The sequence below is a fragment of the Mus musculus genome, chromosome 17 (assembly GCF_000001635.26).
Source record: "Mus musculus strain C57BL/6J chromosome 17, GRCm38.p6 C57BL/6J".
In the NCBI taxonomy this organism is placed as follows: domain Eukaryota; kingdom Metazoa; phylum Chordata; class Mammalia; order Rodentia; family Muridae; genus Mus; species Mus musculus.
In genome coordinates this window covers 32585550-32729728 of record NC_000083.6, presented here as the reverse complement: position 1 = coordinate 32729728, position 144179 = coordinate 32585550, and the positions used below count along the sequence as shown (strand labels likewise).

At 44.7% G+C, this 144179-nt stretch overlaps 3 protein-coding genes and 2 pseudogenes across 8 annotated transcripts; all 5 read right to left on the bottom strand.

Moving 5' to 3' along the window:
* Positions 1-26376: 26376 nt before the first annotated feature.
* On the bottom strand, positions 26377-44098 carry Cyp4f15 (cytochrome P450, family 4, subfamily f, polypeptide 15). 3 transcript variants are annotated; one of them, NM_001346538.1, is made up of 13 exons: positions 43918-44098; positions 43472-43670; positions 38941-39085; positions 37260-37313; positions 37044-37171; positions 34334-34455; positions 31686-31956; positions 29732-29798; positions 29395-29524; positions 27692-27825; positions 27539-27603; positions 27315-27397; positions 26377-26940 (listed from the first exon to the last, which is right to left on the bottom strand). In NM_001346538.1, the coding sequence occupies exons 1-13, from the start codon at positions 43929-43931 to the stop codon at positions 26769-26771; spliced, it is 1584 nt and encodes a 527-aa protein (NP_001333467.1). In that variant the 5' UTR covers positions 43932-44098; the 3' UTR covers positions 26377-26768. The 3 variants fall into 3 exon arrangements, with proteins under 3 accessions (NP_001333467.1, XP_006523475.1, NP_598888.1); NM_134127.1 differs by having other exon boundaries at positions 26380-26940; positions 27692-27846; positions 43918-44070; XM_006523412.2 differs by lacking the exons at positions 34334-34455; positions 37260-37313; positions 38941-39085; positions 43472-43670; positions 43918-44098 and having other exon boundaries at positions 37044-37132.
* An 8711-nt stretch (positions 44099-52809) lies between these two features.
* Positions 52810-70843, bottom strand: Cyp4f40 (cytochrome P450, family 4, subfamily f, polypeptide 40). 4 transcript variants are annotated; one of them, XM_006524759.1, is made up of 13 exons: positions 70600-70825; positions 70046-70244; positions 67467-67611; positions 61860-61913; positions 61648-61775; positions 59834-59955; positions 58454-58724; positions 55732-55798; positions 55418-55547; positions 54101-54234; positions 53953-54017; positions 53743-53825; positions 52810-53426 (listed from the first exon to the last, which is right to left on the bottom strand). In XM_006524759.1, the coding sequence occupies exons 2-13, from the start codon at positions 70241-70243 to the stop codon at positions 53249-53251; spliced, it is 1575 nt and encodes a 524-aa protein (XP_006524822.1). In that variant the 5' UTR covers position 70244; positions 70600-70825; the 3' UTR covers positions 52810-53248. The 4 variants fall into 4 exon arrangements, with proteins under 4 accessions (XP_006524822.1, XP_006524820.1, NP_001355664.1 ...); XM_006524757.2 differs by lacking the exon at positions 70600-70825 and adding an exon at positions 70490-70584; NM_001368735.1 differs by having other exon boundaries at positions 52815-53426; positions 70630-70843.
* Positions 76536-87068, bottom strand: Cyp4f38-ps (cytochrome P450, family 4, subfamily f, member 38, pseudogene; annotated as a pseudogene).
* Positions 93545-108410, bottom strand: Cyp4f37 (cytochrome P450, family 4, subfamily f, polypeptide 37). The gene is made up of 13 exons (NM_001100187.1): positions 108379-108410; positions 107837-108038; positions 104463-104607; positions 102079-102132; positions 101864-101991; positions 100573-100694; positions 99652-99922; positions 98364-98430; positions 98040-98169; positions 95417-95550; positions 95236-95300; positions 94989-95071; positions 93545-94753 (listed from the first exon to the last, which is right to left on the bottom strand). Exons 2-13 carry the CDS (start codon positions 108032-108034, stop codon positions 94510-94512), a joined length of 1641 nt encoding a protein of 546 aa, NP_001093657.1. The 5' UTR covers positions 108035-108038; positions 108379-108410; the 3' UTR covers positions 93545-94509.
* A 16579-nt stretch (positions 108411-124989) lies between these two features.
* On the bottom strand, positions 124990-143225 carry Gm8497 (annotated as a pseudogene).
* Between the last annotated feature and the right edge of the window lie 954 nt (positions 143226-144179).

The window sequence follows — 144179 nt, the reverse complement described above, 5'->3', positions numbered from 1 at the left end:
GCTTCAGAAGACAATACCAAAGGACAAATATGTATGACAAGATGACTCAGCCCCCACCTCCATGTGAGTGTCTCTTGGTGGGTTCAGAACTCTTCTGTCCCAGTTTGTTCCCCTGCAGAACTTGGAAAGGTCTCATAATTAATAGTTTCTCAACTTTCACAAGAATCTAATTTTGGCATAAAAAAAAACATTTGTAAAGTCTCATGCTGTTCTGGTTAGTTTTTTTGTGCTCCTTGCAAGTAAGTGTGTGTGTGTGTGTGTGTGTGTGTGTGTGTGTGTGTGTGTGTGTGTGTGTGGTTCTAGGATAAAACCAAAGGCCATATAGCTCATCCACTGAGCTGTATATCCAAAAAAATTAATTCCTTATTAAAAGAAGGCATGCCGGAGTGATGGCTCAGCTGTTAAGAGCACTTGTTACACTGGCAGAGGACCTGGGTTCAGTTTCTAACATTTCTGCTAATAGCCATCTGTAATCCCAGTTCTAAATGATTTGATGCCCTCTTCTGGCCACTGTGAGCATTTACACACATCGTACAGAGGCATGCATGCAGGCAAAACACATAAAATAAAATAAAATTTAATTAATTAATTTTTAAAAATCTGTGCAGTGGTGGCATACACCTTTAATCCCAGCATGCGGGAGGCAAAGGCAGGCAGATCTCTGTGACTTTGAGGCCAGCCTGGTCTACAGATTGAGTTCCAGGACATCTAAGGCTACACAGAGAATCCCTGTCTTGAAAAGCCAAAATAAATAAATAAACAAACAGACAATCCTGAAAAGAGAGAGAGAGTATGTAGTGGTTTGACTAGATTTTAAATGCTTGGCCCACACGGAGTGATATTCTTAGGAAGTATATCCTTGTTAGAATAGGTGTAGCCTTGTTGGAGGAAATGTGTCGCTGTGGGGGTGGCCTTTGAGGACTCCTAGTGCTCAAGCTCTGCCCAGGATGGAAGAGCACCTCCTCCTGAGGAGGAGGCTATTTAGGATGGTCTCTCCTGGATGCCTTCAGATCAAGATGTAGAACTCTCAGCTCTCCCAGCACCATGTCTGCCTGCACACTGCCATGCTTCCCATCATGATGATGAGGGACTGAACCTCTGAAACTGTAAGCCAGCCCCAATTAAATGTTGCTCCTAGTAAGAGTTGCCAAGGTCTCGATGTCTGTTCACAGCAATGAAAGCCTAATTAAAACACTGTACAATACTTAATGTATTAGTGAGTGATGTAAAAGTTCAGAGACAAAACTAACAATGTTTCTGGGCTAAACTTAGTGAGGACATCTGTACGTATCAGCCAGAGTCTAGTATCTCTGGCAGAAATACTGCTGCAGGATGCTAGCCTAGCACCTCAGAGTGGAACACAGTGACACTCACACTTTGTGGCTTCTGTTATCTTGTCTTTCCACTGTTTGCACTGTTTGCCTTCATTGGAACATCACCCACCCTCTTGGACCACTTTGGTTATATACAGGGAAGACAGAAATCTTTTGGGGGGCTCTTAGATTAATTAATAGAAGAATTTAAGAATAAACTTAAGTGGAAGTTTAAGGGAAATCTTTTGAAATTTAAAAAAGAGCACTCTTCAGGAGAGAGAATCTGTAAATCTCAGCAGATGCACAGAATAAAATGGAGGAGAAATTCATATTATTTAAACTGGCATTGAGGTTAGACATGGGGAGCAAGCAGCACAGGTAGAAAGTGAGACTTCAGAGAAATTATAAAGCAGTCCGAAACGTAGGGGAAGCCAAAGTTAGCAAAACATGTTCATAAAACAGATAGAAAGAATAAATAAAGTGTTCTTTTGCCCACACCTTTTCACTATTCACCCCAGCCAAGGACACAGAGACCACACGCTTCTTTGATGTGAACATTTCAGTATAGTATATAGCATAGATGTTTTTCCCTAGAACATCATCCTTTTGCCAAAGAGTAGAGGACAGATCCTGACCTGGGGCCCTCACTGTCAAAAGTACACTTTTGAAGGTCTTTCCTTCTTATCCTACAAGCTCATTACTGAATTGACTGGCATTTATATATGTTTTCATAGTAACTAGTAGCATGAATACACATATACTCATGAATGTGTACCAGATGAAATCTGCCCAGTGGTTCACTGACCATTGGACTAACCGGGATATGTCAGAGGGTGTCTATGTATGAAGCTACAGATATCATGGCCTTCCTGTCCTCTCTGTCCCAAGCCAGGCAAGGACTGTTGATGTGTGGTCTCATTCTCAAGTCTCCACTGGACTCATTTTCAGGAAACTCTTTTTTTTTTTTTTTTTAAAGATTTATTTATTATTATATGTAAGTACACTGTAGCTGTCTTCAGACAGACCAGAAGAGGGCATCAGATCTTGTTACAGATGGTTGTGAGCCACCATGTGGTTGCTGGGATTTGAACTCTGGACCTTCGGAAGAGCAGTCGGGTGCTCTTACCCACTGAGCCATCTCACCAGCCCCTTCAGGAAACTCTTAGAAGTCAGAACTCTTGTTGCATCATTATCCTTTCTGGACACAGCCCTTCAGAAAACAAGGTGAAATAGGACTAGGGATGGGGGTGGAAAATGAGCTTCTATTATATAAAAACTTTAATGTAGAAAAAGAAATAACCAGGTTTAAAGAAATGGCAAGGGTAGAGAGTGTGTGCGTGTGTGTGTGTGTGTGTGTGGGGGGGGGGGTGTCAGTAGGAATGTGCTTGCAAACCACACTCAGGATCCAAGGTCTGTCTTATCTCACACAGTGGGGAGGGGCATGAAGAGAAAAAGTTTTCAACCAAGTCTCTGCTTAAAGGAGAAAGTCCCATGAGAATCCAACTGAAGTCACACCACAGCAATCATATGTGAGGTGGTTACAATGTTTTGTAAGAACCTGACATCTCCAGACCTGCTCAGAAGTTCTCTGTGCTTATCAGTCAAAAAGCCCCTGGGGTTCTGTCCTGGAAGACACAAGAGAGAGGAACAAAGTTTAATTGTTTTCACTGGCTTTAAAAAGCCAAATGGGATCTCTTTCTGCAAATTGCCCAACTTCCCCACCATAGCAGTCCCCAGGAAACCAATTCTAAGTTTTGCCAAGACTCTCAGCAGGAGACTTCTTAGTGATGCTTGGGGCCTCATTAAAAGTTGACAGGCAATTCCAGTCTCCACTTCATTTGCACAAATTACAGAGCCTCTGAGGACCAGCCACAGAGATGTGAGCATCTGAGGCTGATGCATACACAGCTGCAGGCTAAGATGGAGAAATCACAGCTACTCACTTGGAAGCAATGCTCCCTAAGTGGGTTTTTTTTTCTGCTTAGTTTCAAGTCTAAACTTTAGTGTCTGCCTAGAAAACAAGACCTACAGTGAAGTATTGGAGGTGGCCCTCTGTTTCCCCCAGACACAGAAGTCCCAGAGACCCAAGCAGCTAAGTGTTACAGAAAGCACTGTGACATTCTGCTATGCAGAGCAAAGACTCTCATGCTTCTGGTACACAGGGATGTCCTGCAGGGCTCTGACACCTCTTCCTGCACTGTGGTGCTCAACACCTTGTCATGCAAATGACTCACTCAGTACTCTTCTTTTTACCTGACTAAAGCCACAGCCCTGAGAGGACAGGAATGCAGGGTCTTCTTCAAAGATGTGTTCTTCCTGCCTCAATAGACAGTAACTATGTGAGGGGTGGGGGGTGGGGTGAAGACAAGCAAGAGGCTGAGACACAACCCACTAGGAGAGTGCTTGTCCCCAGCATGGGAAACAGCACAGAACAAAACATAACAAAGCAAAACAAAAACTCCACAAGGGGTTGTCCAGAAGGCTCAGGAGGTAAAGGGATTTGCTGCCTAGTGGCATGGGTTCTGGGACCTGAGTTCAGTCCCAGGTAACCAGATGGAGGTAGGGGGCGCCCAAACTTTGTAAGTTGTCTTCTAGCTTCCAAACACATGCTAGATCAGACATACCCACACAGCATACACATGGCGTGCACATACTTAAAATAAACAAGGCTCAGATCCAACTGTCTCACCCTCCCAAGTGCTAGGATAACAGGTGTAAACTACCAGGCCCAGTTATCCTTTATTCATGGAATACCTACTATGTGTTAGTGATAAAAGACATTTGAGACTCAATGCTACCTTTGAAAATTCCCAGACAAGGGAGAGAAATGTCATTCAGATACTTCAAGATCATGCAAGAAAGACTTGATGTTCTGTGTTGATTATCATTATTTTTTCTTCTCTAAAATTTCTCCAGGTTAAAAAAAAGACCCATGTGTTTGGAATCAGATTGAAGAGACCAGGGAAATTACCATATGGTTCCTAAGCCACACCCAGGAAAGTGGACTGTGACGTGCCTCCTATTTACAGCACTGAGCACAGGCCCTGTGCACAGCAGGGACTGATGGATGCTTGAGATATAAGATGGCTACAGATTCTATTCATTGGACATCCTCTGGGTCAGGCAAAGAGCAGAATGAAGCCTCAAGACTGTAGTGCAAAGAGAGTTGATTGTTTTCTGTTTTTCCCCCCCAGTGGTCACGCATTGATTGGCATACTATAAGTGCACGGTGAATATCTGTGGCCTGAAAGAGAGAACAGAGGCTCTGGCTCAAAGAAAGTTTGATATGGGGTTAGAGACAGGGACTTGTTCTAAGAAATCACAGAGACTGTGCCTGGCTCCTCATAGCAATGTATTTCATGAAAAATTTCTGGGCTCCATTGGGAAAGGTACTTGCCACCAAGCCTGACAACTTGGGTTGGATCTCAGGCATCCACATGGAAAAGAAAGTGACTCCTAAAAGTTGTCATCCAATACACATGCACACGTGCGCACACGCACGTACACACGCACACACACACACACACACACATGCACAGGCACACAGTGGGAAGAAGGAAGGTGGGAAGGAAGAAAAAGAAGAAAGAAAATATGTTAATACATATAATCTTAAAAATTAAAAAAGAGAGAGAATAATTTAGGCCCATTTATCAAAGAGAAAATAAGTCCAGAGACACCAACTCAAAGCACACCCACCAGGTAGGACGTCAAAATGCACCTGTACTACGATCTTGGTTCCTCTTTGTTCAGTGACTTAGCCCTTCATTGGGCTATCTCTGGGTACCCAGTGTTAGTATTCTGTCTAAACTCCACCCCACAGTTACCTGGTAACATCAAGGTAGGTCTAACCCACTATAAAAGGGGCTGCTTGCCCCCTCCTCTCTCTCTTACTCTTGCATCTCGCTTCTCCTTTGCCCTCTTGGGCTCTTCTCTTCCTCCATTCCCTTCCCCCTCTCTCTTCACATGGTCATAGCTGGCCCTTCCCTTTCCCTTTCCCTTTCCCTTTCCCTTTCCCTTTCCCTTTCCCTTTCCCTTTCCCTTTCCCTTTCCCTTTCCCTTTCCCTTTTCCTTTCCCTTGCCCTTTCCCTTTCCCTTTCCCTTTCCCTCCCCTTTCCCTTCCCTTTCCCTCCCCTTTCCCTCCCCTTTTCCTCCCTTCCTCCCTTTCCCTCCCCTTTCCTCCCCCTTCCCCCTTCCCTCTCCTCCTCCTCCTCCTCCTCCTCCTCTTCTTCTTCTTCTTCTTCTTCCTCTCTCTCTCTCTCTCTCTCTCTCTCTCTCTCTCTCTCTCTCTCTCTCTCTGCCTTTCTCTGCTTCTACTACCCTCTTAACTCCCTTCCCTATGCCCTGAATAAACTCTATTCTATACTATACCATCGTGTGGCTGGTCCCTTAGGGGAAGGGATGCCTTGACATGGGCCCACTGAGGCACCCCCTTTCCCCCATACCTCATCACACCCCCATAGAACATATCTTATATCTCTTTATCTTTTTATAAACACATCACCCAGAGCCCTTTTCTGTACGTTATGGCTTCATTTCTCGGCCAATTTTTTCTCCCCTCCTGGTTTGGGCTAGGGTTGTGTTACACAAGTATTTCATGAGAGAGTATATGGGGCCCATGTGGGTTAAAGGTGGGGTCCTGCGTCCTCTAGGGGCTTGGGCCACTGGGTGAGGTGGGACGTGGGAGTTATGACTGCGCGGGCAAACATCAGGCTATGAGAATGAGAAGCCAAGGGACCCCTTTCCGGGGATGGGAGAGCCCAGTCTGAGGTCCCTGGGCACTGCAGGAGGAGCCATCAGGTTCTCAGACTCATGGGCACCACAGACACCACTGGATGCTGCGGAAGAGCTGAGAATGTAGTGGGGGCCAGGCGAAGGGGAAAGTGGGGAGTGAGCTCTGCCTGGGAGTGCTGAGAGGCCTCCTGTGGGAGATTAGACGATGCTCTTTTGATGAAGACCAGATCCATTGCTCCCCACAGTGGATTCTGATGGAAAGAGACAGTCCACGGTTTTAAGGCATTTATTGTCATGGCAGAGAGTGGCAATAAGAAAACCATACCCCACTTTCTCAAGGTGGGCCCGAGGTTAAAGACCTTTTACAGGGAGGAGTGTCCGGGAAGGGGAGCTCAATTGACTAAGCCCTTCTTCAGACCTCTAGGTGTTGCCCTTACACGACTGATGGCCACAGACCTATGGAGTGGAGAGCTATGGCCTCATGTCAGGAGCCTGGTCTCTAGGAGTGTGGCAAAATGCCTGACGTTCCTTGCAGAGTTTTCTGTGGAGTCTCTGGGATTTTAAGCCTAACTCAACCAGAAACTAAGCTGCTTTTAACGGTCCCACAGACCCAGCCCAATACCTTCAAATTCCGGGTCTCCAGTTCAGCCAGGAGGCTGGACCTTAGGTCATAACCTTTCACTAATCTCCTTCAGGAAGTCAAGGAGCCCGGTGTGGCTTCAGGATTGGCCCAGAGCACAGGTGTTCTCTCGCTCTCCCCGAGTCTTCCCACCCCTACAGCAGTTAATCACTGATCAACATTTATTTGGGACTTAGTACTCTGAACTAGGTTTCAGTGTAGGAAGAGTATTTTCTTTCTTTAAAAACAATTTTGATGTATGTTCTTTAACAAGCTCTCTCTCTCACGCACAATGTGTTCTATTGATCCTATTCACCCACATTCTTTTCTTCTGTCTCCAACTCACTCAGAACTCTTTCTTCCAAACCCGTTCCCCTCCTACTTTCAAGTCTTTTATTTATTTAAATAAATAAATAAATAAGCCATTGAATGTAATCAGACTTCTTGTATGTGAATTGCATAGTGTTGCTCACTGCATCCTGAGCAGGCTGCCTTTCTCCGACCTCCATTTAAGTGTCATAGTGTGGGCATACATGTGCTAAAGACATGCAATTTACTGTGCAGGTTTTTTTTTCCCAAATGAGAAAGAATAGGGGATCTGAATCCTCCTTCCCTCCTACAACCTGGGCTTCTTGAGAGGAGCTAGTGTGTGCACACACCAAAAGGCTGCTAGTCTGCTCTAGGTCAATCAGTTACAAGTCCAAGAGGTGTGGGTCCGCTTGGGTTCTAAAGTTCAGGGTTTAGGAGACCTAGGAAATGGGGCAGACCTGACTGATGATGTCTGGCCCTATGAGGGTGTGTGTGTGTGTGTGTGTGTGTGTGTGTGTGTGTGTGAGAGAGAGAGAGAGAGAGAGAGAGAGAGAGAGAGAGAGAGAGAGAGAGGGAGAGGGAGAGGGAGAGGGGGAGGGGGAGGGGGAGGGAGAGATGGAAGAGAGAGAGAGATTCAAGTGTGGTACATAGGTTGCTCAGGAACCAAGTTGCCAGGGAGGAAGGATTGAGAGCAAAGGAAGAGGCAGGCCAGCCTCAGCCCTCTGGTCCTGAGGCTTGGGGATGGCAAAATTCAAGTGAAAGAGGATGTGAGTTGAAAAGCCCTTCTGAGATCAGAAAATTTGGAACCCATGATAAGATTCTGATAATAAAGATAAAAGACGAGGGAAAAGTAATAATAAAATTAAAACTAAATATGTATCCGTGAATACAGTATCATACAGAATAGTTTTCCTACCTAAAATTAGTACATTACTCTGTAGCTTTGTACATGTGCTTTTCAGAACAGCATCAGGAAACATATATAGCTTTCTTCGCTCACATACCCCACAGTGATCAGGTTGAACTTCCTCCATGCCCCAAAGAAAAAAACCTGATGGCTTCAAGTGGACTGGTTGCTTTTCAAATAATTCTATCTTCTAGCAAAAACCTCTACTGATACAAACATGAGATATTCATCTGATATGGACTGACTTGAATATTTTTGCATTGAATCAAGAGATGCCAGACGATGTGATATCCTTCTGATCCCAATACACAGGAAGCAGATGCAGGAAGATCAGGAGTTCAAAGTCATCTACAGCTATGTAGGCATTTCTCAAGGCCAATCTGAATCACATGGGACCCTACCTCATAGGAAATAGCAACTTATTACATAGAAATAGAAAAGAAAATATGCTTCTACATTTCTGGTGAGACACTAAAGAAAAGGACCAAAACTCCCCATCCATGCACTGTTTTGGTCATCTTGGTTTGAATACTCAATCTTTCATCTAAGATCTCTCTAGAAGATTCCCTCATTTAGGGTATAGCTCAGCACTGTTGCCTTGTGTTTGCTACCACCTTAAGACAACTGCTTTTCTCTACTGAATTCCACAACATTGAGATCTAAGTGATTTGCTTTCATGTGGGATGTCCGACAGTGCACCTTTAGATTACTTCCCCAGGATTATCAACCGTCAAAGTCCCACCATTTGACAAGAGGAGGTGGTCCATGCTTATTTATTGTCCTGGCTGCTATTTGTATAAAAGTTTCATTGCGTAGATGATATAATGCTAACCTGATTAGTTAGTCTTTGCTGCCTTGTGGGTTCTTCTTCTCACCCTTTATCCCCATCCCAGCCTCCAGTTTCACTCCCTAACACTGGATAGGAGAAGAAGAAGGATAGGGAGGAGAGAGAGAGTTAGAGATCCCTGAATCTAATATTTTCCTTTTGTTTCTTCTTTGAACATGCCTACTAAAAAACTACAACCAACCTTCCTAAATGACTAACAACATCAGCCTCACCTCTCAGAGCTCTAGCATTTGTAGACCTTCTAAAAACTTCCAAACTTTTATTCCAAATGTCACACCATTACAGAAACATGCCACTGCTAGAGCATGAGGCAAATCATAGTCAGCTGCTGCAGACAGTTCAAAACAGCCTCATAGTCCCACACCTGGGAGTAAAAGGCTGTTCACTGGGTTCATGGAAAGCCTGGTCACAAGGGAGTCAACATGGATTAGAAAGCATCAAGAGCCACTGGCATTCCTGTAAAACATCTGGACAGTCTATAGTCTATCCAGTTATCAGGTCAAATTGTGGCCTCAGCAGATGGATGTTATGACAAGGTATTATTTAAATTGACTTGCCATGTAAGTGACTCACAAATAGACTTTAGAAGGCCTATGGCTGTCCTTGAGAGGTGCAAATATTCCCTCTCAAGGATATAAATACTCCCTCACCCATGTGGACATTTCCATAAACCTCTTACACAAGCATTTTAGAGCAAGTGGACAACAGGTGAAGCTACAACCAAGGGTCTCATTCAAATCAGTATTATGTGTGGGTGCCTATGGAGAATTGATAGGGACAGGGCAGTCATTTCACTAACAAGGATGTGCAGAACTGGGCTGCAGACAACCATGTCTAGTGGTACTTACACACACCCACTGTGCAACCCTAGTGGACACGGATATTGCCCGAGCTTTTGTTCCCACCGGAAAGAACACGCTCAGGACAACCAGAATCTTCTGCAGCAAAAGCTTTATTGCTTACTTCTTCAGGAGCAAGCGAGAAAATGGCAAAACCCTGTCCCTTTTAAGGAGAATTATCCTCCGCCTAGGACGTGTCGCTCCCTGATTGGCTGCAGTCCATCGGCCGAGTTGTCGTCACGGGGAAGGCAGAGCACATGGAGTGGAGAACTACCCCGGCACATGCTCAGATTATTTGTTTACTACTCAGAACACAGGATGTCAGCGCCATCTTGTAATGGCGAATGTGAGGGCGGCTCCCCACATCTCCCCCTTTTCTTTTATTTAGGAGCAATAGGCCACCCATTATAATGAGAGTGGAGATAGAGGTCAAATCCCCAGTGTGCAGGTAAAGGAGCCGTACACAAAACCTCCTCCCAGGCTCATCACCCAGAGGGGTCCTGGTCTGGTCCCGTGTCGTTTTTCCTGGGGGAAGGACACTTGGACACTCGACCTTCTTGAAAGATGACATGTCTCCCTAGAATAGGCTCATACATGCCGCAGAGCCCTTCTACTGCAGTGCTTAGCCGTGCAACTCTCTCGGGCTGCTGAAGCACACTGACTCTATCCCGTGCAATGAGACTAGCCTCGTGGGGTGCAAGAGCTGAATGGCCAGAGACCTATTGCTTAAGCATAGATAACCATATATCAGGGGATGCACCATGTTCTAGTGCTGCAAGCGCCTGGGCAATAACCACCTTGTCTCTCCTAGTTTGGGCCTTAAGCTTACAGACCAACCAGAGAAGCAACACTAATCCACAGCAAAGTGTATTTCCAAATAATCTCACCCCCACCCATTCTTTAAAGAAGGAAAATGCTGAGGAGATCCAATTGGGCAATCCTTTGGTCAGGGACAGGTCCAAGCGCGTGGAGTTGACCTGAATGATGGCAAGTCTCAATTCCCGAAGGGTCTGTTCAAATTCAGCCGTCCAATTCTGTAACATATACTGAGGAAGACTTTTTAACAAATTAGCTGCCCTAGTAAATTTCTCATACTGAATGGAAGTAACGCACAATCCCGGAAACTTTTGTTCACATCCCAGCTGAGCTATTTGCCATAATACATCTAGTTGTTCCTGGACAAGATCTATGCGTTGACTAACCAGCATGAGACCTCCCTGTATCTTGACATTAGCTGAGGCCTGTTTATCCATGGCTGTGGTTACCGAGGCTGACAATGTGTTAATGGTGTCAGTCGTCTGGACCTGTCCAGACAGAGCCGAGGCCGTAAGGGAGGCGGAAACGGCCACTGTAGCGACAATGCTAACAATAATGGCCGATATCCCAAAATCCTTTTTTTTTTTTTTTTTCTGAACAAGGCCAAACCCAGTTCCTTGTTAGTGGTAAAAAAGCAGGGGAATACTTGAGCATTATACATCACCGGCATTGGGAGTGGAAATGTCGACATTATCCCCCAATGCTGCTCTCTCTTTGTTATTGTCGCCCTGGACATCACCAAGATGAGGGACATCAGTATTCCCTTGGTCAGTCTGGATTTTTCGGGTGAGTCTTTCTGGTATCCAAAATGGGTTGTCTTCATTCTGTGGAAAAACACAAACAGCTCCCCTGGATCTTATCAAAATAGGATCCGGTCCTTTCCATTTGTTACATAAAACATCTTTCCATTTAACCATCTCATTGGGCCTATCTGGCTCTGAACAATGACGTTCAGCCGCAGTATGGCCATGAGCATCAAGATTTAAAAAATTGAGTGTAAAGAGTGCCATAGACACAGACACTCTTGGTACTCGGGGTAGAGCCTCCTCGACTCCCCTTTTCTGTTTTATTAGATAGGATTTGAGGGTGTGATGCGCACGCTCAACAATACCCTGTCCTTGAGGGTTGTATGGAAGTCCAGTCAGGTGGGTCACGCCCATCTGATGGCAGAACTGCTGGAATTTTTGAGATGTATAAGCTGGTCCATTATCAGTCTTAAGGAGTTTGGTTTTCCCCCAAGCACTCCATGCCTCAAGGCAATGTTGAATCACATGTGAGGCTTTTTCTCCGGTTAAACGAGAGGCAAACATGATGCCAGAGCAGTTGTCAATAGAGACATGTAAATATTGATTTCTCCCAAAGGAGGAAATATGTGTGACATCCATTTGCCAGACCTGTAATGGCCTAACGCCACGGGACTTTACCCCTACATGAGGAGTAGATAAAATTTGACAACAATCTAAAAGCATTATTAAGTAATCAGAATCATTTCCAGTAGAACCAATCCCTCTGGCAGCTCTAGGAATACCAGAGGAAGGAAAACAGCCATGTAGGCTTGGCAAAATTATTAGTTGAGCTATTCTGTCCCCTTGTGATATAGAAAAGACAATGTGAGGACAAGAACAGAGAACCTGAAGTTCCCCTTTATAATCCTGATCTACAACTCCAGGGTGGACAATAAGACCTTGTAGGCTGCAAGAGCCTGCCTCTGTCTCCCAAGTGCTGGGATTTACGGCGTGTGCCACCACTGCTTGGCTCCTTCAAAGACCAGAAATGCCTGTTGCATTTTCCTTTGTTCCTCTCTGGGAATGAACGAGTCTGCACATTGTCTCTCTGTCCATTGCCTCTCTGCGCAGGGCTGACGCATTATGCAGGGCGGGGGCTCCACATAGGGCGGAGGTGCACTATGACCTTGAAGCCGACTGCCCGGAGGCCGAGCAGCACACTGGCCTTCGCCAGCCGCTTTTGGCTTTTTCCTTGACTGATTAGCTAGCATTTTATCTGGCTGGTACTTTTCTCTCTCATAACAAGCTGCTTCCTCCTCCAAGTCTGTTTCTTCAGAGGAGCTAAATTTTTCATCTGATTCAGAGCTACTAAGAGCTGGCTCCTTAAACTTATCTAGTGGCGGGTATAGGCTCCTTCTCCTAGAAACCTCCGTTGATTGATCTTTTTTCTTTTGTTTTTTCTCCTCTTTCCTTCCAATCTCTCCCCAGGTATTCTTCCCTGACCTTAACTTTTCCTCGGGTTCAAGACCCGTGGAAAGGCCTGTATACTTAATTGGTGCACCATGTTTCCTTTTTGCTCCTACTCTCTCTCCCCGCTTTACTTCTGATAGACTGTCTTGAATTTCGTTCAGAATTCTCCACCCTGCCTTAACCACTTGATAACATGTGAAAAGGAACAAAAAGGCTCCTAACACTGGAGAAAGTTCAAGGCCAGACATACCTTGTAAAGCTGTAACATGACCCGCAGTTCTGGTTCCTTGCGCTGGTGTGATGGTATAAAGTTCCCAGGTTTCTCGGCTCCACTTATCCCGAGCTTTTGTGTCCGCCAGCAAGAACACGCTCAGGACAACCGGAATCTTCTGCAGCAAAAGCTTTATTGCTTACTTCTTCAGGAGCAAGCGAGAAAATGGCAAAACCCTGTCCCTTTTAAGGAGAATTATCCTCCGCCTAGGACGTGTCGCTCCCTGATTGGCTGCAGCCCATCGGCCGAGTTGTCGTCATGGGGAAGGCAGAGCACATGGAGTGGAGAACTACCCCGGCACATGCGCAGATTATTTGTTTACTACTTAGAACACAGGATGTCAGCGCCATCTTGTAATGGCGAATGTGAGGGTGGTTCCCCACACACCGACTAATTGAAAGAAAGAATTTTTTTTAGTGGTTCCTCCAAGACAATATAGGCTATTGACATTCCTCTTGTGTTTGCACCAGAACTTGATAGTAACACTCCATTGCTGAAGACACAGCTCACATTGGTCACAAAACATGTAGAAATCAACTTAGTATGGACCAGGCAGCTTTCTCCCTTGTAGATTAGATCTCATATACTGGAAGGTGGCCCCATGGGTGCAATAGTGACACAAATGTTATGGAATATCCAACCACTTTATGGTTGGATTTAAGTTCTGTTCTACAGAAGGAAACACATGTCTGGCACTGAAAATCTGGACAAGAATCCATAGTTGGGAACTCACAGGTTTTAGATCCTGTCTTATTTTCTATTCTAATTCTGTGACGAGATATCACGACCAAGGCAACTCTTATAAAAGAAAGCCTTTAATTGGGGGCTTTCTTTTATAAGAGTTTCAGATGATTAGCCCATGGTTGTCATGTTGGGAAGCCAAGAGGCATAGCACTGAAGCAGTAGCTCAGATTTTTACATCCTGAGTCACAGAGAGCAAGCAGAGAAAAAGACGCTGGATTTGGCATGAGCTTTTGAAACCTCAGTGCCCATCCTCAGAGACACACCTCCTCCAACACAGCCACACCTCCTAATCCTTCCCAAACAGTCTATCAGCTGATGACTAAACATTCAAATATATGAGTGTCTTAGTTATAGTTACTATTGCTGTGGTGAAACACCATGACCAAAGCAACTAAAGGATAGGAATGGTTTATTCAGCTTATGCTTCTACATAATATAGTTCATTATCAAAAGAATTCAGGACAGGAACTCAAGCAGGGCAGGAACCTGAAGTCAGGAGCTGGTTCAGAGACCATGTTGGAGTGCTGATTATTGGTTTGCTCAGCCTGCTTTTTTATAAAAACTAGAACCACTAGCCTGGGCATGGCACCACGTATAATGAGCTGGGCCCTCCCCTATTAGTCACTAATTAAGAAAATGCCCTATAGGCTTGCCTAGAGCCTGATCTTATGGAAGCATTTTCATAACTGAGGTTCCCTTTTCTCTGATTACATTAACTTGTGTCAAATTCACATATAACTAGCTAGGGCTTATGGAAGGCATTCTCATTGAAACCACCACAGATGCCATCAGAGAATTTTCTTTGTGTATTGAATGGTGTCAGTTCAAAAACTCACCACTGGTCAAAGTGCAGAGAATAAATATGTGTAGTGCAGCCAGCCACAAATGGAACACCTGTGCCATACCCCCTAGGCTCAGAGACATCGTGGAAGACGGGGTGGAAAGAACATAGGAACCAGAGGTTGTCTGTCTGCATTTCTACAGAAGCTGGGGTGTGGGAACACCCTGACAACGTGCCATTATGCCAAGAGGCAAAATGCAGAGCCTTGCTGTTCAGAACTGGAATGCAGCCGAGGCCAGAGTGTCAGTCTATGATAGGGATCCCAGTCCGTGTTCTTTTGGGCAAGAAACAGTGAGACCTGGGACAGGTGATGTGGTTCTCAAACTCCTGTGTACCCAGAGTCTGCTGGGAATCGAGAGGAGTTGGGAAAAGGGGTCTGAGGGTGCTTCTTGAGCCTGGGATGAAGTGGAATTCTGTTTAGCTCCTAGTGAGTGCTAACATAAATAGGGGCTGGAAGTCAGGTCTTCTCTGGGAGATCTAGGTGTTCCTCTCTATGGCAAAGGCCTCCCCGACCCCCCGTGGTGGTCCTTGATGCAGGAGACAGTTCTTGCTCTTCTGAACTGTTTTATTCATGGCGGATGAGAATGCATATGTCTTACTAAGGATGTTTATATACTTCTGTGTGTTGGGCCACCTACAAATGGAGTCAGGCGGCTATTAAATTAAATTTAAAAAGAGGATATGAAGCTTGGGGTGTAGGGAGGTGGAGTGGATCTGAGAAGAACTAAGAGAAATAGTTGGGAGTTAATAGGGTCAAAATATGTTGTATAAATTTTTCAAAGAATTAATAAAAATCTTACTAAAAGTAAAGTTACATCCTGAGTCACAGAGAGCAGGCAGAGAGGACAATATATGCACCTCATTAATAGAAATGATTGTATGGGTTTATGTGTTAAAAATAAATTTACTTAAAATGTGAATGGAAGAGAACAATTAACAAGCTTAAGTGCAGAGGTCCCCTGCATTTGTGGAAGCAGCTGTTAGGTTGCTAAATGCAACCCTCATCACCAGAGGCTTTTGAAAACAAAGAAAAACAAAGAAGAAAAACAAAGTTCCCTCCCTCCTGGCTGGCTTTCATGGTGCCCAAGGGTGCTCTGTAAGCTGGAAAGGGAACATTCTTACCAATAGTCCTGTTTGGTCATGGTTTTTGTGTGTGCAGATGCTGAAATGCCAGGCAGAGTGTGCCTGTTGATGCAAAAATGGCACAACTCTCCTGGGTATACTCAGCAGCTTTCCAATTTAAGAACTGCCCAGAGTATAGAATTCACATCTGGTCCTATAGGCCAGGAATACTCTGTAGTGAGGAGTCACATGTCGCAGTGGGAAACCCACTGCTTGCTACTGTTTTATTTGATGAATATGATGTGCCCTTCAGATAGCCGATGCTGTCAGCCTCATTCAACCATCAAAAGAAACTTGCTTTACAGTGAACTGTGTGCGACAGACTCATAGCTACTGATAAAGCTCCTGAGAACACTTGATTTCTGCTGTGTGGTCCAATGATTAGACACAGACGGCCATTGATATCACCCACTCCCAGGTTCAGGGAAACTCCCTCTGTGAAGAGAGTTACACAAATGATGGCAGAAGGAAGAACAGGTACAGAGAGACACATAGCAATTTCCTTCAAATTCAAACATTCCCTCCAGAAGGGAGGAGAAGGCCCAGGAGACTCCAGAGGAAACCAAAACATCACATATCTTGGAAAGTGGGAACTTGAAAGAGTCTTTAAGACCCCTCCCCAGTTATATAGAAAGGAAACAACTGTGGGAGGAGTTTGTTGGGCCCTGGAAGCTGTGCAGATGGTGCTAAGGTTGTGGCTTTTCTAAGCTGTCACTCATGTCAGGAAGGGCTTTTCAATGATACAGCCACTTTTGAGTCATTCCAGCTGCTGTAAGTTTCCCTCTACCATCACTCTTGTAAACCCAATCAAGCCTCCCTGGCTCGCTGAGCTGGACTTTGGTGCAGTCATTACTTTGAACTTTCGAGGGTTCCCTTTCTGTGACAAGTAGACATGTGTGTACTGTCTCTCTCTAGGAAAGTCTGTCACATAATAGCTGTTTTTTCTTTCCTTCCGTAGATATTTGTTAAACACCTACTGCGTGTCAAATAGTATGCAGCCACTGGAGAAACAATTAGAAATTTATTCAGCTTTACTCCCAGTCTGGGTCCCTGCCTTTCTGAGTCTCTCCATCAGAATGACCTAGAGGATGCTCAATAACAGAAGCACAAGCCACCTCTTCTACCAAGTTTGAGTCATCCCCTTCTGTGCACAAAATCTGTGCTTGGGGCTGCAGACAGGAAGCAGGTCAGAGAAACTCTCCTCCTCCCTCCAGAGAAACTATCCCCCACTCTTTCCCGCTTTGATTAGGGACTATGCAGACATTTTCCCCCACACTTGATCTTTAAATAAATGTGAAGAAGTTTCCAAGAACCAAATTATCATTACCAAAAATCATCATGTATTTATGCATTTATTTCACAATATCTGAATGATATTACCTTCTGTGATAGCTTGAATAATTACTCCCATATATTTGAATGCTTAGTCACCAGAGAGTGGCATTACCTGAGAGGGATTAGGAGCTATGGCCTTGTTGGAGTAGGTTTGGCTTTGTTGGAAAAGTATGTCCCTGAGAGTGAGCTTTGGGGTTTCAAAAGCTCAAGACAGTTCCAGTGACTCTCTCCTCCTGCTGCCTATGGATCCAAGCTTTGAACTCTAAACTACTTCTCTAGTACCATGTCTACCTATGGCACCATGTTTCCCACCATGACAATAATGAATTAGACCTCTGAAACTGTAAGCAAACCCCAATACAATGTTTTCTTTATAATAGTTGCTGTGGTCATGGTGTGTCCATGACACTGACTAAGACACCTTCCTTTGCCTGGGATTGTTAAAAGCAGAATTAAGTTCCAAATATCTTTCATCTCTAGCACATAGTAGGTATTCCATAAATGTTTTAAAACAAGCCAGACTTGGTTGCTCATGCCTACAATCCCAGCACTTGGGATGCCAAGGCAAAAAGATCTTCAGTTCCAAATCTGTCTTGGCTATGTACTTAAACTCAATCTCTCTCTCTCTCTCTCTCTCTCTCTCTCTCTCTCTCTCTCTCTCTCTCTCTCTCTCTCTTCCCCTTCCTCTTTTTCTCCCTCCCTCCCTCTCTCTGCCTCTGAATAGATAGATAGATAGATAGATAGATAGATAGATAGATAGATAGATAGATATGGGCTGGAGGTGTCAGCTAGCATGCAAAAACCCTAAGACCAATCCCCAGAACCCACATAAACTTAATGTGGAAGTAAAGACTATGCTCTAGGTAATACTAATCTCCCACTCAGAAGGCCCAACATCAGCAACCACACATGACTCATTCACTCTATCACTGTCATCATCATCATCATCATCATCTATTTATTTACTTATTTAGGGTGGGGGTGGAGGCACACATGTGAAAGTCTTGTGACAAATTTATAGGAGCTGCAGTCCCAGCTCTTTGGAGGTAGAGACAGGAAAGTTCAAGGTCATTAGTGACTACAAGAGTTCTAGGCTAGCCTGGGCTACATGAAGCCCTGTACCCACCCCCCCAAAAAAAACCCAAAAAAACAATAAAAATCCTGGGGATTGCAATATACCTTAGAAGGTAAAGAATCTTGCCACTAAACTGATAACCTAGAAATTCAGATTCCTACACCTCATATGGTAGTTTATGCCTGTTATCCTAGCACTTGGGAGGCTGAGACAGTTGGATTGGAGCCTTGTTTATTTTAAGTATGAGCACACCATGTGTATGCTGTGTGGGTATATCTGATCTAGCATGTGTGTGGAAGCTAGAAGACAACTTACAAAGTTTGGGCGCCCCCTTCCACCATCTGGTTACCTGGAACTGAAGTCAGGTCCCAGAACCCATGCCACTAGGCAGCAAATCCCTTTACCTCCTGAGCCTTCTGGACAACCCCTTGTGGAGTTTTTGTTTTGCTTTGTTATGTTTTGTTCTGTGCTGTTTCCCATGCTGGGGACAAGCACTCTCCTAGTGGGTTGTGTCTCAGCCTCTTGCTTGTCTTCACCCCACCCCCCACCCCTCACATAGTTACTGTCTATTGAGGCAGGAAGAACACATCTTTGAAGAAGACCCTGCATTCCTGTCCTCTCAGGGCTGTGGCTTTAGTCAGGTAAAAAGAAGAGTACTGAGTGAGTCATTTGCATGACAAGGTGTTGAGCACCACAGTGCAGGAAGAGGTGTCAGAGCCCTGCAGGACATCCCTGTGTACCAGAAGCATGAGAGTCTTTGCTCTGCATAGCAGAATGTCACAGTGCTTTCTGTAACACTTAGCTGCTTGGGTCTCTGGGACTTCTGTGTCTGGGGGAAACAGAGGGCCACCTCCAATACTTCACTGTAGGTCTTGTTTTCTAGGCAGACACTAAAGTTTAGACTTGAAACTAAGCAGAAAAAAAAACCCACTTAGGGAGCATTGCTTCCAAGTGAGTAGCTGTGATTTCTCCATCTTAGCCTGCAGCTGTGTATGCATCAGCCTCAGATGCTCACATCTCTGTGGCTGGTCCTCAGAGGCTCTGTAATTTGTGCAAATGAAGTGGAGACTGGAATTGCCTGTCAACTTTTAATGAGGCCCCAAGCATCACTAAGAAGTCTCCTGCTGAGAGTCTTGGCAAAACTTAGAATTGGTTTCCTGGGGACTGCTATGGTGGGGAAGTTGGGCAATTTGCAGAAAGAGGTCCCATTTGGCTTTTTAAAGCCAGTGAAAACAATTGAACTTTGTTCCTCTCTCTTGTGTCTTCCAGGACAGAAGCCCAGGGGCTTTGAACTTCTGAGCAGGTCTGGAGATGTCAGGTTCTTACAAAACATTGTAACCGCCTCACATATGATTGCCTTGGTTTGACTTCAGCTGGATTCTCTTGGGACTTTTGTGTTTGAATGGAAACCTGGCTCAGAAGTGTTTCTCTTTATGTTTTTCTTTTACTTTGAGGCATTAGGTTTGGAATTCACTCAGGACACAGAATTTTGGCCACACTGATACTAGTGAGCCACACCCTGAATTATCTTCAGGTTCTTAAACACAGATAAGTACCCAGACATTCCTACAATAAACACATTATGGCTTTAGAACAACTATGACTCCTATACTAAAGACTGAAATACACAGCATACAAAACCAGAGAAGAAGGGACGGGGGAGTAATTTTTTCCTGTAGTGTAGCCAATGATAAGTTACCCATGATCCAATAAATGACTCCATACCCACGCTCACCAGAGCAATCCTGATAAAACTCGAGGAGTCATTAATCAAAACAAACAAACAAACACATAAAACAAACATGACATTCTCAGTGAGACGATCCCAAGTGAGGATGTGCCTTACCCTTCGAGATATGGTCTTCTAGAAATAAAAATATGTCATATACTCTACTGAAATATGTATCTCTTAGAAATGTCTTGTGTGCTCTGTCATCTCCAGCTGATGGGAACAGTAAGGAAAGCGTGAGCATAAGAAAGCCAAAAGAAACACAACCACAAGCACCCAGTAAAGATCCAGTACTGAAGAGAGGTGAGGAGACAAGACAGTCTAGTTTGAAGATAAACCTCCCAAAAATGTAACAGCTACACCGCAATCCTTTAATTAAGGATACACGTTTTATTCCTAAATAAGACTGATGAACCAGCCTGCTTTCATATTGGGTTTGAAAGCTATCTTATCGTAGAAACAAATGAGTTTCATTCCTGCTTATGATTGCCCCATCTGCAACCTTAACTACAAATGGTTCTGAACTTCCTGCTCCAGGAATGGCAGTCTTGTCTTTGTTCCACACCGTTATTGTGACCACCTGTGCTTATGACCAACTGTTTTAGGACTACCTTATGACCATCTTGCAATCATGCTTTTATTTCAGAAGTCCATTATGACTAACTTGTTATGCTTTAAATTCTGTTTCTGTAATTCCATCTATTTGTCTGCCAAATCTCCCATTTGGAAACTGCCTACCCCGGAGATTTAAAACTCTTATCATGTCCACATCAAATTCTGACATCTTGAACCACACCACAGGGGAAGATAGCTTGTATACGTGAATTAAAGAAACTTGCTCTAACTAACTGCATGCTTTAATTAATTTAGCCATGATGATTTGAGTCAATGGCCTTTCTCCTTGCAACTTTGGGATTAACAAGACAACATAACAATAGCTAACAGAGAAGCCTATGAGGAAATACAATGACCCCCAAAATGAGTTATCTTGAAGCAGATGAGATGAAGAAGTGAGGACTTAGAAAGTAGGAGGTAAGGAAGTAAGTGGTACCAAAAATAGTAGCATTGCTTGGAGTCATTATGAAGAGTCTATGATTTCACTGGATGGGAAGATCATAGATTCAGGTAGGAAATACGAGGAGCCATCGGCAAGACTGTGAAGTAAGGTACTGTAAGGAACACGACAAAGACATGAAAACCAAGCTTAGAGTGTGCATGAGTGTGATAATGTAACCATGGAACAAAGCCTAGGGTGTGTGAGTGAGTGTGATAAAGTTGAAGTAAAGTGTGAACGCTTTAATTATGATTAGTTCAAAATAGTTTAAAAACCACCCATCTGGCACTGCGACTCGATTGCTCCTGGAGCCCTACGGAGATGCTGAGAGTCCACCAACCCGGACGCCTGCCGACAAACGAGATGAGCCCTCACTGTGGGCCGTGCTCCAGCTAGACCCGAAAACAGAAGGAAACGTCGCAATGCGCAGGCCATCAAGCCAGGATATGACATTGGGCCAAACTGGAGGTTAGTGAAGCGAGCGTGTGTGTGTGTGTGTGTGTGTGTGTGTGTGTGTGTGGGTGGGTGTGTGTGAATAAACTAGTTGTGATAACCTAACCTCTGAGTCCAAGGCTCCCTTCTTGCCTTGTCATTAACCCGGATTCACAATAGTTTCTCAACAGGTGGTCCCTTTAGGAAACTATGACAACTGAATTTCAGGGGCAACAATAGCAATTGCTCACTAGATTCAGTGGAGGGACAAAAGCATGATGTAGTGCTTAGCTATGAGTCTGTGTGTGTCGGGGGAGGTAAATGGAAATTAGCATTATTATTACAGGTACAGAATTTGGTCAGTGCCTAGGACATACTTCTCCATGAGTCACTTGGATTCAGCTAAAATACATGAAATCCTGTTTGGGTTATAGTATACATGTGTGTCCCGTGCATGCAGTGTCTTCAGAATCCAAAAGAGATAATCACCCCCCCCCCAACTGAAATTATAGAGAGTTATGAGCTGCCAAGAGAGTGCTGAAAGCCAAAGCTGGGTGCTCGGCAATAGCAGTTTGTTGAAGGCACAAAGGTCTTTGTACCACAGACCACTAGAGAGCCATGAATGTTAAACATACAGGGGAGGAGATAAAGTTCCTGTTTTCCTGCCCAGAAAACAGGGAGTAAATATTATTAACAGCCTGGTGACATTTTTGCTGTGTAGGCAGAGCTCACCCACCTTTTGCTATAGATGCAGACCTCACCTAAGTTACCCAGAATGTTTATCTCAGACTATCCTCTAGCAGTTAAACCCATCCTTAGGAGAAATATCACAAGCACTTTATAGCCTGATGTCCTCTACGATATCTGTCAGAGACCACACTATATTCTAGACCTTTTAACTATAGAGCTCACCCTCATGGTCACATATACTTTGTAAAGGAGTTTTTTAAAGTAGTCACATGTTAAGGGTTTATTGTACAGCTGGAAGAGGAATGAGTGTTGCCTGGAAACTTTTTTTCCCAAATTGTACTGTGTTTTACTACACTTGATCTTAGCTAAAAGGCCAAGAAGTGATGTACTGTGTTTTAAATATGCTGACCATATTTGATTATAAATGAACCACCTGGCATCACACTCCCCAAGTATGATACAGGTTGATGAAGCCAGTATGAACCAAGTTTCATTCTTATCTCTTCATACGTTCACTTCCCTGCCTAGACGCCTGTGAGGACCCCCTCAACAGTCAGCTTGCTTAACCACTTTATTATTATAGATGCCAATAATCTCAGTTATCCACCATTATGTAATCAACTGGAAAACTTGAACTCTGTGATCTGAAGGTCTTGAGATTCCTATAGCACAAAGGGGGAGTCCAGGTCTAATCATAGTTCTGAAGAGTGTTTCCCATGACATGTACTACTGTTGTACAATACTGAGTCTGATTTAGCCATGGCAGGAATGGTGTGGCATGGTCCCTGCCCCTTAAACAGAACCATCAGGGTACAGGCCTCCTCGAGTGTCAATACTGGCTATGGGTATAAGGCTTGATATATATATATATATATATATATATATATATATATATATATATATATATATATATTACTTCACAGTCCTCCTTTGGGAAATATTCTCCCTGCCAAGGTTAATGACACCATGATAATTAGAAGCAGCACAAGTCCAGGAGGCAAGGGTGTGTCTACAACTCAGAAAAATAGTAAATGCTGAGACCTTCAGTACAGACCTTAAGGCTGTGGGAAAGAACTCTGAAAACATGAATTCAATATAGATATATTTCAACTGTGCAAGATATAAGGATAAAATATGAATTGTATAAGGAGCTTCATAGATCTGAAAGAACAAAGGCAGCTGCACTATGAGCCAGCTTGTGAGGCAGATTTCAGAGTTCAAAGACAGCCTGGGACAGAAAGAGTTTAGGTCCAAGTCCAGGCTTGGTAGGAATAGTAATTTCAGGACAGGATCCCACCAAGCTAGCTTATTGTCTGGGTTTAACAAAGGCAGGCAGATCTCTGAATTCTTTTTCAATAAAAAAAATGTGCTTGTTGTCTCCTTGTAAGAATCAAGAGGCTGGGGTCCTGGGATGCTGATTCATAGGTTAATCAAAAGGAAACCTGGATTAATGACTGAATTGATATGTAAATAAAAGGCTGGGCTTTTGATCTGTAAGACAAGCTATCCAGAAAGGTTCACAACAGTAAGAGAAAGCTTTCTTGAGCAGAACACACAGAGAGAGGTATCTGAGAAGCTGTCTTGAATAGAAGACAAGCTATCAGTTTGTAACCCTTGATTTGACTTCAAGTTGTTTTTTTTTTTACTGCTTCCAGACACCCCATTCTCAGAGCACATTGACCGAGCCAAGGCTGGACCTTGGTAGTATAGCAATTTCCTCCAAACCAAAACATTTGAATCTAGAGAGAAGCTTTAAGACTTAAGTAAACAAAACTCAAAAAGGCTCATAAAGTAAACACTGCTAAAGTCTGACCCCCACCTATCCAGAGTAGCTGCAGCCACTTTATCCCAGGCCTGCCAGCTTTTTCACACTGTTGCTGTAACATGCCTGCCGGTCACTGACACAGAGAAATGACTTGGCTCAAGGACATGCTGACTACATACCCTGTTTTGTTCTGTATGAGGTTTGCTAATCTTAAGAATTCCATAAAATTTCATGTAGGATCCATCAAATCAAAGGTCAATATGAGCTGTTATGTCTAAAGATCTTGAGTCAGAGCTGACCACTGGGCAGCCCTTCCTGAACATATGAACTCACCGTGATTTTTGTGGCTGACACTGAAGAATGTTACTAATCAGCCAAAGAGTTGTGATTATAATACTCATGCTCTGTTATCTAAATGTTCTGAAGTTCCCCTGTTGAGCACACATCTACCACCCAACTTACTTTACTCAGGACCAATCAGCTTAAAGGACCAAGCAGCTGACAATACTTTGCCTAGTAAGCCAACAGCTGCCCTCCTTGCACTTTAAACTTTTGAAACTGTTTTTTTTTGTTTGTTTTTTTGTTTTTTGTTTTTTTATAAAAAGCCTACCTGAGAGCAGATGTAGTGGGTATTCTGGTTGTCAACTTGACTCTATCTGGAATGAACTACAATCCAGAATTGGAGGCTCACCTGTGATCCGAATCTGGAGTCTAGGAGATACAAGTTTCTGACCTGGATCTTGGCGTGGAGAGCTTGAGTCATAGTGGCTATGAATTCCAGAAGATTAAGACAGGGAGATCTCCGAGTTCAAGATCATCTGGGATTAAAGGCGTGGTGGTACACACCTTTAATCTGGGCCACACCTTCTGCTGGAGACCTACATAAGGACATTGGAAGAAGGAAGATTCACTCTCTTCTTCACCTGCTTGCCTTGTGGGACTGAGCAACTGCTAGATCCTTAAACTTCCATTCACAGCTGCTACTGACCATTGTTGGGAGTTGGACTACAAACTGTAAGTCATCAACAAATTCCCTTACTATATAGAGACTACCTGTAAGCTCTGTGACTCTAGAGAACCCTGATTAATACAGAAGTCTAGAACTGCATTTGGGGTCCTCAGTCTTTTTTTGTGGTCCTGGACACCCAGTATTAAGGTAGTATTAAGGTATGTGTTCAATAATCTATTTTTCCTTAATTGAAATCAGTATTAGTTTGGTTTGAGTGGCAATTCCAGACCCCAACAAACACTTAACAAATGTCAGGAAACCCCTGAAAGTTGCAAGATTTGCAATGTTATATAAGTAGTAAGGAATGCTAGATAGAGAAAAAAAAGACTTTATACGGGACATCAAAGATGCAGCTCTCACGAGCAGTCAGAAGCAGGGCAGGTATTTCTGTGAAATAGCTGCCTTTGTCTACGCTTCTGTAAGTAGCCCTGTCTCTATCTCTTGTAAGTAGGGTCAACAATCTCACAGTTTTCTGTGCCAGGCTTGGGCAGATCCTTTGCTCTGTCCTTGCTTCTCTACCAGGGAGAGTAGATGATTGTTCAATTCGCAAACAATCACCCATCACTCCCGACTCCCACATCCTCAGTGACGCATAGCAGTGAAGGCTAGCCCAGTACAGTGCACCACAGGCTTTTGTTCCAGCTTTGTAGAATGCTGGGACAGAGGTCCCTTTAAGAGTAAAAGTTTAGACTCGCTGGGGGAACAAGCCACTCTTATGAGCAGGCCTCAAGCCCAGCAGTAGATAGCCAACACCAAAAGAACGCAGTAGAATCTTTGGATATTCTTTGTCTCATAATTTTTCCAACATAAAAGGACCTCTACAGCATCTTTGAAGGTTCTTTGTCTCATAATGTTAAGTCAGAGCATTGTTTTTCTTTCCTTACAAGTAATTTGTACATACATTATGGCTTCCAGTTTCATGTTTTTCATGGCATTGCAGCAGGTGTGTGTGTGTGTTTGTGTGTGTCTGTGTTTCTTGTGCTATTTCTTTCGCTCTTTATCTTTCTTTTTTAAATTTTATTTTAATTAGGTATTTTCTTCATTTACATTTCCAATGCTATCTCAAAAGTCCCCCATACCCCCCCCCCCCACTCCCCTACCCACCCACTCCCACTTCTTGGCCCTGGCATTCCCCTGTACTGAGGCATATAAAGTTTGCAAGACCAATGGGCCTCTCTTTTCACTGATGGCCGACTATGCCATCTTCTGATACATATGCAGCTAGAGACACCAGCTCCAGGGGAGGGGGGAAGGGTTAGTTCATATTGTTGTTCCACCTATAGGGTTGCAGACCCCTTTAGCTCCTTGGGTACTTTCTCTAGCGCCTCCTTAGGGGCCCTGTGATCCATCCAATAGCTGACTGGGCTCTTTTTCTTATTTGGTTGTTTTGTCCTATTCTGATTTGTTTGTTTTTGTTTAATTGTATTGTGTTTAATTGTATTGTATTATATACCTCTTTGTTTTATAATGAGTGATAGAGGGCTTGAGTCTGGATGGGGGGAGGAAAGGTGGGAAGGAAAAGGGTAAGGAAAACCGCAATCAGAATACATTGTATAAAAAAAATCTATAAAAGATAAAAGAAAAAAAAACCATAGGAATGAAAGAAAAAAAAATAATAAAATGAAGCATTAACAATTGGGGGAATTTGAGACCACCCAGGGCAGTGTAGTGAGACCTCCTATTCAAAACCAAACCAAACCAACCAAACAAACAAAATAAAACCCAGCAACAAATGGCAGGCTTGTTAGGTTTAATAAACCTAAAATTTAGTTTTCACAGAAACACTAAAGAATCCTAGAATTGGAGTTTTGAGATTAGAATGGAGGTCAAGGCGATGGAAGTTTACCTCAACTTATAAGGTTCTCTGAGCTCGAGCCTGGCCTCCATCCTGCCTAGACACTTCCCTTTATCTCTCTATTGGGCAATAGAGTAAGACCAACTAGGACAATGTAGAGGCCAATGAAGTCAGGGATCTGGGCCAAAGGATGCTAACCCCAGCTCCCGCCCCACAACTGCTGGTTCCCTGTCGTCCTCCAGCGCCCCCTACTGGTATTCTGCGAGCCTCTGGCACAGGTGACAACCGTAGAGGTAAGCGGGTGGGTGGGACCCGTCCAGGTGCAGGGAGTCACTGTGTGCTCAGCGGCTCCACCCGCAGCCACAGCCCGCCCTCTGCGCGCAGGATCAACTCGGGCTTCCGGCGCGGCTCCTTGTCATCTGGCAGCACACGGAAGCGCAGCAGCGTCAGCGCCAGCGCCACCTTCATCTCGTTCATAGCAAACGTCTGTCCTATGCAGTTCCTGCGGGTTGACAGGGTGGTGACTCTGACTGTGATCTGAATCCCATTCAGAACCCACCTAACACTTCTGTGACTTCAGTCTGGCCTAGGTTCCTTCCCCATTGGCCCGCCAGCTGGAGGGCACCCAGGGGGAACTAACTTATTTGGGAACCCTCGCCTGCGTCACATTCTGGATCCAGTGAACCTCAGTCAGACCTCAGAGCTCAACTCACATGAGCATATGTGGTTCTTGGACTTCCCCAAGCCTTGCTCTGTACCTCTTTACTTAACATGTCAAGATGCAGGAACGAGATCTTGATCCGTATTGTCCCAAGTTTCCACCCTTTCCATCTTGCCTAAACGTTTGCCCCACCACCTCAAGCCTCCTGGCATTACCTGGGCCCAGCGGAGAAGGGAATAAAAGCCAGAGGTGACCTGTCCTTGATATTCTCTGGGTCAAAGCGGAAGGGGTCATAAACCTGAAAGAGAAAGTGGCATCAGCCAGAGACAAAATCCCGTTATGTGCGAAGGATAGTAAGTTCTGATTTCCCCAGCCCAAAACTGCTCCTTCCTCTAGGATCATTGTGATGAAAAAGGATGGGAGAAGGGAGCTAGAGTACCTCAGGGTCAGGCCACACAGTTGGGTTGTGATGGGTCGCGAAAATATTGATGATGCAGATAACACCTGTATGAAGTAGGGCCAGGAGGGTGAGCCTGCTGCTGAATAAACCTTGCTGTGTGCCCAGGACTTTCCTTCCCTGTCCCCTGGGCACCTTTAGGTATGACCCGGCCATCTGGGAGCACAATGTCTTGGGTACAACGACGGGAAATGACCGTGACTGGGGGATGCAGCCGCAGACTCTCCTTGATGCACATGGTCAGGAAGGGTAGCTGGGCCAAGTCGTCCCTAAGGAACACAGCACAGGAGCTGTTTGTCCAGGAGCAAAAACAGATCACCAGTCGCTGTGTTGGCCACATAACCTTTCTTCACAGTGCTAAAACATTCTCAAGGAAAGAAGTAGGAAAGTGCTGGAGAGAATTTAGCCAAGTATCTTTAGAAGCTTTTTCTGAAGCAAACACATCCAAATGTCCATCATAAAAAGCAACTCAAAAACTCCTTCCCTCCCTCCCATCCTTCTATATTCTGTCTCTTCCCTCCACACTGTCTTATTCTTCTCTTTTTCCCACTCTACTCCTTCACATACAAACTCTCTTTCCTCTCTCATGATCCTCCTCGTTCCCTTCATTCTCCTACTTCTTTTTCTCCCACTCTTCTTCCTCCTTATCATCTATCACTCCTCCTTCTTTCTCCTACATTCTCCTTTTCTCCAATGCCTTTTCTTCACTTTTTTCTCCTCTTTCTTATCCCCCTCTTCCTCTTAACATCCTTCTGCCTCACTATGTAACACATTTGTCCAAACTAAAACATTCCTTCCAGAGGGAGCTCCAAAAGACTCAGGGTGTGCATAAAACTTATAAGGATCAAGGTGTGAACAACTCACAAGTCTTAGGAAATTCCTGAAACCTATGAGATCCATAAGACCCATCCTCAAGGTTAAATAAAAGGTAATCTCTACTGGACAGAGAGAAATTCTGTAGGAGTTCTAAGAACATGGCTTTTTTCTTTTGAATCCTTATCAATATTAGGGTGAGATTTTCAGTGATATGGCTATAAATAGCCCCTCATCATTACTCCCTTATCTATATTAGGGTGAGATTTTCAGTGATACAGCTATAATCAGCTCTTTACCATTACTCATGTGAATAACCCTAATAAGCTCATTGTTTTGCCAATGAGTTTGATGGAATCATTCCTTCAGTCTGTAATCCATGAGGGCAAATAGGTATTGGCTCACATTTCTCCAAGAAAAGTCACAAAACACCTCTCTCCTTATCTCTATTATTTTCTGCCACCTCCTCTTCCCTGTACCTTAGTCCCAACCACATGTCTCCTGATACTCATTCAGGGTCCTAAATTGAAACATATCCTGTGCTCCAGCCTTGCTTTTCTTACTTTAAACCTCACACCTGCCAGTGTGTTCTGGTATGTGTTCTGATGCAGGACTGTTCTCCCATCAAGCTTGGAGCTCCTGACAACACTTCTTTCAGCTGCATCCTTAGCACAGGATAGACTGCTCATAAAATTGTTATGAGAATCCATTATGTTATGAGAATCCATCATATATATATATATATATATATATATATATATATATATGTATATATATATATATATATATATGTATATATATATATATATATATATATATATATAAAATCTGCAAAGTGACATCATTTGCCCTCCACATTATTTTATTTTCAGTCTGTCCCAATGCATAAAATTTCCTTTTGTTAATGAGGCAGATACTATTCCCATAAAGTAGTAATGGAAGAGTCATAAAAAAGAGACCCCCTTCTCTACCTGAGGAGCAGAGCCAAGAGAGGGTCCTGGTGAGACACCAAGACCTATGCTCACCACTCAATTTCTGTAGACTCTCGATCCCTCAGCAGCTCCTGCACCTCCTGCCGGCAGCGCTCCTGGTATTCTGGGTGCCTTGCCAGATTGTACAGGATCCAGGAGAGCCCGCTGGCTGTGGTGTCATGGCCTGTGGGGCAGATAGGTGGACTTAGGTCTCAAAGCTACTTCAGCACCACAAAGTGGGTAGCAGCCAGGCAGGGAGAAGCCCAGGAAAGATGGGGAAAGGGGACAATGGATGATAGGGGGATGATAGTTGAATGAATAGGGTCCATTCAATATGTGCCCAGAATGAAGGTTTTCTGTTCACTCTGTAGTCCCATACTGGGAGCCTCACCCTCAAACATGAAGGTGTCAGCCTCTGCTCTAATGTCCTCATCTGACAGCTCCTTTCCATCTTCATCCTGGAGACAAGACAAGACACTAGATCACACCAGTTCTGGGGCTATGTCTAACTTGAGGCAGCTCTTAGATCTCAAGTCCACTGCACCTCTGCATCTCTCTTGATCATCATTAGAGGTCTCTGCCTCCAGATATCGTTCTTGACTGTCCTGCCTCCTGTTTGTTTGCTCATTTGTTTTTACTTGTTGAAGGAATTAGTGACCTCTGAATATTTTCCAGTTTCTGTATGATGAGAGATTTCTAGGAAAAAAAGGAGCAAGTAACATTGCATATAGGATGATTTTATGGCCGTATTTCTTTGCAATTGGAGCTTAAACATTACTCATTAAAAGGATGTCCTCTTTAAGAAGGAGTGGGACACTTTCTGACAGTTGTTCCATAACTGTGTGGTGAGAATGGTGTTTACCTGCTCTCTTGTCAGCAAGGGAAATGTTGCTCACTTGGGGACAGAAAGGGTTAGACTGGCAGGAGAAATACTGACAATATGACAATGTGCGATGTCACCTTACACATGACCAGCAACTAAAGTTCTCCTTCTCTTTCTTTTTCACTTTTAACTATTTTCATTTATTTCCTCCCATGACTGTTTTATCCTGCACCCCAATTCCTATTGTGTTCTCTTGTTCGATTCATGGGTGCTACATTCAGAGAATATATCTTACGTCCTTTGGAGTCTATTAGGCTTTCATACCTGTGGAATTCACCTGTGATTGGAGAAAACTTGCTTACATTCCAGAATAAAGCTCTCTCAACACACAATGGTATATGTGCATGAATATGCCATAATGAAATGCATTAGTTCGCACACTCAAAAATTAATTTTAAAATTTCCTCTTCAGCTCTCTTGTCTCTTATTCTCTTCCTCTCCCAACATTACTTTCTCCCTACACTCCCATCTTGTCTCCTTATTTCCACATCCCTCTCTTCTGTCTCCTGCTTTCTAGCTCTTCCTCCTTTTTGATCTATCCGGACTCCCTGAAACAAAGAAGACTCAGATGTGTCAGCTCTGATGTGAAACCTGTGAAATTCACAATGTATTGATCTTTTTCCTGTGGTGTAAGACCTGCTGACACACAGATGAAGTTCTCACATCACCTGAGGAAGGAGGAGCTGGGAACGGGATGCCATCTTACAACCCTAGTCCGGCTGCTATTATTGTTGGGGATAATGGATGGGCTGCCCTCATTTGCAGCTACACAGTTCTAGGCACACATACAGATACAGATATGATTTCTCAACAGCACATTAAGTTAGAAATAGAGTAAAATCTGAGATCCTTCAGTTTCAGAACTAGCAGAGATGTGCTGAGTGGATTCTAGTGTTATCTCTATAATTTTTCTTTTTGGCCTGTCCTTCCTTTCCTCAAATGACTTCCATGGCCCTGAGGTATCCTTTACATCAAGTCATAAATCTGAACTATCTTTTGATCCTATATTTTTTGTTATTAAAGTTGAGCTTGTGGCACAACCATGTGGTCCTCAACTTGGGAAGTTGGGACAGCAGGATCCATTAACCGACAACACAGCGAGACTAGTCTCAAAATGCTAACTTTATCTGGCATACATCTGTAATTCCAGCGTGTTCAAGGTGAGAGCAGGAAGAGCATGAGATTGAAGTCAGCCAGGGTTCTTTAGTGAGATTCTATCTTTTTTAAAAAAATTCCCTTGCAAACACAAAAAGAGCTATTTAATGAATTGATTAAATTTTTTTGAGATGGAATTTCACTGTGTAGCCTTGACTAGCCTGGAGCTTAATATGTAGACCAGGCTGGCCTCAAACTCACAATGATCTTCCTACTGCTCCCTGTAGAATACTGGGGTTAAAGGTGTCCATTATCACACTCAACAAATTAAGTGTAAGCAGCACCATTTCACCTCCTGAGAACCCACCTTGCTCAGCAGCAGCACATCAATGAAATCCAGAGTTTTGGACTTAGCCTTGGCCTTGAGGACATCATCCTCATGCTTACTGGGGAGAGTACGTCGTCGATCCTGGATGACAGCATCTGTGAAGCTGTGCACCAGGTGGCAGGCCTTGTGGAAGCGCCGCCCACTACAGGTGAGCTGATAGAGTGAGTCTATGTGTAGAAGCAGCTGGTGGTACCGTTTGGTCACTAAGGCACTGAGCTCCAAGATGGCAGAAATATACTCACTGGGATTCCTGCATGAGTACAGCATGAAGGGAGGCAAGAATTCAACACAACTGAAGCTCAGTATTTCCCAACAGAATACTCAGTAGTCAGAAACAGATGGCCACACAAATATATAAGAGGCATTAGTGGTGACATTTGACCGTGAAGTCTCGCTCACCTCCCCATCCTCACGAACACCCATGAACAATACTACTGTCACTCCTTCCTTTCCTCCCTTTGTCCCCAGATCTAGCTCTCACCCGCCTGCTTTCCAGCACCCCGCTCAGCTAGGAACTCTTTTTCTTCCAGTAATTCAGTATTTCTATATGGTCCCTGCATTTAGTGACAGTCCCACCTTTTATCTACAAGACAATCAGTATCTACAGAGCTGATATGATCATGTCTGTTTCCTGTGGTTTGGAGCTGGCTCCCAAAGTCCATCTCTGGGGCTGTTAGAAAGTGTCAAAACCATTAATAGGTAGGGCTTAATTGAGGGTGGCTAGGCAACTATAAGTGTGACTTGGAGAGAATATTAGAACCCTGACCCTCTCCTGACTCTCTTTACTTCCTAACTGACATGAGGAAAACATTTTTCTTAACATGTATCCCCACCAAAATAATAGAGTCAAAGAACCATCAACAAAAGACTCCAAAACGGTGACAACCCCCCCCCTTTTTTAAAACTCAATACACTCAGAAACTTTGTGACAGCAACAGAATTGACTATAAACATAAACACCCTTGGTAGAAATTACAGCAGAACATTCCCACCTTTGGCTGGCTTTCAATGTCCTGATACTATGTGTCCTGACACTATGTTGCTGTATATTGATTGTCAACTGAACAAGATCTAGAATCATCTTGTAGACAAATTTCTGAGCACACCTGGATTCTCAAGACTGGGTTAATTAAGGTGAGAATACTCACCTTAATAAGAGCAACACTATTCCATGGCTGGGTGTTTCAGACACACAAAAAGGAGAAAGCTAGCTGAGCATAACCATTCATTGCTCTCTGCTTCCTTGTTTTGTATGCAATGTGACCAGCAGTCTCACATTCCTACCATAGTGACTCCCTTAACTCGATGGACTTCCCCTCAACTGTAACCCAAAGCAGATCCTTCCCTCTTTTAAGTTGATTCTCGTTGTATCAACAAGAAACACAGGTAGTACATGAAATTGGTACCAGAAGTGGGGTTGTTGCTGTAATAATTCTGACCATGTGGTTCTTAGTCCTTTGAAACCTGTTTGCAGTAGAAACATAGAATTTAAAATGCTAATCCAGCCAGGTGTGATGGCACACGCCTTTAATCCCAGAACTCAGGAGGCAGAGGCAGGCAGATTTCTGAGTTCAAGGCGAGCCTGGCCTACAGAGTGAGTTCCAGGACAGCCAGGGCTATACAGAGAAACCCTGTCTTGAAAAACCAAACAAACAACAAACAAAAAAACCAAATAAAATGCTAATCCAGAAACATCGTTAAATTTTGTAAGGGAAGCTTGAAAGGAAATTATGATTGGAAGTTGGGAGACCAGAATATCAAAGAGAAATGCAGACAGTGGAGAGCTGGATCATATGGATTTTGGTTTTGTTTTTTGGGGGAGGGCACCAATCAGGAGCTAGACTAGAATCCATTCTTGCTATTTTTATGCAAATTAATTTGACAGCATTCTACCTAGGTCCTGAGAACATGTGTGAAGCTGAATTAAAAGGTGATAGATCACCAAGTGATGGTGGTGCATGCCCTTAATATCAGCACTCAGGAGGCAGAGACAGGTGGATCTCTGAGTTCTAGGCCAGCCTGATCCACAGAGTAAGTTCCAGGATAACCAGCGCTATACAGAAAAATCTTGTTTCAAAACAAACCAACAAAAGAAAAAGCAAAAGGAAAGAAAAGGTGATAGACCTTTTGAGTGAAGGAAATTTCAAGATAGCATAAATATTCAGGCTGTGGGGTAATTCCTACTCTCTGCACACTTGTTTGTATTTAAAATGAGAAGTGCGTTTCAGAGTATGCAAAAAGGAGAAAGCTAGTTGAGCCTACGCACACTCATTACTCTTTGCTTCCTGACTGCAGACACAATGTAGCCACCTTGCTGCCTTTCCTTCCAGGCCATGATGGGGTTTTCTTCAAACTGTGAGTTAAAATAAACCCTCCCTTAAATTGCTTTTATCAAGTATTTTGTTGCAGCTGTGAGAAAAGTATCTAATTCAGTGTCAGCCTGCCAACCCCATTTCTAAAGTGTCTCCTCTATCCCAGATGAATATGATCTACTCACCTGCATCCCTGGTCCTTGTTCTAAATCACCTCCTCCGAGAGCTCCCCCTTTTTCCTACTAGCTACCCATCCCTACTATACTACCTCCCAAATCCATAATCCAGGTTCTCAGACCTAAGGGAGGGACTCACTCCTGGCAGTTGCTATCAAAACTGAAGACACATTTCTGCAGGCTGTCCAAGGTCATGAGGCTGATGTTCTCAAACACATCCAGACGGGCGCTGCCACCTGAGGCCAGGTGCTGCCACTTGGCCTTTGCAGAAAAAGAAGGGGTATCATAACTTCTTGAGATATTTCCCAGTCAACAGTCACAACTACAAGAACTGATACCCAACATCAGCCTCCCATATTTCCAGGGTTGACCAGGGTTGACACTTGACCCCAGAGTTTACCAGTCATGAGTGGGAGTGAAACTGTTATGTCGGACACAAGACCCAAAAATGGAGACCAGAAGCCCTGTGTGGTTAAGCCTCAGCTCTGACTGCCATGCTCTGTGCACCATCAGTCAGCTCATTTATTGTCCTCTGTCTCACTTGATATGTCTTCAGCAACAAGGTGATCTGACCGCATCGGATAAACCATGATGGAGCCCGTGTGCCACTATTTCTGGATCACTTACTCTCTGGCAAGTTCCTTTATGCCTCCAAACCTCAGGTTCATTCTTTTTTGGGGGGGGTGGGGGAGGGAGGTTTCGAGACAGGGTTTCTCTGTATAGCCCTGGCTGTCCTGGAACTCACTCTGTAGATCAGGCTGGCCTCTAACTCAGAAATCCTCCTGCCTCTGCCTCCCAAGTGCTGGGATTAAAGGCTTGCGCCACTACCGCCTGACTCCTCAGGTTCATTCTTTTTTTTTCCATGTTTTATTAGGTATTTAGCTCATTTACATTTCCAATGCTATACCAAAAGTCCCCCATACCCACCCACCCCCACTCCCCTACCCACCCACTCCCCCTTTTTGGCCCTGGCGTTCCCCTGTACTGGGGCATATAAAGTTTGCATGTCCAATGGGCCTCTCAGGTTCATTCTTAATGAGGAAAAAATAATTTGTATCTCACAGGTTGGTTAAAATTAAATTTGCAGCATAATTTATGGAATTGGGTCATGACCATCAGTTCCCCAACATGTTAAGAATTCAGTAAATGGCATTATTTCTTATCTTGGGTGTCATAAGTTGGACTTAAAGCTATCTCTATGACAGGTATGGCAGTTATCCATTGTTTTCTAAGCACCCTTTCTAAGTGTTTCAAGAAAAAAATCATCCCAGTGTTCTTCACCTGGACACAGATATTTCAGAAAGCCTTGAGAGGTGCAGTGATGGTCTTCTATGGTCAAATATCAGGCTTATTTCAGCTTGTTACAAAAGCAGAGTCCCTAAAACTAAGTTACATAATAGAGGGCATATGTTGCCATCCTCTGAAGGCCATTTTTAATACCCCATGAAATTTATATGCTTTCAAGAAAGGACGGAAGCCAAGAGTGCACCAGGAGTACCTGACTACCTTCCATATCTGAATAAGAAATCTTGTATGGTCTGGCAGAATCCACAAGCGTTGGGGTTGGTTTGGTGCTGCTATGGATTCAAATGTTAAATTCTGTATCCTAACATCTGGTTGCCCCAAGACAGTCAAATTCTCAGGTATGTCAGCTTTTGTTGTACAAACCTTGCTCCCTGAGTAAATTGATCAATAAAAGGCAGGACTTGAGAATGAGTGAGGGGTCTCGGGAGAGACCAGGGGAGGAAAAAGGAAGAGCCAAAGGGCAGAAGGAGCATCCATGATAGGAGAAGGACTGTGAGCATTTGGTCAGGAGAAATAGCAAATAACAAGGGACACGTGGCTGAGATGTAAGTTAAAATAGCTCAACACCTGCCCGGTCTAGCTTGCAATGCTGAGCCTACTCTACTGCCCTTTGCTTTCGTGTTAGATCGATGGCTTTGACTAATATACACTGGAAAAAGGAAGAGGGTATAACTTCAATGAAACCTAAGCTTCAGGTGACTTCCAGCTTCTTTCCTATGGAACTCTGTGCCATAGGAACAAGCCCAGGATGCTGAAACTATGATAAATTAGCTTGAAGTTGGTAAAATCCCAAGCATAAAGGAATTATGCTGATATCGAGAAAGCTGACTGACAGCTGATCATATGTTGCCCACGAGTGACCCAAACTCTGTCTAGAAGAGCCAACCCCCTGACCTATACCCCTGTTAGTAACATCAGACCTCATTGTTTCAAAATCAGTGTGTGTGGAAGTGCCTTGCGCATTATTGAAAGATTCTAAATAGTCATCAAGTTTGCATGTAGTTTTCAGGGCAACATCCTGAGAAATTAGAACCTAACTCTTTGTAAGCACTCACCGTGCGTGAGCACTCAATGGCTCTTTGCTATTATCTTGGATACAAAGTGGAGAGAAAAAAATGAAATAAAACAATCGCCCCAGTGGTGGTTTGAATATTCTTGGCCCATGGAGTGGCACTATTAGGAGGCGTGGCCTTGTTAGAGGAAGTGTGTCACTGTGGGGATGGGCTTTGAGATCCTCATCCTAGCTGCCTATAAGACAGTCGCTCCTAACTGCAGTCGGATCACAATGCATGCAGAATTTTCAGCTCCTTCTTCAGCACTTGCCTGCCTGGACAGTGACATGCTTGCTGCCATGATGTTAACAAACTGACCCTCTGAAACTGTAAGCCAGCCCCAATTAAATATTGTCCCTTATAAAAGTTGCCTTGGCCATGGTGTCTCTTCATAGCAATGGAACTAACACACTCATTTAGAGAACAGATCAGACCTATCTAAAGTTTCTTTGCCTCAGATGCCAGCTGAGAACCTGGGTTTCAGAGACTCACATGCATTATGTTGGTGCTGTCATTGAAAATCTTCACATAGGGTTTTAGGATGTTGAAATGGAAAGCAGGTGTCAACATGCGACGGTGGCTGCTCCACTTGTCACCATCACTCAGCAAGAGCCCATCCCCTGGTAGGGCATTATGACAGTGAGCATGGTATCATGTTCCCATCCACCCCTGGGGGATTTTCCTGAGCCCTTCGTTTGTAGTACTCACCCAGCCAAGGTTTCAGGAAACTGTAGAAGACTACTTCCTTTAGGGCTACCGAAGCTGACATGAACAAGGATGGTCAGGGGCCATGAAGAGGCTAGGAAATTAACTTACAGAGAGTGTGGGGGCAGGGCTCAGCGAGGTGCATGCATGTCTGCCCCAAATTCAGCATGACAGTGTTAGAGAAAGGAACATAGGATGCATAGGAAGAGGAGGAAGAGGAAACAGGATTCAGATCGAAGCAACTCACCTCACTACCCTTTCACTTGGCTACAACATAGTCTACCATGTCTGCCCTTCAAGTGTAGCGTGACATTCTACAGGATAGCATACCTGACCATCCCAGCATGCTCTGACATCTCCTGATATAGATATGTGTTATGGATATATAGGGGTAACATGGGCTAACATGGCTGAAACACATATAGCCTACACTAAATGACCCCATCTGCTTTAAAATGGAAATAGATGATCTGATCTATCTCAATGTGCCCCATAGGTAGGCCCCAGATACCATTTAAAAATAGTTACAATAAGCTCACAGATACAACATTGATGTGGTCCAATTAGATATCAGACCTCCCTCAAATAAGAAATCTCAGCCATGTTTCTATTTCAGTGGGACTCTAAGTGACAAATGTCAGAATACTCTCAAATGTCCAGTGTTTTCGTCAGGAGAAAAATATAATTTCAAACAACTGCTCAGGCAAGAAACAGATGTGCTCCTATCTGGGGCTCACACTTTATGTGAGCCCCAGATAGGGCCATATTCATTTGATTAAACTTGGTTCACACCTAGGACAACACGTACCAGCTGTTATATTGTGAATATAAAATGCTCTCAACCAACTTGTGTTTTGAAAGATTTAGTAGTCAGACGCTGCCATTATTTTGGAAGATTCTAGAAATCTTAGGAAGTGGAGCTTGGCTAGAGAAAAGTAGGACAGTAGAGTAATCCCTTTGAAATATCTTGAACTGAGTTTCCCTCCTCTTCCTTTCCTCCCCTCTTCTAGCCAGTTACCTGTCTGTCTCTCTTTTATCACTATGAATCCTGAATCACAAGTAAAAATCAATCTTTGCTCAATGAAGTTGTATTAGTAATAGCAACAAAAAGAGCTAATACAACAGGTGTGACTTGGAGATGGTCACATCAATCTAGTTGCATACTGAAGGTAAGGCAGAGGCCAGGGAATCACTACAACAGTCCCATCTGCCTGCACTCTGGTCACCTGCTGGAGACAGCACAGAGACCTTGGCAGTAGGCAAGTAGGCAAACAGGCTAGTCCAATGTCCACCTGGATCGGAAAACAGAAGCCTCTTTGATGTGGGTGGAAGGTGTAGATAACCACTTGCCAGGTCTCCATCTACTGGTAGCATACACCCCCAGTGGTGTACACCATACCATGAGTGCACAGGACATCTTCCTCTCAGCTCTGAATGGAGGTGAGTAGAAAGAAATCCCAGGATCCCTAGACTTTACAAGCAAAGGACTATTAAGGCAGGGGGCCAGAGTAAGCCCTGAAGATTCTACCATGCTCTGGGCTGAGCTCCACCTGGGCTTCCTTCTGACATCTTCAGCAAAAAGTAGAGAAAATCAAGAGAAAGAAGGACTGGGCTACTTCAGAAATCGCACAGAAGCATGAGCAGGAAACCCACAACCACACCACCAGCAGCTTCCCCTAAGTACCTGAGGCATTGAGAACAGATCGAATGATGTCAGGGTGGCACAGAGTGATGATAGGAATGATAGGACCCAGCCATGTCATGAAGCCCTGGGGGTAGGTGGCCACCAGGTTAGTCACCTCCTTCAGACCATGCTCAGTGGGTGTGATCTGCAAGCAAGAGAGGAACCTCCTGAGTTGGTTTGTCAGGAGTCAAGCACATGATGCTATGAGATGGTCAGAAAGTATCTGATACATCATGACTTCTGGGTTATCTCTAGGATGGTGTTTCCACAAGACATTAGTGTTTGCATCAGTAGTCTCGGTCAGAATGACCCACCCTATACACTGTGGAGCAGCACCATCCAACCCACTGAAGACGTCAATCTTCTTAATATTGCGACCCTTTCAGGGCAACAGCTGCCTTCCCCCAAGAGCTGCAGGGCTTCCAATGGTGCAGCTGGTCCAGCTCCCTGTCTGGGCCAGAATTTGGGGCCTGTCTGGGGCTGGTCTACAGTTCTGCATGAGAACATTCTCACCACTAAGATGCACCCCCTTTCCCCACCAGATACTTTCCCTGGGGCCCCACCACCTCTGGATGGCCTCAAATGTGGATAGCCATGAGGCTGAGCCAGTAGTGGAGTCACAACAGTAGAAAGGCGATGCTGCTCACCCAAGGGGGCTCCCATCCGGCTCCTCTTCTCTCAACCTAGACCCTGATCCTGGGGCCCCTCTGCCCACCCCACACCTACACAGTTTCTGGACCTTTTTTATAGCCACTCAGCAGGGCAGATAGCATGGCAGGCTCATGCACAGAGTATATACAACAAGGGTCCCTTCTGGCCTCTTGTATACACATCCTGACCCCAAGTACCAGGAAAGCCAGGCGGTCCTCACTTCTCCCATGATGGAAAGAGCAGGCTAGACCCATGGACCAAAAGCCTTTGTTCTCAGAAATGCCTTGTGGCACCCGTGCTCCCCAGTGTCCACTCGGCCAAGGCTTCCTAGGAAGTGGGGAGTACTGGAGGTCACCCAGCCCTAACTGGGAACCCCCAGCCTCTCTTCCTTTGCTCAGGCCCGCCAAGCATCTATCCTGATCCCAGGGACTCTGTTTTTCTTACTAGTTGCTCCAAGGGTCCCTCTTGGTGGTCCACGGGAACACCAAGAGTGCCCGTTCCTGGCTGTCCCACCACTCTGAGGGTTTCTGTTCTCCACATGAGTGCAATATTCCATCCTTGGTGGTCATCAGAAGAGATGACCACCAGGGTCCTGCTCACAGCCAGGGAATCAGGAAGATGGTGACTTAAGAATCAAGACCAGGGCTGTCACTAGAAAGGCTGCCCAGAACCCCAGTACCCAGGAGCCCCAGAGCAAGTAGAAAGGCTGTTGTCCTGTGTGCTACCTTCTCCGCGTTTCTTCTGCCCTCTGCTGAACTGTCCTCTTGCTCTGTCTTTATCTTTAGGTCCCCCCCATCCTTTTCCTTTCTTTCTGTGTGTACACACAAACGGTGTGACTCCTCCTCCCCAACTGTGGCTAACGTGGTAAAAAGCACGAATCTTGTAAATGTGTAAACTAAGAAGCTGGTTGGTTGGTTTGTTGTTTTTTTTTCAATGTAAACACTAAATACAAAAACAAAAAAACAAAGGTTTTATGAACAGCAGACTCTATGTAAAGGCATTTTACTATTAAATTTTTTATTGATAACTTGCTTAAGAATAAATATATGACTATTGTACAGGAAAAAAAATATTGCGACCCTTTAATACAGTCCCTCACGCTGTGGTGACCCCCCCACCATAAAATTATTTTGTTGCTACTTCATAACTGTAATTTTGCTACCATTATGAATCATAATATAAATATGTAATATTTAATATGCAACCCACATATCAACCTGTGTGTGGAGACCCCTATGTTGAGAACTGGTAATATAGAGCAATTAGATGAAGAAATCTCAATCTCGTTTTCTGACTGCAATAGCCATCTTCTGCCCACAGACATCACAATGCAGGTTGTTGACTTTTGGACTCTTGTTGCAGGCTATTCGATCACACTGTGAACCCCAAGTTAATGTCGTCTACTAGAAAAAAAATGTTTCTAGTTGTGTTGTGGCTCAGCCCTTCCCACTCACCTTTGATACCTCTGATTGGAATAGAGACGTACCCTTAGCACACACCTTTAATTCCAAACAATAAAGGTAAAGTTAGTTTGTAGAAAGAAGCACCCATGTTTGACTGGGTGCCATCATTAGACTGGTGTCTAATTGAGTGGCAGACAATGTGGTGAATCATAGAAAGAGGACAGGATATGCCCAACTCTCAGGAGAAGAAAGAGGAAGGGGAAGCTTCATAAGAGAACAGTGAAAAAGAAGAAAAGGGAGAGAGAGAGAGAGAGAGAGCGAGAGAGCGCAGATTAAATCAGTCAGAGGAGAGGAGTTTGAGACAGAAGAGCTGGGTTAAAGCAGCCAGTCAGAGTTCAGAGAAAACCAACAAGGGTGAGCTTATTCGGCAGGAAATCTCAGAGGCTGCAAACTTCTAGGCCTAGGTAAGATTGTACAGAGACCGGAAGTAGGCCTAGGTTAGCAGGTGGAGGCAGTAAGCATCAGAGACAACAATTCCTCATGTGAATAAAAGTTACATTTACAGATTCAACCCTATCCCACCGACTCCTCCCTCCCCTAAGGATCTCCCCATGCACAGGATGCCAACCCTTTGCCTCAGAATTATTTGCAGGCTGGCTTCCACTTTGCAGATGGCATGTTGTAGCATGCTTAGAACCCACAATATATAAGTCAATGACCATAACACAATGTACCCCCTCTCTCTGCCCTCACTCTTTTATATATATATGTGTGTGCAATGTATAGAATTTATAAATGTATCATGCATCTCTCTCTCTCTAAATATATATATATATATATATATATGTATATATGTGTGTATATATATGCACACACATGTGTATATATAATTATTTGAATATAATCATGTGTTGCATAATGATGTTCTTGTCACTGACACACTACATATGTGTGGTCCTGGCCCTATAAGCTCATAATGGACCCAAAGAATTCCTATGCACAATATCTTTATTATTGTTATCCTATATATAGATGTATTTAGATACATAAACACCATTGTCTTACAAATACCTACAATATTTAGGACAGCAACATGATGTGAAGATTTGCACAAGTAGCCTACACTATATGGGTTTGTGCTGAGTCCTGCTCCATCTTTCTCAGGGTTATGGCTGAGTCTCAAGGGTCTATCCCAGGGCCAATGGAGAAGGTATACAGCCTACGTCAGAGATAGCCACCTTGGCTTGCGAAGATGAATGTTCTCTGGTGGTATTAATTTCAGCCCCAGGGACCATCATCAGGGAAGGTCTCAACCGGGACTTAGGGGTGTCTAGGCAACATTGAAGCCTGTTAGTTGTAATTGACAACTTGACAGGGCCTCTACTCACCTGAGAAGGGAGTCTCAGTTGCATGGTACTGCCAGATCAGAGTGGTCTGTGGGCACATCTTTGGGGGACTGTCTTAATTGTTAGTTGATTTAGAAGCACCCAGCCATTCTACCTGTCACCATTTTCTGCACAGATAGTTCTGGACTGTATTTTTCAAAAGCTAGCTAAACATGTGCTTGAGAGTGAGCAAATGGGCAGTGTTTCTCCACGCTTTCTGTCTCAAGTTCCTGCTGGAGTTCCTACCTTGACTACCCTCAAACAAACTTTTTCCTCCTGAGGTCACTTTTGGTCAGTGTTTTATCACAGCAACAGAATGAAAACAAAACTTGGATAGGTCTGCAGTTCCAACTGTGCAAAAGGTCTGCAGAGCAGGGACTAGTCAACTCCAGGACAAGAGGGGACCACTAATTCTCTAGGAGGGCAGAAACTCCTACCTGTGAGGCCCCATGCTCTCACCAAACATCACCCTGCGTATGATGTCACTGATGTGTACAGATGTTGTGAGCTTCGGTGTTTGCAAGTGAAGCAACTGAGACCGAGTCACCCAAAGGCAAGAACAGACTTGGTCAAAATCTAAGGCACGGGGTCAAGGAATGCTTACGGGAGGGTGAAGAGACAACTCTTATCTCAGTTGGGCAACAGGACTCAATGGTCCATCTTAGGGAAGAACTGACAGCTTTTAAGTAAAAAGTGCTTCAGGAACAAGAGGCAGGAAGACAACCCATAACTCTCCTGCTTCATGGGTGGTAGGAGAGGAATACCAGAGATTACCCCCAGGCAAACATGGAAACCCTGATATGGATTGACAGAAAAATGGCATTGACGTTGGACAGAGCTTCCCAAGAGGCCTCAAGTCCAGCAGACAATGAGGGAACCCCAGGGGTCCTCACTCTGTATTGTCTACCTTGGAAGTGTCCACCAGTGTAAGAAAGATGGACTAGAAATTAATCCAGAGCAAAGTAGGGGTGGAGGCAGGGACATGAGAAAAGCTAGTGAAGGATGCTGGAGGACTTCAGACCCATCCCCTGAGGTCCATTCCTGGTCCATTCTCTCCAAAATACAAGACCCACAATATATTGCTGCACTCACCATGCCTAGGTGACCCAAGAACCAATTCCATTTGGGGGGTTGAGGGAAATCACAAAGATGATGATATGTTCTGTAGAAGATATAGGTCTGAGTCAGGACACGGGCCAAGAGCCAGGAAGCTCCGATCAGCAGCAAAAGCAGCCATGGTGAGGATGCCTCCAGCCTCAGTCCCAGCCAAGACAGGTCCAACTGTGGCATCCTGTGGGGCAAATGGACAGACAGTGAGACTGGGAGGTTGGAAGAAGGTTGGGGCCATCAGGCATAATGGACCAGGGATATGAATAATGAAGGCTGTTTGTAGGAGGAGAGATCCATGGGGTGGAAATAGGCAGTAATATGGAGGAAGAGGAGGTGGAGGTAGAGGAGGAGGAGGAGGAGGGAGAGAGGGAGAGAGGGAGAGAGGGAGAGACCCAAAATTCCTGAATGAAACTGCCAGGAGATGTTACCTGAAAAACCCCATGTCTGAAGCCAACAGGATCACTCTGACTTTTTGGCTTCAGATAGCTGGTTATCTAGAAATAAGCAGCCAGGTTCAGGCTTAGAGTTCTCTTTAACCTACTCTTAGCCAGGCACCTTCTCTCAGGAACAGTGAGTTTCCCACGGTTCTCCTTCCTTTAGAGTTTCTTTGTTCCTGGCTTCTGCTCTGAAGGAGGCTGAGCTCAGTTGTGTCAGCCAATCCTTCACAGGCCCAACTGCCTCCTCCCCTCTGGGGCAGAAGGCCAAAAGGAGGGGGTTGGGTCAGCAGGGTACAGAGTGAAATCAATTCAGGGTCACAGCATGAACACCAGAGCCTTAGAACTTGTTCCCTCTCACATCATGGGGGAGGGCGGGGGGTGGGGGGGTGGGATGGAGGATGGGCATGGGGATGGAGGTTGAGGGCAGGAGAGATTTGGGAGCAAAACTCTGAGGTTAGCAGAGGTAAGTCTGAGTCTAACATCCACAGCCAAGTAGGGGTATCCCTACGCGTCAGAGACTCGTCAGAGACGACAGTGTATCTAGCAAAATCATTAACAGGAATTCTCCTGCTAGGAGAATGCAACCAGGCCAGGCTTGGTCACAGACCATCTCCCAAAGTCCTCTGCACTGGACTGCACTCACAGCATGTACCTTTTTTTTTTTTTAAATACACAATATTTTATTAATTTGTTGTTGAGAATTTTATGCATAAAATGTGTTTTGATCAGACTTGCCTCCTACTCTCCCGCTTAATTCCTTCCAGATTGGCTCCTTACCCACACCCCTCCCTTTTTTTTTTTTTTAAATAACTTACTGATTCAAATAGGTGTAGTGCCTATCAGGGACAAAAGGCTTACCAGTGATCAGACCCTCAGAGAAAGCTGACTCTCCCACCACCATCAGCTGCCAATAACTCCTCAACTAGGGGCTAGGGCTCACCATCCCTTCCCCAGTGCTGGAATGTTGGTTATCTTGAGCTTGGTGTTATCTTGGGTTCACTGCAGCGTCTGTGAGCTCACTAGAGCAGAGGTCCTACCATACCCAGAAGGCATTGTTTGGTCCTATTCTTCTAGACTTCTGGCTCTTACAGTCATTTCGCTCCAACTTCCACAAAAATCCTTGAATCTTGTGGGGCCCATGTGGGCGTGGTATAGTTTCACTTAGAGACAAGTTCTGCTCACTGCACAAAGAAACTTCTCTCATGGGGTCTGAGACCTGCATGTAGCCTTTCATGGCACAAAACTGGGAGGTCCAGGATGCCTCTGCCTACCAGCTACACAGTCAGGCAAAATTCAAATGCTGCTCTGAAGCAGCTCAGGGTCTGGAGAGAGCCACTACTCTCTGGAGCAGCAAAAAGGAGTACAGCCCAATGACCAAGTCCCCAGGTCAGATGCCAGGAGTCAGCAGCTCAGCTGGGAGAACATAACTTAGGTTGACCTATATGTGAACTGAGACATGGTGAGAGGGAGGAGACATGTGATGTTGAGGTGGAGAGCAGCCCTGAGCAGACAGGTACAAGCAGAACACAGCACTGGTCACACAACAGCCTTGAGGGTCAGTCTGTACAGGCCACCTTTTTTGAGGGCCACTTATTGATTTTGCAGCTGCGTAATCCAAGCTCAATGAATCACTGGCTTTCAGGGGTTCCCCCACTTCCACCTCCTTTTCTACAAAAGTACTAAGATTATGCATGTGTGCAATTATGCCCGACTTTCTATGGGCTCTGGGGATTTGAACCTAGGCTGTTATGTTTGCACAAGTGTAATACCCTCTAGGGTTGCAGGAACAGTTTTTTGCATTTGTTTGTTTGTTTGTTTGTTTGTTTTAATTAAAGGTTTAAAACACAGGGAAGAAATGTTACTGGAGATCTTGGGGAGTTCCTGAAGACTAATCATATGTTAATAAAAGAATTGCTTCCCCATTTTTTTTTGTCTCAATAATTAAAGTGTCGTCGTTTGAGTGAGCTACATCTCCCATAGTCTAAGGCATCTGACGACTTTGTTGTTGCAGGATATTTGATAACACTGTGAACCTTGAGATAGTGTAATTTACTGGAAAAACCTGTTTATAGTTGTGACTTGGCTCCACCTTAGCACTCACCTTTAATCCAAGAGCTTTGTGCTTGAATACTGTAAACAGGATTAAATAAAGTCAATCTTAGGTCAAGAGGCAGAGCAAGCAACCAGTTGACCGGAAGTGAACATAGGATTATTAAGAAAAAGCCATAGAGAGTAACAGGAAGTCAGGAAGATGGATAGAAAGATGCATAGGAAGTAGAAGGGAGGGAGATTCAGTTTGGAGGAGGTTTTCGGAGATGGTGAGGGAGATTTGCTTCTGGGAGGCTGTCTGAGAAAGGTCATCTGGGTACTTTCTCTGCTTCTCTGAGCTAGCAGATGTTCACCCCAGCCTCTGGCTCCTGAGTGTTTGGTAGCAAAATCAAATAATTGAGATTCTGTTAACAATAATTTGTCCTCACTTGGTGGCTTTTTTGGGGAGGGTTAGGAGGTGTGGCCTGGCTGGAAGAAGAGCGTGAGCCCTGAGTTGAGGAAAAGTGTCCCATGGGGATGGGCTTTGAGAATTTAAGGCCTCACCCTACTTGCAGTTTGCTTTTTCTGGTGCTTGTGGTTCATGATGTGAGCTCTCAGTTTCCTGCTCCCGCACCCATGGCCACCTGCCATTATGGATTCTGTCCCTCTGGAGCCATAACCCAAAGTAAACTCTTTCATGAGTTGCCTTGGCCAAGCTGCTTTATCGCAGCAACAGAAAAGTGACTAATAAAAAGAAACTCAAGGACAATAACAGACTCAAGCAGATTAAGGATAATTTATTAGAGTTTCAAAGGAAATTCCCAGGGCCCACTAGCTGTCATTCTCAAAGCTGTGTTGAGGAGGAGATTGGAAAAGCCAAGCCAGCATGAAGGTCAACCACATGGTAACAGGTAGTCACTCGATGAAGAAAAGAACTTTAGAAAAGATGTAAGGAAGTTGAGAGTGTTAGGGAGTTTATAAGGCATAGTTAGACTCTTGCAGGTGTCCAAAAGAAAAAGAAAGAAAAAGGGAAAACTACTGACTCAGAAAGGTGAGCAGACCAGATCTACCCCATGTTGGCTCCTGGGCATTGCACCAGGGTCTGGGAAGAAAGAGTACATTATCTTCAGGTAAGCCTCCCTTCCTACAGCTGAGTGTCTAGCTAGAGCCCTGGTCCATCCTGTTGGATTAACAAGAAGACAAGGGCATGCCTCTGCCTACGACTAGATCACAGTCACCCACCTAGCTGTCTCCACAGCCCTCTTTTCTTATATGAAGTGGAGGTAGCAGTTTGCACAACATTTACTACTCTATGCGACTATCATTTATATTTTAAAATACCATTAATATTTAAAAAAGGAAACTTGTGACAATTTTGGAATTTTGTTTTTAAAAAAAAACACAGACATATAAGAATATGTTTTCATTTTAATCCCAGGTGTGGGATATAAGGCTGCTTTAGATTGTCCACAGTAGCTGACCATCTGCTCTTGCAGGGATGTGATTTTGCCAGCTGCATATCATTTCTGTGATGGTGTGATACTTGGAATTCTGGGGGCTTTTTAGAGGAATTATCAATGCTAGAACCCTGAGAGGTATGCTGGTTGGTGGGTTGTTGTTGGTCATTGTTAAGTATGCATGGGCAAAGAATAAACAACAAAAAGAAATTAGATATCCTGACTCAGAAGATCAAACTTGCCCCTAAGAACTCCACACCCCTATTCAGCAGGAAGTAGTCTAAGGATGGCACCATCTGTCTCCCAACCCCTGACCTATCCTTTCCTCTCTGTCCTCTCTTCTCCCTTATCTAGTGTTAGGGGCTTGATAGGGTGTGTGAAAGGGGGTGGAGAGTGGTGGAAGAAAGAAGAACTCACAAAGTAGCCAAAGAATAGCTACAGGGAACTGTTGCATGTCATGCTTAACACGCAGCAGAACTCCGTATGTGTGACTTTCAAGAATCAGTATCATGTGTGGGAACAGATGGCACCTGTCAGCTCCAGCTGTGTCATGGGACACTTTTCCTCAACTCAGGGCACTAAAGTTTTCTCATATTCTCCAGAGGAAGTAGTAGAGCTGATGTGGAGATTAGATACCTAATATTGATCAAGGAATTAAATCAATACTCCCTAGTGTGCAGCCAGCACCAAGCCTGGACTTTCCATTCTTACCTTTGGGATAGAACGAGGACATGGCTTCTAGCTAGGATTCTTGGGTCCCTTTCACACACCCATCAGGGAACTTGGTAGCTATAACCATTCATTGAGCATCCTCCAACCTTAGCAGGCTTTTGGAAAAAAAAAAAACTGTGAAGTTCTGGCTTGGGATCCAGTAACCTTGTTTTGTTTTTTTTGTTTTTTGTTTTTTGTTTTTTGTTTTTGTTTTTGTTTTTTTTTTTTTTTAAAGCTGGCTTCGATCTTTCACCAGCTGTGTGGCCTTGAGCAAGTAAGTTACTTTCTCTGAGCCTCAAATTGCTAAGGGCATGATATAATGTATGCCTGTGGGTATTCATGAGCCAGTCACCATGTTTGTCCTATTTTAGGTTCTTTAGAAGCAGGCTGTAAAAAAAAAGTGAAGCTCAAATTCTATTCCTTGGAGGTGACCCTTAGGCAATATTTTAACTACCAGGTGCTAAAAGAGGACCCCTGGGAACCAGCAACACAGTGGGAGTGATGGGAAGGGAACGTTAAAGGCATGTGTTGAAGTTTGTACAGTGTCCACCTGGGCTAAGACATGCTGTGGGTCTCTGGGAGACAAACAGTACGATGTACATGCCTAGAATTATCTCTGGAGATGGGATAGTTGCCCACCCGTGACCATCCTTCAGGACTGAAGATTGCTCCCAAGGGCTATGTTTGTCTGGGGTTTGTGGCCTGTACTGAAAAGGTTAGGTCTAAGAACAGGGCCAGGGAGCTAGCTGTAAGAGAAGCCCCAGTGATTGCAACACACACACACACACACACACACACACACACACTTAAAAACCAGCACAGTATGCAAGCACACATAAAAACCTCCTCCACACTCTACACATTTTCCTCCACATGTACATACACAGCACACATTATAAATACATTTGCACAAGTGCACACAGACTTAACCATCAAACATTCAGTTTCTCACACTTTGAATTAATGACCTAAGAGCCTGATGTTCTCAAACTGGCCAGCAGAGGGAGCTTCTTCCATTCTCAGACCCACAGGCTCGTTCATTTTACGTCCTTTTTGATCTTAAAGCTTGTTTGTCCTGAGCAAGAAGTAAGACATTCAGGATCCCAAATACCAATTATGGCATGAAGCAGGTTTGCAAAGAATAGATTAGCTGGTGAGAGAGAAAAAGGGAAGGTCTTTTCTTTTTTAATTGTGGTACTCTATTTGTTGCCCGAGGATGTGTAAACTTGAGCAATTATGAACTTACAAAGCAACAACAACACAAAATATAGTTCCGCTAAAGCTCACCCGAAGGAACAGTGAGTTTATTGGGTTTACTTACAGAGCATGAATGAGAGGCTGTGCACAAAAGTGTGGACGACTTCAAAGCAGTTTCTCCATATGTGATGGCTAAATGTTGGTTGCCAACTTGACTGTATATGGAATCAACTAAACCCAAGCAGCTGGGCAGTCTATGAGGGATTTCCTCGACTGAGTCACCTGAGGTCAGAACCCATCCTAAGTCTGAGCCCCATCTCCTGCTGTCATCCCACGTGAAAGGTCACGGAAGACGGAAGCTTTTGCGTTTTGCCTGCTTGCTCTCACTCGTGCTGGCAAGCTCATCTGTCTTGTGGCTAAGTACTCCTTCTTTGGTCTGAAAACCTTTTTCTCCAGGATTCCAGCGCAGACTGAAGAGAGCCTGAAGCAGTTCTCTAGGGACCAACCCTTCAGGACCTCTGACTAGAGTAACACAGCTGAGACGTGCAGCCTCGTGAACTGAGCAGCAACTATAGATGGCCATTGTTGGACTACCCAGACCACCATCAGACCACCTGAATAAACTCCCCTTTAAGTATACATACAAATATATATTAATATGTATTTTATCAGTTCTGTTCCTTTAGAAAACTCTGACCAACACACCATAGCTGAGTAGGCGAACTTCGGTTAACCTTCCTGAGTCTGTATACTCTAGCACTTTCTCTAATTAGAACAGAATAGTTGACAAATGCTAGGAGGAGTGGCTTGAATATCAGTGGATCAAATGTAAGCTCTCAGCTATTGCTCTGGTGCCATGCCTGCCTGCTTCCATGCTCCCCTCCAAGATGAACATGGACTAACTCTTTGAAACTATAAATCCCAATAAACTCTTCTATGTTGTCTTGGTAATGGTGTCCCTTCACAACTGATAAGTAGCTAAGACAGAAGTTGGTATCAGGAAATGGTGTATTTCTGTGATACGCCTGAACATGCTTGTTTTTTGAGAAATGTGGAAGCCTTTTGGACTTTGAATTAGAAAAGTGGTTGAATGCTTTTAACATAGCTTAAAGCTTAATGGGCCATCATAGAAGGAACAAAGAAGAAAGTAGCGGTGAGGGCAGTGTGGACTAAGAGGTTTCAGAGGGGAGCAGTATTAGGAACTGGCCTAAAGACCATTCTTAGGCTATTTGGGCAAAGAATGTGGCTGCCTCTGTCCTTGTCTAAGGATCTGACTGAAGCTAAATTAAAAAGGGTTGGGCTAATTTTATTGGCAGAGAAACATTCAAGATAGCCTAATATTGGCTAAGTCATTTTGTTATTAGTAATCACTCTTATATAGGTCTATAATGAAAAACACACAAGCTGGGCAAGAAAATTCGAATTTGAGGAGGAAAGGAGCTCCAGAAAATATACTGGAACCAAGTCTTGTGCTCAAAGAGATAGGACGTTTAAAGAAAGGTCTGATGCTAAAAGGAATAAAGGAAGTTACACCCTGGAGGCAAAACTCTACACAGCTAATCCTGCAACTTGTAGAAGAAAAAGACCCAAGGGTTCATCTCCACTAAAAAGTAACAAGAATTCAAAGGTTATACAAATGTGATTCAAGAAAGGGGCAAAGTTTCACCTCAAGCAAGCAGAAGAACTTTGTTTTGGATTTAGAGTCAAGAAGGATGCAGGATTAAAGGGGTGGTGGAATCCTCCTCCATGGTTAAGGTCAGGCACTGAGGCCAGGCATGAGGCTCTGACAGTGAAACCTGGATTATGATGGAGACTCCAAGATACTGGAGATGCCAGTGCCATGGGTTACCGGCCAAGAAAAGTTACAGACTGAAAGTGTAACCAGCTCAACATAGAAAAGTGTTTGCAGTCACTGGTCATACAGCTACAGGATTTGGGGTTTACTCTACTGGATTTTCATCTTCCTCTGGTCCAGTATTTTCTCATTATGCCACCATTCTTTCTTTTTGGAATGGTCATGTGTATTCTGCACCCTTGTGTCCTGGAAGTATATAGTTTGTCTTTGAATTTTCCAATAGGTTGCTATTAAGAGATTGCCCTGAGTCTTGGAAGAGACTGAAACTGGATTTGAGACTGTGAAAGACTATGGACACTTTCAAAGATGAACTAAATGTATTTTGAATTACTATATGGCTGTGAACCTATGGAGGCTAGGGAGTGGAATATGGTGGTTTAAATAAAACGGCCCCCAATAGGCTCATATATTTGAATCTTTGGTCCCTCAGTAGGTATACGCGAAGAAGGGGATCAGAAAACACAGCCTTGTTGGAAGAGGTATGCCACTTGGAGCTACTTTGAGATTTCAAAAGGTACCATTCTCTCTCTCTCTCTCCCTCTCCCTCTCTCTCTCTCTCTCTCTCTCTCTCTCTCTCTCTCTGTGTGTGTGTGTGTGTGTGTGTGTGTGTGTGTGTGTGTGTGTGTGTGTGTGTGTGTGCAACTTGTGGATCAAGGAATAAGCTCTCAGCTGTTCCTACTTTCATACCTTTGCTCTGCCAACATGGACTCTATCCTCAGAAACCATAAGCCCTAATTAAGTGCTTTCTTTTATAAGTTACTTGATTACAATGTTTTATGACACACTAGAAAAGTAGCTAACACACACAGAAGTTTAAAAAGAAATCTTTACATAAATGCACTAATACCAAGGATAGCCCCAAACAAAAATCGATTAAGTTAAAAATAACTAATGACTAATGAAGATTCATAAAACAATTTACTCTCATGACAAGATAGTCACAGCATTTTGCATAAATAACTCAAATCAACAAAAGACATGTATAATAAAAATATTTTTGAGGTAGAAGTCACATAACATGAACATAAAGTGTTCAATGATATGGAACTTTCTCCACAGTCGATTTCCAAGACATTTCATTAGCCCATGAGGGAATCATATTCTCATTAAGCAGCCCCTCCCCTCCCAGCCTTATCAATCACCTACAGGCTCTTGGTTGCTATGGGTTTATCTACTCTAAACGTCCCAGGAAAGAAATCATAATGTGTGATTTTGATGTGTGGCTTTTGTGACTTGTGCAGTGTGAAGACTCAGCCATGTCATAACTTGTCAGGATTGTCCCTGTTACGGCTGAGAAATGTCTCATTGTTTGACTACAATGCTATGTCCATTCATTCATTTGAAAGTGGGCGCTTGTATTGTTTCCACAATTTTGCAACTCCGAGTAGGGCATAATATAACTTGTATGTGAGCTGCCCACACAGGCTTATTTGTACTTGGTACTTGCTTAGAAAAGGGAGTGGTTGGTTCAGGAAAGGAGCTGAAGCAAACAAAATTACCCTTCAAAAAATAACTTTATTAGGGAAAGGGGCATCAAAACTTTGGGAGCAATGATCAGGTCTTGAGGTAAGAAAGCATGAAAACCAGTAAGTACATCAGAGGCAACATGTTGGTGCCCTTAAAGGAAAGCCAGGCTTCACTTTAAAACAAGAACTATTTTATTCTGAGGTATAGGCTATAGTAAAAGTAAGAGAGAGGGCCACCATAAACATGAGGGAAGGGGAGCCCCAGGAATGAGCATTCAGAAAAATCTGAACAAAGGAAAATATCTCACGTCTGCATATTTCCAGGGGGTGACGGGAAATGCCACTTGATTTAGTGTTGGGTAGCTTTGGTGGCAAAGAGCATGAAAGAACCATGTGTCATAAATTAGGAGCTGTTGGGCCTGTGACCATCCAGAGAAGTCAGGGATCTTTGGTTCAAATCAACTAGCTGGACTCCATAACTCTGACCACTGGGAGGATCCTTAGCAGCCCCTGCTTGCCGGGTGACAGCACTGTTTGTGCTTTGCAATCTTCAAGAGCAGAGTCACGCCTATTTACTTACTACGGAAAGCCAGGGCAAAGTAGATGGGTTATTGTGCTTGGGTGCTCAGCGGCTCCACCCGCAGCCACAGCCCGCCCTCTGCGCGCAGGATCAGCTCTGGCTTCCGGCGTGGCTCCTTGTCATCTGGCAGGATGCGGAAGCGCAGCAGAGTCAGCGCCAGCGCCACCTTCATCTCGCTCATAGCGAAAGTCTGTCCAATGCAGTTCCTGTGGGAGGATGGGGTAGGGACTGTGGCTGTGCCCTTTGCAGGGACCCAGACAGGCATTCTCAGACCCAACCTGACCCAGTATCGGTCACGTTGAGAGATGCTAATACACCTAGCACACCACTAATACTTCATTCGAGTTTAGGCCACAATACAACCCACGGGAGGGAGCCCCACAGCTATTGCCATCCCTGGCCGCTCTTGGAACTTCCCAAATAGATTCTCCAAACCTTGATGAAACCTCTACCATCTCAATTCAGCTTTCCTCACTACCAGGCCCAGACCCTACTTCACGACCTTGAGCTTGCTGGCCTCACCTTGGCCCCGCTGAGAAGGGAATAAATGACAGAGGTGATCTAGCCTGGATGTTCTCTGGATCAAAACGGAAGGGGTCATAGACCTGCAAGAGACTAGCCATGGTGAATGGGTGGCATCTAGCAGCACAGCCAGAGACAGAGTCTTAAATGTGCTAGGAATCTGATATCCTGGGGCCACTGGGGGAGACCAAGAACGCAGACACAGCGCACCTCAGGGTCCCGCCACACAGTTGGGTTGTGATGGGTTCCAAAAATATTGATGATGCAGATGACACCTGTGGGGAAGAGGAGAGGGGCAAGCAGGGTAAGCTGCCTGATGAACTTTGCTGTGTACCCTTTCCCTAAATTTTGTGGCCACCTTTAGGGATGATCCTTCCATCTGGGAGGGAAATGTCCTGGGTGCAGCATCGGGAGACCATTGTGACTGGGGGATGCAGCCGCAGACTCTCCTTGATGCACATGGTCAGGAAGGGCAGCTGGGCCAGGTCGTCCCTAAGGAACACAGCACACAATTGTCCAGGAGCAAAACCAGAGGCTGCCAGCCTCTGTGTTGCCCACTTAATCTTTCCTCACAGCGTAAAATAATCTCGAGAAGAGCAGAAAGTTAGGAAAGTGCTAGAGGTAATCTAGCCAGGAATCTTTAGAGAAGTTTGTTTGTTTTCCTGAGACAATGAATTGTTCAAAAGCCGACCATTTTAAAAATTCAACAAATTTACATTCAAATGAGTATTTCTTATGGCAAAAAGAAAAAAAAAGCAAAATGCAAAGAAAAAGAGTAAATTGGTCTAATTCGTCTGCTCTTCTGTGTCTCTCCCTCACATACCCCATCTACCCTTTCCCTCCTCGTCTTCTCTCAGAGTTCTTTCTCCTGTCTCAGGTCCTTCCATCACCTTACCCCCTCCTTTATCCTCCAGCTCCCCATCTACATTCCTCTTTACACTTCTCCTCTTTTTTATACCCCCCTGCTACCTGTCATCTTACTGACTTCCTCCTCCATCAGCCAACATCATCCTTGGACCACTCTACTCCCCAGTCCCACACAGATACTCAGTGACTTTCCCAATCACACACACCCTTTCCCCCTACACTTGTTTCTCTTCCACTCTCAATCCAATGTCTTCTCATGGGTCCTAGGGCTGTCTTAACCTTAGACTGTTCTCACGCCAAGCTGAGAGCCGAGGAAGGTCGTTCTCTGAGCTAAGTCTTTAGCACAGACTAAGTTGGGCACCAAGTTGGAATGGAAAGGCAGCGTGGGAGGGTTTGATGAGTGAAGACTAGGTGATGGATGATTCGAAGGTTCAAGAAAACATACATATGACTTTTATTCCCAGATGTTTCCTATGGATCCCCAGACAGAACAGTAAGGAAGTAATTAGAAAACAGGAGAACAATCTATCAGGAAGGAAAACATGGGAAATATTAAGTAGGACAGAAGTCCAGGAGAGGACAGGAAGTTCACTTATACATTGCAGGCAAAGTAGCACCATCTGCCTTCACATAGTGTTATCCTGTCAATAATTTTCTTTGAAGTCCACATCTCTCTTTCCTTGCTGATGAAGCAGATGCCTCACCCACCAGCCAATAACAGAAGAGTCATTTAAAGAGTTCCCTTCCCCACCTGGGGGACAAAAGCGGGAGAGGGACTCAGGGACAGTCTACCATGACTTAGGCTCACCATTCGATCTCCTTGGGATCACGATCCCTCAGCAGCTCCTGCACCTCCTGCCGGCAGCGCTCCTGGTGCTCAGGGTGCCTCGCCAAGTTGTACAGGATCCAGGAGAGCCCACTGGCTGTGGTGTCATGGCCTGAGGGACAGACAGATAGACTCGGGAATCTGGGCTGTTTCAGCACCACTGTGTGGACAGCACTCAAGCAGTGACATTTTAAGAAGGAATTGGGAAAAGATAGAACACAAGGAATGGAGAGGCCCAGATTCCCCAGGTGGAGAGAGTCCTATCCCCTTCTCTGGCCTCACACTGATGCCCTCACCCCTAAACATGAAGGTGTCAGCTTCAGCTCGGATGTCCTCATCTGACAGCTCCTTTCCATCTTCATCCTGGACACGAGACAAGGTTCTTATATTGCACAACTTCTGATGGCTCCCATGTCTAACATAAAATAACATCTAGAGATCCTTTTCTGACTATGCACACAAGACCTTCATATTCCTGCATTTCTCTTGGTCACCAACACACAGGCATTTTCTTGGCTTCCTGTGTTTTCCTAGTTGAGGGAATCAAAGACTCGTGGATATTTTCTACTCCTGTGTGATGAGTGACTAGCCACCTTCAAGTAGAATCATTGTAGGACAACTTGTCTTGAAAGTTAGAGACTAAACATTGCTCTAAGTCAGTGTTCCTCAACACATAGCAAGCCACTATGTCCAAAAAATATTTACATTACAATTCATACCAGTAGCAAAATTATAGGTATGAAGCAGCAACAAAAATCATTTTATAGTTCAGGGTCAGCACAACATAGGGAACTGTATTACAGGCTCACAGCATTAGGAAGGTTGGGAACCACTGCCCTAAATCTTTAACTTTGCTCACTGGGTGGGAAGAGTGGGTTTCCTTTGTACCATTCTTCCCTTTTTGCTACTTGATTTGTCACAAAGGTTGTGTCTGCAGGGTGGGAAGATTTAGACTGATGGGAGAAATAGGAGCAGTATGTAACTTTGTGAGTTCAGATGATGTCATAGTGTGTGTGGTTGGTAAGTGGGCTGGCTTCCCCTTCTCCTCTCTTTCTCACTTGCTAGTTTTCAAACGTGTCCCCTCTCTGGCTTCTCTCATCTTACTCTCTAATTCCTTCCCTGCTCTTCTGTCCCACTACTGGGTCTAAATATTAGGAATTTATCTTATTTCCTTTAGAAGCTATCAGGTTTACAAACCTATAAAACTTACCTTGGCACTTGGTTAAAGTTGTTTATATTCAACAATAAAGTCTTCTCTTTACTTGAGAAAATTTGAGAGAAATGCAGGGTGATTTATGTGCACGAAAATGTCACTGTGAGATGCATTATTTTATAGTTAAAAATGATCTTCTATCCCTTGCCTCTTCTCCTGTCTCCTCTATTATCTGTTTACCCTTCATCTATGTTACCTCTCCTGTTCTCTTCCCTCTTCCTCTGTTTATCCCATTGCTTTCTCTGAAACCAAGAAGACATAGATGTGCTGTCCTATAAGCCTCCACGACTCCTAATATATAGGTCTTTCTCCTGTTGTGTGAATCCTGTTTGAATGAGAATTGTCCCCTGGACCCACACATTTGCATGCTTAGTCCTCAGTTGATGAACTGCTTGGGTTAGGAGGTGTGACCTTGTTGGAGGAAGTGTACCACCATTGGGCTTTGAAGTTTCAAAAGCCCATTCCAGGCCAGGTCTCTCTCTCTCTCTCTCTCTCTCTCTCTCTCTCTCTCTCTCTCTCTCTCTCTCTCTCTCTCTCCCTCCCCTCCCCCTCTCCCCCTCTCTCCCTCTCCCTCTCCCTCTCTCTCTCTCCTTCTCTCTCCTTCTCTGCTTGCTGCCTATGAATCAGGATGTAAAGTTCTCAGCTATCGCTCCAGCTCCAGCCTGTCTGCTTCCCACTATGATGATCATGGATTAATCCTCTGAAACTGTAAACAAGCCCCCAGTTAAATGCTTTCTTTTATAAGAGTTGCTTTAGTCATTTGTCTCTTCAGAGCAGTAGAACAGTAACTAAGACAGCTGTCATCAGTCACCTTCTCCAACAATCCTTCCCCCATCTCCTTCCCTTTCTCCTCTGAGCAAGTGGGAGTCCCCTTGAGTATCTCCCAACCCTGGCACATCAAGTCTAAGATTGGTTTTTAACTATAAAATAATGCATTTCACGGTGACATTTTTGTACACATATTTGTCAGGTAAAATAGTCAAATCACCTGGGAAGGAAAGATCTAGTAATAGGGAGTGACTGCTACCTTCATAGCATGACTGCTATAATGTGTGATCCACACTGATTATGAAGTTATGTGCAGCGTCTCCCAAATACGGATACTATGATCTACTAACTTACCAAGTAAGGCCCTTCAGGTCCACCTAGAAAGACTGTATTGGCCCCAGTCTGCTCTCTACAATGTGTTTTTCTCTGACTCGTCTCTCTTTACCTCAAATGCATTCTATGGATTCTAGGTGTTCTCTACATCAAGCCCAAGTCATTACTGAAATATAAAAAAGTCATATCATCTCACATTCAGTACAAGCATTCACTCTATTTTTTATAAAATCATAAAGGGTTGGAGCTGGAGAGATGGCTCAATAATCATATGGTGCCTCACCTATAACTTTAGTTCTAGGAAATTCAGTTCTTTCTTTTGGCCTCTGCAGTCACCAAGCATGCGTGTGATGCACATACAAACATGCATGCAAACACTCATACACACAAAACAAAAATAAATGAATTAGCTTTTAAAGTCATGAGGAGTGGTATAAACATGTAGTGCCAGTGGGGCAGTGAGATATGTACCCAGCCCTGAAGATGAGCCTGGCAACATAGTAAGACACATCACAAGAAAGCTACCAAAACCCAAAGGGTTGACATGGATATGTAATCCTAGCACTGAGGAAGCTGAGGTAGGAGGATCATGAGGTTGAGGCCAGCCTGGTCTACAGTGAGACTCTGTCTAAAAGAAGGAAACAAAACAAAAACTTCATCTAATTCATTTTAAAAAGCTCCATTGCACCTCTTAAGAAGCCGACCTTGGTTAGCAGCAGTACATCAATGAAGTCCAAAGTCTTGGACTTGGCTTTGGCCTTGATGATATCATCACCACCATGCTTCAGCAGAGTGCGACGTCGCTCCTGGATGACGGCATCGGTGAAGTCGTGTACCAGACGGCAGGCCTTATAGAAGCGCATTCCATCGGGCGTGAGGCGGTAGAGCAGGTCCACATGCATAAGCAGTTGCTCGTTTCTCTTCACAGCCAGGGTACTGAGCTCCAAGATGGCAGCAATATACTGGCTAGGCTTCCTGCACAATGAGAACACGAAGAGAAGCAGGAATGCTGCAGACCTAAAACCTGAGGGGCATCTCTCAGCAGAAGGAGGGAACTATTTTCTAACAGGATACCAAGTAGCCTAACTCATCTAGAAACAATGGTCACATGTGATAGACATGGGCCTTGATGGTGACATGGTAAGACACGTCTCAAAAAAGCTATCTCAAGCCAAAAGGCTTATCATATGTAATTTTATTATATATGTAATCCTAGCACTGTATACTCAGTTTCCTCTCTCCCTTCATTCCAATCACATGAGCCTAGGCATTTCCCTAAGCATCTGCCACATAGTGTAGACACCAGACTCCTCTCTTTCCTTTCTGACACAGGGTCCAGTTCTGCTTCTCCTGCTCCCAATATTGTCCACCCAGATTAGAACTCATCAATTCTTGCAATATGCTATGGCCAGTCTCACCTACCCCCTTTTACAACATCAATCCTATTTTCTTTTAAAAGACAGTTACTGTCTATAGAGCTCTTTTGTATTATGGGTGTGCCTTTAAAGGGTTGTTAAAACCTTGACATTCTCTCTCTCTCTCTCTCTCTCTCTCTCTCTCTCTCTCTCTCTCTCTCTCTCTCTCTCTCCTTCTTGGCTGCCTGTGTTTCCTCAAATACATGGTCCCCACCATAATACAAATTTGGGCACAGACCCAAATTACACTGAAACCATAAGCTGAAATAAATATTTCCTCTATTTTATAATCTTAGATATTTTATTATAGTGATAGATAATGAAGATCTCTCATAGTTTCCTAGAAACTATGACCTTAATTCACAGAACGAAGTTCCACACTTTTCTTGACTTTAATGTCTCCATGCTTTAGTTACTGTCTGTTCTCCCAACCTCTTTCCAAACGCTTCCTGCCAGGTGCTCATGACTACCTGAATCTCTGTGCCTTCTTCTGAATAATTCCACCTTATAGAAGAGGCTACTCTGTCCCCCGTGGGGTTGATTCAGTGTCAGTTCTGACCCACTTCTTCCATGAGTCTCTTCTGCTTGCTCTGGCCAGCCTTCCCTCTTCTACCTCTTGCCTTAAGTCTGTGGACCAAAACTCATCCAAGACCTGAAGGTGAAACTTACTCCTGACAGTTGCTGTTGAAGCTGAAGACGCATTTCTGCAAAGTGTCCAAGGTCATGAGGCTGATGTTCTCAAACATGTTCAGACGGGTGCTACCCCCTGAGGCCAGGCGCAGCCACTTGGCCTTTGAGAGAGGGAGAGGGGGGGAGGGGGAGGGGGAGAGGGAGAGGGAAAGGGAGAGAGGTTTTGAATCTTGGCTCCCTGAGGCTCTGCCCAATCCCAACCACTCAAATGGACAACCTCAAACCAGCCTTCTGGATCTCAGCCCTAGATAGCTGACCTCAGGGATAACCCAAACTGGAAGCAGCTTCCGTAGCAGATGAAGACCCGAGACTGGGTCAGACGTCCTGATTCCCATGTTCTGTGCTCCCTCAGTCAGTTATTTGCCTTCTTCTAGTTCTTGCCTGTCATACCTTTAGGAAGTTGGTCTGATCTTAGTCTGCTAAACTAAGAGGAACCCCATGTGCACCATTTTTAGCTCACTTCCTGCAGGATAATGTGAACAAGGTCTCTGATATGTTTGACCCTCAGATTTATCACTAATGAGGAAAAGGTAATCACTGTACCTCACGGGCATAAGGAAATTGGTCAGCATAGATTATTGAACCAGGACTTCACATCAGGTCTAGCCTGTGACAAGCACTGAACACACAGTGTCCTTCTCATTATCACTTCTGTAAATTGATTTCAAGACCCTCCTTTTGCTGAGGATGTTAGACTTGCATTGTTCCTTGAGAAACTTTGTTAGACATGCCAACAATGAACTATCATGATGGTCTTAACTTGGCTTATCTCAGATATTATGGCAGAAAACTGTGGACACAGTAATGACTCCATGAGTGAAAATAAGACTAAATTCTGCTTGTTATAGAAGCAGATTCCCTAAGACTCAGTCATATTATTACATTATGATTAGGTCATGAGGTGCCCCTACTCCAGCCCACTCATACTGCTCTCACAGACTGTGAGTACCTTGAAGAAAGGATAACAGCTGGAGTGATGGACATGCTGCTTGCTGCACATTGAGTAAATGTCTGGCTTTTCCATCTGACTCAAGGATCTGGTATGTTCTAGAAGAATCCATAACCAATAAACAAGCTAACATATCAGTTTACAATAAGGAGTCACTCTGGGACCCTCATCCCAGTTCTTATTCAGCTACATCTAGTACAGTGTGAATTTCCAGCAATGTCAGTTAGATTTTGACCCACTTTTAATTTTGTGTTTGGCATATGATTTAACTTACAAAAACTAATGAGATGATGAAGCTACCATCTCAATTAAATCTAAGTTTTACGTCGTATCCTGCTTCTCTCATTCCAGTGGAACTCTGTGCCACAAGCCTTGGGTGCCTCATAAGGGAAAAGAACCATGGGAACGCTTACTGAGTGTCTCTGCCAAATCCAGTCTAAATTATCTTGATGTTTGCAAGCTTCAAACATGAGAGAACTGAGCCAGAATCAGCCGAGCTGCCCACACCTGATCCACACTGATCATAAAATATCAATGACCTAGACTTTGTCCAGAAGAAACAACCAGTGTTTGGAACTGCCAAGTCATGTCTGTGTTCAGTTTTTAGGCCATCAAAAAGGAACACCTGAGCACCCTCCAAGTAAGGGGCCACGACTCCATGGTATCATCATGAACACAGAGTAACGTTTTAATACTAAATCACACATGGGGAATCAAGTCTGGGGGAAAACTGCAATGGGCCACCATGATCCTTCAGAGCCAGTACTGTGGACTAGATCTGTCTGAAGTCCCTTACCCACCCCTCCCCAGACTCTAGCTGGGCACATGGGTTCTGGGGACTCACATGCATGATGTTGGTGCTGTCATTGAAAATCTTCACATAGGGTTTCAGGATGTTGAAATGGAAGGCAGGTGTCAGCATGCGTCGGTGGCGGTTCCACTTGTCACCAGCACTCACCAAGAGCCCATCCCCTATGAGGATGACCATTGGTAGTGGGCAAATGTGGCACCTTTTCCCCAGGGCTGTTCCCAACCATCTCACCTGCAAGGACTCACCGAGCCAGGGTTTCAAGAAGCTGTAGAAGATGTCGTCCTTTGGGGCAACCGCAGCTGACATGAAAAAGAGTCATCAGGGACCAATGGAAAATGCAGAGGATGAACTTGGGAAGAATTTGGTGCCCTCATCAGAGGTGTGCATGTCTACCTCAAGCCAGAATGGCAAGATTGTGGAGAAGGGCAGAGGAGGCAGGGAGTAGGGTAGAGGTGAGCAGGAGCCAGACTAAGGCATAGGAGGGAGTAGGACAAACGTGTGGCCTGACATTGCATAACATACCTGTGATGGTTTGTATATGCTTGGCCCAGGGAGTGGTAGTATTAGGTGGTGTGTCCTTGTTGGAATGGGTATGTCACCGTGGGTGTGTGCTTAACATCCTTACTCTACCTGGAAGTCAGTATTCTGCTAGTAACCTTCAAATGAAGATGTAGAACTCTCAGCTCCTTCTGCACCATGCCTGCCCAAATGCTGCCATGATCCTGCCTTGATGATAATGGACTAAACCTCTGAACCTATGAGCCAGACTAAATGAAATATTGCTCTTTATAAGAGTTGCCTTGGTCACAGTGTCCATTCACAGCAGTAAAACCCTAACTAAGACAACACCCAAGTGGGTGTTCACATGGCTCCTACATGGCCTAACATGTCAACACAGGACAATACTCTGAGACCTTTACATAGACCTAGCATAGTTATTCATCCAGCACTTTCTGTCATCTCCTGACATATACAGGTGACACAGATGCACACTACATGTGTACTCTCTTTTGCTGTTTTGTTTCTGTTGCTGTCACCAAATACCATGACCAAAAAAGCAAGTTGGGGAGGAAAGGGCTTGTTTGGCTTACACTTCCATACAGCTGTTAATTATTGAAGGAAGTCAAAATAGGATCTTAAAAAGGGCGGAAACCCAGAGGCAGGACAGAAGCCATGGAAGAATGCTACTTATTGGCTTGCTTGCTCATAGCTTTTTCAACCTGCTTTCTTATAGAACTCAGGACCACCTGCCCAGGGATGGCACCACCCATAATGGGCTGGGCCCTCCCCGATTGATCACTAGTTAAGAAAAAGACTTATAGTTGGATCTCATGGAGGCGTTTTCTCAACTAAGTCTCCTTTCTCTCTAATGACTCTAGCTTGTGTCAAGTTCATGCACAAAGCCAGCCAATATAGCATCCTAACACAAAACATGTGCTAACGTAGCTAAACACACGTGGTATTCCTTGACGTGGCTCTACCTAATGTAACATATTGCTGTGAACTGACACCATGACCACAGCAACTCTTATAAAGGAAAATATTTAATTGGGGTTGGCTTACAGTTCAGAGATTCAGTCCATTATTGTTATTGCAGGAAGCATGGCAACATGTAGGCAGACATGATGCTGGAGTTCTACATCTTGATCCACAAGCAACAGGAAAAGACTACCACACTGGGTATGACTTGAGCATTAGAGACTTCAAAGCCCACCTCCTAGTGACACACTTCCTCCAACAAGGCCATATCTGCTACATCTCTCTCTCTTTTTTTTTCCGAGACAGGGTTTCTCTGTGTAGCCCTGGCTGTCCTGGAACTCATTTTGTAGACCAGGCTGGCCTCGAACTCAGATATCTGCCTGCCTCTGCCTCCCAAGTGCTGGGATCAAAGGCGTGTGCCACCACGCCTGGCTTTGCTACATCTCTTAATAGTGCTACTTTCTATGGGCCTATGGGGGCCATTTTTATTCAAACACATATTAGAAAAGGTACGGTGATTCTCAGTGTGTACTAGAAGTTATCTTAAAATGGCCAAAGTAGGGTGGAGGAGATTATTCATCTGGGAAAATGCTTGCCATGCAAGCCGAGAGAGCTGAGTTCTGTCCACAGCATCCACATAAAGAGTTGACAGTAGTGACATGCACTTTTAATCACAGTTCTGAGGAGGCAGAATCCAAGTAGATTCTGGGTATCTATCATAGCCTGATCAGTGATCCCTAAGTCACAGTGAGACTCTGTTCCCCAAAACAAGGTGTATGGTTCATGAGGAGTGGCATCCCATATTGGCCTTTTACCTCCACTCTTACACTAGGCACACAAATGCAAGTGCAATCCCCCCATAACATACATATACTTGTACATAGATTAAAAAGAATAGTTACATTAGAATCTCAGATGTGTAACAGATGCAATTTAACATCAGACATGGGTACACACAGATACCTCAGCAGTGGGCAAGCTGGGGCTGGTGCAGTGCCCACCTGGAGCAGAGAAGGAAGTGGGCCAGCAGTGCCCACCTACAGCAGAAAAGAGGGGCTTCACAAAAGTAGGAAAACTATACAGATGGCCACCAGCCAGGGCCCCTACCATCATCAGCCTGCTTCCCCACAGCACACACAAGGATGGTTGTACAATACACCTTCTTTCACACCCATGGAAGGAGTTACAGAGACAAAGTCTGGAGCTGTGACGAAAGGATGGACCATCTAGAGACTGCCATATCCAGTGATCCATCCCATAATCAGCTTCCAAATGCTGACACCATTGCATACACTAGCAAGATTTTGCTGAAAGGACCCAGATATAGCTGTCTCTTGTGAGACTATGCCGGGGCCTAGCAAACACAGAAGTGGATGCTCAGAGTCAGCTAATGGATGGATCACAGGGCCCCCAATGGAGGAGCTAGAGAAAGCACCCAAGGAGCTAAAGGGATCTGCAACCCTATAGGTGGAACAACATTATGAACTAACCAGTACCCCGGAGCTCTTGACTCTAGCTGCATATGTATCAAAAGATGGCCTAGTCGGCCATCACTGGAAAGAGAGGCCCATTGGACACGCAAACTTTATATGCCCCAGTACAGGGGAACGCCAGGGCCAAAAAGGGGGAGTGGGTGGGTAGGGGATTGTGGGGGAGGGTATGGGGGACTTTTGGGATAGCATTGGAAATGTAAATGAGGAAAATACCTAATAAAAATATTTTTAAAAATACACCTTCTTCCTACTTCTGAATTAGAGGAAGGAAAGAGAGCCCGGAGATGGCTTCTCTAGGCTGCTAGAGAGGTGGATTAACTGTGCAGGAGGCAGATGCAGCCTTGGGAATTCTAGCCAGCCCTTTCTCCATCCCTGCCTGAGGTTCCTCCAGACATCTTCTGTACATAGCAATCCTCAACCCTCAGTTAGAGGGACAGAAAGACACATTCACTCTTACGATCTCAAACACCTGGGTTCTCTTCCCTACCCTTCTCCAGACTGAAGGCCAGGCATTCAAGTCCATTGAGCTCAGTCTCCCACATAGTAAGTGAAGTATCTGAGACCTGATCCTGAGACTTTACATCAGTATCCTGGATTCTTACCAGTGCATCTATCTGCTTTGCGTTTCCCAGGTCTTCCCAAGATCGCATAGAGACGGTGACTTAATAAGGACTCTCTGTCTTGTGGTTCAGGGCAGCAAATTCAAATTAGTTACAAGCCCAGAACTCCTGGGAACGCCACGCGTGAGACAGGTTGTCTCGTGGTCTGAGACTCATCACTTAGACCTTGTTGAAAATGCTTGTCTGAAAGGAAAAGCGAGGCCTGGGAAGGTAAAACAGACCTGAAGACAATTCTCCCAGGCAGGCCTTCACAGTCTACAGATTCCCTTTATTTCTTTGAACTAAACCAGGTGGACAGCACTCACACCCAACAAAGACCTAGCCATGCACAGAGAGCAGACAGCCTTCCTGGCAGATGTCAGAGCCATGGTGTGGGCCCGTGGGTGTGGGGGGAAAATGGAGTGGGAGTAAACCTGCATCCTGCCAGAGTTCTGGTGCAATGGATGCTTTCCATACGGGCCCCGGGTGTGTGTCTGGCTGTGGGAAGCCATGGAATTCCAGCTCAGCAGGGGGTGGACAAGGGGCAACCCTAGGTACCAGGTTCTCAGCCTTGAGCATCCCTGGATATTACAGAAGAGCTGAGAACAGAATAGGGGCCCCAGGGCAGAAGAGAGGAGCATACCTGGCTATAGTCAGGCACCTGGCTCTGGGAACATGCTATTTTGGTTAAATGGGGCTTGTTCCAGTGACCCAGTAGAGAACTCTACAAAGGACAGAAAAGTGAGCCACAGAGCCAGATGCCTGACACCACAGAGCCCCCAACTCCATAATTCTGTGACTATCAGTCACGCAATGTCCCAAGTTTCTGGCACTCTGGCTGAAGTCCACCCCCACAGTTACCTGACTATAGCCAGGTATGCTCCTCCCCATAGTTACCCGATAGCCCAGCCCACAATAAAAGGAGCTGCTTGGCCCCTCCTCATTCTTTAAGCTCCCACCTTTCTTACTCTCCTCTCTAGCCCTCCTTCTCTCTTTCCCTTTCCCCTTCTCTCCACATGGCCATAGCTGGCTTCTCTCTTTCTCTTTCTACCTTCTCTCTTTCCCCCTGCCTTTCTACAATAAAGCTCTAAAACCATAGACTGTCTCTGCTCATTAAGGCCCACCAGGCTTGAATGATGGGATAGGCTTTCTCCTAACGAGCCTCGTCTAACCTCCTGCACTGCAGCCATGGACCGGACCAAGGACTCTCGCCTGTATGGGAACCATCAAGTGCCCTCTCCCCCTACCCTCTCCTCCCTTCAGCCCCGGGGCTTTGTTCTCAACTCTTCTGTAGTATCCAGCGTGGGATGCCCAAGGCTGAGAACCCCCTGCCCAGCTGGAATTCCGTGGCTTCCCACAGCCAGACACCCACCCGGGGCCGCGTGGAAAGTGTGCTGCAGTCCTCCTGAGTCTGCCTGCCCACAGCATGGGAATTCTGGTGGGATGCAGGTTCTCTCCCCTCTTTCCCCCACACCCACGGCCACACACCATGGTCACTAGGGAACACTCCCTCTAACCCCCTCCTCCGCTTTCTCTCAACTATGGCCCAGGCAAGTATGGTAATGTCAGAGGGCAGGGTAAGTGGGCCAGACTGGAGTGGAACTTCCTAAGAAAGATTCTAGGCTTACTCAGTAAGCAATAAACATATGATGGAAACCAAAGGAAGAGAAAAAATATAGAAATAGCAGCTTGATACCACATTAATATACACTGGCTTACTTATGTGCCTGGGGATGGGATGGGCTACAGCCCTACACAGGCCCTGCACAGCCTGCTCCTACTTGAAACATTCCTGTTATCAGGGTAGATCTGTCTTCATTCCAGATACCCAGCTTTGTCTCTCTTAGACCTTCACTGATCTAGCGTCTGGCCATGCCTGCTCTGGTTCCTCTAGGATGTCTCCCTATGTGTACTAGCAGAGATCTCACTTTTCCATTCAGCCATCACCTACCTTCCTTAGAGTCATTCCTGATCACAGGGGCTTGGAGTGCCTTTGTCAAGATACATCTCTTCCAGATTGGGTTCCGCTAGGACAGAGCCTTGCTCATGATCTCCTGCCATCTCAGGAGTACCAAGAATGCTAGGGTGGGAAGGGAGGCAATGACTGTAGTAGAGGAAGAAGACCCTGATATGGGATGGTAAGTACATGAAAAAGCAGAAAGCCTGAGAGAGATAAGGGAATGGAAGATTAGGTTGCTTCAGGGGCACACACAGAAGAATGGAGTCAGGACTAGAAGTTCACAGGTTCCCACAGACATACCACCAACAGTCCCATGGGTACCTGAGGCGCTGAGGACAGATCGGATGATATCAGGGTGGCACAGAGTGATGAGAGGAACTATAGGGCCTAACCAGGTCATGAAGCCCTGGGGATAGGTGGTCACCAGCTCAGTCACCTGCTTCATGCCTTCTTCTGTAGGAGGGGACTGGGGAAAAAAAAGATAAGTGCAATCCCTCTTGACATGGCTCTTTTCAGGGATCAAATCGGCTGGATGCCCACATAAGCTGATGCAACATGACTTCTTGTTGCATCCGCAATATTCTCAGAACACAGTATTCACAGCAGTAGACTGAGTCAGGATGTCCCTCCCTTCACAGCATGGGTGGTACCATCCAACCCAGTGAGGATCCAAATGAAACAAGAGACAGAGGAAGGGGAAATTCACTCTTCCTGCCCAAGCTGGGACACTCAGCTTCTCATGCTCTCAAATAGCAAACTTCTGGTACTTGACTTTTGGACTCCAGCATTCATGTTTGACACTCCACTTTACACTGGGCCTTTGTTCTAACACTAACTTGCTACACCACCAGCTTCCTGGTCCTCCAAATTTGTGTGTGGTATTGTGAGATTTCTCAACCTCCTTTATTACTTAAGTCCAAACTTTATCTACATATCTATCTACCTATCTATCGATCCCTACCTTCTTCTCTTTCTCATTTGCATACCTGTATATGTTATATGTATATTGTGTTCATTCGCATATCTGTATAACTATGTATAGAATTGTGATGCATAATGATTTTTAAATTTAATTTAATTTTTCTACTTATTCATTTTACAATCTGCTCACTGCCCCCTTCCTGGTAACCCTCTCCCACAATTCTTTCCTTATCTTCCATCCCCTTCTTTGATAGTCTGCATGTACAACCTTGGTCACACAAAACTATAACACACCTGAAGATTATCTGTGTCTTTCAATTTTTACTATTATTGTTATGTTTAGTGTACATTTGGCTAAATAAATACCTTTATCAAAAAACTCTCTGCAATCTTCTCAATAGTACCGTGAGGTACAGGTTTGTATGCTGGGACCAATAAGTGGTCTCTCATAACCTAGATATGCAGTAGGCTCTGCCAAGATGGTTTGATTCAGTGTACTCTATAGCGATAGCCAAATGATGAAATCATCCAGCGATGAATTTTTAAAATTTGTCCCTATCACTAACTAATGCAAAATGATGTATCTGTGTGCATATGTAAGTGTGTATATGCATGTGTGTGTGTGTGTGTGTGTGTGTGTGTGTGTGAGTGTGTGCAGTTGTGTTGGGGTATGTTTATTTTACTGTTTGTGTGCACATGTGTGTTCATGCTTTGGTTCTGGAGCTCCGGAGATCACTAATATACTTCCTCAGCACCTGTAATATGTTTCTCCTGAAGCCTTTGTAGTGAACATGTGTCTGGATGTTGCAAGACATAGGAGTAAATCCCTGCTTCTTCTTGCTTTGTCTTTATCAGTCATGTCCTGGTATCAAGCCTGTAACTCATGGTCAATAGACAAGCTATATTGTCACACTGTCCACCTCAGAGAAGACTCCTTTGTCTTAAGAAAATTAATTTCTCAGGTGGACTCAATTTCAGCCCCAGAAAAAGCCTCAAGGCAAGGTCCTGACAGGGAAATGTGTGGACTGCACTGCAGGCTCAAGGTTTGTCCCTAAGATTTCTCGCACATGCTCTTCTGACTGCATACACCAAAAGTCTCCAGTTCCAACTAGGCAGAAGGGTTCAAACACTGGATGCTCAGCAGATGCCAAGATAGCAAAGAGGACCCCTAAGACTCCATAAAAGTGACAGCTCCCCAACAAGCAACCACCACCCACAAGGACTTGCATGCATGCTGTGAGATCTGAGAACTGTGAATGAAGCAATCAAGACCAAGTTAACCAAAGGAGAGAACGGTCCTATGTTACAGTCCAAATGCTGTGTAATTGTTAGGATCAAGGAAGATCACCAAAAGATGAGGCTTCTAGTCTAATCCAGGTTGTGCAGCAGACCTCAGTGATTAATCTTAGTAGAAAAGAGCAGTCTAAGCAAGATATGATTCAGGAAAGTGAAGCAAGGAGTCAGAAAAGAACTCGCCAGGGGCACAGGTGTGCTGGAGGTGTATGAGAAGGGCATAAAAATCCCTTCTGGAATAAAGCAGAAACCCAAAGATAGACTAGCAGAAAGAAATGGACCAGACAGGAAGCTGACTCTAAACCAGAACCCTTCAGGAGGCCTAAGCAGCAGAATGAATGTGAGGGGTCTTGGATCTATGAAGCCCATTCTGGGAGCCCTTCAGTGTGTACCAGAAACAGCAAAAGAGGCTAGAAATCAACCCAGAGTAGACTGGGAATAGAAAAACAGAAATCTGAAAAGAGTTTGAAATGTAGCACCCAAAGACCCTAACCCATTCTATCCTCAATTCCCATATCCATGAGGATCTCTGCACCCTCGCACCCCAGCCCCTAGCCCACCTAATCCCCGACTTTCTGTCCATATACCTCATACCCACATCCCGGGACATCCTTCTAACAAACTCCTTGACCACTGGGAGGTCCCTGCACCCTCATAATCCAGACTCATCCTGTTAACATACTCACCATGCCCAGGTGACCCCAAAACCAATTCTTCTTGGGTGGCTGAGGGAAACCACAGAGACGTTGACACTTTGCATACAAAGTGTATAGCTGCGTGAGGAACCGGGCCAAGAACCAGGAAATCCCAACCAAGAAAAAGAGTAGCCACGGTGAGGCTGACATGGGCCCCAGTCCTAGCCAGGATAAGTCCAGATATCGCATCCTATGAGATAGATGGTAGAATGTGAGTTCCTGAACCTCAGGGAATTGACAAGGGCACCCTGTAACAACGGACAGCGTGGGGACTATGGACCCCGATGTCAAATCAGGTGGTAGTGGAAACCCAATGTAGGAGAGAGGCAGTGAGATGAGGTATAAAGAGCAGAACAAGAGGCAGATGACAGAAATAAGAATATGAAGAGTGTCCCAAACTGCATGCATGAGACCAAGCTTTCCTGGAGTTGTTACCCAGAAACCACAGTGTCTCCAGGACAAGCTTGATCACTGTGATCATCCTGCTTCTGGCTCCCCAACACCACACCAGACATGATCAGGGCTCTCTCAAACCAGGATAGTACCCTGGAGCTCCACTTTCCCTAGCTTGGCACCTTCTCTCAGGAGTGGCGATTCTTCTGCAGCACCTCAATCTCTTTCTTCTGGGGCCTCTTTGGATAAGTGCCTAAAGGAAGCAATGGAAGGCTGGGCTCATGTGTGCCAGCCAAACCTTCCCAGATCTGACAGTTTCCTCCTGGCCTGGGCATGAGGCCAAGAAAGGAGGTTTAGTAAGCCAGCTGCACAGTGAAACCAAGTCAGGGTCACACTGAGCATGGAAAAGAGATCCTCAGGACTTAACTCCTCCCACATGAGGGAGGAGATAAGACTGGTATGGCCAAAGGCGACATTGAACCCCACCTTTATTGCCCCTCCTGCCCTTCCAAAGACAAGATATATTGTGTTTTTAAAAATCATTAACTTGGGACTTCAGGTTCCAGGAGACCAAGGCCAGGCATATCCCTAAATTTCTCTAGAGCTTCTATGCAAGTTTGTATGGGTGGAAGGCCTGTAGGATTTCTTGGTGCAGAACTGGGAGACTCTTGAATTTCTGTCTAGCTGCAGTCAGGCAGCAGTCAAACCCTACCTCCATGCAACACCGGGTCTTAGTAGACATGTTTCTTTAAGAAGCTGTTCAACAAGTGATTTCCCAGGTCAGATTCCAGGGATCAATAGCCCAGCTAGAAGAACACAGCTAGGGCTGGGCTGGGCTGGGCTGGGCTGGGCTGGGCTGGGCTGGGCTGGGCTGGGCTGGGCTAGGATATGGAGTGAGGAGGGAAGGTATGTGAGAGCAAGGCTAAGATGGGCTAGCAGCAGATGGGATCCAGGCAGAACAGGTCAGGGCCCTTCTTGTTCTTCTGTGAAAAATGGACAGCATTTAAAATAATGTTTACTATTCTGTACATTGGTTATTATACATTTTTTAAAAAGCTGTATATCATCAACCTTGGTGCCTAGTAAAAGACCACATGTCTGCTTGTGAGACATCAATGTACTTTAGTATGAAGATGCACATGCAGACCATGCCTTTCCTATTTGACCAGCTGTGGCCAGCACTTAGACTGTGCTTTCCATTACTTTTGTGAAAGAATGAAGACATAACCAGGCAGAGGTAAGAGTCTTAGTTCCTTTGCTACACATCAGGAATATGCTAACTTCAACCATCCCTTGTGCATCCCCTAACCCTCAGCAGCCTTTAATGAAAGCTCAGGCTTGGCATCAGAGAGCCCCAGACAAAGTGAGGCTCTGCCATTCACCAGTCCTATGACCTTGAGCAACTGAGCTGACCATCTGGGCCTCACACTCCTCAACAACGTGGCCATGAAGAGGTGAGGATGCTGGAGCTTGCTGACATGTGTTTTATTTTGTGTTCCCCAGAGGTCAAACTCTTCTTTTGGAGGTGACCCTAAGACTCAACTCTCAACTGCCATGCATCTCTTTGGAAGGCAATCCCAAGAAACAACAGCAGCACTGTGAAGAACTGGAATGGGAAGAGGAGACAGGAGTCAAAAGCTGCTTGCTGAGGGAGGTGTGCACCATGATCGTTGGGGCTCAGCTTGATGGAAGATGGGGCTCTTGGAGACACAGTACTGAGCATGCTTCTTAGGCATCCCACCCAGACCAAAGGAACATGGACGTTTATCTGCCCATACCTACCCCCTTAGAATTTGGAATGTGTAGGCATGTTACTGTGCGCTGTGTAATTCAATCTTGATTTCTATGCCCCCATATCTGGTTGCAGTCTGTATTCTAACTATCTCCTGTCTCAATGTTGTAAAAACATTGCTCCTGAATTATTCCCCGATTTGTCAATAAAATCTGATGAATAACTGGTCAGGGGAGAGGATAGGGCAGGACTTCCTTCCAGGAAATGGGGCAGGAGAGAGAAAAAAATGAGAATTAGTCACAGGGAAAGAATCCAGGAGAGACCACAAGAAAACAGCTGGAGCAGAGAAAGCCATAAGATTCGAGCATCTCAGGGATGTGGGCTAGGAAGTAGCCAGAGTAGCTTAGAGGATTAAAATAGAGTAATACTGCTCAGTTGTTCTGCCCTTAAAGTTTAATAAATTGCAATAGTCCAGTCTCACTTCTTTGGGAGCTAGCTGGATAAGCGGAAAACAGTAACACACTTTTTAAAAAGCCACTAACATGAACTACTCCAAAGATAGTGTTCATGTGGAATGTGGAGATTGCACTGCAAAAACCTGGACTAGGAACAAGGCCAGAAGGCTCCAACAGCAGCTCCAGTGATACACACAGCCCCGTGTGGACAATTCTAGTCCACACACACACACAGCACACACACACAACACACATAAAATCTCCCCAGAGCTATACACAATTACCTCCCCTCACGCACATATAACACACATATCCACACAAATGCACACAGTCAACATATACTCATACATACAAACACATATAGTCTTTCACATTGAACTACTAATAAGAGTTCTTAAGGAAATACTATTTTCTTATAAATTATTAATATAATTGAGGCACTGTGTTATTTCCTTATATTAGTATTATTGTTATTCCCAATCCTCTCCAGAAAAATGGAACCTCCGTTCCACCCACAGACCAACATGTCCCACAGCAGATAGTGACAGGCGGACCTGGGCTTGTTTTAAAAATTACTCAGGCAGCTGTATCACAGCTTCAGGGACCCACAGGTCCATATTTCTCTACTCTCTGTACATTCATCACCCCAATTCTAAGCATCCTCCCAATTTCAAAGTCTGTTCAGGACAGGAAAAGGAACATCTAGAACCCTCAAATATCCATTACTCTACAAAGTATCTTGCTCTTGGGTGCACCCCAATAAAACCAAACTTGCTTTAAATTTGGCTCAAAATCGTGGTAGTTTCTTATTCTCACCTGGTGGGATTAACAGGGCAACCAACTTTGTTTACAGAACTACTGTTGTACATATGACTTCACATCAACCATGACCTCGTGCACAAGAACAATAATCTTAACAGATGGGGGTGGGACCTACAGATGGGGGAGGGACCTACAGACTCCCACCCCTTAGCCAAGAAGCTATTGGCAGTTGAAGACCACTGTGAAAGAGAAAGTCCATTTTCTTCAGAAATGGGGTCCTAAAAGTCTACCCATGTACCATAGTAGATTGCACTACACCTCTGCATTTACAACCAAAATTAAGCAGGCTCAGTGGGTTTAAAGAAAACTATATGAGAGGAGAAACTGGGGGAGGTATAGGGGAGAAATTGGAGGGAAGAGAATGTAGGTGGCTTTTTGAAAATACATATGTATATACATATTAAATTCTCAAACAATAAAGAGAAAGTGCTTTGTTTTTAAGAGAGACCAAGGAGAGGTTCTTTTTTTGTGTGAATATGATTGGTAGACATTCTATTCCAAAGGCAACTGTTTACTAACAGGGTACAAAACTTACCTGTAGAAGTTGTGGATTGGAAGCTTTGCCAAGGACCTCACCTAGTAACACCCAGAGGACTGAAGTATTACACATTCGGATTAGAGACTAAAACCCACCTGCTCAGATTTCTGGGTTCTTATTTCCCGGAACAAAGAATTGGACCTGGGACATATGGTTGGTAAGGCAGAAAATACAGATAATCTATTCAGAAATAGAACACTACTGATGTGGATGTGGGCCAGAGAGCTCAAGAGTTAGACATGCCTTGTGCTAGGAGGTGGTGAGCCATTACGGGACATTTACATAGATTTCCCTCTCAAGATTCATGTTTTCTTTTTGATTACCCAGAAAAAGTTTGCTCCATCTCCTCATCTTAAAAAACAAACAACAAACCTTTTACATGTAATTTATTTTTATTTAAGTTTTCCTTTAATCTGGAGACATTCATATATGTGTATAATGAAACATGATCATGTCTACCTCTTCCAACCCCCTCCACCTATTCCTTCCAACTTGCTCCATCTATACCACCTACACATCTAATGGGCCTCTACATTTCAAGTGCAGGGCTTTAGAAGTGTGCCACCACTCCCAGCTTTAAAAAAAAAAATTAAATAAATCTGTCACCCTGACTTTAGCTCAGAGGGTTTTTCTATTTCCCTTAGTTTAGTCATGGCAGATATTTTTGCTAGGTATATTAGTCAGATTAATAGCTGTGGTCCTTTGAGGCTGGTGTATAAGGGTGCAAATCTTTATCCCCAGACAACCCATGAACAGGAACCACTCACTGAAATAGCAGGCTCCCAGATAGCTAGGTTCCCCTTGGTATCTTTCAAGATCTTTCCCCAGCTTCTATAAGGTTTAGAGTTGCTGTCCCGTGAGCATGCCTTCTCTGCTCCTGAGGATATTCTGAACCAGTGTCTGGGGCTGACTCTTGCTCCAAGTCTCCATCTGGATCTGACTCTCATTCTGGCTCCTGCTCTAGATCATGCTGTGGCTCTGGATCATACCGTGGGAATCATTGTATAGCAGGATTTCCAATCCAAGAAAAAGGACCCCTAAGCTTCTTTTACCAGGAAGAAGTTTATTAGGTCAGCAGGCTTCTGACAGACAGCTAGAGTCTCAAATGTAGTAGGGTAGAGATGTTTATATATTTATATATACTTTATATATTTTCAATTTTTACTCCTATATAGAGCTACATATATGGCTATATACATTCTGATTAGCTGTGTCAAGCTACCAGGCAGTCAAGACTAGAAAGAGAAGATAGAGGGGAAGGAAGGGGTTGCGGGAGATTTGGTCAGGCATGTCTACACTGGGGTGCTAACCAACTAGCATGTGCACAGACATGTTTGTGAACATGCTTTGTGTCTGTTTTTTCTTTCTCTTAGTTCTCAGTGTACCAGCTGTTAAGCATGTTCTTACCTTTTGAGGTAAGATTCTGGTACGTTTGCATCGAGTGAACACTTGGCCCCATGTTTGGTGTTCCCTCACATTAGACTGGATTGATTTAGGCGCTGCACCAGATTCAGTCCTAGAGACAATTAGTGCTGATTTTATGATTGAGCAGCCAGAGCAGGTAACTCTCCTGGGTATGCATGACACAAAGTTTCAAGGTGTGACAGTAGCCTGGGGTTAGACAGGGAAAGTGTAGCATAGATCTTTGACCGACTCAGAACTGGTACAAAGTCCTATGTACTGCAATAAAGAGCCTGCAGCCACACCGGGACCCATAGCACCAGTGTTATAATTTGAATCTGAAATGCCCAATAGGCTCATGATTTGAACACTTGGTGTCCAGCTTTTGGTACTATATTGAAGACAATGGATCTGTTAGTACATGGGACCTGGCTGGTAACCGTAGGTAACAAATCACCAGCCTTCAGAGACTATGCTTGATTTCGCTTCCAGAGCAGGTCTCAACTTCCATGCAGACTATATTAATTATATACCTCTTGTTCCCATTTCATGCCTTCCCCACAATGATAGACTACAATCATGTCAAGTGAGTCCTTCAAATACTTGTCAGGTGTTTGGTAGCAACAATGTGAAACCAAATTGATACAGAGCTCCAGTGAACATTCCTTTGCACATCTATGCTCAGGCATCCATTTTCATGGTGGTGAACACATACCCCATGAACCTGTAAGATCATGTAAAAATGTGGGTCTGCTTCTCGTAGGAACTGGTAAACTGCCTTCCACACAACTACACCATTCTTTATTCCTACCAAGAACGTACAAAGGGCCCAATAACTCCACATCCATCCTCATCAAGACGAGAGAAGAATTTTACGAAATTAAAATGGAAGGTCAAAGGTAGAAACACAGTGCAGCTAAGGATTTGCCTCCAAGAATCAGAGCCTCAACCTTGTCCTTCATCCCAGCCCCTATCCTGCTAAGACGCCTCCCTCTGGTTTCTTATAGCCCAGAGAATAAGTACAGCTTGGATGGAGGAGAAGTCATTTCCCTCCTAGAGACTTGTGGCCAGCCAAAAACTGTAAGGTGTCCTTGGCACCAACCAGTCTCCTCCCAAGTTATTTCCTGTCCTACGGGCACCTTTGGGAATGATCCAGCCATCTGGCAGCACAACATCCTAAATGCAGTAGTAGGAAATTAATAAGTCTGGGGGATGCAGCCACAAACTGATGCACATGGTCAGGAAGGGCAGCTGGCTCATGTCATCCTTAAGGAACACACCACACAATTGTCCAGGAGCAAAACAGAGGCTGCCAGTCCATGTAGATCAGCAAACTCAGGGGTCAGAAGTATCAACTATGTAAGAATTAGAAAAGCAGAGAAGGGTGGGGGGCTTCAGGATGGCCCAACAGTTAAGAGCACTGGCTGCTCTTGAAGCAGACCCAGGTTTGGCTACCAGAACCCACACAATGGCTCAAAACCATCAATAGCTACAGTTCCAGGGTATCTGACATTGTCTTCTGACCTCTCTAAATACCATACATGCACATGGTATACATATATGCAGGTAAACACTATTACATATAAAATACATGAATCTAGGAAAGTGAAGGATTGGTAAAGTGTCCTGAATGAGTGTCTCCCACCTGTTTGAGAGTTTCTGGAAGGCAGTCCTGGCCTGAGCCCATCTCAGGTCTCTGGAGCCCAGATGAGGCTCTGACACAAAACTGAGGAAGGAAGATAGTTGACAAGGTTTGGATGGATGGATGGATGGATGGATGGATGGATGGATGGATGGATGGATGGATGGTGAATGGATGACCCAGGGGAACTGGACAGCACATAGATCACCACCCATGTGTCCCTGCAAATCCCTAGACCTGGTGGTAGAATAAGAGCTAAGATGCATGAGAAGAGCAAGCACCCAGGAAAGGAAAACGTGCTGCCAGGAAAAGGGTAGAAAGAGTGCACTCTCCGAGCAAGTACAGACATGGTTGCAGTTCTCTCAGCAGCACAGATCTTTCTCTCATAGCCTTTCCCTTGCTGGTCAGGCTGAGCAGCTCCTCTGCTTACTGAACAAGAATGGAAGAATTATCAAAAAGAACTTCTCTTCCCCATCTGGGGAGCAGAGCCAAGGAGAAAGGCCATAGAACAGACCACAAGAACTACCCAAACGGCCCCAGTTCCAAGGGCTCCAGACTCCAAAGTTCACCGAACTCTTATGTTGGGCCCTGTTCATTAAGGTCAAAGTATGACATTACCAGAAAGCCCTGAGCTCAGAGCGAAATGGTGGACTTCTTTTACCAGCAGGGCTTCTCCTTCTCTGACTTTGTCTGGGAGCCCAAAACCTCCAAACCTGCAGAATGTCACATGGTGTTTTAGTAAGGGTTTCCATTGCTATGAAAATACCATGACCAAGACAACTCTTATAAAGGACATTTAATTGGGGCTGGCTTACAGGTTCAGTGTTTCAGACCATTAACAACATGGCAGGAAGCATGGCAGCATCCAGGCAGACATAGTGCTGGAGAAGGAGCTGAGAGTTCTGCATCTTGTTCTGAAGGCAGCTAGGAGGAGGGTTTGAAACCCCAACCCCACAGTGACACACTTCCTCCAACAAGTCCACACCTCCTAATAGGGACAAGAATATTTAAACCACCATACATAGCCTTGATGAAATTACAGCTTCAGGTTCCTTTCTGCCAAAAAGAAACCTGTTCTGCAAGTACCTGAGATTCCTAGAATACCTTCCCATACTAACAAGGCCTCTCTAGCCCCTTAGCCTTCAGCCAATGATCTTTGTTTCAGTACCTTACCTTTCAACCAATGACTTTTGCCTATACTGGTTATCCCTACCCACTTCCCCAAAACTATATAACCCTTGATTCATACCAAATAAAATTGACCTGTCTCCCCATATTCACAGGCCATCTGAAAACCCTGTTCATCAACTCTGTTCCTTTCATCCTCATAGGCTGGTGGTTAACGGCCCCTTTTACACATCTCCCTGACACCATAAGCAAGGTCCCCATTCCACATACTTCATGGTAGCTACTTGGTCTATTGATTTGTTCCTGAATAAATATTTCCATGTTTCTGTGTGAGAAAGTTTTTGGTTTTGTTGTTGTTGTTTTTGTTTTGTTTTGTTTGTTTGATTGTTTTTTTTTTTTTAAGAAACTGGTTAGCAATCTGACATATAAGATGAATTCATGACAATTTGCCTCAGAAGTTAGAGGTAAAGAGCTACAAAGACCTCTGCTCTCATTCTAATGTGCTAGATCCAGGGAGTCTTATGTCTTTGGAGTCATTGAGGTTGCAAGTATATAGACTTCTCCTTTATCATGAAAAGAACTTGTTTAACTCTAGAACAAAGTCTTCTCTCTCTCCCTCCATCACTCTCTCCCTCTCTTATCTCTGTATCCCTTGCTCCTTCCCTCCCTCTTTGGTCTCTCTTTACTTCATTGAGAGGAACTAAATAAGGGCATACCTGTTACTCTGTATAAGCCACAAGAGAAGATTCTGGTCTTTTTCATGCTATATAAACTCTGTTGCATGTACAGGTAGTACTTTATAGTCTGGAAATTGTGTGTAGACAATAGGGAAATCATTACTACAGTCCCATTTTAGCTATGCCTACTGCCATGACTAAAGGGACTGCTCTGAGCATGGATTTGGTGAAGTGGTTAGCATAGGCATGGATAGATATAACTGCCGCACAATAATATATACTTGGAAAACCTTCAGGTTCCTCAAAGTTTCAGACTTGGCTGTCTTCTGTTCCTAGTCTCTCTATGCCTAATGCGTCTAGCATGTCCAATCACATGGACATGCATGCTCCACAACACCAAGTTATTAGACCTGACATTTGGTGTCAATATTCATTCCACCCCTTGAGAAACCCATCTTGGTCAACAGCAGCACAGCAATGAAGTTCAAAGGCTTGAACTTGACCTTATCTTTAAAGAAGCCATCCAAACCCTGCCTGGAAAGGATGTGACCCCTCTCCTGGGATGACAGCATCATCGAGGCCATGCATCATGCTGCAGGCTTTACAGCAGCACATCCCATCTGGGGTGAGATGGCCCAGCAGGTCCATGTGTAGCAGGGGCTCTTTGTTTCTTCTAGATATTAGCATGCTAAGCTCCATGATGGCTTCCTGCAGGATTTAGTTAGAGAGGAGGGAAGGATTTAACATATGTAAATCCCAAGGACCACCTCCAGCTGGCAGCCAGCAACTCGATGCCTCAGACACAGAAGAGCTAGATGGTCACATAGATGCAGTATGGAATGGGGAATAAGACCTCTCTCCATAGTGTCCTCTTCATTGCATCTTTGAGCTGATTCCACTTCTGTGAACCCAGATCAGTGTGGACAGCAGACTCCTGTCCTTCCTCTACTACCCATGATGTAGACTTCCCTGAAACTCCCACCCAGCTGGACATCATTCTCTTTCTGCAAGTTAACACTCAGCTCCCTCCAAGATGTCCCTGAATTGAGTGTCGACTGATCTAGGATCTGTAGGACAATCAGGCACCATGAGATTTTTTTAGCCTCCTCTCTCACTTGCTCCTGGCTGCCGGCTCCTTGCCAACAGGTCCAGGCAAGAGGAGAGAGGTACAGTTCTTCCTGGGGACTCTCTGGGGCTGAGCAGGATGGTGAGTGTCGAAGGTCCAAAAGAAACACACCCGGGCTGGGAGTCTGTCAAAGCAGGAACTCAACTTTATGGCATCAGCCACTCACTTATATAAGTTTGGAACATAGGAAGGGGGATTTTTGGTGGGGTAAGATGACAGAAGGCAGGGAAGGGTGATGGAGTGACTGACAGGGCCAAAGGCAAAGTTCTACATCAGCAACAGCAGGGCAAAGGAAGGGCCAAACAGGTCTTGCTGAGTTACCCTGATTCAGAAGTGACTGAGACAGGTCTCAAAACTCGAGCCAGGCTCAGGTTTGTCCTCAAGGCCCAAACCAGAGCCAAAATGGGGCCCAACACCTAGCTAAGATATACTGCCTTTCCACGGGCCCAATAGCAAAGGATCCAGCTGTCCTATTTGCCTTAGTTGTCAACTTGACACAGCCTACAGTCATCTGACAGGACAGCCTTGATTGAAGAATTGCCTAAATCATGACTGGAGGGGATTGTCTTGATTTGTAATTGATGCAGGAGGGCCTAACCCATTGGGCAGCCATCTCTAGACAGTTGGCCCTGTACTGTATACGAAAGCCAGCTAGGCACAGCCCTGTGATTCTGCCTGAGTTCCTTCTCTTACTTCTGTCAATTATGGACTGTGACCTAGAAGTGTAAGATATGATGACCCTTTACTCTCCAAGGTTGGTTTTGGTCATAGCATTCAACACAGTGACAGAAGGAAACCAGAACACCAGCCTACCACTGACTGAAGTCTCTAAAATCAGTAGCCACACTAATCCTTTTCTCATCTTAAGTACTTTGTCACACTGTGGAAACAGGCCTAACAAGAGCTCAGGCACCTTCACCTCAGGAACCTCAGGAGCCACCATTTTGCCTACCTCTCACTGTCCTAGTGATCAAATCACTGCTGGTCTCTCTTTTTCCACTCCTTTGCTTACTCCCCACTGCCTGTCCCACAGGCTCTGCTGATCTACATACTGTATCTGTATGCAAACAACTCTATCTCAAAGAAAGATCTCTCTCTCTCTCTCTCTCTCTCTCTCTCTCTCTCTCTCTCTCTCTCTCTCCCCCTCCTCCTAGGTGATTCACTGACAGTTCTGATCCACCTCCTTCAGGAAGGCTCTCTAATCACTCTGTCCAGTCCTTCCTCCTTTGCTTCCATGGCCCAGGTTCCCAAGCCCAAGTCTTGACAGTTGCTGTCAAAGCTGAAGATACATTTCTGAAAGTTGCCCAGGGTCATGAGGATGACATGGTCAGATATATTCAGGTGGGTTACCCTCAAGAGATCAAACATTGGACTGGTCATTCGCCTGGCCAAAGAGAGGGGCATGGCCAGTGTTTGGTCTTAGTCCTCAATTCCCTACTCACTCTCAAACACCTGGACCCCCACAGAACCAGCTTCTTCATCCATTCTCTGTTGGCAACCACCTGAAAGGTTATTTTGCATGAGAACAGACATTGTAGGGGACTTTTATGCACGATGTTGGTGCTGTCATTGAAAATCTTCACATAGAGCTTCAGGATGTTGAAATGGAAGGCAGGTGTCAGCATGTGACAGTGATGGCTCCACTTGTCACCAGCACTCACCATCTTCTGATGAGACAGCTAAAGAAATGTGTGAGGACAGTGTCTTCCCCTAACCCCCATTGGTGTCCATTGCTTATGGATACTCTGGATACCCTAGGCATACTCACCTAGTCAGAAAACTGTAGAAGATCACACCTTTCAGCACCACAGCAGCTGACATGAACAAAGACCACTGTGGGACATAGAGAGTCTGGGGACAAATTGTGAGAGTGGATGAAGTCCATCAGCCATGAGTCTGCATTTCCCCTCCAAACTCAAAATGGCTGGAAGGGAACGAGGAACTGAAGAAGTAGTAAGGGGGAGCTAAATGAGAGGGGCCAGACAAGGCAACAACAAGTAGGGCAAAGGTACACCCTGACCTGGTACATCATGCTCTAACATGCCTTCACATGGCTTCTACATAGACCAACATGTCTACTGTACTTGAATCAATAACAACACTCTATAGGCTTTTACAAGGACCTATTGCCCCTCTGACTACCCTAAAAATCACTTACATCTCCTAATAAAGATGTGGAAAACATGTCATGAACACATAAGAGATAGCATGACATGACCCAGCCTCAACACACATGACTTGCCCAGCCATGACACCACATTCCATGACATGGTCCAGATATGGTCTGAGAGATCTCAGTGTACCCCAGAGACAGACTTCTGATAAGATATGAAAAGTATCTCATAAGTTTATTGTCAGTGTGCACATCTATAATATGTAATCAAGAAGTTGCAACAGGAGAATTGAGAGTTTAAGGCCAGCCTGGGTTAAGTAGCAAGACCCTGTTTTTAAAAAACTGTCCATCAATATGCTATATATAGCCCAAGTATAACCATACTGGACCCTGATATCACCTGGATTTACTTAAAATCCTTCTCTAAACAATACTCAGAAAAGGTCTGTCACTTCTCAGAGGGACCCTGGGTCTCACACTTTAAAGCAAGCCCCAAAGAGAAGCCAGATATAACAAACAAGAAAGACAATCCGAACACCTGCTCAAATAGCACCTGTCATGCTCAGATGTCAAGGCTGCCATCTTAGCCAAGGCATGACCTTTTCCATATCATCCCCAGTACAACATATACCAGGTATATAAGGGGCCCACAAGTACAAGTAAATGTGACCTTACAGAGTGTGGTCACACAGAAGACATCATCAGAATTATGCTCCTGACAAGCTACAAGACCAGAGGTAAATGGGTAATGTTCAGGTATAACAGATTCAGCGGCATAACCAGCATGGCCAGTCTGTCCTGCTCTTGGGGCACATGAGCAGATAGAAGCACAAACACTTCAGAGGTGGACAAGCAGGGGCTGGTGCAGCGTCGAACTGGAGCAGAGTTTAGTGAAGATAGTGTGCAAGACTGAAATGAACCCATGTCACAGAAACCCCTACCCATCCACAGAAAATTTTAGTAATTCTATCCAGCACCTCTTCACGTTCCATACTGACCCCTGCCAGAGCTCCCACCTAGCATCCCTGCTATACAACAGTGTAGTCTCAGTTACCACAACAAAAAGTCGTCCCAACTTGAATCTAAAACAACATATTAACCTGGGTTCTCCTCTATCCTATCTTCCCAAAAAGGAATCGGAGTCTGGAGGATGCAGACGTTTGCCCATCATTTCCCATAAGGCATGCGGGGGACTAGGAAATCCATGGCCTGAGTTCTCCATCCAACTGTCTTGTACCCCCAAGAAATAGCACTGCGAAGATTGCACTTGTGAAGATTGGGCAGTCGAAGTCACAGACACGAAATGAGGAATTTGTCTTGTGAATCAGGCCAGAATAATCAACTGAACCACAGAAACCTGGGGAAGGGGGTGGGGAGTTCTCCCATAGAGTTGAACTTCTGGGACTCATTTCAGTATAAAGAAAGATATACCTTGAATGAACAGTGATGCAGAGGAAGGTAAGAGTGAAAGAAAATTGATCCCGGCAATATGGTTTGAGAGATGGATCCAGTTGTGCCTGTAGATGGATCTCCATACTTTCTACAGCCAAGAGATTCCCCTTTTGTCTCTAGACCACATGAAGTTGAGTTTCTACCATTTACAACTGAAAAATAATCTGGCATCCAAAGAGGGCTGGGGACCTGCCTTTTTAGGTGTCAGAGCCATGGTCTTTTGAGGACACTAACCCTTCCCAAGACAGAAAATGTAACAGCAGGAGAAAGGGATCCTGCCACACTGTGATGTCTTAGAAGAGATTCCTGATCAGCACAGCAATGAACATAAGTTTACCACATTATAGAAGAACAGAAAGATCAACGCAGCAGAATTGGGTGGCATTGAAATAGCAGTCCAGATCTTTTACTAGCCACAAGCCTTCTCATTCCTGTGGTCCTGAGGATGGCTCTGCTGATGCCAGGCCTGGGTCTCAGCTGCTTCTGATGTCCATGAGCCATCTTCCCCTGCCTTCAACATTCCTGCACATGGCTCAAGCACCTCCTCCTACAAGAACCCTCTAAACACAGCCTAGCCGAGAATGTACTTCTCAGCTCAGCTGTGAAGGAAAATGTGCTGCCTGTTGAGTTTCCGAGGCCAAGGAAAGGGCTAAGAACCACCAGGATCCAAAAGAACTGAAGATCCAGGTGGGAACAGCATGACAGTAGAGGAAGAGAGTAACATGGGAGCTGGTAACATCACGGAGAGAAGGAGAGGAAGCTGAGAGAGAGAGAGGAGGAGGAGGAAAAGGACTGGACTACTATGGGGGCCTCACAGAAACACGGGGGTGGGATTCCCATGCCACAGTCACACCATCAGCTTGCATGGGTATCTACAGATTTGGCAATGCCAGGGTGGCATGGTTTGAGAATGGAAACCAATGGGATCATTCATAGTATAAAGCCCTAGGGATAGTTTCCCTACCAGTTTAGTAACATCCTTCGTGCCCTCCTCTGAGGAACTTGGAAAAAAAAAAAAAAAAAACAGTTACTTCCAGGTTCACTTAATGAATCAATTTGGGTGAACTAAGAGATGCTCAGGAAGCTAATACAACATGATGTCTGGGTGTCTGAAGCTTTTGCATCAATAGACAGAGTCAAGATGTCCCACCCTTCACGGTGTGGGTGGCACCATCCAACCCACTGAGAATCCCCATAGAATAATAGATAGAGGGAGGGAAATTTTGCTCAGACGTCCTGAGCCGAGACATCCATCTTCTCCTGCCATCCAACACTGTAACTTCAGGTCCTTGAGGCACAGGAATCCAACACTTACATGTGAGCCTTCATGCATCCCTGGATTCCCACTCCTTCCGAGACTGAATTGATCACATCCAAGTTTCCTCACAGATTGTACACTGAGGGACCCCTCAGTCTACATAAGTACATAAGCCAGCTCCCATGATGCAATATAATGTACCATTCTGCCTCTCTTCTCCTCCATTCTACATATGTGCATAGATATGTATGAGTATGTGTACATGACTCTATGTACACAATCATTTTATGTTGATGCTTTCATCAAAAGCAGACTGCACAAATGACCTTGATCACCAGGTTGCTATGGAGCCAGAGAATTCCTGTTTTCTATTCTATTTACTATGCTCTTCTAAATGTACATAAATGTATGAGAACATACCATGATGTAGTGGGAACAACAGTTAGGTAAGACACATCTTAAGTCTGCATTAAGCTTTGCCATGTAGGTTTGTGTGTCAGTAGACTCTGATGTCAGCACAATGATAAGATTACCTCTAGTTAAATTTCTCAGAATGTGTCCTTATCACTATTTGATGTATGGCTCCATGTGAGTGTGTGTAAGTATACATGTGTGCTCAGGTATGTGCATGTGTGTATGTGAGAGAGCATGTGTATGCATATGCAATTGAGACAAGGTGGTAGTGTGTGGGTGTAAATCATTGGTTCTTTCCTCTGGAAAACTCTAAGACAGTGTCTTAGGGGGCACCAGAAGATCTGTCCTGCAGGCTCTAGAAATGACACAGCCTCTCAAGTGAACCTGTGTCTGGATTTTGCAAGGGTGAAAGGAATCACAGCGCCCCCCCCCCCCATTCTTGTCTGAGTTCCACATGTTTATCCAAGCCCAGTAGATAAATTATTCCGACTTCCTACAACACTCTGGCAGGTTCACACCAGGAACCTCCAGTTCTTCCCTTGGGCAAAGGACCACACACCAGGAACCTTTCAGCCTTGGCAGGTTCCAGGGGAGTAGAAGTGACCTCTACATCTCTATTAGGGTGGCAGCTCCCACTCACTAGCACTGGTTGCCCACCACCCTCAGACAGAGCATCCTGAACCTCTGGACACAGCCCACACAGCACCATTTGCAAATGGCTAAGCCATCTAAGTGGGAAGGCAAATGTAAATCAAAATCCAAAGGGTGGGGTCAAGGAAGGTTCAAGGGAGGGTGAGGGACAGCTTTTACCCAGGTAGCAATGTGTGGGAAGCCACATGTGCCGTTGCAGAGTGGCACTGACTACTGCTGGCCACCACGCATAAGTTTGGACAAACAACCAATGTGTACATATGCAGTAAAGTTTTTTGCAAAGACACTGCCTGGCCCGGGCATGATAATGAGGCTTTGAGAGTATAACCATTCAGATGTGAGACATGCAAATGAGGTATGATAATGAGGCTCTGTGAGGTACAGAGAGAGAGAGAGTAACCAATCAGATGAGGAACATGCAAATGAGGCGTAGTGCATAACCAATCCGGGTGTGAGACACGCCTCTCCTAGGCCTATAAAAGCAGCACCAGTTCTGGGCTCCGGGTCTTTTCACCTCTGCAATCAAGCTCTCCCAATAAACATGTGCAGAAGGATCCTGTTGCAGCGTCGTTCTTGCTGGTCGAGTCCGGTGCGCGTTAGAGCAATGCAGGACCCACTGTCTATCTTAGGGAAGGAAAGCATGACAAGGAGAAAGCGGCCCAGGGAGGGGCAGTGGGAAGTCAGCCTGCAGCTCTGCTGTAGCCCAGCTGAGCCCCATCTATGTGCAGAGATCAAAGATCAATACTAGTAGAAGAATCAAAATAGTATAATATCAGAGACCGGCTTACATTAAAATAATATAAGATAAAACAAAAAATAAAAAAAGGTCCTGGACTTCCTGTCAGGAAGCCTGAAGTCAGCAGATACCAAGGAACTGCCAGGGGTCTTCACTCTGTATATCCTACCCGGAGAACATCTCGGTGTCTTCCAGTGTGAAGAAGATAGTTGTAAACGCCAGCACAAACTAGGGGTGGGGAGCACAGGGAGGTGAAAACAAAAGGCATCCCCAAGATCACCAACTAACCCACCCCATCATTCTGAGCCTCATTTCTGCCCCTTAAAAAAAACCATCCACCTTGACACTCTCACCCATTTGGACACCATACTTACCATGCTCACATGGCCCATAAGCCAGTTCCATTTGGGGATGTGAGGATAATTCCCATAGGCAGCATAGACCTGGATCAGAATGTGAGCCCCAACCAGCATCAGAAACTGTGCTGACTTCAGGCTTCCTGACAGGAAGTCCAGGACCTTTTTTTATTTTTTGTTTTATCTTATATTATTCTAATGTAAGCCGGTCTCTGATATTATACTATTTTGATTCTTCTACTAGTATTGATCTTTGATCTCTGCACATAGATGGGGCTCAGCTGGGCTACAGCAGAGCTGATGCCACCTTACGCCCCAGTTCCAGCTCTGCTGTGGCATCTTGCTGGGAAGATACACAGAGCATGAGTTCCTAAGCCAAAGAAGTAGATAAGGACCTCCAGAGACTCTAAACAGTGAAGAAGCCTGTGAAGCCTGAAAGCAGACCAAGGAGTAAGAAGGAGACATAATGAAACTCAGGCGAAGAGGCAGCAGGAGGAGGAAGAGGAGGAGGAGGAGCACTAAGGTGAGATAAACACTAAATGGGGGAGAGGAGGGAAGAGGAAGGAATGACTGGTCAGAATCAAGACCTCCCTAAATTACATAGAAGTTACTAGGGGTTCAGTTATTCAAAAACATTTGTCTCGGTGGTTGCCTGGTTCCCTGCTGCTGCCATGCCTGGTCAGCTGGCTTCCTCACCTGTCTAGACTAGGATGGGCCAGTCCTACCACCTCTAGGCTGGCACTTTCTCTCGAGTAACAATCCAGTATAACTTTCCCCTCTTCCTCTGGAATTCTTTTATCACTGATTCCTGACTTGAAGGATGCTGTAAAAGGCTGGATTTGGCTGGCTCAATTCATGCCAAGCTCTTGATGCTCTTTCTGTGACTAGGAAAGTGGCCAAGATTGAGGCAGAGCTAGCCTGGCACAGAGAGGAAACAGGGAAGGCTTACCCAGCATGTGTGCCTGGACCTTGAGTTTGGATCCTTTCCAGTGGAACTTAGGTCACTCCAAGATATGTGTTTCCAGCACCCCTGTTCCATCTAAGGACATGGTATACTAAGCAAAGGGGTGACTTGGGAATCTGCAGGCTAGGAGATCAGAATCTGGCCAACCTGGTCCCCAATCATCTCCTGAGCTCTTCTCTAAACAGGCTGGGCACCATGCCTGCCTAGATGCTGCCATGCCTTGATGATACTGGACTGAATCTCTGAACCTGTAAACCAGCCCCAACCAAATGTTATTTTTATAAGAGTTGCCTTGGTCATGGTGTCTGTTCACAGCAATAAAACCATAAGACACCTAACTTACTCCTTGTCAATGGATTTCTCATCCTTGCTTGTGAATTTCTCAAAGGGGTCTCTAAACTGGCAAGACACTTAAAAGTTAGCATTGTGCAATCTATATAAAATGAAACTTTTTCTACAGATGGGCAAAACAACAATTCAAAGTCCCAAACCACCATCCCATAATGAATAGTGGTTATGGAGACAACCTAATGAAGCACTCTGAGAGCCTTGTGTTCTGAGCAAGTGTCAGGTGACAAGTTCATAACTAAGACAATATTAAGGTGAACTGTTGATAAGGACAAATACAACATAAAATGATTTTGCTCACTTGTATTATCTGTCTGTCTTTTTCTGTGGCATTTCATAAAGTCTCCACGCATTTCCCTCACCTCCAATGAACAAACAATGGAGCTGTTTGGTCTAGCCTGGGACTTAATGGAGAAATGTTCACCCACCTCCTAGGCTATGCCTGCACCCACCTCCTTTATTGGGTGAACAATTGAAGTGCACCCAGGAGGGAAACGTGCATAATTTAGTTAGGAAAATAGCTACCTACCCCTCTGTCAAGCTCAATCCTTTCAACCTGTTTATATCTTGTTTACCAAATGGTGCTTATTGTCTTTGATACTCCTGGAAACCCCCAAGAGCTGAGATGTCATGTTTTTATGTATCTGACTCTTTCCTTGGGTTCCAAGGTTTGAATTCCTGGAAGGGGCTCTTCAGCCTAGATCTAACTTGTGAATTTTTTCTTGTATTCTGCCAACTGTAAGGAACAGCAAGACACCAAGATCTCTATTGCATCCTCTCTGACAAAAGCCATTTCCCACTGAGCAGCCATCTTAGCATAAAGCCTGTTTTGGTATCTAGAGCAGTGGCCACACAACCTCCCTGGTACCCTGTTGACACTCTCATTCTTTACCTGTTACTCCGACATACAACAGAATTAAAAAAAAAATATCCTTAAGGATATCTACACACTCACACACAGGCCCCACCCATCCTGCAGTCATGCCTCCTCATACCACATAGAGGAAGAGTGCCTCACATGATTCCCCCCACAGTCTCCAGACCCAAACTCTTCTTCTTTATAGATGATTCAGCCTTCATTGCATCTCTCAGCACCCCTGTAGGAGCCACACTAGCAGTAACATATAAGTAAAGTAGAGCAGAGCAGAGCAGAGCAGTGCAGAGAGTACTCAGCCTTGGTTGCATGTCTCTGTACCCATTTTAGAAGCCAGGTAACCACTGACATAGCAAGAAGGCACATTGTTTCATATCATATAAGGAAAGGTAGCCTATGGCACTTCCCACCCCCATAGATATTCCACCCTCAAGCTATTCACCTTCAGTTATGTTTTGTTACTCATAGCCAGGACCATGCAATTTCTCCTCACCAATGTCCAATGTGGTGAACCGATGAGTTTTTGTAACTGGGGGTTGAACAAGAGTATGAATGAAGGAACAGGGATGGCTCAAATGCAGCTGTGTCATCAGAAAGCTCTCTTCAACATAGCTGACAGCTCCCAAAAATTACAATCCTGGGGCTCTCTATACAACCGTATGCAGCTACAGTCCAAAAATATTTCTGCAGTTTTATTGGTCAGAGTCTCTGCCCCCAGCAATGACTTGCATTATTATTATTAGGTTTGGTCTTTTGCTGTGTATTACAATGTTAACTGTGGCCCCCAAGACCTGGTTACCCCAAAGACAAGAGACTCTGCATGTAGACCCAAGTGGCTATGTGACCTTGCCTTCAAATTATTTCTGATTGGTAAATAAAGATGCTGACAGCTAATAGCTGGGCAGAAGAGACATAGGTGGGTTCTAGGGTTCCCAGGCCTGTGGGGTCAAGAGAAAACCATGGAGGGGGAGAAAAGGTGAAGGAGGAGAGAGAGCACCATGGTTAGGAGTCAAGAAAACATGCCCTGTGGTCTGGCCAATTGGAGTTAAAAGCAGCCCAGATGAAACATAGTAGGTAATACCTCAGGATTATCGATAAGAACGTAGATTCTGATAACATACAGGGTATATATCTGCCCATTCCTCATCCTGCTTAAGGCTTATTGAAAATATAAAGGATGTATGTGTCTTTTATCTGGTAACTAAATGGTCAAAGGTGTGGTAGAAACCCTGGATTCAGATTAAACGTTTCTACAACATGTTTTTAAAAATCAAAATCAAAACAAAACAACAACAACAACAAAAAACCTGCTGGATAGTAGAACCTTCCAAATTCCTGTTCTCCCCTTTAAGCCTACAGGGGTCATCTGTTTACCTCACCAGAAGGGGTGTTGCAATTCTGAGCAGAATTCCACACAACTGTCCCGAGGACGAAACTCCAGAAGTTAGGCTCCACAGCAAGGGTAGCCCATTGAGCAATCTTCCCAACTCAACATGCTCATGTTTGTCAGCCATGACCATGCCATTTTATAAACTCTTTGCATTTTAACTAAACAATGATGATTTTATAAACTAGTGTAACTTAGATTTGAGGTTGTTTTGTTTTATTTTATAGATTCGCCTTTCTCACCTTGTCAGTTCCCAATAATGGCTGGCCATGATAGCTACTTATTGATTGCCTGTTGTTCCTTTTTTAAGCATGCAAATTTGCTGTCATGTTTAACAAATTGTGAGATTGGGGCTGGGGAGATGTCTAGGTCAGTGAAGGGCTTGCAGCACAATTGTGAGAAACTAAGTTCAATTCCCAGCATCAATGTTAAAAAAACAAAAACAAAAAAAAAAAAACCCTGGGTGGAATGGCATACACCTGCAACCCTGAGAAGGCAGAGACGGGGTCAGAAGATTCTTGAGGCTTGCTGGCCAGCTAGTTTAGTGGAATCACTGAATTTCAAGTTTGGTTTGAGACCAACTCTGAGTCCAGAAGCTCGGGATGGAAGTATGGCGACAGGGCTGATTTCAAATAAGGCTTCTAAGGTTACTATGGCTGGGCTGAAACACTATGACCAAAGCAACTTCAGGAGGAAAGGGTTTATTTGGCTTACAATTCCACATCACTGTCCATCATGGAAGGAGGTCAGGACAAGAACTCAAACAGGCAGAAGCTGATGCAGAAGCCATGAAAGATTCTACTTACTGTCTTACCCCTCATGGCTTGCTCAGCCTGCTTTCACCAGCCCGAGGATGGCACCAACCACCATGGGCTGGGACCTCCACCATCAATCACTAGTTAAGAAATTACCATAGAGATGGATCTTATGAAGGCCCTGCTGGGACAGACTCCCAGACTAGGTGCGTAAGAGGAACTTCCCTAATTATTTCCCTAATTGTTGATTGGCTAAATGAAGATGGCAGAAGCTAATAGTTGGATGAAAGAGAAGACAAGATTTCCGGGCAGGACAGGAAGAGATGACAGGAGAAGACTGGGAGCTGGACCAGGCGGCAGGCCTGCAAGGAGTTGCAAACAGGTAGGTTTCTCAGGGCACCGATAGCTCATGGCCTCTGCAGTTGTGCCTGAGGAGGGCAAGGACGATGGGACAGGATATTCTTTTATCAGCCTTTGAGTTACCTGGTCAGTTTTAAACTACAAAAGTCTTTAGTGTTTTCCTTTCACAGGGCTAAAGGGAGCTGGGTGAGACCGGAGTGGCCATTGTGGCACCAGGCAAGTAGCAAGCAGAGACCAGGAGAGCTAGCATGGGAGCTGAGTAAGACCAGGGTGGTAGTTGGCAGTCCGCAGAGCCAACCGCAGGGTTGGCTGATCGTTGGAGCATGAGTGGTGGCTGTGGTCGAACGCAGGAGGGACTGCGTTGAGCAGCTTGGCAAGGCCAGCTGGAAAAGTGGGCTGCGGTGTGAGAGAGCAATGGCCAGCACCATGGCGGCTAGCCGGACCAAGCATGGGTTTCCTAAGTAGAGCTAGCTGCGGTGTGATCTCAGAGTTAAGTCGTGAGGGGCAAGGGGAAACGTGCTTTATAAAATTACCTGGGAGGAGCAGAGATAAGCCGAGCTATGGGAAGAGGCTCAGAGCAATGGACTACTGGGAAAGGGTACCCTCCAACCTGCTAGGCTGACTGCACCCACACTCCTGTAAGTAACCCCATAAAGCACATTGGTTTGCAAAGTTGGACTTTGGTGGTGTCATTATTTTGATTTGTCATCGTTTCCCTGTCTGGTTTCTTCATATCCTCCCAGGAATTATGTCACAGAGTGTTTACCACTGACCAAAGTGACAATCACACCAAAGTCCAACTCAGTAAATCAGCAATTTTTTATTGGGGTTACTTGCCAGGGTATTGGTGAGGGCTTACAGAAACAGGGGTAGCTCAAAAAAGTCCACCCATCACAAAAGGGCAACAATGCAGGAAAACTTTAACCCTGAGCTCACTCAGTCTCCTCCCGAATAGTTGTTTGTTTCTTCTATAAAACTCGAGAAGGGGCTTCAAGAGTCTGGTGAGCCAAGCAGCAGTGTCCCAAGCCTTTACTAATAGCACTCAGAAGGCAGAGGCAAGTGGGTCTCTGTGAGTTGGAGGTCTACAAGGCAAGTTCCAGGATAAGCAGAGCAACCCTGTCTAGAAACAAACAAACAAGCAAAAACAAATCTGGCTCGGTACATAAGATGCTATTTGCCTACTGGGCCTCATAAACCTTCCCTCTTCCTCCTGGACTGAACGTGTCAAATAGGAGAAAACTGCCTTAGAACATCAGGCAGAACGGGAGGGGAAAGACAGTGATCCTTGCAGGGGCAGAATGTTAGAGACCACTCCAACCTCCATCTACCTAGCCTCGCTGCCACCTCTGTCCTGTCATCAAGGGCATCAGGTGTCAGGTCTTAGAACTTTCAGAAAAGAGGTATGTGTTCCTCCTGGAATCCCGCAGCAGTTCATTATACTAAACCTGGGAAAACTAGTATTTTCAAAGCCTGCTGTTCCCAAACTGTCCTGCAAAGGGAGCATTCTCCATGGTCAGGAGACCAACAGATGACTGTAGCCAGTCAGAAACAGGCCTAGCTGTGTTTTTAAGAATTACACAGGCATCTGTTGTGATCTGTGGAATGCAAAGACCTACACTTCCCCACCCCCTGCAGCCATCCGTTGTCACGATCCTAGGCAGAAGCAAAGGGAAAGGGAGAATATCTGCACAGGGTCCCCAAGACTTATTTGCTTCAGAGGGACAAAGGACAGGAAATAGGAAACAAAGACAAGGGGTAAAGGACAGGGGAGAAGGGGTGGGAAACACAAGAGATGGGAGAAGGTTGTTTGTCCCAGAATGGGACAAAGGACTTCTGGATAGAGAGGAGACCAATGTAGCCCATAGGCAAATGGCAGTTTATAAAGGTAAATTAAGAAACCAGGTATTAGGATGGAGTGTTTAATTAGACATGCTAATTAGAGGAAACAAAGAGGGCTTTTGATTGCTGTACTTCAATAGTGTGATAGCTGCACTTTGGTAGTCAGCCTCAAGAGGAGGAAGTGACCAAGTAAGGGAATAGATCTTGGTGGCTCGCTTTAGGAATGTAGTCTAACAGTTTAGCAAGGCGGAGGGAGTGGGGGAAGGCAAGGCCTGCCAGGACTTTCTATGTATTCCAAGATAGTCTCCAACTCACGATCCCCCTGTCACAGGGACTGGATCTCAGGGTTGAGTCACAGCGTCCACCTGACACTGTTTTTAATGGGTTCGTGAGAGGGTGAAGGGATCAAAGCCCAGAGGTGCTACTAGAAAGGAAAATTAGAAGATTCCTGTGAACTAAGTGGGAGTCTCAGTGAACACGACCCAGGACATAAGTTAATGAAGGATTCTGGGACTTTGTTTACTTTAAGATGCCTTAGGACCTTGGGAATCACAAGCCCAGAATGTCATTTAACATCCTTCTCAAAGGTGCCAAGACAGACCTTTCTGAGAAACCATTTTAGTCAAACTTTATAAACAACCCCACCCCCACCCCCCAGGGGTACTGTGGCAGCCCACTGCTGTAAGTGCAGCTCTAAGAAGCCAAAACACTGGAAGAGCGCTTCAAATATAACGAAGAGGAAGAGAAGGCAGAAGAAAGTGGAAAGAGTGCGATTAGGCTTTGTTTCAGTGACTAAAGAGTGCCAAGCATGCCAGAAACTCGACTCCCTCTCCTAATCTGCTCCAAAATCTACAGTGACTTTAACAGGATGAAGTCCAAGCTTCGACTGGAAAAGAACTCTCAGCGTGAAAGCCTTGCTGGGCTAAATCAGCAAACAGGTACTTTGCCTCAAAGACACCAACCCATTCTCTTCAGAGACCACGGCTGATTCTGTGGCCCTCTAGCGCCCCCTGCTGGCGTTCTGTGGAGCCAAGCTAATTCTGAGAACCGGAGAGAACAATTGGAGGGTGGGGTAAAGAAGCCTCAAGGTCAGGTTTGGAGTCCTTCAGCACTGTGCTCAGCGGCTCCACCCGCAGCCACAACCCGCCCTCCGCCCGCAGGATTATCTCTGGCTTCCGGCGCGGCTCCTTGTCATCCGGCAGGATGCGGAAGCGCAGCAGAGTCAACGCCAGTGCCACCATCATCTCATTCATAGCGAAAGTCTGTCCTATGCAGTTCCTGCGGAGTGACAGGATGGGGACTCTGACTGAGCTCTGCCTAGAAAGGAGCTCCTGGACCCAACCTGACCCAGTCCTGGTCAGCCCTTCAACTTCCAACCCTGGGTTCTGCAGACTTTTGCACATTCTCTGAGCAGAGGGTGGTAAGGAGAACTAGAACCCAACCATCCCAGCTCCACCCTATTCCCACTGTCAGCCCCAGAATCCACCCATCACCACAAGCCATCTGGTCTCACCTGGGCCCGGCAGAAAAGGGAATAAAAGCCAGAGGAGGCCTCTTGTGTGCGTTTTCTGGGTCAAAGCGGAAGGGGTCATAGACCTGAGGGGAGGGGCAAGATGAGGCTTTCTAGGTTGCTTCTTTGCGCACACCCAGCCAGCCCCCCAAAAGTAGACATAGAGACAGGGGTGACAGCTTCTTGTTTCCAGGTTGGGGCTACATCCCCTTCCCATGTCCCTCCCAGCAATGCCTGGAGGAGCCCCCACCTCAGGGTCTGGCCAGACTGATGGATTGTGATGAATACCAAAGATGCTGATGACACAGATGTTCCCTGTTGGGTAGGAGGATCCAGTCAGTACTAGCCAGGTCCAAGCTGCCCCTAGAGACCATCACCCTACTCAGATGCTTCCCATCTGCTCCTCCCTTCGCCCTTGACTTTCAGGACACCTTTAGGGATGACCCGGCCATCAGGTAGCACAATGTCCCGGGTGCAGCGGCGGAGGAGATCTATGACTGGGGGATGCAGCCGCAGACTCTCCTTGATGCACATGGTCAGGAAGGGTAGCTGGGCCAGGTCGTCCCTAAGGAACACAGCGCACAATTATTCAGGAGCAAAACAAAGTCTAAGCTCAGCCTCATCAGCCTCTGGTTGGATTAACCACTCGCCTCTCATGCTTAGTCATGGAACAAATTATATTCTAGATGAATCAAGGATGCTTGCCAGTTCCTTTGTGTGTTTGTGTCTAACTACTAAGAACAACCTTGAACTCCTGTATTTGTCATTCCACTTCCCAAGTTTTGATGCCATAGGGGTCAACTAAGATCTAGGTCCTTAGATCAAAGATTAACACTACTCTCCCCTGAAATCTCAAAAACATGGGAAGGGGGAAGCAAATGTCCCCCACTAACTGCACCCCACTTAACAACTTTATTCTAGTTAGAAGAATGAATATCTAGTGAAGTTAAAGCTGGCACTGAAAAGTGGTTTTAAAAATAAAAGATGGAGATGTCCCTCAACAGAGGAATGGATACAGAAAATGTGGTTGGTACATTTACACAATGGAGTATTACTCAGCTATTAACAACAATGAATTTATGAAATTCTTGGGCAAATGGATATATCTGGAGGATATCATCCTTAGTGAGATAACCCAATCACAAAAGAAGTCACTATATATGCACTCACTGATAAGTGGATATTAGCCCAGAAACTTAGAATACCCACGATACAATTTGCAAAACACAAGAAAATCAAGAAGGAAGACCAACATGTGGATACTTCATTCCTCCTTAGAACAGGGAACAAAATACCCATGAAAGGAGTTACAGAGACAAAGTTTAGAGCTAAGATGAAAGGATAGACTATACAGAAACTATCCCACCTGGGGATCTATCCCATGATCAGCCAACAAATTCAGACACTATTGCACATGCCAGCAAGATTTTGATGAAGGGACCCTGTTATAGCTGTCTCGTATGAGGCTATGCCAGTGCCTGGCAAATACAGAAGTGGATGCTCATAGTCATCTATAAGATGGAACACAGGGCCCCCAATGGAGGAGCTAGAGAAAGTACCAAAGGAGCTGAAGGGGTCTGCAACCCTATAGGTGGAACAACAATATGAACTAACCAATACCCCCAGAGCTCGTGTCTCTAGCTGCATGTGTAGCAGAAGATGGCCTACGCGGCCATCATTGGGAAGAGAGGCCCCTAGGTCTGTCAAACTTTATATGCCCCAATACGGGGGAATGCCAGGGCCAAGAAGTGGGAGTGGGTGGGTAGGGGAGCAAGGCAGGGGGAGGGTATAGGGAACTTTCAGGATAGCATTTGAAATATAAATAAAGAAAATATCTAGTAAAATAAAATTAAAAAAATAAAAGATGGAGCCAATCTCACTAAAACTTATTATAAAACTATAATGATAAAAATGGAAACATTTTCTTAAAAACTACTTTATTCATGAGGCCTGTGGAACACAGGCATAAGAAGACAGTACACACCGCAGAGAAGTAGAGATGTGATTTTGAGGAAGATGTTAAGAAAACTAGCAATTAGCAACAAAAATAATTAAATGGAGCCCGGAAAAGAAATCCAGGACTGGAGAGGTAGAGGCTAAAGAGTAAGCTGGAGCTCTTGCTCCTGAAGATGTAAGCAATAAAGCTTTTTCCGCAGAAGGAAAAAAAAAAAGAGTAAGCTGGAGGCTGTCATGTCGAAGAAGGCAGCTGTCTCAATAGATACATAAATAAAACAAATGCTTGCACATCGTGATGGCACACACCTTTAAACCCAGAACATGGGAGGCAGAGGAAGGCAAATCTCTAAGACTTTGAGACCAGCCTGGTCTACACAGTGAGCTCCAGGTGAGCCAGGGCAACACAATATGACTCTATCTAAAAACAGAACAAAACAAAAATTCTTGGCCTCTCCAAATATAGGGTAGATTCTCAAATACATCGAAAACACTAAAACAGTGAGGAAATTAAAAGACTATATCATTCCAAAGATTTGTCATTTCTGCAAGATGAGTCTAAAAAATCCTCCCCACCCCCCCGCTTGGTATTTTGTTTTATTTATTTATTTAATATATATGAGTATGCTGTTGCTGAAATACCAGAAGAGGGCATCAGATCCCATGACAGACCATGGTGAGCCACGATGTGGTTATTGAGGATTGACCTCAGGACCTGGAAGAACAGCTTTGGTATTTTGAAATGTATAAAATATTACTAAAAACTTGACAAGATACACCCTGGGATTACAAAAGGATTGAAAAAGAGGTGTCTATAAACTACAAGAGAAGAGGGGAACAAAAGCCAGAAGGAAATTCACAAGATGGGAGGAGGAGAATCAAGAAAAATCAAGTTGGGTTTGAAAACTCTATAACAAAACCTAATTTGCTATGTGAGACATAATTATCTAAAGGAAGATGTCCAAACTGGGCATGTAATCCCTAAAAGCACGGGGGTTAAGACTCTGTAATCCAACCTGAGCTACATAGACACACCCTGTAATAAATACAGCAAAGAACATGATGACCAGAAGCTCCAAGAGCAGAGACTATCATGCTCACCATTCAATCTCCTGGGGCTCTCGGCCCCTCAGCAGCTCCTGAACCTCCTGCCGGCAGCGCTCCTGGTATTCGGGGTGCCTCGCCAGGTTGTACAGGATCCAGGAGAGTGCACTGGCTGTCGTGTCATGGCCTGAAGGGTAGAGAGACAAGCAGGGTTGTGTCCCTGGCCTGTTTCAGCAAAATGGGGCACTTGTATCCAGACAGAAAGGCTCCAAAAAGGGATGGATGGAAAGAAAGAATGGAGGGAGTCTAGGTCTCCCCAAAATAGTTACTTGAGACTGGCACACCTCTACCTCCTCTGTAGCCCTACACAGGGACTCTCACCTCCAAACATAAAGGTGTCAGCCTCTGCCCGGATGTCCTCATCTGACAGCTCCTTTCCATGTTCATCCTGAAGACAAAACAAGACCCTCGATTCACACCATGTGTGTGTGCAGACCACCCACATGTTTGAATGCTTGACCACAGAGAAGAGGTGTGGCCTTGCTGGAGGAACTGTGTCCCTGTGTAGGTAGGCTTTGAGGTCTCCCTTTTATTTTAAATTAGGTATTTTCTTTATTTACATTTCAAATGTTATTCCCTTTTCTAGTTTTGCCCCCGAAAATACCCTATCCTCACCCCAACCCTCCCACTCCCACATCCTGTCCCAGGCACTACCCTATACTGGGGCATAGAACCTTCACAGGACCAAGGGCATCTCCTCCCATTGATGACCGACTAGGCCATCCTCAGCTACATATGCAGTTAGAGCCTTGAGTCTCTCTGTGTGTTTTCTTTGATTGGTGGTTTAGTCCCAGGGAGCTCTAGGGATACTGGTTAGTTCATATTGATGTTCCTCCTATGGGGCTGCAAACCCGTTCCGCTCTGTGGGTACTTTCTCTAGCTCCTTAATTGGGGACCCTGTACTCTGTCTAATGGATGACTGTGAGCATCCACTTCTGTATTAGTCAGGCACTAGCAGAGCCTCTCAGGAGACAGCTATATCACTTGCCTGTCAGCAAGCTCTTGTTGGCATCTGCAATAGTGTCTGGGTTTGGTGGTTGTTTATGGGATGGATCCCCAGGTGGGGCAGTTTCTAGATGGTCATGCCTTCAGTCTTTGAGGTCTCTTTATGCTCAGTCTCTACGATGCAGAAGACAGACTCTTCCTGGCTGCCTTCAGAAGACTTACAACTCTCAGCTCCTGCTCCAGCACTATGTCTGCCTCCACACTGCCATGCTTCCCTCCATGATAATAAGGGACTGAAACTCTGAAACTCTAAGCCAGCCCCAAATAAGTGTTGTCCTTTATAAGAGTTACCTTGGTCATGTTGTCCCTTCACAGCAATGAAACCCTAAGACAGGTGATAGGACACAGAGTCTGAGACCAGTTGTGCACACAAGGTGCCTCCTCTCTCTTCTCCACAGCCTGATTCCATTTCTCCCTTAGTTTCCTGCCCACCGTTTGCTCTTTTAGCAGAGCCTTCAAAGAGTTACATCTAAAATGGATCCCTGTGTGGTGTCTAGTTTTCATAAGCACAGTCTGTAACTCCCCAAGACTTCCTGGCCAAATCAGGCTTCTATCTAACACTGACCATGATGGTTCCTGTAACCCAGACCCCACATGAGCACACCTTGGCCAACAAGAGAACGTCAATGAAGTCCAGAGTCTTAGACTTAGTCTTGGACTTCAAGAACTCATCATGGTTTTGGCTGGAGAGAGTGTGCCGTCTCTCCCTAATGACAGCATCTGTGAAGTTGTGCACCAGGTCACAGGCCTTGCGGAAGCGCCGCCCATCAGCAGTGTGGTAATACAGGAAGTCCACGAACAAGAAGAGCTGATGTGACCTTTTTATTACGAGGGAGCTGAGTTCCAAGATGGCAGAAATGTATTCACTGGGAGACCTGCAGGAAAAGACAGAGAGAGGAGGCAAGTTAACACACAGGAAAACTTCAGCCAGAGTTCCAGGATTAGGATCTACCCAGCAAAGGGTGTCTATGACACACAAATTCTGTTTCTTGCTCCCCACAAGTAGCCTTCTGAGCCAGATCCCAGGGTACAAATGGACTTCATTTCATCTCCTCATTCACTCAGCATCTGTTTCCGCTCTTCCCGTGATTTCCTGTGACTCTGCCCAGGATCAGACCCTCCTCTCCAGGCTCCTTACCTCCTGTAACTCTATGAAGCTCCTCTATTGATTTGATTACCCATGCTCACTGTGACTAGGAACCCCACCCCTTATACAGACACCTTCTCTTATGCTCTGGGATACACAGGATGGAGTTCACATCCTTCTGGCTTGGTGGTATTCAACATCTTTAAGATCTGGCCACCTGCTGGAATTGGTGGCTCCTGACTCTGAACCCAAAATCAGGAAGTAGATACAAGAAGAAGCTCAAGGCCAATCTAATCTACATAATGAGTCCCAGGCCAGACTAAGTACAGATTGAGACCCTACCAAGAAGAAAAAAGGAAGGTGATGGAAGGGCAGAAGAAGAGAAAAACTACATGGGCTGTCTTAAGGTTCTGCTTCAAGGCTGAGACAGGGACTCACTCCTGACAGTTGCTGTCAAAGCCAAAGAGGCATTTCTGCAGACTGTCCAAGGTCATGAGGCTGATGTGCTCAAACATTTCCAGACGTGCACTGCCTTCCGAGGATAGGTGCTTCCACTTGGCCTGAACAGAGAAGGGACAGAGATGGGGATGAGCCTTTGATCCTTGAGCTCCTTCTCAAAGCTAAACACCACAAAGGGCCCTGATACTAAGGAAATCCCAACTCTGGTGGGAGCAGAAGATGCTATGATCGCAGATGAAGACACTAGTTAGGAGACGAAGCCGAGTTTAATCCTATCTCTGTGTGCCCTTGGTGAGCTTGCTGCCTGCTAGGTTGATGAAGTCTTCCAGCACAATTGAATTGACATGACTAAATTAACTGTAAAATACACTTCAGTGCTCTCTCTACCTTTCATGCTCTCTTATTCCGTGTAAACTTGGACAAGACTGACCTCTCTGACCTTTCATTTAATCATCCATAATATGGCAGTCATATTCATCTGTGCAACATAGCAATATGGAAACTGCATCAACCAATATAGACGATGGAACTGGCAAAATATTTCCTATGTATAAGGTGCTCAATAGTGTTTGTGATGATTATCATTGTATTTGGCTCTAGAAATGGCTTCAGTTTCTTGTAAGTCCTCCATTCTCAGTCTTTACAGTGAGTCCATGTAAAGTTTCTGCTTTTCCCCTTTTGAAACCAGGATTTATCCACACTTGACAACCAGAGTGAACTCAGCTCTATACAAGACCTTAGGTTTGGTTTGATTTTCAAACAAGTTTTGACCATATTCCACCATTCCCCAACAAACTTCTTAGTGAAGAATCTTAGTTCTTTGAAACTAGGTCTTGTTGATGTAGCTTGGACTGGCCAATGATTTACAGTCTTTCTTCTTGAGTCTCCCCAGGCAGGTAGTAAGGAGTGGGTCACCATGACCAGCTTTAGAGCAATGAAGTTTAAACAAGAATCATACAGAGAAAGAGCTTCTTCTGTAGTGAACATCAACTGTTGGTTGACGTTTCAGGGCTTCTGTGAAGAAGAGTAGACACTATCTGCTATGAACTCATCTACATACTAGAGCATGACTCCAGGGTGCCATCCTGATCACCTTTTGGGTACAGATTATTGTTCTCACTTTAAAGATGTCCCCATCTTTAAACAGAAACATGAGAAGAAAACTGATGTCTCTGAGTACTAGAACAAAACCTTTCCCTCAGCCTGCATCTGTCTGAATACATGACCTTTTGCAATACTGTATTTGGGACCCTATGTTTGAGGAACTTACGTGCATGATGTTCACACTCTGGTTAAATATCTTCACATAGGGCTTCAGGATGTCAAAGTGGAAGGCAGGTGTCAGCAGACGGCGATGGCGGCTCCACTTGTCACCTGAATTCAGGAAGAGCCCATCCCCTGGGAAGGGCAGCAATGTCAGTGGGCAAAAGTTGAAACTTCCTCTGACACTAAGATATCCTCTGACCCTCACTTCAAGGAACTCACCCAGCCAGGGCTTCACAAAGGTATGGAAAGTCGTGTCCTTTGGGGCCACCAAAGCTGTCATGGAGGAAAAGAATCAGGTGCCATGAGGAAGACAGATGAACTATGGGAGTGTAGAGAACTCCCAGCCCCAAGGCTTTCCACTTCCCTGCCAAATTCAGGATGGCAGGAAGGGGACAGGGACAAAAGAACCAGAAAAAAGGAAGAAGGTGAGGCAGGACCAGACCAGGCTGCAGCATCAGGGGGAGAAAAGGTCACCTGGCAGGGCACAACATGCCTCAGTACACTTAGACAAGACTGCTACATGGTCTGCCATGTTTTCCACATCTGAGACTAGTAGAAACAGTGTATAGGCCTTTGCAAAGACTTAGGACACACCATCCATTTGGCTCTCTGACATGTCCTGGCATATCCTTGTATACACATAAGGAGCACATGTTATCATGACCTGTCATAAAGAATACACATGACATTCCCTGACATGCCATAGCACAGTGTTTAACAGTCTGATGTCACCTGTTTGTGTTCTTCAGATAATCCCAGATTGACATTTCAATGTGGTTCCTTTTGAGTTTCAAATATGACTTACATATGCCAGAGATACCTCTATCTCTCTCCGCTATACCATATTAAGCATTAAGTGTTCAGAATTACGGGTTTCTCTATTCTAAGAGCCATGTGCCCACCATGAAGAGTTGCTTCTGCCCTCTCCAGCCATCAGGCACCTCCAGAGCCCACCGAACAGGGTTCACCCTTCTGGACTCTGGTGCATCTTTCCCTTCAGTTCTTTGCATTCCAGCTCTGTCCCAAATTTTCACCATCTTGGGTCCTTTCTATCCAAGGGGGCTGTGGCACCTGAGATTTACTGAACTGGGGAGGTGGGCAAGAGTTCGCCCTATGTTACATGCCTCCCACAGCATCAACTGTTCACCCATGAGATACACGTCTTGCAAGAATGCTGTTGAATGTCATTGAGGACAAATAGTAAAAAATAAAAAACACTATTTTGTTCTATTCTACATAGGACTATTCAGACCCATTTGTTTGGATAGAATCTGTATGTACATACTGTCAATATCAGAAGATGCACACATTGCTAACAGTTTGCTAGTGTGAGTTAACTATTCCCAATCAGGGGAGTACCAAAAAGAATGTAATACCCACACCACAGAGCCTTATCAAACTCAGCATCTTTAGTCTGAACCTAACAGCAAAGTGGGTTGTTAATGAGGCATAAATGAAGGACATGATAAGGAAAGAAATCTTGAATCTCAGAGGCAAGACTGACTTTGTGACCAAACGGCTAGAAGTGAGCTCTGGTAAATCTATCCACTATTGCTGGCTGCAGAAGAGATACAAGGTAATTTTTCAGGTGGTGGACTCACTTTCTCTCTTCTCAGATCATTTCTGAATAAAGCACAACTTAGAGATTCCATCCCTGTGCATGCAGAGATGGGTCAGTAGAAGATAGTTCTTTCAGAAGACCCAGGTTCATTTCAAAACACCCACATGGCAACTCACAACCACCTGTAACTCTGGTTCCAAAGGATCTGCCACTCTCTTATGGCCACTGGGGGTCCTGCATACATGGGGTACCCATATATCGATACAGGCAAACATTCATAAATTAAAGATAAATGTTGGACATGGTAGAACATGCCTTTAATATCAACACTCAGGAGGCAGACAAAGGTGGGTCTCTGTGAGTTCTAGATCAGCCTTGTCTATAAAGTAGACTCCACGTCACCTAGAGCTACAAAATATCTCAAAATAATAAATAATGGCCTCAAAAATAAATATCTTTAAATGTTTGTATGCTGTTGCTACTGCTGGAAAGGTAGAGATAGGAGAATCCCTGGGGCTTACTGGCCAGACAGACCAGATGGATGGGTGAGCTCCAGAGAAGAGAGAGGTCTGGTATCAAAAAAAAAAAAAAAAAGAGTTCCAAGGATAGCAACTCATGTTGTCTACTATCCTCCACATGTATACACACACACATGAATATGGACCAACACACATGCGACCACAGCCATAAGCATACACATATATGTTTCATCTAAGACATAGGTTATTATTCCCAGTTCTCAGATGGAACCTGCTACTTTGTTCATGGTAGGCAAGTGTTCTACCACAAAGTAGATCCCATCCAATACATTTCTTCCCTGCCTTAGATCAGACTGGGTTGAGCTTCTATCACTCACAGCTCAGATTGTAGCAGCAAGAGAGACTCAGGACCTTATCCAAAGTCACTCAACAGGTTAGCCACAGAGACATGGCCACTGACAGATTCAGCCCCATCTGCTGCTCAGCCTGGTCAATCCCGGGATAGAGTGAGCTGAGATAAGGGACAGAGAAGAAGCCAATGGTTGGGATCCTAGAATGGATACCTGAGGCCAGGAGCAGGGGGGCAACAAATGCAGGGTCAACAATCCTCAGCACAGGGATCACTGGTCCCAGCCAACAGAGATGGACATCTCGGTAAGTCTGGCCTGCTTCAGTCATCAGCTGCATGCCTTCCTCATTGTGCTCAATCTGAGAATAGAGAAGGTTGAGGCCAGTCCATGCATGGTATGGTAGGTGCTCATGTTTTCTACTTAACATGCTCATCCCTCTAACCATCCTGCTTGGACCACTCATTCCAATCCCTTGATGAGTCAATACTTCAACTACATGTGCCCCTTCCTGTACACATGAGTCTATCCATGTCGCTCTCTCTGACACATCACTCTGCTTATCCCTTTGTTTTGTGATGTAGATATAGATAATTGAAGAATCAATGGACGGATGGATGAATAGATAGATAGTAGATAGATAGATCAATAGATAGATAGATAGATAGATAGATAGATAGATAGATAGATAGATAGATAGATTCATACACACAGTCTGAATTGTAGATGATATGTGACTACTTGATAGAGGGATTGATGATAAAGAGGATAGATGGATAGATATACAGAAGGGGATGCACGGTAGGGTTCTGAGATTATATATATGTATACATACACATGCATACATATATGAATAAGATATATAGACAGTTACGTGATAGACGACATAGGTAGATTACATCGAAAGTTGTGATATATAACTGGTAGCAAAGAGAAATGATTAAAGTGGTAGATCTCAATATATTTTTCTGTATTTATTTCTTTATCATGATTCAGATTTTTCTCCATTTCCTTCATCTCATCACTCACTTTCCATTCTCTCTGGCATCTCTGTATCTTTTTCTCTATGGGAATTTTCCTATACCTAAATCATCTATCTCTCCTCTTCAACCCTTCCTTCCTCAGTCCTCCATCCTCCACTCCAGTTAAGTATAAACCTCCAGCTAATTTTATCCCATCCAATTCTCTCACTTGTCCCTAATTCACCACAACCTATTAAGACCAGTTCTCTGCAGGAACTTCCAAAGAATTGCAGCAAACAATCTCAGAGGTTTCCAAATATTGATCCCCAGCTCCAGAGAAGTGTGAACTTGGAAGTCATCTAAGCAGGGAACTGATGAATGACTTAGGAGTTGTGTCCCTCAGGTAAGGAGAAAGTTTTAAGAAAGACAATAGAGGGAAAATGGGAGAAGGTGACAGAGGAGTCATGTGGAAAGGTCAGAGGGAAGAGGATCCAGCAGTGGACAGAGAAGAACCTCAGGGAGCAAAGAGGAGACCAAGAAGGATTTAATTCTGGAGCCAAATAGGAGCTACCAGGAAATGTGGACAAACCACCAAAGAGCTGTGAGAAAATGAAGGAGATAGAGTCAGGACTCAGGGACATGGTAATCAAGGGTGAGAGAAATAAGAAACAAGCATGGAAGGGAGCAGCCAATGACAATGATCCTTTGTCCATAATTAGATGGCAAAAGCCTGATGGAGTTGGCACATTTAATCCCTTGGGAAACAGACGCAGGTCTCTGTGAGTTTTAGGTCATCCTGGCATACAAAACAAGTTCCAAGAGAGCCAAAGCTACACAGAAAAGCAAGGTACAAGTAGACAATGAAAAATAAAATCAAGAAGAACAACAAAAACAAGAACAAGAACAAAAAGGACAAAAACAAGTAGAAGAAGTACAAGTAGAAGAAGAAGTAGAAGGAGTAGGAGAAGGAAGAGGAGGGGATGAGGAGAATGAGAAAAAGAAGAACAAGCAAAACAAGAACAGGAACAGGAAGAAAAAGAAGTTGAGCCAGACGAAGATGACTAGGAGGAGGAGGAAGAAGAAGAGGAGGAGGAGGAGAAGGAAGAAGAAGAAGAAGAAGAAGAAGAAGAAGAAGAAGAAGAAGAAGAAGAAGAAGAAGAAGAAGAAGAAGAAGAAGAGGAGGAGGAGGAGGAGGAGGAGGAGGAGGAGGAGGAGGAGGAGGAGGAGGAGGAGGGGGAGGGGGAGGGGGAGGGGGAGGGGGAGGGGGAGGGGAAGGGGGAGGGGGAGGGGGAGGGGAAGGGAGAGGGGAAGAGGAGGAGGAGGGAGAGGAGGAGGAGAAGGAGAAGGAGAAGGAGAAGGAGAAGGAGAAGGAGAAGGAGAAGGAGACGGAGAAGGACGTGAAGAAGAAGTGGGAGAGGAGGAGGAGGAGCAAAGGACGGGAGATTTAGTACAGCCAGACCATATTGGAGGTATAAGAATGTGAGGAGACATGTCACCTGACTCTACAGTATCACTGTGGATAACAAAACACAACATATGGGAGTTTGGGGGGGGGGGTCATCAAAAGTAACACTTTTCCAAATACCTAAAGGAAAAAATGAATTGTCAAGAACCTCACACTTGAAATCTTGATAGGAATCTGAACTCATGGGGAGATGAAAGGGAACTGTAAGGAAGCTGATAAGTTAGTATGCATAAAGGATGGTGATGGTGAGAAGACATTGGATAACAATGGTTACATGAGAATGTTGGTAGGAAAGAGGATTCTGTTGAGAGAAGCAGTACTTGAATGTATGGCAATGGTGATGATATCCCTATTATGAGTGATCTAATCCCAAGATGTGGTTCTGCAACATGGGGCAGCATGGAGCAAGGGAACCTGGTGACCAGGCAAGGGTGCTGAGTAGGAAGTGTAGTCATGATGAGACCAGAGGAAAACGGTCATGCTGTGATGTGCCTTTGGAAAAAAGTCATTGCTTAGCATGCACAAACTTTAAGCACTTCAAATAATCACTACCAATGTTAAAAAGTAAGTGTTCATCCTTGACCTACATTGCATAATGGAGCCCACTAATGCATCTTCAGGACAGAGGGCAAGATGAGGAAGGACAGTGGCCAAGAAGTGGAAGGGAAAAAAACTACAATCTCTCTTCTGCACCCAAACAGTAGGTGGAGGTAAGAAATCGCAGCTGAATCCTACAGGGCAAATAGCAAACCAGAGAGATACAGACACTGATCTGAAACCAAGAGAGATGAGCCAGACAGGAGGCAAGACCTTGGACATACTGAAGGAAGACCTCAAATCCAGCAGTGAAACAGAATATACCAGGGATGCCACTACTCTGTGCTATTCACCATGGGATCCACTGACTATGACACATATCCAGGAACTTGAGGAATCCTCAGTCCTGCTGAGAGTATGGCCCACAGTAGGCTGGTGCCAGGTAAGGAAGAGAGAAAGGCTGATGAGGACAACTTGGAAAGAAAGATAAATGAATGTGGTGTTGTGATGAGGAGAGTGGCCCAACTAACTTACTATGCTTCTCCCTGCTACAGGATCCAGACCTTTCCTAACTTCTAGGGAACACATACACCCCGATACCTGAGCCTATCTGCCGCCATACTCACCATGCCCAAGTGACCCAAAAACCAGTTTCTTTTAGGAGGCTGAGGGAAACATCTGAGGCGGGAGCAGTTCTCACAGAATGAGTAAGTCCAGGCAAGGATTCTGGCCAAAATCCAAGATGCCGCTCCAAGCAGCAGAAGATGCCATGACAAGGTCACCACAGAGCCCAGGTCCAGCCCAGACACACTTAGCCGCAGCATCCTGCTGAGCATACAGACACAGGAGGAAATTCTGAGGTTTGGAAGAGGAACCTGGAAAACTTCAGAATTTTGAGCATGGGCAGAGACTATAGAGTAGAGCAGGGAGTAGAGCAGGGAAGGGGAGGGAGATACAGGAAGAGGCAGAATGAGAGAGAGAGAAGAAGGCAGGGAACACACAGACAAGAGCTGTTGAAAGTCTGGGATGGCTCTGCCTGAAGCACAAATGGTTATGCAGGAACCCAGGGTCACTTGTGCCAGTTGTCTCCATGGAACCATCCCAACGCTGATAAACCCATCCTGATCAGAGTCAGGACCCTCTCTTGCCTCAGAGCCGAAGTCGGTACCTTATCTCAGGAGCTGCTGATCCTCTAAGACCTTTTCCCCACTCCTGTGAAAAACATTTATCCCCTGCTTCCTAACTTCAGGGAGCTGTGTGGGAGGCTGGGTTAGGCTGGACTGAACCAATCAAATCCCTCCCAGGCTCAGCCACTTCCTCCCTGCTTGGGCATCAGGCCAAATCAAGTTGGGCAGGACCAGACTGGAGTGGAGGGGAGACTCAGGGCAACACACACAGGCAGGTTGCATTTAGGATGCAGCACCTCTGAGTCAAGGGCAAAGGTGACTCTGGGCCCTTCCAAGGGCAACAGTCTGCTGATAAAAGCGTGAAGGAAGAAGTACTGGTGCCAGGATGGTGTTCAGGATGTTCCCTGAGCATCTCCCAGGGATCTCTGCACATCTCACTGGTGGAAGTGCAGCATGCAGAATTCCTCACTGCAGAACTGCAGACCTGTCTCTGGAATGCCTCTGCTCACTGACTACAGTCTTGCAGCATTCAGTCCTCTCCCTTAGCAGCCCAGCCCCTGGATAGAAACAATTCCAAACTAGACCAGAGAATCCAGCCATGGTCAGACTGAAGAGATAGATGTCCTGGCTGGGAAAATACACCTGGCAACTAAAGGGTCAGAGTTCAGCGGGTTTGTGAGGAAGAAAGGAGTCAGACTGAAGTGCTATGAGCACAGGGGTACAGGCAAGAATGAACAAGCCTTGAATGACTTTTCTTCCCAGGATCAAACGGGGACTTGACCTTAACAGGATTGTATGTTGTTTAAAACCCTAGATCGCCACATCTTGTGAAGTGAGGAAAAGCAGCCAGCACTCTCCTTTCTGCAAGCCCTGGTGCCTAGTTTAGCATCAGTATTCCCCCACATCACCCACTGCAGCCAGCACTCCCTCTGGCACAACTGTCTACTGTCTTTGGAGTAAGGAGAAAGTTAATGTCCTTAAAGTGATAAGGCCCCCACTTTTAAGCTATGAGAAAGAAACAAGCTAGTGTTCCCAGCAATCAAAGAGAGATATAGCAGCTGTGTCCAGCTTACCACAACAGGAAAGAATGAACTAGTCACTGAGAACAGGATGAGTTATTCTTTTCCTGGGCAAAGAGTTCCTTTTCCAGATATATGTACCCTCCTTACTGTCAGAGCAAATGTTATCAATTTGAACGATAACATTCCATCCCCCATTTACCCAGTCATATATCACCAAGTCTTGAAAGCCCCAGCTTGGAAATTTCCCCTATATAAACCCTAAACCCCTAGACCTGAGTGTCACATTCCTAACCTATTGTTCATAGAGAGTTGCATCCTGAGTCTGAACTCAAATGAAACGACTCTTGTGTTTTTGCATTGGAATTGTCATCTCTTGGGCGGTCTCGTGAACTGGACATTACTGGGGGCTTGTCTGGGATTCCCCAGCAGATTCTCCAGGATCCTCTACTGGGAGAGTCTAGTGCTGGCCAGTGAGTTTTCAGGATTTCTGTATTGTCTTAGTGTCTCTGTTCTCAATTTTGGTTTGAGAAAAGCCTCGAGGTGTCTGTATAAGCAGCAAAGAGTGACTTAGATCGGTCTCACTGGAGAGTGAATCTCTCATTTGTAGGGGGAGGAATTCTTGGTAGAGGAAGTAGAGCCTCCCCATTGGTTCCTTTTCTCCCTGTGCCACTTTCTATTTCTGAGGTGGTAGTCTGTGAGTCTGAGTGTTTGGATTTTTTTTCTGATTTCAACGACAACATGAATACTTCATGCATGTTTGTTTATCTGCTGTGTTCCTTGTGGTATTTGGTTTCTATATCTATTAGACTTTAACAGATGGTATGGAACAAACTGATTCTCACTCTCTCAATATTGTTTTTAGCTCATTTTAAGAAATCAGGGCCAGAGTTCACAACCTCTTGGTAGATGTGAAGAAGGGGAAAATGACCACCTACTACAACAGCTCAGAGTGGCTGACATTTGATGTTGCCTGGCTACAAGAGGGGATTTTTCCTTCTCTCCATTGTGTTAGCAGTAGAAGACAAGGTGTTTCAAAAGGCTGATCAAGTCTGCTATATAGTAGTTTGGAAGGATTTGGTTACCAATCCACCACAATGTTTTAAGTCTTTCTTCTTTTCCACTGCTAAAATTTTCTCATCAACAGAATGGTGTCAGCCCTGATGGTGGGGGAATGGAAACAAGAAGTTCCCATATCGACTGCCCCTTCTTCATCCTATCATACAGGATAGCACCCCTGGGGATATTGTCTGCCCCACTTGGCACCATCAGCATTTCCCCCACTGTAGGCCTCCAGCTCCAGTGGTGTCAACTTCAGGAATAGAAGGGGGGCCTGCACAGGGAACATGAAGCAAGCATATGGTGCCTCCTGAGGCTGCATAGCCAGAGGCAGAACCCACTATTTTACCCCTAAGGACAGCAGGACCAGTCTATCAACAAGAGAATCAACCTCACTATTATTGGCCCATTGCTACAGGTGATCTTTATAGTTGGAAGAGGGAAAATGCCCAATTCTCTGACAACTCTAGGGAGCTCATTGGTCTCGTAGACAGTATCCTGTTCACTCATCAGCCCACATGGCATGATTGTCAGCAGCTTTCATCGATTCTTTTCACCATGGAGGAAAAGGAACACATCATTTTAGAGGCTCAAAAGAATGTGGGAGACAATGGCATTCCAGCCCAGAACCCAGCTGATATTGACAATGGATTTCCCCTCAAGAGACCAGGCTGGAACTACAATACAAGTGAAGGTAAGGAGCATCTTGGAGTCTATGGCAAGACTCTGGTGGCAGGTCTCTTGGCAGCCACTAGGCAACCCACTAATTTGGATAAGGTTTATGATGTTAAGCAGGAGGCTAATGAAGACACAGAAATATTTCTTGAGGGGGTTGTGGATGCTTTCTGACATTATATGCACCTAGATCCTGAAGAGACAGGGAATTCTAACACAGAAGTGGTGGTGTTTATCAATCAATCAATCAGTCAGCATCAGACATTAGAAGGAAGTTAGGAAGATTAGGAGAAAAGTCATTGAGGGATTTAATGGAGGTCACAGAAAAGGTGTATCACAGTAGAGAAACCAAAGATGAAAAAAATTAAGACAGGAAAGACATTGAACAGAGATTTGGCCAAAGTCCTTATAGGCAATAATGTTCTGGACTTGAGAGAAAGAAAGTGCCAGCTCCAATGTATTGCTAAAGAAACAGACAGAGCCTAAAGGAGGTTATCAACCAACATTAGGTAAGAACCAATGTACCTATTGTAAAGAGAAAGGGCACTGGGATAAAGGGTGTGCAAAGAAAAAGCCAAAGTACAAGACCATGGTCACAGAGGAAGAAGAAGATTGAGGGAGTCAGGATTTGGACTTCCTCACCAAACCCAGGGTAATCCTTAGGGTGGAGGAGAAGCCCCTAGACTTCCTGGTGGATACTGGAGCTCAACATTCAATGCTCTTGAAGGCTAAAGGGCCACTGTCCTCCAAGAGGTCCTGGGTCCTGGGGATCAGACACAAAAAATATTCATGGACTACCTGAAGAACAGTGGATTTAGGAAAGGGATGGATAACTCGTTCGTTCACGGTCATTCCCAAATGCCCATACCCCTTACTAGGGAGAGACCTCCTAGCAAAAATGAGAGCCCAAATTCATTTTAAACCTATGAAAGTCTGGTTATCCAATCAGAAAGGTAACCCAATCCATGTGTTGACTCTCAATTTGGCTTCTGAGAATGAGTATAGACTATATGAGTCACCAACCACCCCCTAGACAAGATTTGGATGTTAGTTTGAAAAAGTTTCCCCAGCAATGGTAAAAAACTGGATACATGAGCTTAACAAAACATCAATTCCCTATGTTTGTAGAGCTTAAACCCAGCATGAGTCTGCCAATATCCCATGTCTCAAGAGGTACAAAAGAGGAACCGAAAACTGTGGGCCCTGGGAGTCCTCAGGCCATGTCAATCATTCTAGAATACTCCATTGTTGCCCATAAAGAAGCCACATTCCAATGACTATCACCCTGTCCAGGACTTACTGGAAGTTAACTGCAGGGTGATGGACATACACCCATCAGTGCCTAATCCTTATACTTTATTGAGCTTGTTGCTACCAGATCAGAAATGGTCTTCTGTTCTTGACCTAAAAGATGTTTTGCCTTTAAATGGTGTCATCCCACAAGAGACATTAATGGACAACTCACCTGAACCCGCCGGCCCCAAGGCTATAAGAATTCACCCACCATTTTTGGTGAAGATTTACATGAGGACTTGGGTGAGTGCTGGGCCACCAACCCAGACATAACTCTTTTTCAATATGTAGATGATCTTTTGGTTACAGCAGAAACTAAAGAGATGTTGCAAGACAGGGACTCAAAATCTCTTACAGACTCTGGGGGTAATGGGATATCATGCATCTACTAAAAACAAAGGCAAAAAGCAAAAAGCACAGCTCTATAAGACCAGGGTCATCTATCTCGGTTATATTCTCTAAAAAGGCCAGAGATGGCTTTCCATGGCAAGAAAAGAAACTGTCATCAACACCCCTACCCCCCCAGAATCCATGAAAAGTGAGAGAGTTTTAGGGGTCTGCAGACTTTTGTAGATTATAGATTGTGGGGTTTGCTGAAATAGCTAAACCTTGATATGAAGCCAAGGATTTTGTTTAGACTCAGGAACACCAAAGGGTCTTTAAAAAAATAGAACACACCTTGCTATCAGCCCCTGCTTTGGGGCTAAGCCATTCCATCTATATGTTGATGAACATAAAGGAATAGCCAAAGGAGTCTTAACCCAAACTCTAGGGCCATGGAAACTGCCAATGGATTTTTTTGTCCAAGAAAGTAGACCCAGTGACATCAGGATGGCTACCTTGCCTGTGTATCATTGCACCTACAACATTACTGGTTAAAGATACAGATAAATTAACTTTGGGCCAAATTTTAGCCATAACTAACCCCGATACAATTGAAGGAGTACTCAAACAGCTGCCTGATTGGTGGCTCAGTAATGCCGGCATGACTCAATATCAGACCTTACTAATTATCCCTGGCTGAGTTACCTTACAGCCACCTGTCTCCTTGAATCCTGGGACTCTTCTCCCTGACCCTGATTTGGACCATCCACTTCACTAATGCAGCAACATCTTGGCTCATGTACATAGTACCTCTCTGTACTGGCTATTCCTGGTTGTCAACTTGACTGACTATATTTGACTATATTTGGAATTCCAGAATTGGAAGGCTCACCAGTGACCCTTATCTGGAGGCTGGGAGATAGAAATTTCTGATCTGGATCTTGGTATGGAGATCTTGAGGCATAGTGGCTATGGATTCCAGAAGATTAAGACAGGGAGATCTCCGAGTTCAAGGTCATCTGGGATTAAAGGTGTGGTGGAACACACCTTTAATCTGGGCTACACCTTCTGCTGGAGACCATATAAGGACATTGGAAGAAGGGAGTCTCGCTCTCACTCCTTTGCTTGCTTGCTGTGGGGGACTGAGTAACTGCTAGATCCTTGGACTTCCATTCACAGCTACTACTGATCCATTGTTGAGAATTGAACTGCAGACTGTAAGTTATCAATAAATTCCTTTACTCTATGGAGACTAACCATAAGTTCTGTGACTCTAGAGAACCCTAACTAACACAGAAGTTGGTACCAGGAGTGGGGTATTCCTGTGACAACCTGACCATGTTTTGGGGAGGACTGTGGAAGAACTTTGGAACTTTGGGCTTGAAGATCCATTCGTTGTTAAGAGCTCTGTCAGATGTTGTATAGGAGCTTGTAAGTTAATGTTGAGAACAGTGCAGAAGATGGAGGCCTGGCTTATGAAATTTCAGAGGGAAAATTACAGACTCTTTTCAGGGCCATTGCTATTTTTATTGTGAAGATTCTGTGGTTCTGGTTAGCTGGGGTGAAGAATCAGCTGTGATTAACAAGATACCAGAACTACTAAAGTGAAACTTTTGCATTACTGGGACTATTGATGCTGGCTGTGCTCCAAAGTTAGAAAAGATTGTACCTTGTGTTGTGGCTGGACTTAGTAATGTGTAAGAGTTACCCAAGTGGTACTGGTTTTGAAGGCATAAAGGGGTCACGCAGAGCAGCTAAGGCTCAGCACTGTGAGAGGCCATGGAAGGCCATTGGTGAAGGTGCAGCCTCAGTTGCAATTGATGGCCCAGGAATGAAGCAGTCATACAAAATAGTTGAGGCTTGGCACCATGAAGAGAGCCATGAGAGGCTAGTGTTGAAGCCTAGTTACAGTGGAAGATAGCAGCATTTTGGAGATGCCAGTACCATGAGATGACTACCAAGAACACAGCAGGAGTGGAGTACAGGAGGCTGGAGCCTAGAGGACAAGCTGTGTGGTACAAAGGACAGGGCTGGAGAAGTGACCCAAGCCCTTGGAGGAGCCCAGAAGATTGTGAGTGGATCCCAGACACTGGACAGTTGGAGTTTAATTATTGCTTTTGATTGTGACTGTGCCCTGATATTTTTCCCTCTTGAAGGAAGAAAATATTTTAGTGGATCCCACAGTTAAGAGACTTTTAATTGTAAAAAGACTTTGGATTTTAAAAGATACTGGAAAGGACTAAACTTTTAATATGTAAAGACTGTGGGACTTTTAAAGTTATTTAAGATCTTGGGGATGAATAAGAACTAAGGGTTGAGGCTTACTAGTGATGTGTTTGTGTGTCAAGTTGACAAGGGGTCAATTGTATTAGCTAATTTTGTTTCAACTTGACACAGGCTGGAGTTATCATACAGAAAGGAGCTTCAGTTGGGGAATTGCCTCCATGAGATCCAGCTCTAAGGCATTTTCTCAATTAGTGATCAAGAGGGGAGGTCAGGGTTTCTATTCCTGCACAAACATCATGACCAAGAAGCAAGTTGGGGAGGAAAGGGTTTATTCGGCTTACACTTTCCACATTGCTGTTGATCACCAAAGGAAGTCAGGACTGGACCTCAAGCAGGTTAGGAAGAAGGAGCTGATGCAGAGGCCATGGAGGGATGTTCTTTACTGGCTTGCTTCTCCTGGCTTGCTCAGCCTGCTCTCTTATAGAACCCAAGACTACCAGCCAAGAGATGGTACCACCCACAAGGGGCCCTTCCCCCTTGATCACTAATTGAGGAAATGCCCCACAGCTGGATCTCACGGAGGCATTTCCCCAACTGAAGCTCATTTCTCTGTGATCACTCCAGCCTGTGTCAAGTTGATACACAAAACCAGCCAGTACAGTACCCAACCCAACTTAAAGCACTCCCCTCTACCAGGGTTAGAGAGGACTTCATCTGCAAGGGTCAGAGGAAGACAGAAGCAGCAGTAACCACAGAAACAGAGGAAATTTGGGCTCAGTCTCTTCCTCCAGGTACTTCAGCTTAAAAGGCTGAATTGATAGTGCTTACCCAGGCCCTCATCGTGGGAAGAGAACTGGTTGTTAATATTTATACTGACAGCTGATATATATTTACAACTGCTCATATACATGGAGCTATTTATCAGGAGAGAGGGTTCCTAACTGCAGAAGGGAAAACCATCAAAAATAAGGATAAAATTCTACAGGTACTCAAAGCCCTCTGGGTGCAAAAGAGGTTGTCCATCATACATTGTCCAGGCTTTCAAAAAGGAACAACACCAGTGGCTAGAGGAAACCATCTAGCCAGCAAAACTGCTAAGGAGATAGCCCGAAAAGAAACAGCTGCCTCTGTGTTTGCTACTGTCCTGCCCAAGCCACCCAGTCCCAACTTACTAGAATGCCAAGTCTGTATGGAGAAAGAGATCAAATGGGTTAAAAATCAGCCCTTGAGTCAATGTTTGGAAGGCTGGTGGTGACTGACTGATGGTAAGCTAATATTGCCCACCTCCTTGGCAAAAACCATCCTCAAGAAAATCCAGTCACTCACATGGGAGTGAGACAAATTGCCGACACAATGAGATAATCTAAGGTGACTTTCAAGGATATGGAGAATAACTATTGAGGATATAGTGTCAAGCTGCAGATCTTGCCAGCTAACCAACACCCATAACACTCCCAGACATTCAGGCTCTCAACTGCGAGGTAAAAGACCAGGGGCCTACTAGGAAGTTGACTTTATAGAAATCAAACCAGGGAAGTACAGTTACAAGTACTTGCTGGTGTTTCTGGACACCTTCTCCAGATGGACAGAAGCATTCCCAATGAAGGCTGAGACTACACAGGTCGTGGCTAAGACGTTACTAGAGGATATCTTACCCAGGTATAGATTCCCTTATATGACAGAGTCAGATAATGGACCAACATTTCTGTCCAAGGTAAACCAGGATGTACCAAGATTTATTGGGGCAGATTAAAAATTGCATTGTACATATCAACCCCAAAGTTCAGGACAGGTAGAAAGAATGAACAGAACATTAAAAGAGACCTTAATTAAATTGACTTAGTTATGTCAAATGCTGTTTTACTGGGGCACACAACAGAAAGGATATCTTGCTAAAGCAGACATGTTTTCCTGAAGCGAATACAGGTGAAAGGATGTTTGGATATAGCAAACATATGAAAAGACACCTGATGAAGGAGTATAAATATGAACCCACACACATTGGGGGATGAGCAGTGAGCCTTGGTTTGATTTGCTCTGCCTCACTATTCTTTTCTAATGACAGCATATATTGGTTTGCCTTGTTGATCTCCACTAGTGGTGACACCAGAGGGAAACTCACCCAAGAACTGCTCCTGAGCCTCCTGCTCTAGCTTCCTGTTTCCACGGCCTCCTCGGCCTGTTGGTGTTCATGCCTGTGGTCTGCCTGCCTCGAGGACTGGTCTGCAGCTGCTGAATCTTACTTGGTGTTTGCTATGGGACTGAATGGCTGACAAAGAAGACTGAGCTTGCCCCAAAAGAGCTATTGCTGAACAGATCCACTTCCCCCATCCTAATAACTTTTCTCTCCCACTACCTCTGTTGAATGGTGGAGTAGAGGAGAGGTTCAACCCTTATTAAAAGCAGGATGCATAAAATTTATGCCTACAGACTCATAGTTAAGAGAGCACTTTGAGTATCATTATAGACTCTGGACTCTTAAATAGTAGAGGGACAAAAACTAACATTTCCCAGATTAAGTGAGTTTTGCACTATGAGATAAAAATGAAAGTTTATGCGCCATTACAAACAGCTTCTCTCCACATTCATGCCCACCCCCCCACACACACACACAAATTGTAATAAAACAACCATAACCAGGGCTGGATTGATGGCTCATCAGTTCTGAGTGTGCTGCTCTTTCAAAGGACATGAGTTACCGCCTAATACCATGCTAGGTATCTCTCACTACCACGTGTAACTCTAAATCTAAAGGCTCTGACACACTCTTCTAGCCTTCTAGTCACCTGCACTGAAGAACACATACCTTCACACCGGCACAAAGGACACACAATGTGCCCAAGTGAGTCAAACAACAATTTCACCTGGCCCCTCTATTTTTCACAATGCACAAAACCAAGTTCATTGATCTAGACCCACCGAGTACTGACGTGTGTCAGTGCGATCTGAAAAATCATAAAAATTAAAAGTAGTAGTTACTCCAACATATTTAGTGAAATCAGGGCTGGATCGTGCCCATTTGAAATTTCACCTGAGATTTGGTGTAGAGAGAATCTCTTTTGTACTGTGAGGAAACATCATCTGTCAATAAAAGGCTAAAGGCCAATTAGCTGAGGCAGGATTAGAAGGTGGGCCATCCAGAGAAAGAGAAACCCTGGGAGATATCCAGGTTCAGGAAGATATTCCCAGCCTGGAAGAGTGGAGCTATGGAACTGAGGAGAGGTTTAACTAACAAGGTGGCAGACATAGAATAGTATAAACAGGTTAAATAAGTTATGACAAGACAAAACTTATGGCCTAGGCAGTTATTCATAAGGAAGAAGCCTCTGCATCATTATTCAGGAAGTAAGGTGTGGGTGGAAAAGCCTGCGGTCACAACTTGGTGCTTCCATGAATACAAAGCTAAGTTATTTGTGTTAAAGTTCCGCTGTTTTACAACTCTTAAACCTGAAAGCTTTTCTAATTTCTTAAGTGAGTAAGTACCAAGAAAAGAGGGTAAGAAATGTAGAGCCAGCTGTGCATGAACCACAATGGGAAGATACATGCTGACATGAGGCAGGCCCTGGGCTCCAACCCCAAAACTGGAGAAAGTAAGTACATAGACATTACATCATGAAAACAGACTGCTGAGGTGGGCCAGTACATAAACATTGCATCATGAAGAACAGAGGGACTGTTGAGATGGGTCAGCAGGTCAAAGTGCTTGTCATGCAAACATGAGGAATGGAATTTAGATCCCAGCACCCACATAAAATGCTGAGCATTGCACATGTCTGTAATCCCAGCTCTAAAGGTATTAAGAGGATTGCTAGGGCTCACTGGTTTCTAGCTTTAGCCAAGAAAATGGGAGCCCTGCGTTGCCACGCTCTCTGGTCGAGTCAGCTTGACAGGCTGAGGCTTTGAAGCTACTCACGAAGCAAAAGAGTTTCACAGAAACTCGCTCCTGGAGTCTAGCATTCTCTCTAACCCATACATTAATTTTCCATTCCCTCGTTAGTCTAGTGTATGGATCCACGTGCTCTCTTTTAGTATTATCCTATTATAAGTGCCTTTTAAGATTGAATTCTGACATAGCTAAAGCGTTTGCCAGCGTTCCAACAGTCCTAGAACATCCTTGAGTAAGACCATGGGCTTGAAATTCAGTAAGAATGTTGCTATTCACTGACATTCAGAATAGTCTCTGGTACTACACTATCACTTTGAATAAAAGCTAAGTCACTCCCTTACACAGGAATTTACCATCACTAAGGAAGAAGGAAGTTTCAGACGAAGGAGAAACCAGAATAGATACTTAGAACTATAGAGGAGTTACACCCATACACATGTATTTACAATGGCCTAAGGGGAAGGTGGACTATACAATAGACTTAAATAAGAACTATGGCAAGGGCACGAAGCCCTTGACCCTGGCTTCTAAGATGGAGCCCTTGTTGATCCCAGTTGTTAACAATGAATTCTATCCCAGGTGGTTCCCTTAGACCTTCTGTGTTTGCATTCCTCTGTTTTATGTAAGAATCTAGTAACCTCTTTGTACCTTGCGGGTATGTCACCTAACTTCCTTATTGTCTTCTGTATAAAAAGTTTGATGCTCGATTTGACAAATTACATTCAGATTCTACGCAACCTCTCCTGTGTGCATCAGTCTGTCAATTCATCCGATGCTTTGCCCACCCGTGACTAGAGACCCGTTCTACACAGACAAAGGGGCCCAGAGGGTCTGTGGCACTAGGTTCAGAGAGATTCTGCCTCAAAAGACTAGACAGTGATAAAGAAGGGCACAAATGCTCTTTTCTAGCCTCTGTGTGTTTACAGGTATATTCCCCAATCTACACATAAGAGTGTGCATACCCTCCTGTCGATCCATGAGCATGAGAGATCTTTCCACCTACCGAAGTCTTCTTCAATTTCTTTCTTCAGAGACTTGAAGTTCTTGTCACACAAATCTTTCACTTGCTTGGTTAGAGTCACACCAAGATATTTTATAGTATCTGTATCTACTGTGATGGGTGTCATTTCCCTAATTTCTTTCTCAGCCCATTTATCCTTTGAGTAGAGGAAGGCTACTAATTTGTTAGAGTTAATTTTAAACCCAGCCACTTTGCAGAAGTTGTTTATCGGCTGTAGGAGTTCTCTGGTAGAATTTTTGGGGTTGCTTATGTATACTATCATATCATCTGAAAATAGTAATATCTTGACTTCCTCCTTCCCAATTCATATCCCTTTGATCTTCTTTTGTTTTTTAATTGCTCTGGCCAGAACTTCAAGTAGAGGGAGGGAAGGATTTGGGAAAGAGAGAGAAAGAGGTGGTAAAAGGGGGCAAGCTAGATAAGGTATTGGAAGGGACAGGAGAGAAGTATAGAGGTTCAGGAAATCAAATAGAAATGTGTAGCAAAGGAGGATGGGGAACTGGGTATAGCCACTACAAAGTCCTAGAGGCCAGGGAAGTGAGAGGCTCCCAGGACCCAACAGAGATAACTTTAGCCAAAATAAGCAACAAAGGGGAGATAGAACCTGTAGAGACCACCTCCAGTAGATAGGCACGGCCCCCAGTTGAGAGATGAGGCCACCCACCTATCTCAAAAATTTTAACCCAGAAATGTTCTTTTACAAAGGCAAGACAAGACAAGACAAAAATTGGAACAGAGACTGAAGGAAAGGCCATCCAGAGACCATCCCATCTAGAGATCCATCCCATCTGCAGACAACAAACCCTAACACTATTGCTGATGCCAAGAAGCACTTGCCCACAGGAGCCTGGCTTGGCTGTTCCCTAAAAGGTTCTACCAGCAACTGAGCAACACAGATGCAAGTATTCACAGCCAACCATCAGACTGAGCCCAGGGACCCCAATGAAAGAACTAGAGAAAAGACTAAAAGAGCTAAAGGGTGTTGGAACCCCATAGTAAGAACATTGGAACAGGACCACTCAGAGCTCCCAGAGACTAAACCACCAACCAAAGAGTATACATGGAAGGAGCCATGGCTCCAGATATATATGTAGGAGAGGATGGCCTTATCTGGCATCAGTGGGAGGGGAGGCCCTTGGTCCTGTGGAGGTTTGAAGACCAACACAGGAGGATGCTAGAGTGATGAGGTTGGAGCAGGTGAGCGGATGGGTGAGCACCCTCATAGAGGCAAAGGGGAGAGGGGAGGGGGGATGAAGGGAGGGTATGTGTGGAGGGATAACCGGGAAGGCAGATATCATTTGAAATGTAAACAAATAAAATGATTAATTAAAAAATTGCACTCTGGATGAATGGAAGATGTTTGCTTGATATTTTGACTATGTTAAATAAAGTCTCAGTCAATGAAAAAGGACCTTAAACTCCTGATTCTTCTGACAAAGTGAGAACCAGGGTTATGTTTTAAATTTTAATTACTGTGCCTAAAAGATTTCTGAAACAGTGCCTCTGATCTGTAAGCCCCTTGCCCAAGCACAGGTACTTCCTGAAATACTGGAGGCTATTTCAGGATTGTTTATGGGAAGTAACAATCCGCATGTTTTCACTTCTCTAAACAAGTTTGCCCAAGTTGGGCAAAGACCCAACTACTAAGAACTGCTTGGTCAGAGGCAGGAAGTGTATATGTGGGAAATACATCATGCTATATGCTTGCCACTAACTGGCCCTGATGGGAAACATAGTGAATTGTGGGTTTTGCCTTTTTAAGCCCCTGCAAACTGTGACTCAGGGCCATTTTCTGGAAACCAGGAGATGGACCTAGAAGGAGAGTCCATCAAACTGCCAGTATTTAATTAAAGTTCATTTCACATTTGGCTTTTAAATTGTGGTAATGGTATCATTCTCACCTCTATCCTTCAAATGCTGGGATTGCAGAAGTCAGCTACCAAGGATGGCTCTAGATTGAAAGATAAAACCTAGAAATCTATAAGAAAAATAGACCCCTTAATTGATATCTTTAAACGCTTCCATAAATTCAAAATGAAAAGGCTTTAAAACATTTATTCAATAACCTGGGTAAGGTGGCATTCAGCTCTCAGGAAGTAGAGGCAGGAGGGTAAGGAGTTAAAGGCTACAAGAAATGCTGCATCTTGGACAGATGAGACAACTCAGAAGATAAAGGTACCTGCCACAAAGCTTAATTACATAAATTACTAGTCATCTATCACATGCAAATACACACACACACATAAATAAACTTTAATTTAAATTTGAAGAAGAAAAAAATCCTTGAAATACAGTGTGGTGGTGTGAATAAGAATGGACTGCATAGGCTCATCTATTTGTATGCTTCATCCCCAGTTTTGGTGACCAGTTTGGGAAGCATTAGATGTGGTCTTGTTGTAAGAGGTGTGTCACTGGGGTAGGGCTCTGAGCTTTGAAAAACCCATATCAGGCCCAGGCTCAATCTCATTCTCTCTGTCTCTGTCTCTGTCTCTGTCTCTGTCTCTGTCTCTCTGTCTCTGTCTCTGTCTCTCTCTCTCTCTCTCTCTGTCTCTCTCTGTCTCTCTCTCTCTCTCTCTCTCTCTCTCTCTCTCTCTCTCTCTCTCTCTCTCTCTCTCTCTCTCCTGCCTGTAAATCAGGATGTAACTCTCAGCTACTTCTCCAGCACCATGTCTGCCTGCCTGCCAACATGCTTCCCACCATAATGATAATGGACTCACCCTCTGAAGCTATAAGCAAACCCTTCATTAAAGGCATTCTTCTGTGTGTCACCTTGGTCATGGTGACACTTCACAGCAATAGAACACTAAAACATGCTGTAAGATTCTTTGAAGACTTAGATTAATTCCATATTCAAGGTTAGCATAATCTATTATAAATGTGTCAGGTTTTCTAAATAATCAACATTTTCGATATCATCCAATCGAACTCTTGCCAGAGTTGTCTTCTTTTTAGAATTTGTTGAGATTTTTTCATAGAATTGTAAGGACTTTGACTAGGTTCACCCTTCAGTACTCTACCCTCCTTTGACCATTTTTGTCCTCTTCCCCTTTCTGAGTAACACCCTTCTATTTGATATCTTATCTTTACTTTCCTTTTTTAATCTCTCTCTCTCTCTCTCTCTCTCTCTCTCTCTCTCTCTCATTTTTCTTTTTGGTAAAAACTTGACAATCTTTATTTTCCATAACTGGGCATCACAGAGCATCCACACTAGCAAGTACCCACAACTGAACTGTGTCTCCACCCAAAAATCATATTCTAATTGGAAAAGTTAAAGTTTATAAAGATTAGACAATCTAAAAATAAAAGAGGAAGCCAGGAATGGTGGTGCATACCTTGAATTCCAGTACACCAGAGCCAGAGGCAGGTGGATTTCTGAGTTGCAGGTCAAGCTGGTCTACACAATAAGTTGCAGGCCAGTTATGGCACATAGCCTGTAAGTCTCTGTCTAAAGTAAATAAATAAATATAAAAAAATATAAGGAGTCCACCTACCAATTACTAAAAGCCTTTTACAAACCCATAGTAGTAAAAATGATAATAATTTTTTTAGATTTATTTGTTGTTATTATTATTATTATTATTATTATTATGTACACTGTAGCTGTCTTCAGATGCACCAGAAGAGGGCGTAAGTCAGATCTCATTATGGGTGGTTGTGAGCCACCATGTGGTTGCTGGAAATTGAACTCAGGACCTTTGGAAGAGCAGTCAGTGCTCTTAACCGCTGAGCCATCTCTCTGGCCCAAGAATAACTTTTTAAAACTTTTACTGCATAACAAGAACACGAAACATGTGGAATCCAACATGGGGTGGGCACATGAATACCTAAAATCATGGCATCTTTTGAAGACAGTCCAAACACTGTTGGGAAGTGGATAGATAGATAAGATGAAGAGTTTCAAAAAACTAACAAGGAGCAAACAAAAATGTGCTAAATTAACCAGATGTGGAATTGCAGCTCTGAGGAGGTGGAGACAGGAGGCTAATCCCAGATACATAGCATGCTGGAAGCCACCATGAATTTCATGAGAAGCTGTCTCAAAAGGGGGGGGGGGGTTGTGTTCTCCAAATATAGGGCAGATTCTCTCCCTACATCTAAAGCACTAACCCTTTAGTGTTAATTGCCATATCTGATACTTCAAAGACTTGTCATTTCCCTATGGTGAGAATATTTAAATTCTTTTCTTCATTTATTTTGTGATACACAATATAGTACTTTAAACAGCAGTATGCACAGTGCAGAACAGAAATGATCCTCCTAATGTGCAACTTTATGAATTTCCCAAGTCTCCCTTGGACTAATCTCTACTCAGACAGGTTAAGGGCTACACAGTATTTTTAAGACCTAGAGAGAAGAATGTTTGAAATTCTAGTAGAAAATGTAAGAATCAATAAAGAAGGGGTAAAAGCAAACGTTTAATTGGGCTGGCTCATGGTTTCAGTAGTTCAGTCCAGTATCATTGTGGTGGGAAACATGGCATCATGCTGGCAGACTCTTGTTGAATGAGCCAATAATTCTACATCTTGATCTGTAGGCCAACAGGAAGAGACTCTTTTCTGCAGCCAACTAGTAGGAGGGTCTGAAATCTCACACTAGATGGAGCTTCAGGAAAGACCGTAAAGCTTGCCCCCACAGTGCCACACTTCTTCTAACAGGACTACATCTATTCCAACAAGGGTACACCTCCTACTAATGTTGTTTCCCATGGGCCAAACATATTTAAACCACGACAGAGATCATGGACCAAATTGTAATTCAGATGAGAGAGATTCAGTGGTGTGTGTGTGTGTGTGTGTGAGAGAGAGAGAGAGAGAGAGAGAGAGAGAGAGAGAGAGAGAGAGAGATGTATGCACACACACATGATCAGGAATTGTTGCAAATCAACCAACAAATGACATGTGGCCCAAAGGTTATATTCTAGGACTCCAATCATGTCAAACACAAGAAGTTAAAGAAAGAGATGTAGAATGTAGAACATAAGCAATTAATTAATTAATTAGATAAAAAGATATGCAAACTGGGTATGTAATCCCTGGATGTGGAGGCATTAAGCTACTGAATTCCAGGCTACTTTATCAAAAAATCAAAAGTAGCAGCCAGCATGGTAGCTTACTATCATAACAGGAGTAGAGATCACAAGGTACCATGCTCAGCACTCAATCTCCTCATGATTGAGATCTCTCAGGAGCTCCTGCACCTCCCATAAGCAGCACTCTGGGTATTCTGGGTGCCTCACCAGGTTGTACAGGATCCAGGAGAGTGCATGTCCCGAGGGGCACACAAGCAAACATGGATCCCTGGCCCCCTCAGCACCAAAGAGTGGGCAATGCTCAGGGAGGGTAGAAAGTGCTGGATGAAAGGAGACAGGAGAGGAATATCTGAGCTTGTTGCAGAGTCACAAGAGACCAAGGGTATAACAGAGTCTCCTCCATGAGGCCTGTACTGGCTAGTGATGTGTCAACTTGACACAGCTGGAGTTATCACAGAGAAAGGAGCTTCTGTTGAGATAATGCCTCCATGAGATTCAACTGTAAGGCATTTTCTCAATTAGTGATCATGGGGGAAGGGCCCCTTGTGGGTGGTACCATCTCTGGGCTGGTAGTCTTGGGTTCTATAAGAGAGCAGGCTGAGCAAGCCAGGGGAAGCAAGCCAGTAAAGAACATCCCTCCGTGGCTTCTGCATCAGCTCCTGCTTTCTGACCTGCTTGAGTTCCGGTCCTGACTTCCTTAGTGATGAACAGCAGTATGGAAGTGTAAGCTGAATAAACCCTTTCCTCCCCAACTTGCTTCTTGGTCATGATGTTTGTGCAGGAATAGAAACCCTGACTAAGACAAATTGGTACCAGCATAGTGGGGTATTCCTGTGACAACCTGACCATGTATTGGGGAGGACTGTGGAAGGACTTTGGAACTTTGAGCTACAAGATCCATTCAATGTTAAGAGCTCTGTGGGATGTTGTGTAGGAGCTTGGAAGATAATGTTGAAAACAGTGCAGAAGATAGAGGCCTGGCATGTGAAATTTCAGAGGGAAAAGTAAAGACTCTTTTCTGGGCCATTGTTACTTTGATTGTAAAGGTTCGATAGTTCTGGTTAGCTGGGGCTGAAGAATCAGCTGTGATTAACAAGATACCAGAACTAGTAAAGTGAAACCTTAGTATTACTGGGACTATTGATGCTGGTTAGCTGGAGCTAAGAAATTAGCAGTGATTAAGAAGAGACCAGCATCGTTGAGGTGACATCTTCTGGGAAGTGTTTTCTGAAAGCACAAAGAGGCTGTGTTCCAGAGATAGACAAGGTTGTAATCCTTCTGCAGTGGGACTTGGTAATGTGTAAGGGTCACCCAAGTGGTACTGGTTTTGAAGGCATGAAGGGTCATGCAGAGCAGCTGAGGTTTGGCACTGTGAGAGGCCATGGAAGGCCATTGGTGTAGATGCAGCCTCAGTTTCAATTGATGGCCCAGGACTGAAGGGGTCATGCAAAGGAGTTGAGGCTTGGCACCATGAAGAGAGTCTATGAGAGGCTATTGGTGAAGCCAAGTTACAGAAGCATTTTGGAGATGCCAGTACCATGAGATGACTACCAAGAACAGCAGCAGGAGTGGAGTACAGGAGGCTGGAGCCTAGAAGACAACGTGTGTGCTACAAAGGGCAAGGCTGGAGAAGTGATCCAAGCCCTTGGAGGAGCCCAGAAGGTCGTGAGTTGGATCCCAGACATTGGACGGTTGGAAATTGATTTTGCTTTTGATTGTGACTGTGCCCTGATATTTTTCCCTCTTGAAGGAAGTTGTTTAGTGAAGCCCACAGTTAAGAGACTGAATTTTAAAGTACTTTGATGTAAAGACTGTGGGACTTTTAAAGTTATTTAAGATCTTGGGGATGAATAAGAACTAAGGGTTGAGGCTTACTAGTGATGTATTTGTGTTTCAAGTTGAGAAGGTAAATTGTACTGGCTAGTTTTGTGCCAACTTGACACAGCTGGAGATATGACAGAGAAAGAAGCTTCAGTTGGGGAAATGCCTCCATGAGACCCAACTGTAAGGCATTTTCTCAATTAGTGATCAAGGGGGAAAGGCCCCTTGTGGATGGGACCATCTTGGGCTGGTAGTCTTGGGTTTTATAAGAGAGCAGGCTTCTTGGTCATGATGTTTGTGCAGGAATAGAAACCCTGACTAAGAAAAGGCCCTTGGATTGACTGTCCCCTGCCTCCTCTCTAGATGCACAAGAACCCTCACGTCCAAACACAAAAGTGTAAGCTTCTGCCCAGATGTCCTCATCTGAGAGCTCCTTTCCACGTTCATCCTGGATATAACATGAGATCCTCAATTCATGCAGTGTCTGGGGGCTCCCGAGCCTGACATGACACAGTCTTGATTCCCAGACCTGCTCACTAGGACCTTAGCTTGCCTTACCCTCTACAGCCTGTCCCACATTTTCTTTCTTGGTTTTCTGCTGTCATTTTCTCCTTTCACATAGCATTCAACAGAAACACTTCTGTTGAACTTCTCTCTAATCCATTCTTCATTTCACATGGCTCTTCAGTATCATCTTGATCAAATGCAGAACTTTATTTTGAACACTGACCATGAACGTTCCTGTAACCCTGATCCCACATGAACTCACCTTGGCCAACAAGAGCAATCAATGAAGGCTACACAGAGAAACCCTGTCTCAAAAAACCAAACAAATAAAAATTTAAAAAAATAATAAAAAAGTAAGAGTGGATGGGATCAACACTTATGTACACTACACTCATGACAGACCCGATCCATTCTCCCCTGAGGAAGATTAAAGGATTCCACCATAGCCAGAATGGAAAGTTCAGAAGAGCACAAATCCTCTCAAGTTAAAAATTAACTCAGTCTTGAACCTATTGTTTCTGTTAACTGTATTACAGCCCCTAACCAACATCAGTCTTTTGACTTAATCTGGGTGACTGAACAGCCAGAGACTGGCTATTGTGCCCAACTAGTCTGTACAAACAGATCACTTGGGACATCCTGGTTTCCAGATTTGACTTTTGATTTATGCCGGCTAGCTGATAACTCATGCCTCAACACTTGACAGACTTTATGAGATTTATATACCAAATGTAGATGGGAGACTTATGTCCAGGGGCGAAAGAACTGCCACTTGTGGGGGTCCCAAACAATTCTACTGTGCTGCTTGGGGATGTGAGCTATCAGTCACTGGGGCTAGGGAGTGGATAGTGTCAAATAAAGAGCTTATCACAGTCACCCAGCAGGGAGGCAACAAAAGTTTTACTCAGGTTCACTACCAAAGGAAAGCAAGCTAAAGGATGGGAAGCCAGGGAGTCATGAGGCCTTCAGCTTCACATTAATGGAAGTAGCAATCCTCTTCACAGTTAGACTCTTCATAAGGCAAATTATAAACCCATGGCCAGCAGCTATAGGCCCAAGCCAGGTTTTGACAAACCCTAAACCTGTATTGACATCATCCTCTAGACTAATGACTACCTTACCCCTAGTCATCCACTTGCATGGACCCTCAGTTCCAGAACTTTTACTGAAACTCTCAGAACCAGTGGTCAATGATGTTAAAGACCTTTCAAATTCTGAATGCCTCCAAGCCAGAACTTACTACAGTGATGAGAACGTTGGTAGGGGACTTTGAAGGAGACCTTATGAGGCAGACAAGGGAATCCATCTCTTTAACCTTAGCTTTAATTAAAAATTAGGGTCAGGATGAGCCACAGCTGGCACTGGAATAGCTGCATTAATGTTGCAGGAAAAGAATTACAATAGCTTAAAGGCAGACATAGATGAAGATATCCAATGCCTAGGAAAGTCCATCTCACACTTGGAGCATAACATAGATTCTCCAGCTGAGACAGTGCTGAAAGATAGGCAAGGATTAGACTTAGTGTTTCTACAACAAGGAGGGTTAAGTGCCGCTTTGCGTGAGGAGTGTTGTTTCTTTGTCAACCATTCTGGAGTTATTAGGAAATCATTAGCTAAATTAGGGAAAGTATAGATAGATGCCAGATGGGATAAGAAAATTCCAAACGTTGGTACCACTCACTGTTTGATGCCTCCCCCTGGTTAAAAACTCTCATTTCCAGTCTCATGGGACCCTTGGTTATTCTCGTATTCCTCCTCACTTTTGAATCGTGCATTATCAATAAGCTTTTACAATATATAAGACAAAGACTGGGAAATATTCAACTGATGGTAATTAACACTTACTATCCAGAGCTCAAAAAGCCCAAGATTGGCCTCTAAAGCTGCTAATAGAAGGTGGGATTGAAGAGACAAAAAGCAGCAGCACAGATTCCATCTTGTCCTCCAAACTATTTTAAGCTTCTGTCCTTAGAGAAACCTTTGGAAAGACTATGGTCCTTGGAGAAATCAGAAAGTTGTTCTCTCCTGTCATTGGAGTGACACAGTCCCCACCCTTGAGCCCTGAGAAGGAGACCACCAAGCATCCCCAGCAGTCAAAAACAGACATAACAGCCATGGCCAGCTTGCAACAACAGGAAAAACTGGTCATGATAATGGGACGAGTTAATCATTCTCAGGTCAAAAATGCCCCTTTTCAGATGTGTTGTCTAAACAAATGCTATCAGTTTGAAGGTTAACATTCCTTTACCCATTTACCCAATCATGTAACACCAAGGCTTGAAAGCCCCAGCTTACACATTTTCCCTATATGAATGGCAAGCCCCTAGACCCAAGTATCACTGTAATCTGTTGTGCAGAAAGGGCTATGATCCAAGCTTGACCTTGAATAAGGACTCTCATGTGAGTTGTGGTCCCTGGTAGTCTCTTAGGGGTCTTGCAAACAGGGCATGACAGGTACAGCAGAGTGCTGTAGAGAGACAGATGAGAAGGGGTCAGCATCAGGTGGCATTGAAATTATATGGTTGACAGACTCAGGAGAAGGCAGCGAAAAGCAGGCAACAAATGAAGATGACTCAGGGGACTGCAGAGCAAGCAGACAGGAAGTTTAGTACAGAAGGAATCTATTGGAGAGAGATGGGAGTCTGCTGTAAAACACACACACACACACACACACACACACACACACACACACATCAAAAACATGGGTAGGTGAGTTCATCAAAGCTGAATATCTATTCAAACATCTATGAAAGAAAACCCAGTTGGTAAGGACATCATACAGTAGTGCAATGTGAATTGGAGCTAATTTGGTGATGAGAGGGGACCTATAAAGATGTCTCTGGGTTGGAATGTACTGAAGCAGGAAAGTCCAGGGGTGAACTGTGGTGAAAGGATGTGATGAGAGAAGCTGTAAGGAAAGAGGTTGTGGTAAGTATGGCATTGGTGGTGGCACCCTTACAGGTGACACTGAAGTCCAAGGTGTGGCTCTAGCAGTAGGGAGCCAGTGTAGCATGGGGCAAGGGGCATTGTGGATGATGGGAGGATGCTGAGTTAGAACCTCTCCCAGCTTAGCCCTGTGGGAGAAATCAAAGTGGCCTCTAATAAAAAGAAAGCTATATTTATGTGCTGTGACTCAATAACAGGGTGCTTCCCTGTGTAAGACCCTGACACCTCTGTCAATGGTACTTGCTTCAAGATGCCTCTGCATGAGACACCAAGACACAGTTCGATGCAAAAGCAAGAGGTTTATTTTCCAGCGCATTGGGGTCAACCTTCAATTAGTCCCTCTGAGTTACTAAGAAGGCGACCCCGAATGACTATTACAAGCAGTTTTTATACTTTTTAGGGGCACAGGTTACATCAGCAAGGTTACAGTACAAACTTATTGGCTAAGCATATTGTCCTTTAAATCTATTGACTAGCAAGCATGCCATGCATTTGAACTCTACCTGGGTCAGGTAACTATCAGTCAGTACATTCTGAGAATGTTTTACTCAGGAATGTTCCTGTGGGTAGAGAATGGAACTTAGCCTAGCTTTGACTCCAGGCAGGAGGGGAAAGCTGTAAGGAGGGTGTGGAACTGGAAAACCCACTAGGGTTCCTCATTCTCCCGATTTTTTATTTTTATTTTTTTTTGTACAAGCTCCAATTCTGGAGTTATGCTCAGGGGTCTTGGGTAACTAACTCATATTCTTCAGGTCCTGTCCTCAGGGTCTCATATTGTTGGCCCAGGACCATCAGCTACACTGCTCCTATTCTCTCTTTTATGAAGGCTATAAGCTTGTTCATATGCTGGGTCTTAAAGTCAACAACAGCAGGAGAACAATTAGGGGTTCTAACAAGGTGGATATGAGGCTGAAGCAAGGGGAGGAGCTAAACCAAGACTCAAACCAGTCCTGGCTCTATTTTCTTTCTCTCTTCCACTTGGCTAGCCCTTCTCTCACCTTGGCCACTGAATCTTTAACTATGCCCAGAATGGTTTCCAGTATGTGCTTCCGAATGTTCCACATCCCCAGGTATCACAGAAAAGTGGTTGGCCCCCTAACACAGATGGGCCTGCTGCTGGCTTCTCCCATCTTGGGGGCACACATATATGGAGGTTTCTCGAAGGACACTCCTCAACTTTGGGTATCTGAACCCTAAGCCCCACCCTCCAAGGCCACTTCTGGGACACGGTTTAGATTCACAAGTCCCTCACATTCGGGTAATCCCTCCCCGTGTCTCTAGGGTGGGGATATCCCAGGAGTTGAGACCCACCGATAACTTACAGAGATCAAAGACAAGATCTGGTCACCAGATATAAGGTGGGTGTTCCTCTGTAGGGGACTATCCCGAGCTAGTATCTCGCCAGCAAGAATTCACTCGGACAACCGGATTCTTCTTCGACAAAGCTTTATTGCTTCATCTGAAGGAAGACCCTGAACAAGGAAAATGGTGCTGCTTATATACCCCTCCGTGTGACGTGTCAGCTCCTGATTAGCTGCTCACTCATCACCCCACTACTACGCCCCGGGATGTGCAGTGACTTGGCACAAATTTACTCTTGCACCTGCGCACATTACTTGTTTACCAGTTAGGCACAGCGGAGGCTCATGATGGCGATTGCTCACGGCTCTCCACATCTCCCCCTTTTTATTTTATTAAAACACAAGCCACTCTTTAATGGATGAAGATAGAGGTCGAATCCCTAGTGTGCAGAAATAGGGGCCATGTACAGGATTGGCTCTTAGGCTCACAGGCTTTTACCCAGAGCAACACTGACCTGCTCCCGTGCCGTTTTTCCTAGGGGAGGGACACTTGGACACTCAACCCTCATGAAAATCGACTTGTCTTCTAGGAGTGCCCAAACCTCTGAGTGACTCCTATGCGGTGCTTAGCCCAACAATCCATAAGAGTCAACGACCTACTCACTCATCCCTGTGCAATGAGTCTAGCCTCTAGGGGTGCAAGAGCTGAGTATGGCCTAGGGCGAGCTTTAATTGTTGAGTCTCTCTCATTTTCCACAGAACCGAGGAGCGCAAGAGCAGAGAACTCAGATGCCAATTAAGTCTTAAGCATGGATAGCCAAATTTCAGGGGAGGCCCCTTGTTCAATGGCTGCAAGTGCTTGAGCAATAATGACCTTGTCACGGTTTTGTTGGGTTCTGAGCTTGCAGACCAACCAGAGCATGAACACAAGCCCACAGCAGATGGCAGCAGCAAACAAAATTACCCCCACCCACTCTTTAAAATAAGAAAATGCAGATGAAATCCAGGAGAAGAGGCCCTCTATCAATGACAGGTCCACTCATGTCGAGTTGATCCTTAGAACGGCCGCTCTCAGGGCCTCAAGGGTCTCATAGAATCCTTCAGACCAATTTCCTGAGACAAGTTCAACATTGTCAGGATCAGAAGCAGTCCTCGGGAGGTCAGCATCTTCCACACCATCCTTGATGAATATCTTGCGGGTGAGTCGTTCTGGCAGCCAAAATGGGTTGTCTTCACACTGTGGAAAAACACAGACAGCTCCCTTGGATCTTATTAAAACAGGATCTGGGCCTTTCCACAGACCAGTTAAGACATCTTTCCATTTGATCATTTCTTTTGGTCTATCTGGGTCTGAACTATGTCGATCAGCTGCAGCTTTCACTACCGTCGTCTAGTCTCCGGGAGTCATTCCTAAAGCAGCAAGCCTTTCGACTTGTGCCACAGTGAAATTAGCACTGACTCCATAGTTACAGACGGACTCAGCAAGCTCCTTAATCTGCATATACTCCACCTGAGTGTAAACGTGCCTGCCCTCGGTGCCTTCAAAGACCGGAAACGCTTGTTGCATTTTTCTTTGTTCCTCTTTTGGAATAAACGAGTCTGAATAGTGCCTCTCTGTGCAAGGCGGCTTCTCTGCGTAGGGCAGAGGTGCACTAGGACCCTGAAGCTGACGGCCCGGAGACCGAGCAGCGAGCTGACTTTCCTTAGCCGCTTTCGGCTTCTTCTGTGACTGATTAGCTCACCTTTCATCTGGCTGGTACCTTTCTCCCTCATAGCGAGCCGCTTCCTCCAAGTCTGTTTTCTCAGAAGGGCTAAGTTCTTCATCCGATTCTGAGCTACTAAGAGTTAGTTCCTTAAACTCATCTAATGGCAGGTAGAGGCTCCCTCCCCTAGGGGCCTTCCCAGCTCGATCTTCTTTTCCATCCTTCCCTCCAAACTCACCCTGGGCATGCTTTCCTGTAATTCTCTTTTCCTTGGACTCAAGGTCCATGGAAAGGCCTGTTTTCTTGGTAGGTGCACCATGTTTCCTTTTAACTCCTAATCTCTCTCCCTGCTCTGCCTCTGATAGACTGTCTTGGATTTCGTCCAGCACTTTCTGCCCTGCCCTAACCATTTGTTGGCATTCCTCGTCCTTTAAGCACAATCTTATCAGCTTCCACAACTGCATGGTCCCTGCTTTAAGTTTACCATTCTCCTGTTCCCTAACTAGATCTCCCTTGAGTTTCTCCCAAGAGGGGATAGTTAAGGACCCTGAGCACGCATACCATGGCACTATGCAATCTATCTCTTTTACAAAGCCTTCTAGTGTCTTAGTGGCGATTTTCAGGCCACACTGCCTCAAGACTGACCGTAAGGCAGTCACCACAGAATGGGAAGCCCCCATACTATCTCCTTGCCCTTTTTTTCTAACCGTGCCTGACTGAGACTGAGCACCAGTCAACAATTCCACTGGTGGAAGCAGTATGCAATCAAAAGAAAAAGAACGAGCCCTGTAAAAACAAACAGAAAGGCTTCTAATGCTGGAGAAAGTTCAAGACCGAACATACCTTGCAGAGTTTTAGTGTCCCGTAGTTCTGAATCCACCCCATGAAACTGGGGGGGGGTCCCCTTTTCAGTGCCTGGTGATGGTATGGTCCCAGGTTTTCAGCGCCACTTATCCCGAGCTAGTATCTCACCAGCAAGAATTCACTCAGACAACCGGATTCTTCTTCGACAAAGCTTTATTGCTTCATCTGAAGGAAGACCCCAAACAAGGAAAATGGTGCTGCTTATATACCCCTCTGTGTGATGTGTCAGCTCCTGACTAGCTGCTCACTCATCACCCCACTACTACACCCTAGGATGGGCAGTGACTTGGCACAAATTTACTCTTGCATCTGCGCACATTACTTGTTTACCAGTTAGGCACAGCGGAGGCTCATGATGGCGATTGCTCACGGCTCTCTACAGTGGACCAAGCTACATTCCTAATGGCTGAGAGTACTTGCCAAGTCACCATGGTAGGGTTGTGGGAGCTGCCAAGGCTCAATGCCAGAAGATACACCATAGCCATTTCATGGTTTCTCTGGCCTTGCAGAAGGGGGTTTCTTGGCTGTCTGGCTGCTATCCAGTTGGCATCAGGTGCAGGTGCTTGTCTGATATGAGTTACATGAACCCAGGCAGTTATTCCATCCATGTTGACAGAGTTTGGTGTGGTCAACAACACCAAGAATGCCCCCCTCCACTTTGCTTCCCAGTTTTCAGCAGAATGCCTCTCTCTCTCTCTCTTTTTAATTTTTTCAAAGTCTACTTCTAATAATGATTCTTAAATGCCTTAACCTCCCTTTTAGCCCACCACCTACCAGAGGTAGTGGGAAAGAAAGGATACTGGGGATATGAACTTGTTTAGAAAGGTTCTTTGAAGTAATTCCTGTCAGTGTTGTCTGGAAATTGACATTTCAGTTCACAGGTTAGTAGTGGCAGCTCTATTCACTCACAAACACTTAACGGACACAGCAGCAATCCATTTCATCAGTCAAGATAGCAAACATGAAGCAGCAGTGGTAGTACTATATAGCAAAGACAGCCAGGCGCTGTCCTTACCACAAGTCAGCAGGAGGGACCCAGAGAGATGTCAGGAGAAGCTCTCTTAGGGAATTGAAGATCAGTGAAGACTCAAGACTCACAAGCATTGTACAGCTAGCTCTATAAGCAAGCCTAACTCAGCCTCCGTCACTGTCTGTTGAGTCCTATTTATACCATCCAAACATCATGGGTCTTGTCTCAGTACCTGTCTTGCCTCAGCATGTGTGTCTGTCTCAGCTGACATCCCTCTGCCAATCAGCCCAAGTCCGTGGAAGCAGTAAGAAACTGCAGCACACCACCAGAAGTTTTTTGGTGCATTTCTCTCTATGGAGTCCCAACAAAAGCAGCTCAACTACATATATGTTGTTATCGAAGAATCCTCCATCACATGTCCTTTCACATGCTTGCATTAGCAGTACATCCTTTCACCTGCATCCACTTCAGAGAAACACTCCTTCATGCGTTTGCCCGCAAAAACCCCTTGAACTACCCAGCCATGGCATTGCTGTACAGTTTTGCCCATATGTGTTATTCAGTGCTGTCTGGATATCCTTTCCTCCATTCTTCACTTCTGTCAAAAATCCCTTTAGAAATTTGAGACCTCTCTTCAGCTACAAAAGGGCTTCCATCGATGAGTTTCTAACCTGAGCTTACATTGGCCTCCACCTCATGCAGCACTATCTTCTGGAGGGTAGTGAACTCTTCCTTGTGGTTATGTACTTCTGATTTACCTTCTTAATATTCCAACGAGATTCATCTTAACAGGAGCAAACACTGTGGGACCAAGTGTGTAGTACTGGAGCCACTGCATAACAAGAGGCCAAGAATGCCTCTGTGGGAATGCCACCGTCTTCCAGAAGTTCAAGGTCACTAAAGCTGGTATTCATAGTGCTGAAGAAAGTTGGAATAACGTCTTCCTTGTTTTCCCAGGGAGATTCTGGTGAGCAAATGGAGTCTGATCCAAGCTCTGCCAGATCCTTGTCATGACTCTCCAGGGTTTCCTCTCCATCTTCCTTCATTATCTTACCCTTGACTATCACATTATCATCTGTGTTTTCTTCACTGGAGATGCTGAAATCCACCTCTGTGGACTTCAAATATAAGGAACTCTTGGTTTTCATTAGTATTTCTTCATCACCATTTACTTCTATACTTAGAGATCCATTTTCACAACTGTTTAACTCCATCAGCCTTTCCAATGAACTATGAATTGGTATGATAGGATGTTTCTTTTTAAATTTTTTTATTTTTTATTAGATATTGTCTTTATATACATTCCAAATTTCAAATGCTATCCCGAAAGTTCCCTATACCCACCCCCTGTCCTGCTCCCCTACCCACCCACTCCCACTTCTTGGCCCTGGCATTCCCCTGTACTGGGGCATATAAAGTTTGCAATACCAAGGGGCCCAGTGATGGCCGACTAGGCCATCTTCTGCTACATATGCAGCTAGAGACACGAGCACAGGGGGGTACTGGGTAGTTCATATTGTTGTTCCACCTATAAGGTTGCAGACCCCTTCAGCTACTTGGGTGCATTCTCTAGCTTCTCCATTGGAGGCCCCGTGTTCCATCTTATACATGACTGTGAGCATCCACTTCTGTTTTTGCCAGGCATTGGCATAGCCTCATACGAGACAGCTATACCACCGTCCCTTCATCAAAATCTTGCTGGCATATGCAATAGTGTCTGGGTTTGGTGGCTGATTATGGGATGGATCCCAGGGTGGGGTAGTCTCTGGATAGTCAATCCTTTTGTCTTAGCTCCAAACTTTGTCTCTAACTCCTTTCATGGGTATTTTGTTCCCTATTCTAAGGAGAAACGAAGTATCCACCCATTGGTCTTCCGTCTTCTTGATATTCTTGTGTTTTGCAAATTGTATCTTGGGTGTTCTATGTTTCTGGGCTAATATCCACTTATCAGTGAGTGCATATCTAATGACTTCTTTTGTGATTGGGTTACCTCACTAAGGATGCTATTCACCAGATACATCCATTTGTCCAAGAATTTCATAAATTCATTGTTTTTAATAGCTGAGTAGTACTCCATTGTATAAATGTACCACATTTTCTGTATTTATTCTTCTGTTGAGGGACAGCTGGGTTCTTTCCAGCTTCTGGTTATTATAAATAAGACTGCTATGAACATAGTGGAGCATGTGTTCTTATTACCAGTTGGAACTTCTTCTGAGTATATGCCCAGGAGAGGTATTGCTGGATCTTCCAGTATTATGTCCAATTTTCTGAGAAACATCCAGAATGACTTCCAGAGTGGTTGTATAAGCTTGCAATTCCACCAGCAATGGAGGAATGTTCCTCTTTCTCCACATCCTCACCAGCATCTGCTGTTGCCTGAATTTTTGATTTAGCCATTCTGACTGGTGTGAGGTGGAATCTCAGGGTTGTTTTGATTTGCATTTCCCTGATGATTAAGGATGTTGAACATTTTTTCAGGAGCTTCTCAGCCATTCGGTATTCCTCAGTTGAGGAACTCTTTGTTTAGCTCTGTACCCCGTTTTCAATGGGGTTATTTAAATTTCTGGAGTCCAGCTTCTTGAGCTCTTTGTATATATTGGATATTAGTCTCCTATCAGATTTAGGATAGGTCAAAATCCTTTCCCAAACTGTTGGTGGCCTTTTTGTCTTATTGACAGTGTCTTTTGCCTTACAGAAGCTTTACAATTTTATGAGGTCCCATTTCTCAATTCTTGATATTACAGCACAAGCCATTGCTGTTCTGTTCAGGAATTTTTCCCCTGTGCCCATATCTTCAAGACTTCTCCCCACTTTCTCCTCTATTAATTTCAGTGTCTCTGGTTTTATGTGGAGGTCTTTTGATCCACTTAGACTTGAGCTTTGTACAAGGAGATAAGAATGGATCAATTCTCGTTCTTCTACATGCTAACCGCCAGTTGTGCCAGCACCATTTGTTGAAAATGCGTCTTTTTTCCACTGGATGGTTTTAGCTCCCTTGTCAAAGATCAAGTAACCATAGGTGTATGGATTCATTTCTGGGTCTTCAATTCTATTCCATTGATCTACCTGTCTGTCACTATACCAGTACCATGTAGTTTTTAACACAATTGCTCTGTAGTACAGCTTAATGCAGGCATGGTGATTCCACCAGAGGTTCTTTTATTGCTGAGAATAGTTTTTGCTATCCTAGGTTTTTTATTATTCCAGATGAATTTGCAAATTGCCCTTTCTATCTCAGTGAAGAATTGAGTTGGAATTTTGATGGGGATTGCATTTGAATCTGTAGATTGCTTTCGGCAGGATAGCCATTTTTAACTATATTAATCCTGCCAATCCATGAGCATGGGAGATCTTTCCATCTTCTGAGATCTTCTTCAATTTCTTTCTTCAGAGACTTGAAGTTTCACTTCCTTAGTTAGAGTCACGCCAAGGTATTTTATATTATTTGTGACTATTTTGAAGGGTGTTGTTTCCCTAATTTCTTTCTCAGTCCCTTTATCCTTTGTTTAGAGAAAGGCCATTGATTTGTTTGAGTTAATTTTATATCCAGCTACTGCACTGAAGCTGTTTATCAGGTTTAGGAGTTTTCTGGTGGAAATTTTGATGTCACTTAAGTATACTATCACATCATCTGCACATAGTGATATTTTGACTTCTTCCTTTCCAATTTGTATCCTCTTGATGTCCTTTTGTTGTCAAATTGCTCTGGCTATTATTTCAGTACTATATTGAATAGGTAGGGAGAAAGTGCGCAGCCTTATCTAGTCTCTGATTTTAGTGGGATTGCTTCGAGAGCTACTGGTTTGCTGAATATTGCTTTTATTATGTTTAGTTATAGGCCTTGAATTCCTGATCTTTCCAAGACTTTTATCATGAAGGGGTGTTGGATTTTGTCAAATGATTTCTCTGATTCTAACAAGATGATCATGTGGTTTTTTTCTTTGAGATTGTTTATATAGTGGATTACGTTAATGGATTTCCATATATTAAACCATCCCTGCATCCCTGGGATGAAGCCTACTTGGTCATGATGGATGTGTTCTGATGTGTTCTTGGATTCAGTTTGCGAGGATTTTATTGAGTATTTTTGCATTGATATTCATAAGGGAAATTGGTCTGAAGTTCTCTATCTTTGCTGGATCTTTCTGTGGTTTAGGTATCAGAGTAATTGTGGCTTCATAGAATGAATTGGGTAGAGTACCTTCTTTTTCTATTTTTTGGAATAGTTTGAGAAGAGTTAGAATTAGGTTTTCTTTGAAGGTCTGATAGAACTCTGCACTAAACCCATCTGGTCCTGGGCTTTTTTTAGTTGGGAGACTATTGATGATTGCTTCTATTTCTTTAGGGAAAATGGGACTGTTTAGATCATTAATCTGATCCTGATTTAACTTTGATACCTGGTATCTGTCTAGGAAGTTGTCCATTTCATCCAGGTTTTCTAGTTTTGTTGAGTATAGCCTTTTGTAGTAGGATCTGATGATGTTTTGGATTTCCTCAGGTTTTGTTGTTATGTCTCCTTTTTCATTTTGATTTTGTTAATTAGGATACTGTCCCTGTGCCCTCTAGTTAGTCTGGCTAAGGGTTTATCTATCTTGTTGACTTTCTCAAAGAACAAGCTCCTGGTTTGGTTGATTCTTTGACTAGTTCTTTTTGTTTCCACTTGGTTAATTTCAGCCCTGAGTTTGATTATTTCCTGCAGTCTACTCCTCTTGGGTGAATTTGCTTCCTTTAGTTCTAGAGCTTCTAGGTGTGCTGTCAAGCTGCTAGTATATGCTCTCTCTAGTTTCTTTTTGGAGGCACTCAGGGCTATGAGTTTTCCTCTTAGGACTGCCTTCATTGTGTCCCATAAGTTTAGGTATGTTGTGGCTTCATTTTCATTAAACTCTAAAAAGTCTTTAATTTCTTTCTTTATTTCATCCTTGACCAAGGAATCATGGAGTAGAGTGTTGTTCAGTTTCCACGTGAATGTTAGCTTTCCATTATTTATGTTCTTATTGAAGATCAGCCTTAGTCTGTGGTGATCAGATAGGATGCATTTCAATATTTTTTATCTGTGGAGAAGAAGGCATATCCTTTTGTTTTAGGATAGAATGTTCTGTAGATTTCTATTAAATACATTTGTTTCCTAACTTCTGTTAGTGTCCATGTGTCTCTGTTTAGTTTCTGTTTCCAAGATCTGTCCATTGGTGAGAGTGGGGTGTTGAAGTCTCCCACTATTATTGTGTGAGGTGCAATGTGTGCTTTGAGCTTTACTAACATTTCTTTAATGAATGTGGCTGCCCTTGCATTTGGAACATAGATATTCAGAATTGAGAGTTCATGTTGGTATATTTTACCTTTGATGAGTGTGAAGTGCCCCTCCTTGTCTTTTTTGATAACTTTGGGTTGGAAGGCAATTTTATTTGATATTAGAATGGCTACTCCAGCTTCTTTCTTCAGACCATTTGCTTGGAAATTTGTTTTCCAGCCTTTCACTCTGAGGTAGTGTCTGTCCTTTTCCCTGACATAGGTTTCCTGTAAGCAACAAATTGTTGGGTGCTGTTTGTGTAGCCAGTCTATTAGTCTATCTCTTTTTATTGGGGAATTGAGTCCATTGATGTTAAGAAAAAATAAAGAAAAGTAATTGTTGCTTCCTGTTATTTTTGTTGTTAAAGTTGGGATTCTGTTCTTGCAGCTGTCTTTTTTTAGGTTTGTTGAAGGATTACTTTCTTGCTTTTTCTAGGGTGTAGTTTCCGTCCTTGTGTTGGTGTTTTCCCTTTATTATCCTTTGAAGGGCTGGATTTGTGGAAAGATATTGTGTGAATTTGGTTTTATCATGGAATACTTTGGTTTCTCCATCTATGGTAATTGAGAGTTTTGCTGGGTATAGTAGCCTGGGCTGGCATTTGTGTTCTCCTTAGGGTCTGCATAACATCTGTTCAGGATCTTCTGGCTTTCATAGTCTCTGGTGAGAAAACTGGTGTAATTCTAATAATTCTGCCTTTATCTGTTACTTTACCTTTTTCCCTTACTGCTTTTAGTATCCTGTCTTTATTTAGTGCATTTGTTGTTCTGATTATTATGTGTCTGGAGGAATTTCTTTTCTGGTCCAGTCTATTTGGAGTTCTGTAGGCTTCTTGTATGTTCATGGGCATCTCTTTCTTTAGGTTTGGAAAGTTTTCTTCTATAATTTTGTTGAAGATATTTGCTGGCCCTTTAAGTTGAAAATCTTCATTCTCATCTATTCCTATTATCCGTAGGTTTGGTCTTCTCATTGTATCCTCGATCTCCTGGATGTTTTGAGTTAGGATCTTTTTGCATTTTGCATTTTCTTTGATTGTTGTGCCGATGTTCTCTATGGAATCTTCTGCACCTGAGATTCTCTCTTCCATCTCTTGTATTCTGTTGCTGATACTCGCATCTATGGTTCCAGATTTCTTTCCTAGGGTTTCTATCTCCAGTGTTGTTTGGTTGTGTTTTCCTGTATTTCTTTAAGGACTTCTACCTCTTTAGCAGTGTTCTCCTGTATTTCTTTAAGTGAGTTATTAAAGCCCTTCTTGATGTCCTCTACCAGCATCATGAAACATAATATTAAATTCAAGTGTTGCTTTTCTTGTGTGTCAGGGTATCCAGGACTGGTTGAGGTGGGAGTGCTAGGTTCTGATGATGGTTAGTGGTCTTGTCATGGTTTCTGTTAGTAAGATTTTTACATTTGCCTTCCGCCATCTGGTAATCTCTGGAGTTAGTTGTTATAGTTGTCTCTGGTTGGAGCTTGTTCCTCCTATGATTCTGTTAGCCTCTGTCAGCAGACCTGGGAATCTAGATCTCTTCTGAGTTTTAGTGGTCAGAATACTCTCTGCAGGCATGCTTTCCTCTTGCAGGGAAGGTGCACAGTATATATGGCATTCAGACCTGCCTCCTGGCTGAAGAAGAAGGCCCAAAACAGGGCCTGTCCCAGAAAATGTGTTGCTTCTGCAGTCTGCACGCTCACCTACACAGACTGGTCTCCAATTGACATGGGACACAAGATGGCTCTCTCACCTGCTCTGGTGGTCAGAGCCCTCCCCGGGCAGATACCTCTCCTTTGGCGCAGAAGGTGCCGGGATGTCTGGAGCCCGAAATAGGGTCTGTCCTAGAAGATGTGTCGCTTCTGTAGTCCACACTCTCACCTGTGCAGACTAGTCTCTGAGGGACCCGGGACCCAAGATGGCTCCCTCACCTGCTCCAGCAGAGCCGTCCAGGGCAAACACCTCTCCCCTGGCAGGGAAGGTGCCTGGATGTCTGGAGCCCAAAACGGGGTCTGTCCCAGAAGCTGTGTCACTTCTGCCTGTTCCAGAAGTTGTGTAGCTTCTGTAATCCGCTTGCTTACCCTTCACAGTCCGTGAGCTGACCTGCACAGACTGGTCTCTGTGGGATCTGGGACCCAAGATGGCTCCCTCACCTGCTCTGAAAGAGTCCTCCCGGGTGAACACCTCTCCTCTGGCAGAGAAGGTGCCCGGATGTCTGGAGTCTGAAACAGGGTCTATCCCGGAAGCTATGTCACATCCGCCTGTCCCAGAAGCTGTGTCACTTTTCTAACCTTGGCAGACTAGTCTCTGAGGGATCCGGGACCCAAGATGGCTCCCTCACCTGCTCTGACAGAGCCCTCCTGATAGGATGTTTCATCTTGCTAGACTTAAGCACTGCTAGTTGAGTGCACCCTGGGGGTGTATGGTAGAGCAGTTCCGAGGCAAAGGTTGCATTTGCAATCTGCATGCATTCTTCCAAGGTCTTCAGGAAAGTCTTGCAGGTCTATTTCAGCAGAGTCCCCACATTGATTCCCTCCTCAGAGTCAGTGACACCAGCTGAGGCCACTTCTATCGTTTTATCTACTTGTTGAACAAGGAGGTCACAGTATAGTCTTAGCTCCAACATTCTGATTTTCAAGTTTTCAGTGTTTTCTAAAAATTCTTTTTTCCTCTGAGTCCTACTATCTGTCAGGCAGGCCTTGGCAGATCCCAGAGCCACCAGCCACTTCTTTCTCTCTGCCACACTTCTGGCTTTTAAGTAGAAATACTGTTTCCCCAGGGATAGTGAGGTCCATGCAAGTGTTATCCATGGAATGAACTTGAATCCTACAAACTGCTATTTGGATGCTTCCTTTGCAACCCTTCCAGGCATCTTAAGGAGAATTGTAATAGGACAGTATTTCCCCACAAAGAAGGAACCATCAAGGCTGCCAACGCTCAGGTTGTTGGTCTACTTGTACAGCATGCCCTCCATGGTGCCTGCTGGCCCCTTACCACCCCTGCCCGCCTCAGGGATGCCAGGCCAGCCTCACATCCTGGGTCCAGGCGCAGGGTCACTATGACAGCCTGGGAGCAACAGCTTCAGGTCTTGGGGCTTCCGATGGTGTGGAGGTGTGGGCCTTGTGTTGGCAGTCACGGCTGCCTTCCTAAGGCCACTGAGCCCATGTCACCTGCCCCAGGAAACTTGAGCATGCCTACTGTGCCACCTGCATGCTCCCAAATCCCAATCCCTCTCAACATATACCCAATCTCCAACTTGGTACTTGTGTGGAACCTCTGGGATGCCTGCTTTATAAAGGGCCACGGTTCCAGGTGAGTGATCTGGAAAGCTTGCAATTGAGCCATATGATCCTTGTCAGCCTGAAAAGTCACTCTGGGGGTATCAAGAGCTGGGGTCAAGGGAATTGGGGTCCCATACAGGATCTCAAAAGATTAAAATGGTAGGAGGTATTCCAGGCTCAGAACAGGGCCAGGGGAAAGAAGCACCACCCAGTCAGCACCAGTCTCCAAGGACAATTTAGTTAAGGTCTCTTTTAGGGTTCTGTTCATTCTCTCTACCTGCCCTGATCTCTGGGGATGATATGTGCAATGGAGCTTTCAATTAGTCCCCAATATCTCTGCCAATCCCTGACTTACCTTAGAGACAAAAGCAGGATCATTGTCTGATGAAATTACATTGGGCACTTCAAACTTGGGGAAATTTTTCTCTAATATCCTCTTGGCTACCATGGTAGCTGTTTCCTGCTTGGTGAGGAAAGCCCCAACCCATCCAGTGAAGGTATCCACAAACACTATAAGGTATTTGTAGCCATATTTTCCCAGCTTAATGCCATGGGCTGAACCCAGTCAGAGTCCCTCAACTGTGGGGGAAATCAGGGTTCTGGTACTCACATGGGCAAAAAAACAAAAAACAAAAAACAAAAAACAA

Excerpts from the sequence above, each read along its gene's own strand:
- Cyp4f15 (NM_134127.1), bottom strand. Across the intron at positions 39,086-43,471 it reads TCTTGGGTCACCTAGGCATG|ATCACACCCACTGAGCATGG; the intron begins GTGAGTGCAGCA and ends TCTTGCTTGCAG. Across the intron at positions 27,604-27,691 it reads TGGCCGGGTCATACCTAAAG|GTGTTATCTGCATCATCAAT; the intron begins GTGCCCAGGGGA and ends TACTTCATACAG.
- Cyp4f40 (XM_006524757.2), bottom strand. The coding sequence starts at position 70,569 with ATGTCTGGTGTGGTGTTGGGGAGCCAGAAGCAGGATGATCACAGTGAT. Across the intron at positions 67,612-70,045 it reads TTTGGGGTCACCTGGGCATG|TCCCCTCCTACAGAAGAAGG; the intron begins GTGAGTATGTTA and ends TTTTTTCCCCAG. Across the intron at positions 55,799-58,453 it reads ATGTACTGCTGCTAACCAAG|GATGAAGATGGAAAGGAGCT; the intron begins GTCGGCTTCTTA and ends TCTCGTGTCCAG.
- Cyp4f37 (NM_001100187.1), bottom strand. The coding sequence starts at position 108,034 with ATGCTGCGGCTAAGTGTGTCTGGGCTGGACCTGGGCTCTGTGGTGACC. Across the intron at positions 99,923-100,572 it reads TTTGACAGCAACTGTCAGGA|GTCTCCCAGTGAATACATTT; the intron begins GTGAGTCCCTGT and ends CTTTTCCTGCAG. Across the intron at positions 98,431-99,651 it reads ACGTTCTCTTGTTGGCCAAG|GATGAACATGGAAAGGAGCT; the intron begins GTGTGCTCATGT and ends TTTTGTCTTCAG.